Raw genomic sequence first — 144,179 nt, forward strand, 5'->3', positions numbered from 1 at the left:
ATGCCTTTTGATTCCCTGATGCCCATAATATTTATCAGCCGGGCAGATGTGTCTGCTGCACAGCTCGGTGTGGGACCATTGTATTGTGCTATGGTGCCTGCAAATGTGGGAGCTGAAGTCCTGGCAAAGGATAAAAGCAGAAAAAAGACACTTAAAAGGAAGAATGAGACCTGGAGAGTATTATGCTAAGTAAAATAAGCCAGTCATAAAAGGTACCATGTGATTTCATTTATATGTTGAATCTAATGAACAAAATAAACTAACAAATAAAATAGAAACAGATTCAGAGATATAGAGAACAGACTGACAGGTGTCAGAAGGGAGGGGGTAGGAGAGCTGGGTGAAAAAGATGAAGGGATTAGGCCAAAAACCCCCCAAAACTGTATGGTGGTTACCGGAGGGAAAAGGGGATGGGGATAGGTAAAGGGGGATAAATGGTGTTGGAAGGAGACTTGACTTGGGGTAGTGAACACACAATACAATATATATGTGATGTATTATAGAATTGTACCCCTGAAACCTATGTAATTTCATTAACCAGTGTTACCCCAATACATTTAATTAAAAAAAGGAAGAATGATAAACTATGCTGTACTGGCTACTTGTGGTGAGATAGACTGTGGAGGAGAGAACTTTCTGGACCAAATTCACTTAAACAAAAAGAAAGCTTCTAACATGGTTTCTTCCTGAGCTGCATAGAGATGAAGGATTCTGAACAAAGTTGATGTAGATGGCTGGGTAAAATGCTTCAGGATGGAGAGTTGGGGCCACTAGCTACTATTGAGAAACTGTGAAAGGAGCCTTGGTTATGGCAAGGAGGGTTAGGAATGGGGTAAGATGCTCTGCTAGTCTCCACGGATGGGACCTTTTCTCCAGGCAGACACTACTTTGGTTCCTTTGACTTCCCCCTATTGCAAGAATTCAATAGCAACTCTTCCTATTTGAAGTCCGTTCAGTAAGGTTACTTATCCTAAGGAGCAAACAGGTTCAGGCTGTGGTCCAGAGAAAGTTTGGATAATAAGGTAGAAAATGTAAATTGTAGCTCAAACTAGAGAAGATTAGGGTGGGAACGTTGTGGCAGCAGTCTGGAGACTTTAATTCTTGGCTCAGTTCTGGACTGGTTTTACTAGGTAGCCTTTTCTTGATAACCATCTCTGAGTCGCCTCTGTTCTGTGTACTTCTTGTGGACGGAGTGAGTGGTGGACAAAGTACTGTGTGGGTGGCTCCTTTCACAGCTTATCAATAGTATGGCTTCAACACATACATTGTAATGATGGTTAGCATGGCAAAAGTAGATTGCAAAGAAAATTCTGTAAATTTTAAACAGCCTCTCAATGGTTGTATATTACAGCCTAAATATGTTCAGCCCTTGTGTATTTCCTTTCCTGGCCTTTTTTTTTTTTTTTTTTTTTTTTAATTTTCTTTCTCTCTGATTTGTTAGATGTGACATTTCCCCTGTTTCCTGTATGGAAGTTGTGAATGAGGGTATGAAGTTGTAAAAGAGAGACTCATCTTATTTTTATGTCATTTTTATGAATCGCCCAGTAGCCTTCCTGGTGGATGTCTGCACTTTGACATGGATTCTGGGGTTCAGTTTCCTTATTTGTGATGTTCAGCTACTCCTGGTTTATGTGATTTACCTCAAGAGGAAATAACTGGAGTAGAGCTCTCAAACTGATTAGAGGAAGAAGGGATAGAGAAAGATGCGAGGAGTATTGTTGTTAAAGGAAGAAGTGGTGATAACAGGGCTGCAGTGTGTAAATAACACCACCCAGGCCTCTTATTTGAGAAAGAGTGAATTTGGGAAATGGCCTTATCTGAGAGGACACTGAGTTGTCAGGAGACCATCTTTGAGAATAACATCCTAGCCAGTTTGAGTTCAAGTGGCTGTATGAAGTTTAAGTTGCTCTTAGTTTATATTACCTCAGTGTTCCTCCTTCCAAAAGCCTTGGTTTCAGGACTTTGTAGCAGTGCAGAAGCCTAACAGGCCAAAATTATAAAAATAGTAGGTTTATTGAACATCTCCCATACTTTCCCTGAAGCCCCCTATAAAAAAATTAGAGTCCAATAAAATTTTCCTCTTAAAAAATCTCAGAGATTAACTCTAATAAGAAAAATGGAACATGAAGACATTTTTTAGACTCATGATTTCAGAGCTGAAAGGGACTCTAGAGATTGTCTGGTCTCATCCTGTCTAAGGATGAGGAACTGAGGTCCGGCGTGAGGAGAAGACTTGCTGAAAGCCACTCAGATAGCTAGTGGCAGTACGGATCCTGAGAAGCACAGGGGTGACATGGAGGGTCCCAGAATAGAGATGCTCATGTATAATTTACTGAGGCATCAGGGAAGCTTCTAAACTCATTTTTGTGCCTAATCAATTATCAGTAGCTGATTGCCTCAATTACCCCTAAGCCTCTTGGTTGTGGCTAGGAGACAGACTGGCCTCCTGCCTTCCCCAAGATTATGTTTTAGAGTTAAGTTAGTCTAATTTGAGCCTCAACAGATGGAGATAAGAGGGTGTGAGATACTTAGGCTGGAGATGGGGAGTCAGCGGGAGACTTTGTAGTTAGAGCCACAGATTAGTCAAATTCCAATATGACAGACTTTAGGAATATATTTTAGGTTTGTATTGTGAAATTTGGCCTCTTGCAGTAAAATAGGGTTTGTTTCAGTTTCACCTGTTTCTACCAGTGTCCTTTTCTAATTTCTCTTTGCATTCTTCTCAGTTCTATCAAGCTCTTTCCCCCATCTATTCTCTATCTGACTCTTAGAGCTACTGTAGATTTTGGGAGAAGGAACTGGAACATGAGCTGTGACCTACAAGTCAGTTTCTCCAGGTGGATAAACTCCACGGCAAGCCACAGAGGGAGGGGCCTCCTCATTCCAGCAATCTGGCTAGGCTGACAGACTCATAGCCTATGGGGGCAGGGGCGGAGGTGGGGGCCAGTATTTCTTGGGCTAGTGAGGAACTGCCTGAGCCTTTGCAGTCTAGGCGGAGGCGACGGAAGCCTTTGGGGTCGACTTGCCGTCTGGCCTGGGGATGCCTGGGCAGATGTGGAGGCAGCTGGAAAGGTGGCACCGCACTTGGGTCGCTGGAGCTGCGCTGTTCCTAGGAGACGGAGGAGCAGCAAGCCTGCGGGGGAGGGGGAGCAAGTGGGTTGCTGCTTTTAGCAGCTGAAAGGGCTGCAGGGAGCTCTGGGTAAGACATTTTCTGCTGCTGCTGCTTCTGCGGTACAAGCTGCCGCTAGTAAGTCAGAGGAAGGAGGATCGAGAGGGAGGAGGCTTCATTTGCAGCCATGCTGAATCACTGTTGCTGATCAGATCTGCTGGTTGGCTGCGAGAACTGAGAACAGAGCTAGGATCTCTGGGTGCATGCACAGTTCAGCAGCTGCCATCCCCGCTGGGCCTCGCACAATGGAGGGTGAAAGGTATGTATTTACAAGTATGTGTTGTGTCGTGGTGTGTGTGTGTGTGTGTTTGTGTGTGAAGTGAATGTGTGCTCGTGCGGCAGCCACCAGCTTTTGTGTTTGCGTTAGCTAGGCAGGGTTGGAAGACCTGGCCACTGATGGATCCCAGCAGGAGGCCGAATAGTGCTGGGAAGCGAATAGTGCTGGGAAGCGCCTTTCTCCAGAGAGCTAGCCTATGCAAACGCAGGTCGGGTTTGCTGGGCAGCAGAGCACCCTGAAAGAAGGGACTTCCTGGCTGGTGTTTGGGAGTAGTTTCAGCATGGGCTGACTCAGGATTGCCTTTTTCAAGCTGTTTCAAGGAGGCATTTCCCTTTCCTGGCTACTTTCCCGGGGTATTTTTTCTTTGGTGGGTTTTTTTCGGTGTCATAGCAGGGCTTGCCTGGCATAGAGTGATTGTGTTTTCCACTGAAGTGCTCAAATCTTGAGCAACCATGCCATGCTGATGTCTTTCCTAAAAGTGTGTGTGTGCAAGCATGTGCGTGTGTGTCTGTATACACACACAAGTTGAGGTTAGAAGGAGAGAAACCTATCAGATGACACTTGCTCTGATCTGACTTTCATTTGCATTGAAAAGTTTATAAATGATACTGGAAGGTGTGTGCTTAGGAGGAACTCTTACTTCTTCCTCCAGAGGTTTCTTATAAAATAGGAATTGGCAGGAGGGAATTTAAGTATTTCTGTCGAGCTGTACAAGGGTTTATTTCCTGGCAGGCTCACGCATATAAAATTTAAACTATCACGTGAGGATCTGAGTTTTTCATTGTGAAGGTGCTCAGTGCAGTGCGGGGATGGGTCATTCTTCTGTGTGCTAAACATCTCATGTTGTGCCAGCCGCTTCATTCTGTGAATCTGCCGCTGGTAGAGAACAAGGCTTGCCATTTGCCTCTAGGTGTGAAGACAACAGGGAGGGGTCAGGGCACAGAAGTGCACCCCTAAGGGGAGGACTGCTGTTCTGTGTTGCCAGTTTGATGCAGACGGTAACTGGTTGGTTAAATGATAACAGGTTTAATTAACTAAGTCAACACTTTCTGGAGAGTACTTCAATAAACACTTTTTTTTTTTTTTTTTGCACAGATTGTCCCTACTCTTGTTTCTCATGGTGCAGAGTGATGTCATTAAACATATCTAGACCTCATCAGAACTGGCATGATTGTTGGGTGTCCTCTTATCTGGATCACTGTTGCTGATCAGATCTGCTGGTTGGCTGCGAGAGCTGAGAACAGAGCTAGGATTTCTGGGTGCATGCACAGTTCAGCAGCTGCCATCCCCGCTGGGCCTTGTCCAACAGAGGCCCCAGGGACTGTGTTTCTTGATGTGACTTCCATAGGAAGAGTCTGGGGCTTGCTTATTTATTTATTTATTTATTTATTTGTCCTCACCCAAGGGCATTGTTATTGATTTTAGATAGAGGGGAAGGGATGAGGGGAGAGGGAGCGAGAGAGACATCTATGTGATAGAGAAACGTCAATTGGTTGCCTCTCATAAGCGCCCCTACTGGGGAATGAACCCACAACCTAGGTATGTGCCCTGACTGGGAAATGAGCCCCCAACCTTTCGGTTTATGGGATGATGCTCTGTGCAACTGAACCACATCAGCCAGGGCAGGAAGAGGCTGGGATTTTTTAGATGGAGTATGCTGCTGATGCAGCCTCTCCCTGGATAGTCTTTTGCAGTGGAAGCTTAGTGTTGGATTCTATGTGGCCTATTTCCTAGACTTGGGGCAGAGGTGGGCAGGGCCCTCACTTTCCTTTTGGTATAGTACTTAGCAGAAGGGTAGGGGCGATGTGAATGGAGGTTTAGAAATTCTGGGCCAGGCCTATTTCCTTGACCCATGATATAATGGGGCTGAAAAGTTCATGTGAAACTAGCAGCAGCAGATCAAAGTACTGCTTCCCAAGCATTTTTAGGTACCTAATGTATTCTCAGTACTGTATTCAGAAATATAATGAGTCCATGCCCTCAAGGAGCTCTCTTGTTCTTCAATACTCAGATGCCTTTGAGCTGGCATGGCTGGTTTCTTTTGCTTTATAAAGATTGCTTTTGCATGTGTTTTTTTGCTTTTCCCTTATTGGAGACAGTGGGTAGGTAAGAAATCCAAACTGAGCAGCTTCCAACATTCACCAGGTCACCCAGCTCACTATGTTTTGTTTCTGCTGCAGGCCCAGCTTCCCATGCCAGGCATTTGTCTTCTGAAGTCTGGCTCCATGCTCCATTTCTACTGCTCGCTCATACCCCCACCAGGGGAATCTCTTGGTCTCTTTTTGTGATTGTTCATCCTGCACACCATTTTCTACAGCTTCAGATCACTTACCTTCCAGAGTTCGTTTTGCTTGGAGTGCCTTTCTCCTCCTTTTTCTAAAAGTTTTAAAATTCCACGTTATGTGGGAAACCTCAGCTTTTCTAGTCCCAGCTGATATTTTTCGGAATTTCAAGACCTCTCGGTTGTATCTCATAGTTGGCCACTGAATAATACTTCCAACCACCGAATTTTTATGCTTTTTTTTTTTTTCATGGACTTTGTAAGTCCCCAAACTTGGAGACAGGTCCTCAAGGGCAAGGATGGTGCCTATGCCTCTGAATAGTCCTTACTGACTACTCTGTAGCTGTGTGCGTAGTAGGTTCTAGATATTATTTGCTGATTAGTTGATAATGTCTGTGGGAAACTCTGATAATTAAAAAGAAAATTGATTAGAACGGAGGTTGAAACCTTTGGTCAATAGGTTCATCCTCGGATATCGGCCTTATTATCTCAGTATGGGTAATTGACCCTATGGAATGCTTGAGGTAGGGGGAGAAGGGGGGAATTAGCCTTGTTTTACAAGTTCCTTGAGGAACCCAGGGCCAGGGAAGCTGCGCAATTGGCTTAGGATCACATGTCAAACCTCTGGAGACTGGAGGAATCCTGAATCTGGGGCTTGTTCCACACTTAACCTGATGAAGCTTAATTGGGGCTGTTTTTAAGCATTAAACATTTTCAGCCAAGAGATTTTTAATTAACAATTTTCTTCCTTTGCCATGAAGGTATGAAAAAAACTTCTACCTTTAAAAGCTATTAATTGAAAGCATAGGCTGTGGAGTAACAGAGACCTTGCAGTAGATCTGCTTCATAAACTGTGTGACCTTGAGTGTGTCACATTTTTTCAGAAAATAACTTTTCTTCCCTGGTGCACAGGGAATAATAGTATCTATACCTCAGGGAGTTGTGAAGATCAAATGAGATAATATGTATAAAGTGCTTAGTAAAGTTTTTCTGGCACAGAGTAAGTACTCAGGAAATGGTAGTTGCTGTTATCACTGGTATTCGTTTGTCCTGTTATACCCCATGACTCTACTGGGATACTAACATAACTTATTTTAGGGCATTCCTATATTTATTATCTGAAGAAGATTACGTGGGACCATTCTCATGAGAAAATTAGGGAGAGCTTATCAGGCCAGCACCTTGCTTCTATTTAAACTATCTCCTCATAGTAAGATACAGGGTTGGCATTTCCCCTTCTTGGTTTCACCAAGACCTACCTCAGTCCTCTTTTGTATAGACACCCTGAGGCATCTGGATGCCTTAGTGGTTTGGAACCATGAACTGGATATACCTTTGTTGTATCCTCCAAGCTCTCCAGCTGTAGGGGACCTTCTGAAGCTGTTCCCTGTCTCTCTCTCTGGAGAACCACTGTGGCTTGGTCTGTCAGATGAAGACGACTCTGTCTTCAATTTTGCAAAGAAAATGCTCTCAGCTACTAGTGATAGCAAGATGGCACTTGTTCTTCCTATTAAGATATTATTTCAGTTCTGGAAATCAGACTTGTGGGTGGATTAAAATAAATTTCTAACTTATATGAGGTACCTAGAGTAGTCAAATTCATAGAGACAGAAAGTAGAATGGTGGTTGCCAGTGGCTGGAGAGAGGGAGGAATAGGGAGTTACCCCTTTAATGGGTACAGAGTTTCAGTTTGGGAAAATGAAAACTGTTCTGGAGATGGATGGTGGTGATGGTTGCAAAACAACATAAGTGTACTTAATGCTGCTGAAATGTACACTTAAAGATGGTTAAAATAGTAAATTTCATGTTACATATATTTTGCCACAATTAAAAAAAGTTTTTTCAGCCCTCCCTGGGTGGCTCCGTTGATTGGAACATTGTGCCATATACCAAAAGGGTTGCAGGTTCCATCTCCGGTGGGGGCACATACAGAAGCCAACCGATCAATGTTTTTTTCCCCTCTCTCTCTCTCCTGCCTTTCCACTCTCTCTAAAAATCAATATAAATCGTATCCTTAAGTGAGGATTAAAAAAAATTTTTTTTTTCAGTCCTAGTCTCTGGCATATCTTGCAAGAGTCGCAGAGAACCACAACTTTTGGAAGAAGCATCATAAAAAAGGGAAGTTGGTTGTCCATATTTTTTAAAGTTGTGGTTTCCTTCATCAGAAGCATCAGGATGCCCCTGTTTGAGGTGGGCCTCATGCACCCACGTTTATGCTGCAAATTTGTGTGAACAGTTCTCAAAGGGAGAATGGCTCGCCCTTACCCAGGAGGCTGGACCTTGGGGAGGTTTAGAACTGGAAAAAGCTTTTCTTTCGCCTTTGATCCAGGAACAGACAGATCATATTTTCTGAGAAGACATGACTTAGAAAGCTGATGCTCTCTAAATGCTGAGTTTTGCAGAGCCAGGGAAAATGCTGGCGAAAGCCAGGCAAGAGCAACTATGGAGTGCAGCACTCTAGCCTTTTCTCTCTTCCCACAGCACCTTGCTGGGTCCTTTCCCCGCCCAGAAGTCATGGGTAGAAATTTTTTTAGAAATTTTTGGGTATCACTCTTCCCTGAAGTAGATGTGCATTTCCTCTGTGATAATTGAAATCCAATTTTCCATTTTGGAAATACTTTTTAGCAGAGTAAGTTTTTCAACTGCAAAAACACGAAGTTAGTGAAAGAAACCACCTCATTTCCCCATATCCAGATTTGGGTTTTTAGGATCTTGTTTGGTAGGTTTTAAATTGTTATTTCAGATCCAGACAAGAACATTTTTGGATAAGTTTTCTAAAGGAAGTTCTTTATTTGATGAAATTTGCCATTGTAGAACTGACCTAATTTTTTTTCAGTTGCTAGATGAACCCTAAAACTAGGTTAGACTGAAAAGAGCATGAATAAATTAAATAAAAAATAACTTGAATGTGCTTTGTTCTCAGATTTTTTCCTTATTAAATAAGTTCAGTGGTTCTCAAGCTAGATACCTGTAACTTTTTATAATTTATAAGGATTTTTAGAGTCTCAGAACAATTTTCCTGGACTTTTTAACTTACTAAAAGTCTATTGTAGCCTCTATCAAAACCACACATGGAAAAGCTCAGTTTTCCTATTCAAACCAAGTAGAAGCTTGGCTTCCAAAATATCACCTAACAAGGCGTATGTTTTCTTTCAGTTTTTCTCTTCCCTTGTTTGATTCTGCTTAAATTCTCTTATATTTTATCTTTTTCTACAGCCCACTTAACAGGTTTTTTTCCCCCACGGGTTTTGAAGGAAGTGGTCTGTGAATTGGACTCTTAAGAATGTAATTAGTAACATACCTGTTCTTGAGCTTGTTTATGAAGGAGCACATTATAAGAATGGCAGTAGCTGGTCAGCGTTGATGAATCGTGATGGGCTTGTGTGAAAATTCCAAATTAAATACAATGAATAATATTGACCCCAGTAAGCGCTGCAGTTTCTCACAGTCACTGGAGTGAAGTAGTGCTGTCACAGGTCCTAGAGGATTCAGTTTTTTTTCATTTGGCCTGGTTTGACCACACAATGAAGAACCTCAGAGTAGGACATGAGTTTGAGTGTCGCTTCTCCACTTAGTAGTGATGTGGGACTTTTGGGTAAGTTATATCTCAGTGCCTGAGGAGATAATAGTTCCTTACTTGTAGGGTCATTCTGAAGATAAAATGAGATAAAGGATGTAAAGTGTTTTTACACATCAGTGGCTTTCAGTTCTTATTAAGAGTTACTAACTTAACTCAGGAGCTGTTGCTTCCCAATACATACCTTCCATGTGTTCACATGGGCCTTTGCAAGGGATCAGCCTGATGCTGGGAAGGAGTGGCACCACTGAAGGAGTATGAAGAATGTGGGACTTTATAGAAGTCTGTGTAGGTGGTGTTTCCCGATGCCAGGACTGCTGCAAGTCCTGAATCCTCCTGCCTGGGCATCTTCAAGTGCCAGGTCTTTCATTAATCCAGAAGGAGAAATATAAATTAGGTCATCTGACCTTGCACTTTAGGATTGGGATACATACTAGATCTGCAGTTTGCCCAGAGTCCTGTAGGTTCCAAAATCCTATCTTGTCACCATCCTATTGCTGCCCAGACTTGGAGAAGCTGAGTCAAGCTGATGAACTCATACCTGAAGTACAACTGTCAGAGTGGCAATTTGTTAATTTGCCATGAAAACTATTACTAGCAGGATGTTCCTGAGGGCCTGCTGCCACTTTCTTGCTTCCTCAAGGAGAACCACGGAGGCTAAATTGATCAAAAGGTTGCATTGTAAACTAGGGACTGAGTTATCGCACTTAAGTATTTACAGGCTTCAGGCTTCACAACAGTGTTCTGACCTGAGGCTGAACCAAATGACTATATCTGATAATTAAATTACTTTCTTTTCTGGATAGTGTGAGATGAGCAGGACCAAGGGCCTTCTCTTTCTGATTCTTATTTTTTGGTTTCTCTTTCTAAAGGATACTATTTTTTTTTTTTTTGATGATGGATTTTTAATGCATTTGGCATAATTTTATTTTGACTGAACTGTGTTTTTTTCCCTTCTTTAGGTGACTTTACCTTTCTTCTATCTCATCTGTAGTTTGAACATAATGTGCCTGGGCTCTGTGTTTGTCGCCCAGCATCAGCACACCCTGCCTAAACTTTATTTGCATTTCTTGAAGGCTTTTAGAGGCAATGCAGTTCACAGCCCTCAGCAGCATTTCTAAAACTTCCCTTTTCCCTCCTCTTTTTCTCATACCCTGGATACTCGGAGCTCCTCGTCTGACAGTCTCCGCCCCCCCAACACCAAACACTTCTGCAGTCAGCCTGCTCAGAGCCTTTCCTGTTTCCTACTTTGCTAACATGCTTTCTAATGTCTTTTCCTTTGCAGTCATTGCCTGAATTTCCCTCAGCAATGGAAAGAGCCTAAGAACTGACACAGTAAGCAGCAGTAGCAACCCTCCTTGCTGCCTTCCCTCATCTCTGGTCCCCATGCTCCTGATTCTGTATCTCCGGTGCAGGGACCTGGACTGGCTAGGAAAGAATTTCCTAGTCCTCCATGGGGAAGGAAGGAGGGGAAGCTGAAATGGACAAAGCCATAATTATTTTAATAAGGAGAAGTGAAGAAAGATGGAATAGTTGGTAGTTTTTCCTCTTTTACTTACCCATCCATTCATTTACTCAATAATCATTTACTGAGCACCTGTCATGTGCCAGAGGCTAAAAATAGAGAGGGAAATAAGACACCATCCTGTTTCTGATGGAGCTCAAAGTCTAGGGTGGGTAGTGATGTTCTGGGGCCAATAATCACCCACTTGCAAGAGACGTTTATTAAATTTTTAGGAATTTTGTGAGTCAGTTTTTAAATACAGCGCTTACTAAAAATTAAGTTATGTAAATTATATTAAAATAAGTGTAATAAATACTCAAAACATCGCTTTGTAATTATTTTATTATGATCTATGTCTCCTAGATTATGTCTCGTGTTTGTGTAGTGGAAATGCTATATGGTAATATAATGATGTGCTGCTGCACATTTCTTCCCAACTCCATATAGTCAGCGACACTGTGTTGGTAGCTTGAAATATGCTGTGGTGGGAGTATTTACACAGTGGAAATTGGCAAATGTTAAAAATCAGGGTTCCCTTCCTTGCAACCAACTGTTAAACATTTACCAGCACACACTCTGTGTCGGGGGGTGGGGGACAGAAGAGTAAGAGGTAATTACATTGTTATACAGAGAGAAGCACAGAGTTCTGTGGGAACACATAAGGGAAATTAATCGAGTAGGTAGTGGAGGATGATAGGGAAGGTTATAGCAAGAGGCTTGAAGGGCTGATAAGAATGAGCCCTTCTGGGAGAATGGGTGGGGCTAGATTAAAAGAGTCTGGTGTATTTAGGCAATTGCAAGCAATTTAGTTCTGCGTAACAAGAAGTCTCCAGGGCAATGATGGGATTATGAAGGGCTGGGCTAGATCTCTGAGATTTATTCTGAATGCAGTGAGGAGCCTGTGAGAGTTTTCACTGAGAAAGCGCCATGCTCACATTGACATTCTGTGAGGATCACTCTGGAGTCTGAGAGGTTATTGTAGTAATCCAAACGAGATCATGATGGCTTGGACTGAGGTTGTTGTGGCAGTGACTGTGAGGAGGTAATGGAGTGGAGAGATATTAAAAGAACATAGGTTTGATAGGACTTATGGCTGTATGTGAGGGGAGGGCAGGGCAGAGAGAGAAGGTATCAAGGATGACATCCCAGTTTCTTCCTTGGATAGGTGAGTGGGTGGTTTGGTTATGCCCTGTTGACAGAGAATGCGGAAAGAAGAGTAAGCTTGCGGGAAGGTGGAGAACATCAGTTTTGGATATGTTGAGTATGAGTTACTGTGCAATATCTAAGTGGGGGAGTTAAAACATTGAATATGCAGATATGGAATTTAGAGCACAGAAAAGGGCAGGAAAAAGGCTGTGGGAGGTGGTGTGCCGTGAGAAGAGCTTTTACTATTTAGCATGTATACATTTTTATTTGTAAATGCTACAATTAATATTTTATGTGTACTGATTTGCAGTTTAACTGTGAAGGCCAACCCTACTTTTGTTTTTTTATTTTTTAAATAGTTTATTTTTTATCGTATTTTTTCCATTACCTTTTATTACCCTTATGCCCTCTTCTACCTCCATCCACTTCCTTCTCCCTGCAATCACCACACTGTTTTGTTAGGGTTGGAGGCAGTGGCAGGGGCAGACTATCCTACTCTTCTATACTACCAATTGTAAGGATAATTGAAAGGTTTTCAGGTCAGAGTTCAATGATGACAAATATGTAATGAGGGCCTGTTGTGGGTATGGCTTTGTGCTGGGCAGGCTGGGCCATTCAAAGAGTCCTCCGATAGTCTTTGCCTACCAGGAGTGTCGAACCTAGTAAGAGGGGGCTGGGTGGTTAGATGGGTACCATGAAAATGTAAACATGGGGCAGTATTCTGTGTGCCATCTGAGTTATAAGCTGGAAATAACTAAGAATTTAGGAAAGGCAGAGATCACTTAGGACTGAAGTATTCAGAGGGATTCATAGAGGAGGCAAAGCTTAACTAGTTTTAAAAGAATGGGTATTTGCAGTATGGGAAGGGGGAATCTGTCTGTAGTAGATAGTTCATCATTGTTCTTATGGCTATGGGTCTTGACTATCTCATATTGCATAGCATTAGTGAGAGTGTGAGTTATGTCTGAGCCAACTTCCAATACTGTCTGTGGGGGGGTGTTGGCATTTTTACCTGCTGGGCTAGAGGAATTATTTACTGCACTGGGTTCACCATGGCACCAGTGGTGGTTCATATGAAGTACGTTTAATAATAACAGGACAGTGTGTGAAGTTAATTCAACTTTTGGGCCAGTTATGTGGTGGTTTGAAAAATTGACTAGTTTGCTGTGTTCTGATTCTGCTGGGGGAAATTGCTTTGATAATTATTTCTGTATACTTCTATAGGAAAGAACAAGGATTCTGGTTGGCCCATATGTCTCACCACATCTGTTTTTGGTGACCCATTTGAATCTTAACTGTGGCTCAACTTGAATGTATGTTGCTGTGACTCTGTGGACATTTGAGGATGGTGGAAGGCTCCATTGTTCAGCAGCCGGAGTTTTAGATATGGTGGAAGGGCTGCATATAAATTGACATTGACTATGGACAGAATTGATAGGCCTCTTGCCAGATGATGAAACTCTGAAGACTGAATCACCTCAGTTGGGCTGGGTGGGAGTTCTTGAAACCTGGTGTGGTTTTAATAAGGGCTGAGGATTAAAGGTGGGTTGAAGCTGGAGCCAGTTCTTTACTCTTGGAGAAATCAACCACTTTGTACTTAGAGTAAGGGTACATACTGATAAACACTTTTCAGCAGAAACATCTTGTGGCTGCCCTCACTGGTATAGCTCAGTTGGTTGGGCATCATTCCGCAAAGCAAAAGTTGCCAGTTCAATTCCTGGGCAGGGCACATGCCTGGACTGTGGATTTCGTCCCTGGACAGGGCACACAGGAGAGGCAACTGATCGATGTTCCTCTCTTGCATTGACGTTTCTCTCCCTCTCTTTCTCCCTCCCTTCCCCTCTAAAATAAATATAAAAATCTTGTGGCTGAGTCAGCCTGGAGTGGGGGGTGTGTGTATGATTTTGGCTCGGTCTGGGTAGGGTGAAAAGTATGGTCTTAGACCTTGAACTTTAGCAAGAGATGGGAATATACCTCAGTTTGGTCTGTGTCTCACAGGTGGGGAGGGGAATCTACCAGCCTTGTCTGGTATCATGCTGGTAACTGAGCATGCCAGGGATTGGGCCTTGAGAGAGTGGGATTGGGCTGTCTGTTGGGAATTAACTAGTTAAGGTCTGGTATGAATGAAAGGAGAAAGGTATAGGGAAGGAAATGGTGGGATCTAGCAACTCTTTGAGCATGTGATCCTAGGCTGAGCCATGTGTATGCATAGATGTATGTACTATATTGCCAGAGGGTGTAGGCTGTGTTGTAAATAATTTGGGCTGATTCAAGTCAAGGGCACCTGAGCTCAGATCCCATCTCTGCCACTTATTATCTGTGACCTTGTACAAGGTTCTTAACTTCTCTGAGCCCCCGATCTTCTCTTTTCTTAACTTCATGCTCCCTGGAAGGCCCTTTGGGTCGCCAAGAATCTTGTATCTTCCAGAAATGAGAGACCCTGCTCCAGACTTCCAGTGTCTTCACAGCCAAGCATAGCAAGGATGATAAAGACCTTGGGTTCCTTCTGGTGTCAAGCCTTTCCTTTGCATCAAGGGTGGAAAAGGCTCTGAATAGAATGGGGAAACCATAGGTCCTTTTCCTACCCAGCTCTATGGTCATCAAGTGGTTCTTTCAGGGAGGCTTTAGTGTATGGTCAAAATTGCATTTTGAACTTTAATCCTCTGATAATAGGCAATCTATTTTATGTTTGAGACCTTTTGGTAAACACAACATTATATTAACAGGGATATATCATTATTGGGCCATTCTGGAAGGCTGGAACTTGTCAAAAAAACTCCCAACAAAACAAGGAAGAGCAAGCCTTCCTAACTGCTAGTCATTCTGGAGATTGTTGTCAGTACTTCCAAAATGGCTCTATTTGGTCTATATCTATTCTATGTATGTGAAATGGAACTAATAATGTTTGTCCACTGAGCTTTTATGAGCAGTCATCTTATTAGTTCCCTGTTAAAAACCTTCAGTGGTAACCTGATACCAAATTATATTATCTCTTCCTGGCTTTTAAGTCTCTCTACAATTTGAAGACAACATTTATAATGAATATTTGTGCAATGCTTTATAGTCTCTAGATTTATCCCAGGGATGCAAGCATGGTTTAGTATTAGAAAATATGTTACTATTATTTACCACATTAAAAGAATAACGGGAAAAATCCATATGATCATCTCATTAGATTCACAAAAAACATTTGATAAAACTCAGCATAACTTTATGATTAAAAACAATAATATACAAGGGAATTTTCTTAATTTGATTAAGAAAGGACATCTACAAAAGTCATACAGCAAACATACACAGTGGGTAAACATTAGAAACATCTTTAAAATCAGAAAGATGACAAGAATATTCATCAATACACATTTGCCAGTACAGAATTTCCTTCAAAAATAAATTAGAGACCTAAGAATTGGAAAAGAGGAAAAAAACCTCTTGCATTATATGAGGTAATATGATTGTTTATACAGAACACCTAATTAAATCTTATTACAAATAGTTAGAAATAATAGGAATATTTGGTAGGTGGCTGGATATAAGATTGGTTTGCAAAAATCAGTTTCATTTTATAAACCATAATAATCAGAAAATATAATTTAAAAAGATACCATTTCCATTATAAAATGGCAACAAAAACCATAAAGTACTTAATCGTATATGTGTAAGATCTTCATAGAGAAAAATATAAAAATTTGAGTCACAGTAAAGAGGACCTAAATAAATGGAAAGATATTTTATGTTCATGGATAGGAAGACATAATACCAGAAAGATGTCAATTCTATTCAAATTGATCTATAAATTCAATGCAGTTTCTATCAAAATCCCATCAGAGTCTTTCATGGAACTTGACAAGCTGATGCTAAAATTTGTGCAAAAGAGTAAAGAGACTGGAACAGTCAACACATCCGAAGAGTAATAATAGGATTGCGGACTTGTTCTATCAGATATCAGGCCTTATTATGAAGTTACAGATATAATGTGTTATTGGCACAGAGACAGATAAACTGACCAATGGAATAGATTAGAGTGTCTAGAAATAGATCCCTGTATATTTGGAACTTTAATATGTGACCTAAGATTGCATGACAGGTGAGTAGGAAAAATGAGAAGTATTCAGTAAGTGAAACTTATGGGGAAAAAAGTAGATCCCTATTTCACATCATGACACAAAAATCAATATAAGCTAAAATAAGGGATTAAATATCAAAAGCAAAAATATTAGTATAAAATAAAAAATATCTTTCTGGCCTAGAGATGGGGAAGGACTCTAACTATAAAACAAGCTATGCTTGTGGGATTTCTTACATGAAGTTTTTCAAGTTTTTTGGGTACTCCCTCTTTCTGATCACATTTTCAGTTTTGAGATTTTCTTTTTCTCTTTAAATACATAACTCTATAATCATCTGCCATTGTGCATCTCTTTATATTTATTGTCTTGTGCTCGGCTAAGTTCTTTGCACTCGTACACATCAGTCCCGCAGCTGAATTGAAGGTGGGGAAGGAAACCAAAGGATGAGTCTGCGATGGTCAGATGAGCTCTGGGTCTGGCATGCTGGATTGTATTCGAATGTTACAAATCCCAGTATGAGATCTACAGAGACTCTCAGGTCTCTGGAACATTCTCTTAATCACAACATCCCCTTTCTCAAGCCGGTTTGCAAAGCTAGGTAGTAGAATGGACAGAGGTGAAGGGAAAGGCAAAGAAAAGTAGTCTTATTGTCTTAGAGTTGGAGTGAACTGTGGATCCCCAAATCTACACATGTGGAGAAGGTTCTGTTTTGCTACTAGCAAAGCAAAGCTTAGCCTTGTCCTGACAGAGGTGACTCCAAGGTTCAGACTTAACCATGGAGCTGAATAGTTTCATCAGTCTGGGGAGAAAGTCCTTTTTTTGCTCATTCTTTTGATTCTTTCCCACCCCCTATAACGTTTAGACATGTTGCTTGGGAGTAATTGGGATTCTGGGTGCGTTTTGTCTTTGATACAGAGGGCTTTGAGATTATAAGAGACGCTTGCTAGTCACCACCTGCTCATTTAGCTCACATAGATAGCCTGCCTTCTCATAACAAATTACAAGCCCTTATCTTTGTATGGGATTATGGTTTCTCAAAAGCATTCACTCTTGTGTCACTGTTCTCTATACAGTAGCCAATGTGATCTTTCTGAAGTACAAATATGTACATCTGCTTCCTGCCTGCTTCTCTCTTAAAACCCTTCAATGGCTTCTCATGGTCTCAGAATGAAATCAAAACTCCTTAACTTTGCTTACATGACATAGAACTGTTTAGTCTTCTCACCTTTTCTCTTGATACTTTTCTTCAAGTTTTACCGAACTTCAGTACTTTGTACACACTTGCCTTTTTTTCTCCAGGGGTTTGTGTATACTGTTCCCTCTGCCAGAATACTCTCCATCTTCTTTTTCACCTGGTTAATATATGAACTTTTCCCTCAACATACCAGCATTGGGATAGTTGCCCATCCCTTGTGTTTCTATAACTCTTATTGAATTATAATACTTAAGATGCAATGGTTAAATGCTTACTTGGTTTTCTCTTCCACTGAACTCGAAGTTCTGTGAAAGCAGGGTCTGTGCCTTGTTTATTGTTGTGTTTCCCTTAAATTTAAATACAGTGCCTGGCACATAGTAGGCTCCATTAGATGTTGAATGAACAAATATCCCTGTGAATTGAATAGTATAGTCTCCCCCGACTCCGTACCCCTTTAGGGGATGGAGAGATGGAAGTTAAGGACTCCAACACAGTCATAAAAGTGCTTGGTGGAAGAAGCTGAGCTAGGACCTGGCATCTACTAGAGGAATGCACTTTGCATTGAAAGACCCTGCAGAAATGACTGACCCAATGCATTACTTCCCTGCTGGGTCTGTGGTTAAGAGAACAGGCTGACAGTGATGCCCCTGGTGGGTGGGCAAATGCATGGCCTGGTGGCAGCTGGGTGAATGGGTTTACCAACATGTGATCCTCTTTTTCCCTTCCCACTTCCTTCCTGTTCACAGCATCAAGCTGAGCTCCCAGCCCCCGATACAGGCTGGGGATGATGAGAAGAACCAGAGGACTATCACTGTCAACCCTGCCCACATGGGGAAGGCGTTCAAGGTTATGAATGAACTGCGGAGGTACTTTTCCTATTTTGCCTGTGCCCTTTTGGAAGGAACTTGCTGGGTGAGCGCCATCAGGTTCTAATAAGTCAGGACACCACCTCCAAGTGAATTCTGACCATTCCCCACCCAACCTCAGATAGTCACTTAGCTTCCTCTTTCAAAATCTGACTGAGACAGTTGTCTTCAGAAATCTCTCTTTCCTTCGTATTTAACACCTATCATTTTAGTGCCTCATCACAGGAGAAAAATCCTTTATGGTTATAGAAGTTCTGTTCATGAGCTTGATTTTCAACAAGCTGCTTAAAGTCCAATAATAGAATGATTCCAACACCTACACACAATTGCAGATTAAAGATTATGGATGCCATGCATTTTCTTTTGGCCTCCCTCTCATTCCTTGATTTGAATTTAGCTTGTTAGGACAGCCACATGAATGGAAGAATACCTAGTTTTTCAAATGCAACTTAACACTGTACAGAAAGAAATGAAATGAAAATGCAAATGCACTCACACTGTCTGAGCTAAATGGTGATGGGTGTTCAGGCTATTAGTAAGGCCAATGTGCATGTTTGATGAACTTGTTACAACACAGGTTCAGAGCACTGAACATGTTTTCCTGTACAAACCTTGTGCACACAATCTCTTCCTTTCTCAAGAGCTCAACTTCTTTTGCGCATGCCATTATTTACAGCATACTTCTTCCTATTGTGAGCTATAATTGTTTACTTCCTTTTTTTCCCTGTAGCTCATGAGTTACCTGAGGGCAGGGGCAACTTCTGAATTATTTTGATCTCTAGCACCTAGTAGTTCATAGGAACAGAGGCACTGCCTGGGTTCTGGGATGGATGAATGGGGGTAATAGGTGAAAAATGTAAATAGGTCAGTGAAAATTATATTCTGTACTACAAATAGGTGTTTTATGAAGGAGGAATGCATCAGGTACCTTCCAGGAGGTAGGTGTGCAATGATTATTTGTTTCTTAAAAGTATATTATAGAAGCAAGTACCTTAACTGCAACTTGGGAGAACCCTTCCTAAAGGGGATGATGCTTTAGGTGAATTTTGAAGGGCAAGATGAGAAGAGTGAAAGAATGAAAAGTGGTTATGGGGAAGTATTCCAGGCAGAGAAAATGGCATGAGCGAAAGTATATATAGCTGAAGATGTGTTTGTTGAGTAGGGGGTTGAACTACTTTTAAACAAAAGTTCTAACTGATTCTATATTAGTTTCCTCATTTCTCCTTTTTGAAGGACCCAGTCTTTGGCATTAAAAACCAAGTTAAATTAAATTTATCTTATCCCTACTGCTCAATTTTTAGTAAGCTTCCTGCCAGATTTTCTGGAAGCTCTGTCCATATATGTCTTAGTCAGTGGGCAGTGCTCATGTCATGCCTCTGGGTATGGTTCTCTTGCCATTAAAGAATTTTCTTTTGAAATTCTTCATGTAGTTCCTTTGAGTGTGGCTTGTGCCCTTGGTCTGACTTAAGACTCCGAGTTTCCAAATAAACAACCTAACTTTACACTTCATGGAATTAGGAAAAGAAGAAAAAAAAATAAGCCTAAAGTTAGCAGAAGGAAGGAAATAACAAAGATTAAAGCAGATCTAAATGAAAGAGACTAGAAAGACAATAGAAAAAAATCAATAAAACCAAGAGTTGGTTTAAAAATAATAACAAAATTGACCAACCTTTTGCTAGACTAACCAAGAAAATAGAGAGAGGACTCAAAATTACAAATGAAAGAAGAGACATAACTGATACCACAAACATACAAATTATCAAAAGGGGCCATTATGGATGATTATGTGCCAAGAAATTGGATAACCCAGAAGAAATGGATAAATTCTTGAAACATACAACCTTCCAAGGCTGAATAAAAAAGAAATAGAAAATCTGAACAGACCAATAATGATTAAGGAGATTGTATCAGTAGCCAAAAATCTCCCAACAGACAAAAGCCCATGAGCAGGTGATTTCACTAGTGCATTCTACCAAACATTCCAAGAAGAATAAATGCCAATTTTTCTCAAGCTTTTCCAAAAACCTGAAGAGAGGGGAGCACTCCAAAACTCACTTTAATAGGGCCAGAATTATCCTGATACCAAAGCCAGATAAGAACAGTACAAGGAAATAAAATATCCCTAATGAATAGTGATACAGAAATTCTCAACAAAATAGTAGCAAACTGAATTCAATAGCACATTGAAAAGATCGCATACCATGATCAAGTGGGATTTAACCTGAGGATGCAAGGATGGTTCAAGATATGCAAATTGATAAATGCAATAAACCACATTATTAGAAAAATCATATGATCCCCTCAATAGATGCAGAAAAAGTGCTTCAACACCCTTTCATGATTAACCCCCCCCCCCCCCCCCCCCCCACAAATTGGGTGTTGAAGGAACATTTCTCAATATAATAAAGCCCATATATGGCAAATTCACAGCTAACATCATATTCAGTGGTTGAAAGCTTTTCCTTTGAGGTCAGGAATAAGACAAGTGTATCCACTCTCACCATCCTATTGAACATAGTACTGGCAATTCTAGTCAGAGCAATTAGGCAAGAAAAAGAAATAAAAGGCATCCAAATCATAAAAACAGAAGTAAAATTGTCTGTGTTTTCAGATGACATGTCTGAATGTAGAAAACACAAAAAAGTATTAGAACTAATAAATTTGGTAAAGTTGCGGGATACAAAATCAACATATAAAACTCAGTTGCATTTCTATACACTAACAACTAAGAAAGAAATAAAGAAAAACAGTCCTACTTATAATAGCATAAAAACAATGAAATACTTAGGAATAAATTTAACTGAGGAGGTGAATGATCTGTGTACTGAAAACTAAAAGACATTGATGAAAGAGATCGAAGAAGACACATAAAAGGAAAGATATTCTGTTTTTGTGGATTGGAAAAATTAGTACTGTTAAAATGTCAATACTACCCAAAGCCATCTATAGAGTCAGTGTAATTCCTATCAAAATCCTGATGGCATTTTTCACAGAAATAGAAAAAGCAGTCCAAAAATGTGTATGGAACCACAAAAGACCTTGAATAGCCAAAGCAATCATGTGAAAGAAGAGCAAAGCTGGAGACATCACATGTCCTGGTTTTAAACTATATTACAGTACTGTAATAATCAGAACAGTATGGCAGAGATCCATAGACCAATGGAATGAGATTGAGAGTCCAGAAATAAACCCATCTATAGATGGTCAACTAATTTTTGGCAAAGGAGGCAGTAATTCTCAATAGGTAAAGGATAGTTTATTCAATAAATGGTGTTAGGAAAACTGGATAGTCATGAAAAAAAATGAAATTGGACCCCACTCACAAAAGTTAACTTGAAATGGATTAAAGACTTAAATGTTAAGACCTGAAATCATGAAACTCCTAGGTTAAAAAAAAAACAGAGAAAAATCTTCTTGTCATTGGTTTTGGCCCTGACTTTTTGGATATGACACCAAAAACACAAGCAACAAAAGGAAAAATAAACAAACAAGGAGGAGTATGTAACTTGTGCATAGCCAAGGAACCATCAACAAAATGAAAAGGCAAACTACAGAATGGAAAAAAATACTGGCAAATCATATATTTGATTAATATCTAAAATATATAAGGAACTCCTATAACTCAATAGAAAAACTAAGTAATCTAATTAGAAACTAGGCAAAGGACCTGAATAGACATTTTTCCAAAGACACCTCCAGATGGCCAACAAATATATGAAATGGGGCTCAACATCACTAATCATCAGAGAAGTGCAAATCAAAACCACAATGAGATATCACCTTATACTTTTTAGAATGGACAATATAAAAAAGACAAGAGGACATAAATGCTAGCAAGGATGTATAGAATGGGAACCCTTGTGCACTGTTGGTGAGAATGTAAATAGGTAGAGCCACTAATGAAAATAGTATGGAGGTTCCTCAAAAAGTTAAACATGTAACTACCATATAATCTATCAATCCTACTTCTGGGTATATATCTGAAGGAAAAAAAAAATGGAAGGAAATTCTGCTATTTGCAAAAACATGAATGAACTTTGAGGGTAATATGCTAACTCAAATAAGTCAGGTAGAGAAAAGCAAATACATTATGATCTCACTTGTGTGTGGAATCTAAACAAGCTTAACTCATAAAGACAGAGAATAGATTGGTGGGTGTCAGGGTCTTAGGGGTATGTGAGAAATGAAGAGATGTTGGTCAACAGGTACAAACTTTTAGTAATAATATGAGTAATTTCTGAGGATCTAATGTACAATCTGGTGGCAATAGTTGGTGATACTGTATTGTATGCTTGAAAGTTGCTTAGAGATCTTAAGCATTCTTACCACAAAAGATAGGTGGTAACTATGTGAGATATAGATGAGTTAACTAACCTGTGGTAATTATTTCACAATACATATATGTCAGTCATTACACTGTATATCTTAAACTTACACAGTGTTTGATGTCAACTATATCTCAATAAAACTAGAGAAAAAAAAAGATTCCAGGTCTCTTATCAGGCCTTGGAGAGTTGTAGCCAACTCTAGTAACTTCTGGAAGGGAAAGCTCGGGGAATAGATGTACACACAGAATCCTCCCCCTATTCCATTACTATCATCTTTTATTTTTCTTAAATAACTTAAAAAGAAAGTCATCCTGCTATGTTCTTATTGCTTCTTTTAGAAGTTACTACATTTTTGTGTCTTTCCTCAAAAGCATCGACTTAGATTTAACCTCGTCCAACACTCCTGCTGCTTCTTCTCTTTTGTATAAATCTGCATTTGCCCATATATTTTGAGGAACAGTTCCTCAAGATGCTCTGTGGGGAAAAAGAGCTTATAATCCAAATGAGTTTGAAGAATGATAAATAAAACTGCTGTGCCCCATGTTGAGATTCATAATACATATGGGCATATTACAAACTCTGAGAAGTCCTGCAATAAACTTGTCTGAAGGCTCCCCACATGTATATGACTACAGAGTTCTCTTTGGTGGTTGTTATTATTTATAGACCAACTATTTTGTGACATTTGTTCTGGAGAACACTGGTGCTTTGCTGAAATTTAAGTGAATAATCTTTCTATTATTCAGGGTTTTCCAGGAAAACATAACCAATTATGTATGAGGGTATTTATCATAGGAATTGGCTCATGTGGTAATAGAAGTTAATAATTCCCACAATCTGCTGTCTGAAAGCTGGAGAACCAGGAAAGCTAGTAGTATAGTTCAGCCTGAATAATAAGGTCTGAGAAACAAGAGCCACTGGTGTAAGTCCTGCAGTCCAAAGGCCTGAGCACCAGGAGCTCCCATGTCTGAAGACAGGAGAGGATGGACAGTTTAGCTCAGGAAGAGAGAACTCCTCTATCTTTTTGTTCTATTCAAGCCATCTGTGCTGTCTGTGGGTTGGATGATGCCCACCTGCATTGGTGAAGGCAGTCTTCTCTTCTCAGTCTACCAATGCAAATGCTAATCTTCTCTGAAGAAACCTTCACAGACATGCCCAGGAATAATGCCGTACCAGCCATCTGGGTATCTCTTAGCCTAGTTAGATTGACACATAAAATTATCACAGTCTTGTTCTTTCTCTCTTTGTTTTTTTCCAAATGGACCACAATTTATATGTATTTTGGCTGAGAAAATTTTAGATCAGGTTTAGGCATGGATTTCTTTTTCATTTTTCTGTTAGTTTTATAATTAAAAAAAATTTTTTTTGTAAAAGGACTGAATTATAGAAAATTTAGAAAATACAGGTGAACAAAAACTCTTCTGTAATTTTTATGTACTGGTAATGATTGTTAACATTGGAGAGAATGTTTTTTTTTTTTTCCTTTAAAATGCTCATATGTCTCAACTAGATTTTTCCTCTTACCACTATATTGAACAAGTTTTTCTATGTTACTGACTCTTCTACCAAATTATTTTAAGTGGATGAATGATATTCTATCTTTGGTTTATTTTTTCAAACAGTTTCCAGTTGTTGGATGTCTAGGTATTCCAATCCCTCATGAAAATAATACCGGCAGTGGTTGCGTTTGGAGCTGTGTAGCATAGTGGTCACAAGCACAGATTCTGGACCCAGGCAGCCTGATTTCAAGTCTTCGTTGCAGTACTTATTGCCTATGTGACTTGGGCAAGTTAATTAATTTCCTTAACCTCACTTTTGTCAAACATAAAATGAAGCTAATAATAGTTCCAGTTTAGCTGGCTTGTTAAGAGGATTAATGAATAAAGGGCTTAGAACAGTGATAGCACATATATTGTTGTTGTTAAATACTTGTGTGCATTCATGATTATTAAGGTTGAATTAATTCCTAGAATTGCCAATTTCAACAGCATGTAGAATAATAATAATAATAATAATAATAATAATACCACCTATTCCTTGGATATTGTTTACTTTTTTTACACTTTTATTTTTTTTATTGTTTTAATTTATAAATAATGTTTATTCTATTAGAGTTGTCTCAGTTTTTCCCCGCTTACCCCCCTCCACCCATCCCACCCCCAGTTCCCACTCCCACAGTCATTTCCCACTCTTGTCCATGTTTATGGGTCTTTCATACATGTTCTTTGTCTAGTCCCTTCTCCTTCTTTCCACCATTGTCCTCTTTCCCCATCCCCTCTGGTCACTTTCAGTCTGCTCCATGTTTCCATGCCTGTGGTTTATTTTGTTCATTAGTTTATTTTGTTGAATAGAGTCCACTTGTAGGTGAGATCATATAGTATTAGTCTTTCATCAACTGGCTTATTTCACTTAGCTTAATATTCTCCAGTTCCATCCATGTTGTCACAAAAGGTAGGTGTTCCATCTCTCTCTCTCTTTCTTTCTTTCATGAAGATTGATATTATTTTTATTTTTAAATGTCAAAGTTAATTATAAAATATTAAAAAATTTAAAACCATTATAAAGTCTCACCAATAAACCAACATGACACCAGCACAGAAATAGTAAAGTAGATCAATGAAATATCATGAGTGTTCTAGAGGCAAATGTATATATTTCTCTAACAATATAATATATGGTTAAGTTGATATTTCAAATCAATGGGTAAAATAAGGTTTATTCAACAAATAAGGTGCATGGACCACTATTACCCGAAATAAAACAAATATAGAGCCCTATTTCACACATTATACAAGAAATATTCAGGTGAGTTAAAGATCAATATGTAGAATCTAAGGTGTTACAGAAGAAAATAGAACTAATATTTTTCATGACCCAAAGTAAAATATTCAAATCCAGAAGCTATAAAGTAAATATTGACAATATGACTATACTAAACATTTAAGGCTATATAGTAATATACATATAAAAAAAGTTAAGGGAAAAGGAATAGAATAGGAAAGTATTTGCAACACATCTAAAACATGGTTAATAGGTTTTTTTTCTTTTTTAGGGAAAAAAGTTTTACAAACCTTTAATCAATAAATGGATAAAGCATACCAAGAAGTCATTTAAAGCTTTTTAAAAATAATAGAAATAGGCAAGAAATATACAAAAACAGGTTTAGTTTCAACAAATAGTAAAGGAAAAATTAAAATAACACATCATTGTCCCAATCAGATTAATATGTATTAAAAATATTGGTAATATCAAGTATTGGCAACTCTGAAAGGAACAGGGTATTCATAGAAACTTTTTCTTCAACTTACAGCAGTCCCTTTAGCATTTTTTGCAGTGCTGGTTTGGTGGAGGTGTAGTCTTTCAGCCTTCTTTAGTCTGGGAAACTCCTTATTTCGCCTTCCATTTTAATTGAGAGCCTTGCTAGGTAGAGCAGTCTTGGTTGCAGGCCTTTGCTTCTCATTACTTGGAATATTTCTTGCCACTCCTTTCTGGCTTGCAGTGTTGCTGTTGAGAAGTCAGCTGCTACGTGTATTGGAGCTCTCTTATATGTTACTACTTCTTTCTCTCTTGCTTGCTTTAGGATTCTCTGTTTGTCTTGGATATTCGGCATTTTAATGATGATGTGTCTTGGAGTGGACCTCATTGGGTTCCTCTTGAATGGGACCCTCTGTGCTTCCTGGACTTGTGTGACTTTTTCTGTCTTCCACTTAGGGAAGTTTTCCATCATTACTTTTTCAAACAGGTTCTCTATCCCTTGCTCATCCTCTTCTCCTCCTGGTATCCCTGTTATATGGATATTATTCTTTTCAGGTTGTGCTGCATTTCCCTAAATGCCTCTTCATTCTTTTTTAGTCTTTCTTCATTTTCTTGCTCTTTCTGGGAGCTTTTTTCTACCTTGTCCTCCAGCTTGCTGATTCGGTCCTCAGCTTCATCTAGCCTGCTTTGGATTCCTTCTACTGTGTTCTTCAATTCAGAAATTGTATTCTTCATTTCCTCTTGTCTCTTATGGATAGTTTCTATGTCCTTTTTCATGCTGATATAGTTTGCAGTAAGTTCCTCGTAGTTTCCCTGTAGTTTTTGGTAATTCTCTCTGAGCTTACTGAGCTCATTGAGCTTCCTTAGAACTGTTGTTTGGAACTCAGTATGTGATAGTTGACATGCCTCTATTTCATTTAGTTCTTTTTCTGGGGATTCCTCCTTTCCCTTTGAGAGGGGGGTATTTCTTTGCCTTCCCATTATTTGTGAGACTCTTCTTTTTTGCTTCTGCTTCTTAAGTTGATCTGTCTTGATTTTCTGACTTTGTGGTGTGAACTTCTATGGTTGGAGACCACTGTTTTTACTTTCTGGATCTGCCTCTGATGATATCAGCTGTCGTCTGTGTCTGACCTTAGGCAGTCTATTCAAGACTTCCAGTAATCTACTGTTTGTGGCTGTCTCCTTCAGCTGTTAATCTAGTCACTCTGCACTCAGCAGGCCACCTTAGACAGCTCAGAGTGTTGCAGAGTCCCTCCTGGGGGCAGGGTTATTGGGTCCTCTCACACTGTTACTGCATGGGGAACGAGTCTGCACTGGGTTCCCGCCGGCTACTCTCTCCGTTCTCTCCCCAAGCCTCTGTCCCCAGTCACTCCTCAAGTGTCTCCAGACCTCTCTGCCTCGCCTTTAGTCAGTGATCTACTGTCTGTGGATGCCACTCTGCACTCAACAGGGCAGGGTGGAATCCCACCTGGGGGCGGGGCTATTGGGTCCTCTGACGCTGCTGCCACTCAGGGCGAGTGGTCTCTCCCTGACCAAGATGGCTGCTGCCTCATGGGGGATGAGTCAGCAGTGAGATCCTGTTGGCTACTTTCTCAGTTCTCTCCCCCATGCCTCCTTCCCCAGTCTGTCCTCAGGCATCTCTAGCCCACTCTGCCCCTGCCTTTGCTGGAGACCAGGGTAAGTGGCTGCAAATAAAAATGTATGTGTTGGCCCTTTAAACAGTTCTTTGCATCTCCAGCTCCTTGTCTCTGGCAGAGAGCAACCCTGCTGCTTTTAACAGCTGGCTGTTTTCTGTGTACTTTTTGGGCTCTGGTGCTGTGAGCTAGAGATCCCCACTTTTGGTTTAGACCCTGCTCTTCTCAGGGGGACCCAACTGGCCATTTCAATATCCTTCTGGTGCTGTTGCCTGTGGGCACCCCGCCTACCTTCTCTAGTCTGTACCGCACACCTTACCAGTTAGATTGCACTAAAGCTGATTCTTCTGTTTCCGAGGTTACAAGGCTCCTCTCTCGCTACTGTTCAGTTGTTTGTTCCAGGTGATTTCTCCCCAATTTAGTTGTAATTCCAGGTTGGTTCTGGGAGGAGGTCAGTGTGACTTCCACTCACTCCTCTGCCATCTTGATTCTCCTCCTCCTTGGATATTGTTATGAGGCCTCTGCACATAGTAAATGTTCTGTGAAGTGTTAGCTCTTATTATGATAATGATTTGCTGAAAGCACTGTGCTTAGTTACAGAAATACGGCAGTAGATATGTGAATTGAAGTCTTGCCCTTATCAAAAGTTGCATTGCAGTGGTGTTTAAAGATTATATCAAACTCTAAAGTATTTAAATGCCTCATTTTAACAACTAGACTGGAATGGTTGAGGCAGTGAGAGAAGGGCCTGAAGAAACTTTATTGATCTATGTGAGTTCAAAGGGAACTGGAGAGAGACATACTTTATTTTGATGAAAGCCTGGGTAAACCATGTTGCCATACAGGGATTAAACTAATGAAATGTTAGGTGATATTCCAGGGATCTAGGGTTATTTCTTGCATTGTTTTCACATTCTCCTCCCTCAATTTTAAGCTATTTTACTTCAAGCACACATGTTCTTTGCCATTTATGGACCACACAGTTCATAAGTTTCCTATTCTTTTTATTTCTATCATGGAGAATGGGCTGTTGGCATGGTAACCACCCAGTCTTACTCCTCTTTTTGCAATTCATAGCTCTGTTCTGGTCAGACCAACAGCTGCTTCTGGGCAGCAGAGCACTAACAGCTCTTTGGCTCCTGACCATCTAGCCAGCAAGAGGGTATATGGTCCTTTTTGGAATAACACACCCTGACCAGGTATGAAAAGGAGAGAGTCTTTCTAGGTCATCCTGACAGTTCTAACCTGTCATTTCACCATTGCAAACAGTTCTCTGTCCTCTTTTTTCTTTTTTTTCTTTTTTTAATGGGCAGCCACTATGCCTACAGTACTGTAGTAGCCATCTTAGCATATTGATTTCTTTTCCTTTTTTCGGTACCATCTTTATCAAGATGTAATTCATGTGCCATACAGTTCACACATTTAAAGCTTACATGTTAATGGCTTTTAGTATTTTCAGTTACATAACCAACAATCAATTTTAGAACATTTTTATCACTCCTCAAATCCTGTATACTTTAAGGTAATCCCCCCATTTTCCCTATCCTCCCTGCCTGCACCGCAAATCCCCCAGTCTTAGACAATCACTAATCTACTTTCTGTCTCTATAGAGTTCCCTACTTTGGAATCAGACAATATGTGGGTTTTGATGACTGGGTTCTTTCACTTAGCAGCTACACCATTTTACATTTTTATCAGCAGTGTAGGAAAGTTCCAATTTCTCCATATTCTTACCAGCACTTGTTATTTTCTGTGTTTTTGATTATAATCATCCTAGTGTGTGTAAGATGGTATCTCTTTGTGGTTTTGATTTATATTTCTCTGATGACTAATGTTGAGCATCTTTTCATTGGTCATTGGCATTTCTATATATTATTTGGAGAAATGTCTCTTTAGATCAATTGCTTATTTTAAAAATTGTGTTGTATGTCTATTTATATTGAGTTGAGTGTTCAAATTCTTTATATATTCTTGTCATATAAATGATTTTAAAAAATTTCATTCTGTGGGCTGTCCTTTCACTTCCCTGATGTCTTAAGTGTGTCCTTTGAAGCAAACAAGTTATACACTTTGATATCTAATTATTTGTTTCTTTTTGTGCTTTTGGTGTTATAGCTAACAAACCATGGTCTTATCCAAAATCATGAAAATTTACCTCTATGTTTTCTTCTAAGAGTTTTATAGTTTTAGCCCTTAAATTTAGATTTTTGATCCATTATGAGCTAATTTTTATATGTGGTATGAGGTTGGAGTCCAACTTCAGTTTTTTGAATGTGGCTATCCAGTTGTCCTAGCACCATTTGTTGAAAAGACTATTCTTTCCCAGTTGAATGGCCTTGGCACCACTGTCAAAAGTCGGTTGACTTTAGGCTTCCAGTCAAGATGGTAATGTAGGTAAATGTGGTACTCACATCCTCTCACAACCACATCAGAATTACAACTAAACTAGAGAACAACCATCATTCAGAACCCCCTGAAATATAGCTGAACCAAAATCCTATAACTGAGGATATAAAGAAGAAGCCACATTGAGACTGGTAGAAGGGGCAGAGGTATGGAATGAGCTGGTCCCACACCCACACATGGCAGATAAAAATCGAGAAGACTGCCTCAGCTTTAGAGGCCCCCATGCTGAGAGGGAGAGATTCCAGCTCCACACTAGGCCCCTACCCCCTGGAAGAGAAGTCCTCATAATTTCTGGCTGTGAAAACCAGCAGGGATTGTGGCTGAATGAGATGTAGGGCTTCTGGAGTCCCAGACAGTTCCTCCTAAAGGGCTCACACATGGTCTTACTCAGACTCACTCCCTTTAGCTTCAGTGTTGGGGTAGAAGCTTGAAAGTCACCAGGGACATATCGGGAGGAACTGAATTGTCTGGCATCGGGGCGAGAACTGGGGGGCAGCTTTCACCCAAACAGAAGTGCTGGTAGAGGTCATTGTTCCTTTGATGAGCCCTCTCCCCCAGAGCCGGCAGGTGGGTGCCATATCTGAGTCTCTATCAACCTGGCTAACACTGTTCCCCTGCCCTGGTGATTCCCTGAAACCCTGTTCCCCCCAACTTTGGACCCACCCAAGCTGTTTCCAGTGACTTTTCCAAACAAATGGCATGTCTTGGCTCATGCTTCAGACTTTCCTAAAATCTCTTAAACAAGCAGCATCAAGCCTTGGCATGCCCTATACCTCTTGCTAAGTGGCCCCAGGGCTGGCACTAGTGACAGCCAGCCTTGGTTAGCAGCTTGGCCTCTCCTGGGTACCTCCAGTGCCAGCACAAGTAGCAGCCATATGCAGATTGCTTTGTAGCTCATGCCAGGTCTCACTGGGCAGAACACAGGAGGTGGCTGACCTTGGCCTGCATCTTCCAGGAGGCCCCAGTGCCAGCATACCTGCGGACAGCTTTAGGCCACTTTGAAGCACTGCCCAACCACCTCCACAAGCGACACACTCAAGGGGCAGACTCAAAAGACACCAGAGCCCCACTGAAGTAAGTCTTGCTCCATGGCGTGGGCCCCTGCATAGCTGATCCTCCATGGTGGTCGCAGCCAGTCATTGCAGCTGATCAGCCTGGGGGTAAATCCCTTCCATTGATGTGCCAGTAGTAATTAAGGCTCAGCTACAGTAGGGAGGTGTACACAGCCCACACATGGGGCACATTTGGAGTACCCAGCTTGGGCAAATGGGGAGGCTGTGCTACTGGATCCTATGTTAGCCCACTGTACCAAGCCTGGGAGATGTAGCAACTCTACCTAACACATAGAAACAAACTCAGATGTCTGCCAAAATGAGGAGACAAAGTAACATGCCCCAAATGAAAGAACAGAAAAAACTCCAGAAAAAGAACTAAACAAAATTGAGACAAGCAATCTACTAGATGCGAAATTCAAAACACTGGTTAAAAAAATGCTCAGTGAACTTAGGGGAAGAGTAGATGAACTTAAAATTTCAAGAGCATTAAAAAAAACCCAATCAGAAATGAAGGATACGAATAACTGAAATGAAGAATAATGTACAGGGGATCAATAGTAGAGTAGATGAAGCCAAGAATAAAATCAGTGATTTGGAGTGTAAGGAAGCAAAAACCCCCACACAATCAGAAGAGCAAAACAAAAAAAAAAAATCCAAAAAAATGAGGATAGTGTAAGAAGCCTCCGACAACTTAAGGTATGCCAACATTTGCATCATAGGGATGCCAGAAGGAGAAGAGAGCACAAGGAATTGAAATTGTATTTCAAAAAATGACAGAAAACTTCCCTAACTTGGTAAAGGAAATAGACATACAAGTCCAAGAAGCACAGAGATGAATTCAAAGGAGCCCACACCAAGACCATCATAATTAAAATGCAAAAGATTAAAGACAAAGAGAGTCTCAAAAAGTTCAAGAGAAAAGCAGTTAGTTACCTCCAAGGGAACTCCCAAAAGACTGTCAGCTGATTTCTCAATAGAAACTTTGCAGGGCAGAAGGAATTTGCCCAAAATATTCCAAATGATGGACAGCAAGGACCTACAACCAAGATTACCCAGAAAAGCTATCATTTAGAATTGAATGACATATAAGGAGCTTCCCAGACAAGGAAGAAAACCAAAGGATTTCATCACTACCAAACTAGTTTTACATGAAATGTTAGAGGGTCTTCTTTAAGAAGAAAAAAAACTGATAAAATATGAACAATAAAATGGCAACAAATACATACCTATTAACAATTGAAACTAAAAAAATATATAAATGAACATGCAGAACAGAAACAGACTCATAGATGCAGAAAACATTTTGACAGTTGCCAGATAGGAGGGGTTTTGGTGGGGGGTGGGTGAAAAAGTACCAATTGGTAGTTACAGAAGAGTCACGGAGATGTAAAGTATAGCATAGGGAATATAGCCAATAATATTCTAATAACTATGTGTGGTGTCAGGTGGGTATGAGCTTTCTTGGGATGATCATTTAGTAATACAATATCTAATCACTGGGTTGTACACCTGAAACTAATATAATATTGTATGTCAACTGTAATTGACAAAAAACTGATTTAAAGTAAAAAAAAATCAATTTGTTGTAAACGCGAGTGTTTGTTTCTGGACTCTCAATTCTATTGAGATCCATCGATCTCTCTATCTACCTATGTATCTATCTATATCCTTATGCTCTTACTATACTATCTTTAGCTGTAGTAAGTTTTGAAATTAGGAAGTGGGTGACCTTCAATTATGTTCTTTTTCAAGATTGTTTTGACCATTTTAGGTCCCTTGCATTTCCATATGAATTTTAGGTTCAGCTTGTTAATTTTTGCAAAGAAGCCAGCTGGCATTTTGATAGAAATTCTTTTGAATCTGTAGAACAGTTTGGGGGAGTAGTGCCATCGTAACAATATATAACCTTTCAATCCATAAAAACTGGAAATTTTTCCATTTATTTAGGTCTTCTTTAATTTCTTTCAACCGTGTATTATAGTTTTAGAACATAGATTTTGCACTTCTTTTGTTAAATTTATTCCTAAATATTTTATTCTTTTTGATGCTACAGTAAATGGAATTTTTCTTAGTATCATTTTTGGATTGTTCATTGCAACTGTATAGAAATACAATTAATTTTTTAAATATTGATCTTGTATTCTACAACCTTCTTGAACCCATTTATTTGTTCCAATAGTTTTTAGTGGATTCCTTAGGATTTTCTATATATAAGATTGTCATCTGCAAATGCAGTTTTATGTATTTCTTTTTAATTTGGATGTCTTATTTTCTTGCCTAATTCCCCTATCTTGCCATCCTAATCTTATCTTACTTATAAGCAGTATATGATACAGTTGTTCATTCCTTCCTTCTTGAAGTCCTCTTTTTATTTGGCTGCTTGGATACCACACTCTTGGTTTTTCTTCCATCTCTCTGGCTCATCGTCTCATCTTTTTTGCTGGTTTTTCCTATCCCCACCAACCTCTTAACCATCTCCTACCTCTGAACTCCAGGCTTATGGATCCACTTGCCTACTTGGTGACCCTGCTTAGATGTCCAACAGGCAGTTCAAATTTAACCTGTAGTCTTAAGTGAAGTATTTTGTGGAAAACAAGAAAACAAACAAGTTAACATTTAATGAATGTTTATTATTATCACTATTCATTATCTTGGTTACAGCACATCTGAATTCTGATACTCAGGGAACACAAACCCTGGTCAGTTTGATCTGGGGTCTGATCTCGTTACTAACAGCTGTACTGTTACTGTCTATAAATCACAAAGTATAGAGCTCTATTTTTCTCTCTTCAAGACTGTCTTTTTGAGTAGCGTGATAGCTCAGAAAAAAAAGGATTCTGTAATCTGTGGTAAGTAGCACTAGAAGTGCTTATGAGCCATGCAGCACTTTGGAGCTGCCTCTCCCCTTTCCATGCGGAATGGATGCATAGAGATGGCTCCCGTGCACCGACAGGCCTTCTCACCCACAGGGAGAGCTTACCTTAAGTTTTTGGTAAGTTTTTCTTTGTCATTTTCCCAGGTTAGAGTTTTCCTGGCCTTGAGATATACTTCTCTCTTATTAGAACTGCTCTCATTCATTTGCTTGCCTGGATTCTCCATCTTTATTCCTCATTCCTTCTTGTCTCTTTCTTACTTCTTCATGAATTGTCATCTCCTCTGCATTTGCACAGTGTTTCTCTCTGACACTACTTACTCAGCACCCAATACTGCAACTTAGTGTTTCTACCCATCTTTGTCAGTACTTTTCTCATTAAAATACTGGTTATCAAAAAAAAAAAATACTTGTACTTTTAAATAGCAGTGATAACTTCATTTTCTTACCAAAATCTTTAATAGAAGTGAAAATGTCCAAAATGAGTTTATTCATGATGGGAATACATTTTTACAGTACACTTTTCTAGATTAAAAACCAGTCTGTTCTCAGGCAGCATCTACAAACTCATTCGGTCCCCATGATATATGTCCCAAGGTAGCTGAAAAATGAGAAAACTGTGGTGAGGTGAGGCCACTTGTCCCTCTTCTCATAGCCAGTTGAGGGCAGAGCTAGTTATGTTTCCAGATGAGCTGGCTTATTCTGATAAAGTTTGTGTGTAGGGTCTGCTGGCCACTGCAGGGTGGGGTCCCACCTCTGGGTTTTACCTCTTGGTGCTCAGAGCTATCACTCTTCCCAGGAGCCCCCTCACTGATACTTTATTCCATATGCTCAACCTTCCCTGACCACCTGTCCTTATTGGAATTAACCTATTTTCTGCCTTTTTCCATACAAGCGTCAACCAATCATGAGGCATTGTGTTACTGTATGTGGATTAAAGAAAAGTAGCTTTGGGTCACTTTTCTAAACTTCATAGACCAGATAACTACTAAGTGCATTTGCAGCTCCAACCTTTTCAGACTTCATGATTCTATTTCTCTGATAAGTAAACCTGGACTGATGTATTAATAGTTGGCAATGGTTTACTATAATATACCAGGGATGGCAAATACGTAGTTTCTTTTCTATTTATCAATCATCACATGGAACCCAGTCATGGCCTCAGATTTCTCAGTCCACTATTGCTTTCCAAGTAACTGCTACCAATGAGTTACGGGTGAAATGTATTTGTCCTGCTTGAAGTACTATTAGTACTTCAGTCTAAAGGTGGGACTAGTGGTGGCAGGATGCCATAGAAGGTAGGAGCATGGGTTCTGGGGCTTAGCTGCCTGCATTCAAATCCTGTCTCTGCTGCTCTCTCTCTGTGTGACCTTGGGAAAGTTACTTACCTTCTCTGGGCCTCAATTTTCTCGTTTGTAATGTGGGACATAACAATAGCCCTACCTCATAAAGTGGTAGAGAGAATTAAATGAAGCAATACATGTAAAAAAGTGCTTAGAACAGTGCCTGACACATACAACTCAATTAATGTTAACCATTATATTAATAATATGCATGATAAAAAATTGGAAGGCTGGTAGAGGAAAAATTCTTGGATTGACAGGACCTTTCAATCTCCAAAGTAGTTGAATATCCATTCTATCTAAGAATATGGATTGATCCCATTTTAAAATTTGTTCATTTATTTGGTAAAAATTCAGGGCCTACTTTGGGCCATGCATGCCGCCAGGTGTCTAGGATATAACGGTAACTAAGACAGGTCCCTTTTAGAGCCCACAGTGTAGTGAGAGTGGCAAACAAGTAAAAAGGTAGTTACAGTATTCATAATAATTACAATGATTAGAGTTTGCGCAGGGTCTTTAGGGAGCATAGTGTGTAGGCAGAGTCTTCTTGGTGATAGTGTTGAATCTGGGTGGGAGCAGAAACACAGGAGTCCTCCACATCTGGCTGATCTTTTACCAGTATTGCATAGGCAGTGGGTCTCTTGGGAAATTGTTAATACTTGTTCTTGCTGGTGGCACACCTCGGTGGCATGCTCATGCCCCTCGGCATTCATTCAGTCACTTGACAGGCAGCCCCAGGCTTTTCCCAGTGCTCCTTGAGCTGCCATACTCCTGTCTTAGTCAGAGTTGATGGAGTGGGGAGCCGAGAAGTGAAGACAAGTGAAGGAACTCTGAATTTGCAGCCACAGACTAGTTGGATTGCTCTGTGTTCTTTGGGAAAGCATGAATGTCAGACTTGTCAGGGACTTGGAAAAGTTGATGAGTCCATCCCCCTGCTTAACTCTATGACAGCCTCATATAGCACAGTCTGGCATCTGGGTGGGAGGAAAAAATGCCCTTGGATGACTGGGGCGGGTGTTAGTGCTATGACCCATCTTGTTCCCTCCGTGGTGTCTTACAGTAAGCATCTGTTGTGTGACGTGATGATTGTGGCAGAAGATGTCGAGATAGAAGCCCACCGTGTGGTCCTGGCAGCCTGCAGCCCCTACTTCTGTGCAATGTTCACAGGTATGGTGAGGGGAAACAATACCCCACAGCTGTGAGGCTGTATCCCCGCCCAGGGAGAATATTGAGGGGGTGGCATGAGGGGAGGGAGGAAAGAGAAGACTGTGACCCCCACCATGAGGAGCTTCCATGTGCCAGGCCAATTGGGCATGCGGCCCCTTGTCCACCATGAGGCAGAAAGAGGTAGAATCCTATAGTCCATACATTCTCAAACTTTGGCACACATCATAATTATGTGGGGAGTTGTGAAAAATATAAACTTTTGGGCTCATCTCCAGGCCTTCTGATCTCTCATTTTGCAGATGGGGGACACTAAAATGGAGAGAAGGGAAGGGACTGGCCCCGGTTGCACAGAGAATGAGCGGACTTGGCTTCCTGATGGCTGGCTCACATCTTGTCTAGCCCTTCCTTAGAAGAAGACAGGGGTTGTGGGCCTCCTCTGGACTTTACAGGAGTGTGGGAGACGTGATTGGGGGACCTGGGGTGGGGAGAGTAAGACATAGAAATGTTCACTACCGGTCATTCATTTTCGGCATCTTGCCAGCTTTCCAGAGGTGCCTGTTCCCTGAGCATGCCAGGTAGCCTTGCCCAACTATGTCACAAGTGTTACTTCTGAAACTGAATTCCTTGAAACCCATGGGCTAAGCTGCTGGTCTGTAGTGCCTCACGGCACCTCCCCTGAGCTAGGTACATGCGGTGTTCTATACATCACTGCTGACTGAAGGCCGCTAGGCTGAGTGACACCATGGCCTGGGTCAGGTGTCCCTTCCACCTGCTCACCAAGTACCCTGTGCTTCCTCTGAGTATGGTCACTATCACTCTATATTCTTGTCTCTTTCCTGGTGACTGTAGTGCCCGCGCTCTGGCATCTCATATATCGGCTGTTTCTCATACTGCCATTTACAGTTCAAATGCTTCCGCTTTCCAGAGATCTCCTCTGACCACCCTAACCACAGTTCCCTGTTAAGTCTCTTTGCTATCCCATAACTTGAGTATATTTTTAAACATCACTTAAAAATCATGTTCTTTGGTTATTTATATGTTTTCTTACCTGTCTTGCTTCACTAGAATATGAACTCCATGAAGTCAGGGATTTGTTGGACTTGTTACTATATCCTGACTACCTGGTATACAACAGGACTCATACTTTTTAATTTAATGAATGAAATGTCTCGCACACTTGATTGTGAGCTTTGGGCATTTAGGGACTATGTCTTGTCGCTGTTGAATCCTCAATGCCCACCACAGGGCCTTGTATTGATGACAGTTAAGTAGAAGTTGAAAGAATGAAGATAGGCTTGCTGGGAATGGGTGAGTGCAGGCACAGTTTTGCTTGAATAGGCCATTACCCTTTTCCTAGTACACTGCACAGCCTCTGCTGGGGAAGATTGGCTCCTGTTGGGGCAGACTTGATACTTACGTTTTCAGAGTTCCTTACATGTGTGTGCCCCTTGGCTCATCATGTGAAGGAGCTGGTCTCAACTCAGAGCTGTGTCTTTGCTAAGTGGACCAAGTCCCTCTTACCTCACGTTGAACCTTAGGCTAGAAATTTCACAGTGTGGCCTGCAAAACCAGATAATTTAACTACCTGGAAATTTTGAGCCACATTTTTTTTGGAGTAACCTCAAACCTTAGTAGTAATATTTTAATTTTCTCTCTCTCCTTCATTCATCTCTTTTAAAAAATATAATTAATTTTCTCTGCAATAAATATTTAGCCAAAATTTCAATGAATATCTGTCAGTTATTCTTCCTCATGTGTGTAGTTTGGAAAGTCCAGTGCTGTAATAAGAATCTGTTTGGAATTGCAATAACATTAGTGTTGGCTCTACTTTTTGCTAATGAACTGGCCTCTTGGGTAGTGGAAGTACCTAAGCAAAATGAAAACGATGTTAGAAGTGGAGAGGAAAGATGTTTTGGGGCAGGTCTTGGATTCTAGTAATTGAAGGGAGGAGAGAATCAAGAGAAGAAAGCAATCTAATGTGATGCTCAGCCAAAGCCTTCTATTGAATCTGGTTACCATCCATCCATTCATCCACCCACTAATCACATGCGTACATGGCAGAAAGGAATAAGAAAATGAGGGCAAGCAAAAACATTAAAAATGACATGTAATATGACATCTAGATAAGGTTATAATTTATATTCTTTCAGGTTTGTATTTATAAATGTATACATATGTTTATAAATATATAGATACAAATATATATACATCAAATATATAGATATAAATATATAGATGTATTTACATAGATACAAATTATATGTTTGTATATGTATAGATATAAATTATATTATAACATTAATGAGTTCATTTTATATATATACAGTTGAATAGCTTTTCTTGATGTGCGTATTTAGAAAAATTGCTGTTCATCTTCCTGAAATGTTCTTCCTTCATGCCTGTTTGCCTGCCTAACTCCTGTTCATCCTTTATTGCCACTTAAGCATCATTTCCTTAGGAAGGCCTTTGACAATCCCCTTGGAATAGGTTAAATCCCTATGCTATTTACTCTCATGGTACCCTATGTTTCTCTTTAGTATTACCATTTCTCTCATTATATCCTTGATATTTGACTTCCCAGGTCAGTCGTAAGCCTTATTAGGGTAAGAACTGTACTTTTTTAATTTACTGCTTTGTCCCCCCTCCCTATCATGGCCTTCCGTATAGTAGGTGCTCAATGAAAATTTGCTTAATTGAATTTAATGGGATATTGTGACTCTATTTTCAGGTCATTTAAATCACATCTGCATCATAATTTTAATGGCTTCTTAAGATTCCATCATATGTATCCTAATTGAAGTGCATTTCCTTATTGTTTGGAAATTAATAGGCATGTTTGTATCTTAATCTTTATTTACATTCCTGATTATTTCCTTAGAATAGATCCCTAGAACAAGAAATATTTGGTTAAAGGGTATGTACATTTTGAAGACTTGTGAGACACATGCTGCAACTCCACAGCTCTAGATGGTTGCACCAGCTTATGCTTTGACCAGCAATATATGAGATTTGTGTATTTTTTGAGGCCCCTTGGCTTTGCTTGAACCTTGGTAAACAAGTAACATTGCAAAATTTTGTTCTAATTATCAGGGTCAGCTTTAAAATACATAAAATTAGTAATGAAAAGGCCTAGCTGACTCATGCAAAGTCCGTTTCTGTCAGCATGTTTAAGGCCACAAACAAAACAAAATACATGTGACTCTCTTCTGACTTGACTGATGTGATGCTTATCTTTTGTTCAGACTTAAAAGTGTTTTTATTTTTTTGTCTTCTGAGTTTATATTGTCCAAATGTCCTGTGGTGTCCAAATACCAACTCTTCTCCTTGACCGTGGCCTGCTCACAATAATTTGGAATAAATGTGAAACTGAGGTCTGAGTGCCCACAGGAGAGTGTCCAAAGGCAGCCAGCCTGTGAGAAGACCCAGGGCGGGCAGTCAGCCTAACGGCCCTCACCCCTTTAGCCTACTGTGGCTGGGGAGGCCCACAGTGCTGTGTCTGCCCATCTTTTTCCTGTGGCTGTGGAATACTTAAGATCCCCCCCGCCCAATCTCTCCCATCTAAGACCTCTATCCCAGGGGAGAGTAATTTTCCCAAAACAGCCTAGTCAGTTTTTTTCTCTTTTTATCGTGCCCTTCACTATGGGTTCTCCCATAGTATTTGTACTCCATATAGGTCCCTACATTTCATCTAAATACTTTAAGAACAACCCCATTTTATAGTGTTAAAAGAACGGAGTTTAAAGATGTGAGCTTATGCCCGTCATCATGGCTGTAAGACGTTTGGTCTCCCATCCCAAAAGAAGCTCCTGGAGCGAACTGTCCCATCCTTCTGATTCTATATGCAGAGGCTGATTATAGATTGCTTTTGTTTTTTAAAAAAGAATTGCTGTCCAATTTTTATTAGATGTAGGCTGATGTTTAGTTGGTATCCTTAAACATGTAGTGAGTAGAAATAGGGAGGAGAGTCAGGAATATGCTGGGGTAAAGGCAAGGGGCGTGGAACTTGAGTGGACTCGAACCATCCGCCAAGCACAACAATGAAGGCCCGGCTCTCTCACTCACCTCCCAGGCATGCACTCACTTCATAGAACCTTTGTTTCCACCCTTACTTCGTGCTGTATTCTGCCAGGCCCTGGCCCTTGTCTGTGTGCTCACTGTTTGCATGTTGTTTGCGTGATGCCTTTGAAGATCTTCACGGTAATATGCTGCTTAGCAAGACTTGATCCAAGGCAATGGGGCCAGGAGGCAGGGCGTGCTAGGGAACCGAATTGTTTCCTTGGATAAAGAAGGCTAGAGGGAGGTTGTGGAGTAGGAGTGGTAAATGGGGCCTGGTTTCTGAGGGTTTTGCCCCTGAGGAGTCAGAGATTGGGTAGAATAGTTCAGAAAAAAAAAGATTTGGAAGCATCAGAGACTGTTTGGGATTAAGGAGGAATGGCTTTACCATTCATGTGACTTGTCTTTTAAAGTTAGTTAGCTCTGGGCTGGAGTTTCCAGTGACATAGGGTTTCTTTTTCCTGTCCCTAACAAATCACATCAAAGTCAGGCATCCTTTTCTGGCTTAGGAGACCCAGATTTGAGGGTCTCCTAAAAATATGTTGCTCTTGGTGCAGAAATGATGAGTGTTTTTTAAAGAATCGGTTTGGTTGTAGTTCAACATAGTTCAGTGCCTGGGAAGAGGGACTGCTGTTCAGGCTCTCCCCACCCCCCTGCATTAAGGTATTACCAGTTTGGCCAAGATGGTCCGGGGTAGGCTTTTTGGACTTAGAGTGTAGCTCAGTCTTAAAATTCAGTCCATCATTGGGGAAAAGCATTGGTAATGAATGGTTTATGAATGTTTATAGAGGAAGATCTTGTTGATATGGAGGCCTCTTTGCTAATGATTAAACACAGGGTGTTAATACCACCTTGTATTGGGAGGTGGTGTAGTGTCTTGGAAAGGGCTTTGGAGCCATAATGACCTGGGTTGCAATCCTGATTCCACCACCCAATAGGTTTGTGGGGAATTCACGTAACTTCTGTGATCCTTTTTTCTTATCTGTGAGACTAGAATAATAACCATAACCAGAGAACAAATGTAGGTAAATGGGAATAAAGCACCCCAAACAGAATAGATACTTAAAGCCCACTTGTTATTTGTTGAGCACATCATAGTTTACAAAGCTCCTGTGCATGTGAGGGGTGGCTGCTGTGTCAGCCACCCTGATGGTGGTTCAGGTTGATATGAAATGTACGTGTGGCTACACAGGCATTTTCTTCCTGACTTGGTACTCCATGTGCCACTAGCTGAGCAGAAAGGTCTTTCTAAGTGGAAAAAGTGAGATTCTGGTGGGGGTGGGAGATGGAGTGACACCTGTCACCGCAGTTCTGCTGAGTGCCACTGTCATAATCCACCCTGTCATGATCTCCTTTGATTTTCACACAGCCTTTGGATAAAGGGAATGTCCTTACTTCACTGGAGACAGAGGTCAGCCTTTCGTAGTTAAATGGCCCAGACTCCTCACCTTCAGGAGAGTTGGCCAGGATTCAGGGAGGTGGCAGGGTATTTCTTTTTCTCATGGGTGGTTAATGGGAGACATGGACCTCAGCTCTAGCCAGATGAGTTGGCAACCAGACATTTTGGATTTAGACAGATAAGAATTAGGTGAAAGGAAGTTTAATAACCATTTTAACACCCATGAAGGATCATTTTGCAAAGGATAAGGATCTTCTGTTTTCTTTCTACTCAGAACATGAAACTAAATTGCAGCAGTAAGGATTCAAGTTACGAACAAAGAAGAATTCTGTAACACAAGGACTCCTGAATACACTTTTTTCTACATACAACTTACTAGGGGTGGTTGGTGGTTTAGCTCTGGTTCTTCAGAGACCTGCCAGCCACTACAGTATTCCTTTCTCATTCTTGAGGCTTCTTTTTGCTGAGTAATAAGTGTGGGGTTTATACTAATGACTGGGAAGAAGAGCCAGTGATTTTCTAGACTTCCTGAGTCTCCTGTGACAGTGAAAGTTTTTCCCTGTGCTTCCCCAGTTGCATCTTCTCGCTCCTGCTCCCCTTTGATCATCTTCCACCTGAAAAGAGCCCAGCTGTGCACATGGTGTGCTTGCTAGGATTGAGAGCGATGACTTGTGTGGGATTGCTTGCTTTCCTGGTTCTTGAAGACTTCTAGGTGCAAGGTCCTAAGGTAGAGCGTGAAGAATAAAATAAGTTCAAGGTCGTACCTCAGTTTACCACCACCACCGCCACCACCTTTCACCTAATTTACTGCAGCAGCCTACTAATTGGTCAACATGCCCTCTGTTTTGGTCCCTCATCCCCAACCCATTCTCTCTACTGTAACTATAGTGATCTCTTTCCAAAGTATAAGTCTGATGTATCCCTCACCTGCATAAAATCTGCCAGAGGCTCCTCATTGCCCTCAGGATGAAGTCTAAACTGCTTTGCATGACCCACAAGGCCCTCAAGTGCTCCAGGCCCTTGTGTTTTGAGCCTCATCTCCCCATTTCTCCCTTTGCGCCCAACGTTTCTGCTTCTTATGGTCCCCAAATGAGTCTTGTTCTTTCTTACCTCCAGACCTTTACTTACACTGTTCCCTGTGCCTGGAATATTATCCCCTCATATTCACTTCTCTTCTGAATAATTATGATTCCTATTCCAGATTTCATTTTAGATCAGCGGTTCTTAACCATCATGAATCAATCTGATGGAAACAATGGACTCTCTCTACAAAAAACAAATATGTACTCCTGTGTGCTTATCATTTTGCATACAGTTCAGGGCACAGGAATCCCTGTTTAAGAACTTTTAATGCTGAGCCCCCTTTTCTAGCATTTAACACATTTTGTAATTGTTGGTTTACTTCTCTTGCTCTCTCTCTCTCTCCCCCCCTCCCTAAACAGCTCTATGAGGGCAGGGCCATGACTTCTGCACCATTGTGTCCTTTGAGCCTAGCGTATGCTTGGCACACAGGGTCTGTTGGATACATGTGTACTGAATGAATGAATGAGTGAATCAACAAATATCTGCCTTTGAGTGGATCATGTTTATTTGAAAGAATAGGCCATGCATATTAACAGACGACAAGCCGAAGATGGAAAGAGCTAAAAAGATATGCAACCAAGAGACATTTTCTGAACATTCAGAGTCTAAGGTGGCTGAGCAGGGCCTCTGTGAAGAACCAACAGAAGAAGCCTTTGAGTTGACTTTGAAAATGGAAGTACTTAACAAGGCTCATGTTCTGTTTTCTAGAACTGTTTTGTTAAAGTGGTAGAGGTGAGTGAAGGAGCAACAACGACCAAACCTTTGATGATTTTTGCCTCGTAGGAATTAACTGGATTCCGTGGAATTATGAGATGTCATGAGAAAGCCTGTATTCTTCCTTTCTTTCCTTGTTCCAACAAATATTTTTTAAGTGCTTGTTATATGTTACACACTATGTGAGGTGTTGAGGATATCTTCAAAAATAAGCTGACAAGATCCCATTCTTCTTGGCTCTTGCTTGCTATGTATTAAGTACCTCAGAATTTGTTGTCCTCAGAATTTGGACCAAGGGAATACTTTTAGCAAGGTCATTAGTTAGGGTTAGGTTTAAATTATAGAGGGATTGAATAGAAATGAATTGAAATCTAGAGTTAGGCCAAGATTCAAATCCCAGTCTCTGACTAGCCATGTACAAATGCCTCTTGAAATGCCAATTCCATAATTTGTAAAATGGAGGTAATATAATTGATTTACTGAGGTTGTTATAAAGGTTAAATGAATTAAGGTTTATAAACCCGTAGCAGAGGGCTTGGCACATAGTAGTAACTATTATTACTATCGCTTTCAGGGGCTGTTTAAGCTGAAGTCTTAATTTGGGGCAGTAATTTCTGTTGGTCCGTAAGAGATAAGATTGGATTTTATTTTTTTTTAATTTATTTTTTTATTGTTCAATTTCGGTTGTCCCCATTTTCCCACCATTACTTTCCCCTGCCTCACCCACCCCCACCTCCTACCCTCAATCCTTCCTGTAGATTGGATTTTATAAATCTGTAATGTACACAGGTCTACAATTTCCGTAAGGGAACTCTTAGAGAAAATAAGTATTGTCTTCAAGGCCATAGTTTTTCTTTCACCTGTTTTTTTCCTTGCTTATTGATGTTTTAAGTACTTAATGTAAAAAATAGTAATTTCAGAGTCATGTTAGAGAAGCAGGGAAAGAAGTCTCAAAGGTCCCACCATCTAGAAAACTAGGTCTTAACATTTTTTGGACATTTGAGGCTGATAAAAATGATTTGTCATCTCCCCAGAAAATTCAGAGTTTTGTTCATATATAAATATTTTTCATACAATTTCATGAATTTCCACTTGTTTACCCAAAGTTACAAAACCCTCATGTGACTCCCAAGCACAAGTTTCAGAGAGAGAGAAAATCATCAGGCTAGGCTCTGATTTCACACTCACATAAGGGCTTCTGAGTCTCGTGGTTCTTGAGGTCAGGTTGCTCTTTTTTTTTTTATTTTTGCCTAAATTCTTAAGCTAAGTATTGGTTATTTTTGATGATCTTTTGCAACATAATTACCAACCGCACTCTGATTTCCTTGTGGGTATGTTTTTGTTTGCATACTTGGAGTAAACTCAAGAAAGATTGTTAGAGCCTAACTTATGGGTAGAGGAGAAATCCATCATCTTTTCCTGTTTCCTCTTCGCTTGTTTGTCTTGCCTCAGGGCTCTTGGTGCTGAGGCCTTTTGACTGGCTTGTACGAGCAGCCAGAGGGAAGAGAGAACAAGGTGGAGGGCTCTGGTCTACCTGATCTGGCAGTGAAGGTAGCAGGCAGGGTTTGGAATGTGCCCCCTTCCTTCCTGCTCCAGTCATTCATAGCTAGAACTCTTGTCAGGGTGGGAACTGTGGGCTGGTGGCGGAATCATGTGCAGCCCATGTGGCTTGGAGGTAGGTGTCTGCAGCCCACATGCTGTACTGTACTTATTTTCTTGGCTCCAGTGCACAAATTCCACAGAGAGAAAACAACCTCCCAGGCTCTCTTTTCACACTGGCATGAGGGCTTCTGAATCCCTGTTTCTTTCAGTCAGGTTGCCCTTTATTTCAGCCTACAAAGACACATGTCTTTCCTGCCTTTTCCTTCTGAAATGAGCACCCATTGTTGGATGAGCCTGGCTCTAATAGATGTCTGTGCTGTATACCGAGGGCAGGCTGAAGTAAATGGCCTCAGGACTGTGCAAATGTGGTGCTGCTGCTGCCCTCGTTCATAGGCCTACGTCCTCTCTTTCTTGGATTATTGTCAGGATCTCCCAACTGCTCTCCCTGACTCTGATCCAGCTTCAACCATGCATTCAAAATTTCATTCAAAAACATCCATTTGTTGATGTCATTCCCATCTATAAAACCTCTCAGCGGTACTACTCTTAGGGTCAAGTCCAAACTCATTTGCATGACCTACAGGGTTCTGTAAGTCCTAACCTCTTTGGCTTCCTTCCTCACTGTTACCCCAGACACCAAGTGCCAGCCACACCAGCCTTTTGCTGTTGCCTGAATTTATCATTTTGGCAGTTTCCTCCCTTTAAACTTAGGGTTGATGCATCCGGCTCATCTTTCTTTACCTTTGCTGCCTGTGAAGCACTCCGTTCTGTAATACCCAGTTCAAAAGTGACCTCCTAGGATGCCTTCCCAGATTCCCCAGGCGGGGTTTCTTGCTTTGTCTTTTGCATTCTTGGGATTTAATACTGTGTTTTGATTACTGGTGGAGACTCTAGAGTCAGAATCATTGGTTTTAATCCCAGGCTGGCTGACCCTTTCCTAGATTTGCATCAGATTCTTCATCTGTAAAATGGGGGTAATATTAATAAACCTCATAGGTTGTTCTGAAGATTAAAAAAGGCAACACTTCAAAGTGCCTAAGACAGTGCTTGGTCATAGTTGCTAAATGTTACTTTTTATTCTTGCTGTTATCACAGTTGCTTTGCATGTGCCTCTACCAGTTCTTACCACTTCTGTTTATTAATATTTTTATGAATCTGCCCTACTAGACCATGTGTTCTTTGCGGACAGATGCATACCTTTTTCACTTTTTTGGCCTTTCTGTGTAGAGTTTTACAGTAAATCTTGGCTGAATGAGTTATTGCACACAGACTTGCCTTCACAATGGAAATGGGCAACAGACAGAGTGGGGAATCTTACAATCAAGTTTGTGGATGACCACTGACACAAAGTTGATGTGACCTGATGTGCGCTGAAGTCCAGAACGAATTCCTTCTGCTCACTTCCAGAGCGCACTCAGTGCTTTTATGTTACCAAGACAAGGCAGGGGGCTCTGTGAAAGTTAAGCATACTCTAAGTGCCAAGTTCACGTCCGTTTCGTTGTGTTTTGAATTGTAGGTGACATGTCTGAGAGTAAAGCCAAGAAGATTGAAATCAAGGATGTGGACGGGCAGACGCTGAGTAAACTGATAGACTACATCTATACGGCCGAAATTGAGGTGACTGAAGAGAACGTCCAGGTAAACTCAGACCCAGCTAGTAGCTCAGTGTATAGCACACTCAGGCCCCACCATTTTAGAGCATCCTTTTATCTAACCCTCACAACAACTTAGTTGGTAACTATAGAGGAAAGTTCCCAAGAGGTTAGGTGATTTGCTCTGGGTCATATGGTTAGTAGGTGGATGAACGGCCTTCAGACTCATGCCTGCCTGACCACAGTGTCATACTCTTCACCTCTAGGCCATAAGACCTCAGAAGGAGTTTGGGCCCCAGAACAGAAAGTCTTTAACTCATGTTAGTTCAAACTCTTGGTGAAGGAAGAACTAAAAGCCTAGATGACTCTACTCCCCAGTCACCATCTCATCTCAAGGATTTTGAGTTTTGTATTGTTAGGTTGTTAAAAATGTTTTCCTGTTTCTACATTAGTCAACTGAATGCCTCTGAGCACATGGAGGTACCAGGCACCGGACCTGAATCTCGACAGGGGCGTCTGGCTGTGAAATATGTTGTCTTGTGCTTTTTCTTCCTTTCACTGCCCTGCCCTCATCCTCAGACATCTGGAACTTTGAAGACAGGAGTCAGCAAAGATGCTGCTTCACCTAAAAGCACAGGTCTTTACTGTGAGGATGTGAGGCTCAGCAACACGCTGCAACAGGGAGATGGGTGAGGGCGTGGCCCCATCTGTACCCCTTGAAATCACCAGGCTGGACAGAGACACAGGATTACAGTATTTCTTGTCATTGAGGATCTCACTATTTATTTAAAGTACTGGAAATGTCATGTGATATGAAGGTTTTTCTTTTTTTTTGTTTTTTAAAGCATAATTCTGCTTATTTATTGTGAGGCAGATGCCTCTCTAGTGACCAAAATACCTGCTACCCTTATCCATATTGAGTGCATATTACACACTATGCACTTCGTTGGACAATGTGGTTATAACAGTGAGCAGTGGTGATTCCTTTGCCTGTTCTCATGTAGTTTGTAGTCTAGGGGTGAAGACAGATGCTCATTAAATAAGCTCACAAGTAGTAGTTATGCCCAAATTATGGTTAAGTCTTTGAAGGAAAGGAACATGGTATACAATGAGAGAGTATATAAAGGGACTGACTCAGTTTAGATGGAGGAGGGGACTCGGAAGGTCTCTTTCAGGAGATAATGTAACCCGAGGCCTGGAAATAAGTGGGAGGTAGCTTGTTGGTGAAGGATACTCATAAATGGGAGAGGCATTTAGGGTGCAGGCCAGGCGAGGGTCTGCGGCACACTGCATTTGGGCCTGCAGAGCCTGCCCCACATTAGAGCCTGCCTTTGTCTCTGGGCACTGGACAGGCTCTTGCATTGTATTGTAATCTGGCCTAATCCTCCCCCCACTCTTTTTAAAATGAGATATATATTATACACAGTAAAATGCACAGCTATTCCATTTTCTTTCTGCTCTTTACCATTCAGAGTGGAGTGAGCAGTGCAATAGTTACATCCTAGGTCTAGCAGCAGGGTTTGAACAGCTGAATGACTTTTGATTAGTAACAGTAAGTGCAAATAACTTAGTATAAAGTGAGCATAGGGCAAATATCTAAAAATTTTTTAAAATGGATGGTGGCCAGATCAAATTACCATCACATTTAAACTCATTTAGGTACTTGATGTAAATATTGAGATTTACAAAATGCATGGAATTACATTCTTTGCAACTCTAATGAGAAACACTAGTTAGATGTCAACCTAAAAATGAGCAGGGGGTAAATAATTTTTAAAACGCTTACATTAGGGTATGTCAGTAATTAATCATATAGCACAGTTGGCAGAAGAATGGCCCCCAAAGATGTCCATGTCCCAGTCCTTGGAATTTGTTAGGTTAAATGTCAAAGAGAATTTAGTGTTTCAGATAGAGTTAATGTTGCTAGCCAGTGGACATGCTGTGGGCAGGCTATGCTGGATTATCTAGGTGGGTCCAGTAACAGGAAGGGCCCTTCAAAGTGGAAGAGAGAAGCAGAATAAGTAGAGTCAGAGAGATGGGACCTGATAAGAATTCAACTAGATGTTTCTGGCTTTGAAGACGGGGGCCACAAGCCAGGAAATGTGGGGGGCCTCTAGAAGCTTGAAATGCAAGAAAACATTCTCCCTTAGAGCTTTCAGAAGGAACGCAGCCCTGTGGACACCCTGATTTAGCCTAGTGAGGTCCATTTGGGACTTCTCACTTAGAGACCTTTAATAAAAAAAAAAATTGTGTTGTTTTAAGCCACTACTAAAACAAGATAAAAAACAAACCCAAGTAACAGTACTTGTAGGGGAGGTTGTAGAACTGTTATGGTATGGTTGAAACCGACTTTTTCCCTCCCTTTTCATCGTGTATTTATTTAATAACTTGTTTGTAAAATACAGAGTATTTACAAGCTAGAGATTAAAGCTATTTCACTCTACATCCTTTTCACCTGGCTAGATATTCATCTTTGCTACTTTGGTCTAGCCCAGTAGTAGTCTCTATAACACCAGTATCTTAAGGGAGGTAGCAGCAGGTAGACTAATTAGAGGACTTTGGGGAAAATGGCTTCACCATCACCTTTTTAAAAAACTTTGTAGGGGTTGGAGCTTAGGACTGGAGTGAAGATGTGCAGGTTCAGAGGACATACAGAAACAGAGATAAGGCAGAAATTGAGTATGAATGGAGAACTGGGTCTGAATCTCAGCTTTGCCATTAATTCTCAGAGTACTCTTCTTCTAGTCCTTTCCCATTGCAGGGTGTTAGTTTCCCATCTGAAAAGTAAGGGCATGAGACTCAGCAACCTCTGGCTGGAGAAGACTCCAGCCAGCCCCTGATTTGTTTTCTTTTCCTTATACTAGAGTTTCTCCAACGTCCACACTGACTTCCTGCCTTAAGGATCAGTTTTCTCACCTGTAAAGCAGGAATCTAAATGGTACCCATGTTATTGAGTAGTCATGAGTTAAACTATCTGCCTTCAAATCATGACTGACACTTTCTAAGCTGTGCCTCAGTGTTTTCAACTGTAATATGTGCATAATAGTAGTACACATAGGATTGGTGTGAGAATTAAATGAATTAATTTAGGTAAGGCACTTAGAAAAGTGGTACCCTGTGCCAGCAGACAATATGGGCCCAGAGAGCAATGTGGGCATAGAAGCCCTTTCACCAAGGAGCACATGGTCTGAAGCTGGAGACAGATGGCTAAGCACGGGTGCCCGATAGTGTCGTAGGGGCCAGGATGGAGGTACCCAGGAAGCAGAGAATGGTCAGAGCAGGCCTCAGTGAGAAGTGTTGTCTGGGCCAGATCTTGAAGAAGAGGTCAGGCGTGCCTTCTCTGCCCTCCTGTGTCCTCACTGGTGTGTGTGCCCCTGATGGACTTGCTGTGTTCATCTCTGTGTGTGGGGTGGGAGGGGCCAGTATGTGCAAGGGCTCCACTAGGAAGTACAATGTGGAACCTTCAGGGAACTCTGCCCTGTTTAGAATCAATGAGATATACTATTTTCCTTTTTTCCCCTCACTTTAAATTGTGGTTTGGGGTGACCTTGGGAAAAAACAAACAAAAAAGCCTTCTTCTTGCTCTTATGTATCTTCTGAGGCAGTTGCTCACAAGCTGTTTAAGACATCAACATTTGAAGATGTGGTTCACTGAGAAGGTGAGCATGGCGGCACTGGGGCCCTCCTGAAAGCCTTAGAAACAAGCGTCAGAGATTGGGGCTTGGTTAGATGGCTGAGAGAGCTGTGCCCTTAATCTCTTCCCGGCCACACATACCTTGGAGATACTGAGTTAACCTTCTGTGGTGGAGGTTACAATCGTCATAACTGACGCATTAATACTCACTGTAAGCCGAGCACGTGTTGATCATATCACATGCGTTATTTCCTATAATTCTCGTAACCACTAATGGAACGTCCACCTGTGACGTCCGTCTTTTCCAGCTGAAGAAACTGATGCGCGAAGGGGTTAAATGGGTACCACCCAGAGTCACATGGGTAGTAAGGGATAGAGTTCGGATTTGAATCCAGCTCTCTCCAACTCATTGTACTCCATTGATGTGGTGAACTTGAGTTTCTTTTTAAATGAATGACCAGAATCCTGACTTCAGTTCATAATTATTAATAATAAGGATCAATTTAACTGAGCACTCCCTATGCACCAAGCACTGTGTTAACTGCTTTAAGTGTATTATCTTATTTGATCCTTATAACAAGTCTTTAAGGCATTACCATTACTGTCTTCATTTTACTGTTGAGGCAGAGACACAGAGAGGTTAAGTAATTTGCCTTTAGTCACACGGCCGATACGTGGAGAAGTCAAAATCCAAGTAAGACTTTTAATTGCAGTGTTATTCTGCTGGCTCTCTTGTTCCCCTATACACTTCTCCCCTTTTCTTCCCCTATTCTTGTTCCCTCTCACCCTTCCCCTCCCTTTCTTTTCCTCAACAGATTTTTAATTTAACACTGTTCCTGTGCCAGGTCCCATGCCTGGTGCTGGCAGAGACAGACCCACAGTGTGGCTGGGGCAGAGGCCTTGGGCAGCCCTGTCACCTGGCCTCTAGCTGGTCCCCTCCCTTTGTGCATGGCTCTGCCTCCCTGAAATTCCAGGAGTAGGTGCTTTCTAAGGGAGGGCATTTCCTCTTGTTTTTGTTAAAGGAAATAAACTCTGTGACGGGATATCCTCTGCTGTGTTGTCATGTTATCCGAGGAAGAGAAAAAACAAAACGGGGCCTGCACATGAAAGATGGAGGGGAGGCCATTTGCAAGCTGGAGGGGAGCCTGTAACCTCTGTGCTGAGGGTCATTCCAGGGCCTGTTTTCCCAGAACCATAATACTGAAGTGGAGGGGGGAGAGCTAAAAGCTTTGACTTAAGATCGTCTTCCATTCCTGCTGTGGTTCCAGACAATTGCTCCTTCTCTGGTCTCAGCCTCCTCCATCCAGGGACCAGCACTGCCCTAGTGATTCCATTGGTCTCCCTGCAAAGCTGAGGATCCAGGCTTGGCCTTTTGTTTGAAATCTTGTTACTGCTGCCACTTGAGGCCAGATAAGAGAAGAGGAAATCTTCTAAAAGCCCTGGTTGATGGGGCAGAGGGAGGTGCGGACAGCCCCTCATGGATCTATGCTCTCTTTTCTTTCACAGCTTCTGGGGATTTGTGCTTGTGTTCACGTGTAGTCCCCAGAACCCCACTGGACTGGGGCCCAGTTTATCCCTGGGAGGTCAGAACTTACGCAGTGACATATCTCCCAGCCTCCAAACCTTCCCCCTCAGCATTCTGACTTCCTTTACTTTCCTTCACGCCTTCCTGTACGAAGTGAGTAGTGGGAAGAAAAGGGCCTTTGACTCATAGCTAATCGCAGTGTAAGATCAAAGAGAGGGAAGGAGCAATTAGAGAAACCACCAGCCCCATTTATTTTAGGAAGTAGGCTTGGGAAGCTTTTGTGCAGGAGAGGACCCAAACAGGATGGGGGGGGGGGGGTCGTATGGGAAGGTGGAAAACTTTGTAATTTTTGCCTATTAAGTGGGTTTTGTGAACAGTAGGGAAGTTGAAAGCTATGTGGGTAGCTCTATCCATGGAGGTTTTAAAAACTGAAAGTTATAACCTAAGGAATGTGTTCAGGAAATGTTTATTATTTTATTTTTTTGGCTGGTTGTCATGAGCTTGGGAATTTAAGCTCCAAATTGAGCTGCTGTCCATGTGGTGAAGAAGAGGGCAAGGGGGAAAGGGTGTGAGTCCCTGGCATGATCTCATCTTGGTTTGGCTGGGAATGCAATCTGGGTTGGATGGGACTCTCAGAAATCCTCGTGTGTGGGGTTAAAGGGCTGCTGTCCCATTCTTGCCTCTGCGCACCCTTGACCCTTTTGGGGCTTGCCACACCACTGAGTAGAGTGTGTGCTGGACAACAGTTGATGAATCCTCTCCACCAGGGCTGCTTAGGGTCCCTGGTTAGAAGTTCTTCCTCCCTAGGGTGAAAAAAACTGACCCTGGGATATAGGACTTTCAATGCTAAAACTGGCAAAGTCTCAGCAAACCAGGATGGTTGGTCAACCTGCGGCCCTCACTGTAGGGTTTGTAGATACTGCTGGCAGGGTGGTGGCATGGAGGTGATTTGGGAGTTTGGAACAGAGCTCTCCGTTCCTGGTATGTATTCAGAAAGAACTGTTAATGGTTCTCCCCTTAACTAGGAGGCAGAGACTAATCTGGTCCTGGAATCTGTTTGGCTAGGCTCACAGCTTAATTTTCTCAGTTTATGACTGCTTAGCGGGGACAGTGGCTGCCTAGTGAGAGTGGAGCTTAAGAGGTCAGATTTGGAGCCTGGCTGTGTTCACTTGTGATCTAAAACTCAGGAGTGGGTGATTTTATCTTTGTCCTTCTTTGGAATGGATCAGGGTTTGGAAAATACCAAGGACACGATGCTAATTGACTATTGTCCTGCTGAGAGTGGAAGAGAGAGGGTGAAGGAAGAGAAGAGGAGCATTTTTTTCTAAAACTCAGCCCTCATGAAAGAGAAGTTTAATAAGCTTGTAGTTGGAAGAGCTTTCCTTACAGAGAGCAAGCACTTAGCTTGGGAGAAGGCCCACTGACAGCAGAGGTGCTAGGTGGTTTCTGCAAGTGGGCAGGGTTGAGAGAGAGTGACCTTCGGCCCCAGTGTTAGCATCGAAAGTCTTATGTGCTTGGAAACCCCTTGATCCTCAGCAAACCTGGATGACTGGTCACCCTAGTGAAGGGACAAGGCCTAAGAATGGGCAGTGGAGCAGAGTTTTTGGCCTGAGCACATGCTGGTGAGGTGAGCCAGAGCTGAGACCTAGAACTGTTTTGGGAGATCGTCAGAGTCCAAAATTTAAATTACTGGGAAAGAAAAAAAGACTTTTGTAGTGTCCTGAGTCAAGAAAATAAATGCACCTGTAGCCTTGTCTGCCTGGGCATGCCCTTGTGGATGGGAACAGCTGAAACCTGGCTGGCCCAGGCACCCTCTGAGAGCCGGGGAGCAGCTAACAGCAAGGCCCAGGGTGTGGCCATTGTTTGGGGGTGAAATGGATGCTGTGGACCCTGTGCTAAGCAGCCTCAAATCAAACTAATTTTTTTCCTAAATTTCGTTTTTGAAGGTCACACACATACTTTTTGTCTCCTCCACAGGATGAGGGTTAGGGGAAGCAGAGCTGAGGTCATGCAGGACTCTGGCCATCTCTCCCCGGCAGTGTGGGAAAGGCCTAGGGGACTTGACAGGGGTTGGCAGGCTGAGCACCCATCTGGCCTGCTCAAGCCAGTCTTCCCTGGCTTTTAGGAAAAACACATGCAAGCACACCTGAGAAGGACATTCTTCTGGCTTCCAGAAAACAATATAAATACTCATGTGTCTTGTGACCTTTTAAAAGGAAACAGCTCTCCTTTCTCTGAGATTGTACCTAAAGATGTTCTCTTTATCTGTTGGATGGGAGAATAACGGATGTTTATCTGAGTCCCAAGGGATGTGGTGGTGACTCCCATGTTCCAGTAGATTATAAGCTCCATTAGAGCAGGGGTCTGACTTGTGCTTACCACTCAATCTTAGAGTCTAGACCAATGCTTGGCACACAGACATTCAGTAATTAAGTGGTGAGCCAGCTAGTGAACAATTCAGTAAGTACTTTTCTGTTTGAAGACAGTCTGCTAATGGCCGTAGGGCAATGATTCTCAAACTTGACTACACATTAGAAGTATCTGGGGAGCTTTAGAAACATCTCACTGTCCAGGCCACACTCCATTCCTCTTCAGTTAGAATCTTGGGGGTGGTGAGACCCAGGCATCAGTATTTTAAAAATTCTCTAGATGATTTTAATGTATCGCCAAGTAGAAGAATCAATCTATTGTAGTCTGTTTGGGATGCTATAACAAAATATCAGATTGGGGGGCTTTAACAGCAGAAACTTATTGTGTCACCGTTTTGGAAGTTGGAGGTCCCAGATCAAGTTTCCAGCTGATTCTGTTTCTGGTGAGACCCTCTTCCTGGCTTGCAGAAGGTCTCCTTCTCCTTGTGTCTGAGGGGGACGGGTAGAGAAAGAGAAAGAACGAGAACACCGATGTCTCTTCTTATAAGGGCACCTTAGGGCCCCACTCTTATGACCTCATTAACCATTGTTACTTCTTAACAGGCCCTATCTCCAAATATAGACACATTAGGCATTGGGACTTCAACATACAAATTGTCAGGGGTGGGGCACAAACATTCAGTTCTTAAGGGTCTTGATACTCAAAGTGCAGTTCGTGAACCAGCAGCTGCAACTTCATCTGAGTATTGGTTAGAAATTCAGGCTCTCAGGTCCCACCCTAGACCTATTGAATCTGAATCAGCATTTTAATAAGCTCCCCAGGGAATTAATATAGGCATTAGTGATCAGGAAGCACTGCTGTGGTCTCTAGGGATATAGAGAATAGGCTGGTGCTTAAGAGTCCACAAAGTGGAGAGTAGTGGGAAATAAGGCTTGGGTTGCCCTGATGGCCAGATCAGGAGACTTGGATTCACTTGGGCAGGCAGTGGAGAGCCATCCATGCAAGGACTATGAGCATGGGCATAGTTAAGATTAGAACAGTGCTTTAGGGAGAGGAGGCACTGTTGTAAAGATCCAGTGTCTCAGAATGTCACCTTCTCCTCCAGGTGCTGCTCCCAGCAGCCAGCTTGCTGCAGCTCATGGATGTTCGGCAGAACTGCTGTGACTTCCTTCAGTCTCAGTTGCATCCCACCAATTGCCTGGGCATTCGTGCATTTGCAGATGTGCACACCTGCACTGACCTTCTGCAGCAGGCCAATGCTTACGCAGGTAATGGGGAGCTGGGCTGCCACACCTCCTCCAAGTATGTGGACTTAATAACCTGGTCTGCTGTGGATTCCTCAAAGGCTATGAGAAGTGCACTCTGCTGTGAAGCAGTTACAATTTAGTCAGGGAGGTAAGACACAGGTGGAAAGATCATTAGCAATAGAAGAGTTCAGCTCATTGCCAAGTATAATATGATTGATTATCAGATGGATGATACAGACAGTAATTTTCATGAGAGAAGAGGAAGGAGATCTGAGAAAACTTCATGGGGGAAGAGTAATTTGAGCTAGGTTTGAAATAAGTGTCTATTTTGATCAAAGAGTTCTTTAAACAGGATTTTAACTGTCAAATACTATTGCAAGGCTTATAATGATAGGCAAGAGTCCCGTGCTCTGCCTTTCCATACAAAGTCTTGTTCTTTAGAGCCACTCACTTTAATTCTAAAAGAATTAAAATGCAGGCTCTGATTCAGCTAAAACCTGTTTCATCTATTTATCTTCACTTATCTAAATATTGATAATATGTTTATATCACTATTTTTAGAATAATTAGTTTTAGATATTATCTGTTGTTTTTTCACAGAAGAGTAAGACTGAACTTTTGTATTTTATAGACTTTACCCTCATTATAAATACATCCTTCCCTTCTCTTTATTCCTCTAATATAATTTCTTCAACTGAGCTGTTATATGTTATAATTACAGTTTTTTAATTTGAAAACTTTTGTTTTAAGTCAGAAAGACAGTAGTAATTGCCTTTTTCTTTTGCATAGTGAGTTACTACCACTCATTTTTGTTAGGTAGAACTGAACAGCCCTTCTCAGTACATCAGATTATCTGTTTGATTTTGTTCTATTTTTCTTAGAGACAGTCTCCCTACTAGAATTTGTCATCCTGTTATTTTAAGGTCCTGTTATTTAATAGGGCTTTGAGAAGGAGTAGAGATAAATGTGACTATTCAGTCCACCATGTTAAGTGGAAAGAAGTCTTCATTGATATTTATCTCAACTTAAAGACAAAGACCATGACAGCCTAAAAAAATGGGTCTAGTCATTTTAATTGATAGATTCAGTAGTGGACACCTCCTTCCCTTGCAATAGATCATCTCATTCTTCCCCTGCCTAAACAAACACCATCTGTATTCTGTTTATGTCTTCTGTACAGCCCATGTCTGGAAACTAGCTGAGGGCCTGCTGGCCGACCACCAACCAGCTGCCTGTGCCACGTTAGCCCTTGGTCCACAAAGCAACAATCACACCCTGTGTTTCTTGGCATCCTTTTGTTCTTTGATCAAGCTTCAGACCCCTAGAACCAATATAGATTCTCATTTCTCCCTGCAGTCTGTTTCTGAGACACAAATGGGACCAGTTGTTAAGATGATCTTGATGATGATGATTTTTGTGAAGGACATTCCCCAAATTCCCAATTCTGAATTCTGTGGGCTCTTTCTGACTCTGAACCTTGACTCTCCTGTTTCTCTGCTATCACTCCTGTGCTCTCTTTTCCCTATATATTCCCCACCCCTTTTTCACTTTTTCTCAGGGAGTCTTTTCTCTCTCTGGAGAGGGCTCCCCAGCCCAGTCTTTGAAGAGGGCACTTTCTTGAGGGATGTGCACAGGCTTTGCTTTAGCAGCAGCCAAGAGCTTGGCTACGGCCCAGGTCGGCTCATGAACATCTGCTGGTGCAGTGACAAAGGAAGAATGCTTGGATGCCAGAAATTCTCTGACTCCCTTCCTTTTGTCCTTCTCTAGGCCTCTCCTTGTACATTCTGTGTGTGTGTGCATATATGTATGCGCACACATGGCACATATCCCCTCCTCTTGTATGTAGTTGGCTAACATGATCATCTGAGGTTTGGGAATGTACTGAACTCTCCCACCTTTAACAGAGGCCCCCAGGTTCTTCTGGCCCGACTTTTCCCCACTTTCAAAATCTGTGTTTTCTCCCTTTGTCCCTTTCATTGCCTGATGGTGAGACTCACCAATAGAACAGTGAGGAGGATGCATTTGGGAGCATACCATTGTGGTGGTGCTCCCTGGTCCTGATGTTGTTGCAGTGACTGGGATCTGCCAGCATTGTGGACGTGTACACGCACAAATGTGTGTATGCGGAAATCATGATGAATTGTTTTTAGCTAGTATTTATTAAGCTCTCACTTTGGATCACGTCCTATGCTAAGCATTTTATGTATGTCATCTCATTTAATGCATACAAACAGCTAAGGAAACTAAGACACAGAGAGGTGAAGTGATTTGTTGGAGTCACACAGCTGGTAAAGATGGAGGTAGGATTCAAACCCAGGCAGTGCTGACTCCAGAGCTAGTGATTATAACTACTATGCTCTATGGCTTCCAGGCCCTATTTGGACTTAAGGCGGCCCTGTGAATCAGTAATTGAGGAGCGTTGGTGGCTAGAGCTGGCATTTTCCATTGGAAATGTGAGCCTGGAAGCCTGTGCCACCTAGTCAGATACTAACAACCAGACAGTGTAGACAGATGGCCGGCTGTCTCTGCTAAACACAGGCTGTTTAGTCATCTTGGTGTGGGGAAGTGAGGTGTGGATGTCTTCTCTTCCCCGCATGTGTGAGCTCTCCTATTTTCCCTGGCTCAGTCAGTGCAACCTCCGGCTGAGGGCTGCTTCCCTGTCATACAGGGCATCTGTGGAGCCTGTGACCATCTTCTGGTCACAGCTCTCTTTGCAGCCTGCAGCAGGGAAGTCATGGAAATACAGGGGTTGATAAGGCCATGATGAAAAGACATTAGAAGAAGCAGTGTGAAGGTAAATTGTACAGAGTTTAGAGAAGGAAGTATAAAATGATTATCTTTGCTTATTCCCTCAGTGGGTTTATATCCACCCACTGATGTGGGCCTGCTTTGTTTTTTGGTCTTGCACTTCCTGACTTGAGATGGAATCTGGCACTTTCTGCCATCACTGCCTCTTTAGAAGAGCTGCTGCCTTGTCCCACTATAAGTATGGAGGTATGGGCACCCGCTAGGGTCACATTAAAGGGGCAGTTGTTGGCCCTTGTGGTCACAGGCTTCTCTGGCCCCATGCCTCACATTAGGGCGTGTTTTAAACCAACCAAGTACAAGGAGACCCTCCAGATCAGGACTAGGGGTCAGACCAGCCAACACTGGAGCTGAGTGACTGCTAGGCCTGTTTTCTCCTCCTCATGATGGGGGTAATACATCCTGCCCCGTTTTGCGGGTGTTTGGGGATCGGGCAGGACAGGGAGGAGAGCCTCTTGCAGAAGTAGGCATTACCCAAGGCCATGCTCTGGAGCCTCCCTTCCAGCGTCACCATCTGTAGTAAGAGAGCCTCCAAGCTGGGTCCTGGTGGAGATATGGGGCTCCTTGGGTTGTCACCACTGCTGTTGCTGTGGACAGCATGCACTTTGGGGGAGAGGACCATTTCCAGTGCTTCTGATTTTGCTTTCTCTGTATCCAGATGCACAGGCAGGTATATCCTGCTCTCTGGCTAGTTGACCTCTGTCTTCACTTGTTCTTGGCCCCCAACTTTGCCTTTGAATTCAATTTTTTTTCCTTCTCCAAGACAAACTTATTTTGTCGTTATATTATTGCTATCATTAGTGCTATCTTAATATAAAAATCACCTGTAATTATTAAAGAAAAAGCAGACAGGCAGAAAGAGCAGGAAAAGCAACACAATCCTACCCAGAGAAAACCACAGGCAGCACCTTGGTGTATAGCTTTCCCAATATTTTTCATTGAATGTTTTCCAGCTTAAAAATACTAGCAGTATATTCTGAATATTCTTCCATGTTAGCAGATACATTGCTATACCATTATTTGAAAACTTTAGAGAATGTATTAGAAAAAGTTCAATTTACACCTGTGGTACAAAAATTCAAACAGTATACAAAGGTATAAATGCAAAGTCAATCTTCTCCTAGGCCCTCTCTCTGAGGGGAGCGGGGGGACCATGTGCAGGGGGTGTGTGTGTGTGTGTATAATGTGTAATGTTTTTTAACTTAGCCAAATAGAAACATTCTGTAATCATTGTACTTTTTCTTGACTTAAAACAAAATTTTGGAGTTCTCTCCAGACCCTGTGTATGGCTATATATTATTCCTTTTATCTGTTGTATCATACGGATGCACTATAATTTATTTTACCCCAGTCCTTGATTAATGGGTTAATGGTACCAGTCTTTTCTTTTATATAAAATGTTGAGTGAGAATTTTTGTACATAATATGGAGTACACTTGTTAGTATGTATGTAACAGTAAGATTGTACCTGAAGGATACCATTTTAATAGCATAAAGTCGCTCAAAGAGAGTGTGCATTTAAAAATTTTTTTGATAGATATTGTCAAGTGTTTTCCAAAAAAATGTAACCATCTTAAAAATCAGCTCTTGCCTTCTGATAAGTCTTCAGCTCCCTGGTGAAGGCACTGAGAGGCAAACAGCCTCTGAGAGGCTGGAGCACCACGTCTTTCCACCCAGCTTACCTGTTTGGTTCCCTGTTTAGAATAGCCCTGTCTTTTCTTGCTGTCCCTCCTGCTTCCTCTGGGTCCAGTTTCCTCTTAAGGTTATGCCCCCTGGTTGTTGCTGTGATATGTTATTCTGGGATGGGGGAAGATGGGTCCCCTATTTAGATGATGACAACTTAGACCCTTGTCCCCAGCTGATGGTATCAGAGTCCTCCTGGGTAGCTAGTTGCTCGGAAAGGGACCATGGTGTTTTGCACAGCCTGTTTCTTATACCTCATTATTGTTTCTAGGGATAGCTTAATCTTTAACCTCACAGGCTATGGCAGGTTTATGGGGACTTTGTTGTTTGGTAATTGGACGGCCATGCACTGGGCCATCAGCAGAGCTGGTTGGAGGGATGTTAATGAGACCCCATTAATGAAATGGCAATTAAAATTCTTTGGACATGTTGTTTCCATCAGTCTGCCAAAACTGAGCTGAAACCCTCCAGCCGTGGGATGGAAAAGCCATCGGATTTAACGTGTTTGTGGAGAGAAATGACCTTTTTTTGATATGTTGAGTCATTTGAGATCATGGAATGAAGTGACTAAACTAAGGGCAACAAAAGACTTTGATAAATCATTTAAAAAACGCCAACCTCTGACTCAGTGAGAGTCGTCTTATGAAATTGCTGCCTTCTCCTTGGCATCACGCAACAATAATGATGATGATGATCATGGTAGGTTGAAGATGATCAAGTTTCATGATGATCATGGAACTTGCTAGGTTCCAGGACTGGTGCTGTACATGTCATAGGCATTACTTCTTTTTGGCCATGTAACTTTAAGAGGTAGTTATTATTTTCCCAATTTATAGATGAAGAAATGGAAACTCCAGAAATGTTTAGTAACTTGCCCAAGATCACATAGTTTGTAAGCGGCAATGCCAAGATTCATGATGGGGCTGTCTGAATCCAGAGCCCGTCCCCCGAGCCCGCTGCTTATTTTCATGTCTGCCCAGGCCAATACAGCCTCTCCCATAGTTGTTGCCTTACTCCTGCCTCCCCCTGGTTCTCTGCCCCTAACTTGAAGGTGGCAAATGAAGCAGGAGAGCAGATGCAGGTCATTTTTGTTGTTAGATGTTCTCAAACGAAGCAATAGAGCAGGCACAGGTAGTTTTTGTTGTTGGGATTTTAGGAAGCTTCCTTTATTCCTCCCATTCTTTTCGCAACAGGGAGCTCTGGTGTTGAATCAGTAACACTGATAACTAGACCATTTTGATACAGCCCTTTGCTTGCTCTCTGCATATATGTGCATGTTATAGAGAAAGGAGGAAGGACCACATATATATTTCTGGAATTAAGTAAACACAGAAAGAGAGTGCATATCTCACCATCCCTGGGGAGGGTGGAGGCAGTAAGATTTAGAGTCTGATGGCTGGTGGTCGTGACTGCTGTGGGAAGAGGCCAAGGGAGGTCTCTGTCACTTCCCTGTGGGAGCTGAGCCTTCTTAGAGCAGGGAAACTGTGGACCATTGAAAGCCAAATATTGACTGAAGAAAACTTACCTCTGCTTTCCAAAAACAGGGCAATAGGGGGCAGGAGAGAGATTTCAGGCCATTCTGTTTTATTTTTTACTTTGCTAAAATGTTTTGATTCTATTCGTGTGTTCACCTGTACCAGCCAATCTTTCCTGAGGTGTATAACCAGTGGTTTAATTCAGAGCCTTCATACCTGTTCCCTGGGGCAACTTACTCTGGAATAATGGGATTCATTTCATTTCTGGAGGTCAAAGAAGTCATAAATGGATTTTCAGTTCCATTTGTTCTGAATTTGTAGTTTAGATGAACCTGATCAAAAGCTTAGGTTTATTTCATCTCATCACGAGGGAGAAATAGACTTGGGATTAATTTAGGAGGTTGCCCAAGCCCTAGGCAGTCCTGAAGAATGGAATGAAGCACAGTAAAAATCTTAGAGCTTAATGTTGGCAGATGTGCTGTACACTGAGGATTCAGGTTCAAGCAGGACAGAGCCCACCTTCCTGGGGCTTATAGTCCCAGTATGAGAAAGGCCTCAGATGATAAAACAGGTTGATGAGGACTATGATAATTTTTTATTTCCTGTTTTGGGGACTTTAGAACATAGAACATAGAGCAATATCACTTTATCTAACTTGGTAGACAGGGAGATTAAGGAAATATCTCAATTCAGAGTTATGTCTGAGATTTGAACCTAAGACTGATGTCAAAATGTTTAGAACACGAGTATTCTCAGTGTTTTGTTTTGTTTTTATTTTTTTAAGAAAAATGATTAGATTCATTCTTTTTCTCTCTCTGAAGCATCCCTAAAAGGAATTCTTAGGGTATTCTGACATTTATATTGAATTCTACCCCAATGACCTGCCTAGGACAAGTTATTATTATCATGGGGACTAAGATACTCATCAGAATGTTTGTTATTGTAATCAGACAGCCTTGGTTTCAAAACCTGGCTCAGCCACTTAGTGCTCTGTGATCATAAGCACATGACTAAATAACTTTTTGAGCTTCTATTTCTCCATCTGTAAAATAGGGATTGTGATATCCATTTCATCAGGGCTTTTGGGAGAAGTGACCTAATACATGTAAAATGCATAGCACAATGTTAGCTACTAATAGGAAAAGACCTCAACGTTTTCCAGGCCTGTTTCCTTGAAAAGACCCAACTTCGCCCCTAGAGCAATCCTTTCATGGGAGTGTACCATCCAAGTTCTGTCATCCTTTCAACATGGGAAAGATACGTGTGTTGCTTGGTAGGCAAAGAACTTGAAGTTATCTGGTGCCCCTCCACTTCTCTATGATTTCTCCTCCAAATGGACAGGAACAGACACATTATGTTTCATTAATTAAAACTTGGAACTTAAACAGCATTTGTTACTCATAGTAAAGGCTGGTTAATTCGGACTCTTATCTAGAACTCTAAGTTGACTCCCCCTGCCCCCTTTTCCACTTCTCTTTAATGAAAAAGAAGCAAAAAGACAAGAAAAGTTAAGAGTTTATTACTGGATAGTTCCTCTTCAAGGGACTGGTCCATGGTCAGAAGATACTATGCCCTCTGCACATGCCACCTGTCCCTCAAGATCTTGCCTGCCTCTCTCGCATCTCCTGGAACCTGGCACAGTTCCTCACACTTAGTGGGTGTTTAGTAAACATTTGTTGGATGACTGAAGACATTGCCTAGGCCCTAGCTAGACTATTCCCTAGACACGTTCTGAGTTTTCCTGTTTCCATGCTGTTATTTCTGTCTGGAGTGCCCCTTCCAGTCATGGCCCTGTGGCCTCTGGAATTATTGGTGCCTTGTCTTACTCTTTTTATACGGTCCTTGTACACATCAGCTCTGCTTTTTTGTACTTTTGAAAAAACACTGCATTTGGTATATCATATGCTAACAGCTTTTGAACTCTTGCAGTGGACTCAGTAAATGTGAGTTACGTTATTTGCTTATTTAATGCCCATACACCTTTATGAGATAGATACTATTATTAGCTCCATTTAATAGATGAGAAAACTGCAACCTTAAGAGATTAAATAACTTATATCCCTAGAAAGTTTTCTGAACTCAATGGAATTAAAGTGAGTTTCTAAGGCCTTGAAGTCTGCAGGCTCATCCACAGGAACTGCGGTCCCAAAGGATGTCTCTGATGCTGTGGACAAGCTTCTCTGTTAGAGAGCAGTGCTGCCCACAGAACTGGGTGTTGTAAAGCAGGAACATGGGCTGACAATATTTATTCTTCATTTCTCACAAGTTTCTTAAAGATCTTCAAATGGGCTAATATTATTGTCTTCAAATTTCAAAACACTGTGCAACCTAGGTCAGGTATTATGGTTTCATTTTATGGATGATGAAGACAAAACCTGGAACAAAGTACCTGTAAGAGGTGGAGCTAGAACTGAACCCTGATCTCCTGACTCAGCCACTGCTCTTCACTACATTCTCCCTTCATACATTAACAACAAAGAGAGGCAAACAAAAGATCCCCAAACCAACCAAGCAACCAAGCAACCAATCAGCCAAATGTTAAAGGGAGAAGGTTTCTTCAGGAGGTGTGTCTTCTGGGAGCAGACTGGGTTCTTTCCGGGAAGCAGCGAGGAAGAGGGCTGACTTCAGTACCAAGACTTCTGGAGAACTCCTGCTTCCCAGGAAAAGGAGTTGATCACAGCATCCTTTTCCTGTTTTTCCTATCTTCTTGTTTCTTGAGTGTTGCTACCAGAAAGAGGACTCTAGTCCCCTGACTCTGGGGTCTTAGCCCTGTCTCTTCAGACTGAAGGGAAGAAGGGAAGTTTTCTTCTTTGCTCCCTCTCTTCGTCTCTCCCTGCTCATGCCCTGCAAATTCCCGGGGTTCTGCGCTGCCAGCCCTGAATGAGGAGACTGCTGCTCATTAACTCCCTTGTTGCCCCCACCCCACCAAGCACTGCTCCCTGTAGGCATTTCAGTGGGAGGGTCTGGACTGGCAAAGCAGCAGCCCCTTTCAGAAAGAAGGGACCAAGATTCAGATCCTGCAGTGTCCCAGACGGTAAGAGATGGGAAGGTATGGGAGGCTGGCTACTTTTTGCCTTGATTTATCTTTGAGAATTTCTGGTTTGTTCATCAAGCCACCTAGAATATGCATCACTACACTTCCGTTTTCTTCCCTTTCAAAATCCAGCCCATCTACTTTCAGCTTTATGAGCTCTGAGGAAGAATTTTTCACAACCCAGAATTGTACTTTTTCATCTCCTTCCTCTTCACTCTTCCTTCCTCCTAATGTCAGGTTTTAGGTCAACCAAAGGTAAAGACAGGAAGGTTGGGTATGGCTCTGGGCCACAGGGATGTTGGTGCTGGTTCACCTGACTCTCCTCCTGAGCTCAGCCTTGGCTGATCACAGAGCCTTGACGTCCTGTACTTCGGGTTGGTGTGCTGACAGCTTTTCCTCTCTATTTCTTGGGTGTTGCCAACCAACGTAGGGCTCTGGTCCAAAGACTTCTTGGACCAGAACGGGCATTTGGGAGAATCTTGTTACTTTCCCAGCCTCCAGGCCAAGAATGATTCCCAAAGAAGATTGTTCACTTGCTTTTATTTTAAAATCTTTAGGAATGAACACTTTAAAAATGATACTATCTAGTCTTATATATTCCCATAGTCAGGAAGGTCTTTTGCATGTCTCACCTAAAAACCAAGCTTTAAACTGAAGGTGTTTTCCTGTTGACATTAGGAGAAGCAAGACCAGCTTCTTACTTTATGACAGTTGTTTCCCTTCATAAAGGATCTGACTTTTAAATGTTTTGTTATGTGCAAACATTCCCAAACCTCAGATGGACAAGCTTTAACTGTGGGCTCAGTGGTATCATTAGGCTGGTGGAGGAGCAAGTGGGGAATGCTTTTTCTCCAGTGAAAGATGGAAAGGGTTTTTGAGAATAAAATATTAACATTTAGGGCTTCTGGATGAAGGATATATTGTAATTCTTTGGATCTGAATTGCTTCAACATAAAATTAAGAATGATTTTTGCAAAAAATTGGTTTAAATCTTCTTTGCTTGGTTTTCAAGAGGCTGGTGGTTGTGGGAGAGGGGCTGAGCGTGCTCTGGTTTTCCTTTTCCTTAGGCAGCTACAGCAGGGATGGCATCTCGGCAGTCTCCTGAGGGTGGAGGGTCTCCCACTTGAGGAATGGCCAGACCAAGTAAGGGCAGGCCTGAATGGGAACTGGGAGGTGTGGACTTCCAGAAGTTACCGGCCAGAAAGGGGCCACCAAAGAAGGAAGGGGGAAGCCTGGAGGGCAAAGGGCACAGATGCTCGTAAGGTGACGGTGCAGGTTGTGAGAGAGCTGGAAAAGGAGTAAGGACTGGGCCAAATGACAAGGGATTCTGTCATCTCCAGGACCTGCTGCACCAGAAACTGTCAGCTCTTAGGTCTGTTCACCTTGGCATAGCTTGCAAAACACTTTCACAGTCTTTCCCACCAGAGCATGGGAGGGAGGCAAGACAAGTGGTTTTATCCCTATTTCACAGGTGAGGATAGTGAGGCTCAGGGAGGTGATGCCATTGGCTCAAGGAAGCAATCCGCAAATGGCAAGGCCAGGATTTGAATCTAGGTTGCTTCTTTCTGAAATACGTGCTCTTTCACTGACATTTCACTGCCTCTGTAATACAGGATGGTGGCCTGGGCAAGGGTCAGGGTATGAGTTTTCCTTGGCATTTCCCTTGTGTGGACCTTAGGCCTGTTGAGTTTGTCTGTCCTAGCTGTCCCCAAATTTCCCTCCATTTTAATGGCCTCCACAGGCTGGCTGTAGTGAATTGTTCCCAATGGTGGTGAGGCCAGCTGTGTTGCCACCACACTGGGACGGATGCTTAGTTGGGCCTCCTTGTGAACTAGAGGTGCACTCTAGTTAAGACTTGACTTTGGACAAGAAAAGATGACTCCTGCCAGCCTTCTAATGTTGACTTTCTACCAGAACCCCAGACACTTCCAGCCACACAGCAGTTCTGACCCACTTTTGTTTGGCTGAGCTGCAGGGGGCACTGTCTGCAACTCTGCCAGCTTGCGCCTTGAGGGGAAATGAGCTCAATTAAGTAGGCAGGTCCCAGTGCGGCATTTCGGCAGCACCATTATTAATCTCATGGAGCACAGGAAAAATACAACCTCGTATCTCTCTGCCCCACTTTCATTTGTGTCGATGTTCAGGACAGAGGATCATACAGGGGGATGCCTTTGCTGTTGCATTTCTTTCCGCTCCTCTGTCTCATCCCCTGCTTCCTACCTTCCCCCAAAGCCCCTAGGACTCCACTCTGAATCTGATGTATTGTCATGGCCTTGGTTCATGGAAGGGCAGGAGTGTTTTATAACTTTGTTTCTGAACTTCTGCTTTCTTTCTTTCTCTCTCTCTCTCTCTTTTTTTTTTTAAAAAACAGAGCAGCACTTTCCAGAGGTGATGCTGGGGGAAGAATTTCTTAGCCTAAGTCTGGACCAGGTGTGCAGCTTGATATCCAGTGACAAGCTGACTGTTTCCTCAGAAGAGAAGGTATGATATGTGGCCCTCGGTGAAACAGGAGCCTCATGTGGGAGGTAGTCATGTGGTTAAGTGAGACCTTTTCTCAGAGCTGATCCTTGGTCACTAACTTCACTTTCAGGACCCTGTAAAGAAGAAATAATGGTGGTGATGATGGTGGCGACAAAGCTGCTTTCATTTACTGAACATTTACAGTTTGCCAAGCACTTTGCTAAGTGCTTTATGTTCTTCCATTCACTCAGCCTTCACCATAGCCCTGTGAAGCAGGAGTTTCCATTGTTCCCACATTACAGATGAGGAACAGTGAGACTCTGGAGTTAATTAGCTTATCCAAAGTAGCTCAGCTGGTCACTGCAGAGCTGGGGTCTCCCTGTCACCTTGTCTTAATCATTGTCCTACATGGCCCCTTGTGAATATCATTGAGCATTTATGCTAGAGCAGACCTTTTGGGAACATCTATTCCAGTAGGGATTTGGAATTCTTACTGATGATGAAATTGAAGCACAGAGAGGGGGTAGGAACTGCTGAAGGCCACATAGTTAGTCAGTGCAAGGACTAGAACCCAGGGCTCTTGACACCCAGTCCACTAAATCATTGATCATACACTTCCATTGTGCTGGAATCTTGATGTTTGCCCACGGCTCTAGCTGACCTGTGACTGCTCATCTGTCTACTGCCGGGCCTTCCCTCTCAGTGACACTCTCATTGGAATATTCTCCCCATCCATCTCCACCTGGTTGAATTCCAGACCAGTTCAGATTCTGCCATTACTAGGAAGAATTTCTTTACTCCAGGAAATGTAGCCGTTTGAACCGAAAATAACATAAGCCCGCCCTGTCCAAGTCTCATCTCTAGTATTTACAAATTATTTTTGTGTGACCTTGGGTAAGATACTTTACCTCTCTGTTTCCTCATTTATGAAGTGAAGATACTAATAGAACATATTCCATAGGGTGGTTGTAGGAATTAAATGGGATAAGGTTTGTAAAATATCCTATCTGGTACCTAGTAGGTGTTCAATCAGTGTTAGCTGAGTTTATCATTGATCTTGCATCTGGAATTAAGTCCTTTTTATTCTGTGTTTCAAGATAACACTCACCTTGTTCTGCTTTTTACTGCATTTAGCTCTGACCTGGTCTTTCCTCCTTTAGTCAACTGTGAGTTCCTTGATGGTAGGGTCACATTTTGTTCATCTCTGTATCCTCAGAGATGCTCAATACATGTTTCTTGAATTGTCCTAGTCTACTCTTAGTGTCAAATCCTGATGTCCTTTTCTGAGGGAACGTTTAAGGAAAAGCCCTTGAAAATGGTTTTACATTGGAGATAAGACCAAGTCTAAAGGCATCTATCCAGAGGATGGGGTGAAAATCACAAGGCCCTGCCTGTTGTCTTGCAGAAGTTTGATTAATAAGAAAAGCAGTTGTTCATTGGAACTGTGAGCTACCCTGTGGTTTCAGAGGGATCTCTAGAAGGTGGCTAGCACAATAATCTAGACTCTTCCTTAGGCTTAGGGAGGCCTCTGCTTTCATTGACTGGTGTGAAACAGCACCTCCAGGGAAAAGAATGCCTCCGGCCAGCCCAGAGGCTCTCAGCTACTGCGCAGACTCCCTTTCTTCTTGTCAAGCCTGTTCAATATCTTCTCTGGATTGTGCTACAAAATTGGCACAGTTTGAAGGAATGAGCTAGTCAGTTGACTGGCTGTGTGATTGTTAGAGCACTTCTTCAGTTTGGGGCCTGCTTGACCATGCCCACAAGTATAGTTTCAAAAAAATGGAAGCAATAATAAAACAGCAGCATTTGTATCAACTTGAAGGGATTTGGGTTGAGAGGGGGGACCCTGCTACCTTGAATTAGTGTTGGCCCATCCTGCTCTGGGATCATAGTAAGTTTTATTCTGGAGAGGACTTATCTGTGCTTACTGTGCCAGGGCAGGGGTGGAGCAGGGTTGCTGGCAGGGAAAGGCAACTTGGACTTTGGACTCAGGCAGACCTGGTTCCATGCTTTGCTTGATGCTTACCAGCTGTATGACCTTGAGAAGTCACTGGTCTCTTTGAACCTTAGTTTCCTTCCATGTGAAATGTGAATACAGCCCGTTATGTCATGAGGATTACACATGATGGATATAAAACAGCAAATATAATGTTTGGCAGGTGCTCAATAAATGACTTTTGTCATTGTGATTGCCATAATTTTGAGACACTTACTGATAATGCTAATGGTATCAATTTTGCCATTGATAATGGTAAAATAAGCCATGGAATTAATTTTATATTTCCAGAAACAAAGAAACATGACATTAAATCTACACACTTAAAAATTGTCGATAGTGGCTCTTATTTATTCATTTGTGTACATGTGAGTTGCGCATTCTGTGTAATAAGAGTTGGAGTGCGGGAATTTTTCACATTGATGAAATTGTGTCATCATGTTGATTCTTGGAAGTTTTGTGTAAGTTCAGAGATATGTGCTGCTTTTCAGAAAGTAGATTATTCATGATCTTGATCACTGTGGTACCTGTCAAGGTTGGCAGTATAATTCTGAGGCTTATCAAAGTTTAGTAGGATTTGGCCTGCATTTTCTCTTTGTCAGAATTCATAGTTTTACTTCCCCTGAAGTGAGCACATGTTGCTGTAAGTTAAATGTCTGGAGACCTTTGACAAGTAGATGTTCATTATTTGCATGCTAGTGTTTTAGACCTGGAAAATTCTGTGATCTGTTCTAGGAGACTTGGTGATTTCTACTCCCGTTAATTAGATTGCATATGATAGGCAACCTTTAGTATGCACAATAGGTTTTTTTCCCAATATTGCATAATAGTGAATTTATTGGAGTGTATTTGAAGTAATATCAGGGGTCTTAATTTAAGCTAAAATTCAACTTCATTTAATATTAACATTTGCACAAAACCCAGCTGAGCCGGTAATTAAATAACCCATAGTCAGCTAAATCCGCACTTGAACAGCAGTATTAGTCATCTTAAACTTAGCTCTTTGCCTAGCATACAGGTTTCTTTCAACATATTTTATAAAATGCAGCCAGATTTCAGATATCAAAATATGAAAAAACAATGCATCTTAAAATAGAAGAAATGTGGTATTTTAGTGTTAATGATGGTTAGAAATGACAATGGCTGGGCCCAGGCAGTTAGCTCATTGGGAGTATGACAGTCTAGGCTCTACAGTCAGCGTGGCTGAGTTTGAATCCTGGCTCTACTGCTTTGACAGGCTGAGTGATCTTGGGCAAGTTATTTCCAAACCAAAATGTATGCACCAAATATAGTCATGAATTTTGTCTGTCTTATGGTTACTGCTAGAATGGTATGGGTTCATGGTATACACACACAAAATATATTTGTTGAATGAATGAATGAGAAGCCTCTTTAAGTCGCAGTTTTCTCATCTGTAAAAGGGGAGTAATGAGTATGTAATATGTATCTGATAAAGTTGTTCTGAGTTTGAAATCAGATAATACATGAAAAATGCTTAGCACATAGCTATTACCGTAAGATATTATTATTACTGCTGTTACTACTACTAGTAGTACTATTGCTACTGCTAACTGCTGACTGGGGCCTTTCTCAAGGGGAAGCTTTTTGCAGAGCCTGTATTGATTTGGGTGGCTGCGTGACCTGAGGCTTGGTGCCTAGCAGGGACAGAGAGCGGCAGTGGCCTCTCGGTCTCCAGTGTACCCAGCAACCTCAGCACTGTCTGAGCTTTTCCCATGTCTCAGATACTGTTCTTCTCCTACCATGACTTGCTTTTGCCCATTCCTTATCTCCTCTGCTGTACTCACACTCCTTGAGGGCTGTGAGGGTCCCTTAGCCACCTTTGTGTCACTCACAGTGCCTGACACAGAGCCCCTGGAGATGCTGAGCAGACATTCTCTGAGGGAGTGAAGAGACAGACTAGGGCTGGACTCTGCCCTGAGCCAGCTGAGGTTATGGGAATAAATCTAACATTTTCCCAGAGAATAAGGAAAAATGTGGAAGCTAGAGGTCAGAGGAGGGCATGGATCTTTGCCCTTTTTTCTCCTGTTTTCCCTTCACATGGTGGTGGTTTTAAAATTCTTATTATTTGAGAGAGGACAAAAGGATCTGGTAGAAGTCACAAAATCACTAACTCTTTGGGTAGAACCTTCCCCCTCCACCCCACTCAAAGCTGGGGGAAACCGGAGAAGAAAGCAGCCCCAGTCACCTGGTTCTCCTGCATGGGGTGGGGTGGAGTCGCTGGGTCAGAGCTAAGCCTGTGAACAGATAGCCTGTTTCTTGTATTCCCCTTTGAGACTCTCATCATGAACAGACTCTATGGCCCAGGGGAAGGGTAAGCAACCTTCTGGGACAAACACACTCTAAGGAGATGACCTCTGAGTTCTAGTGCAATTTTGCTAGTCACTGGAGTGTTCTGAATCTTTGCTTTCTTATCAGGTAAATGTGTTTCTACTCCTCAAAGGTTCCGTGCCTTCTTATGAAACACTATTGAGGTTTTCAGAGTGAGTACTAATGGGGAAATAGTCCACATTTGAAACACAGGTCAAGAAGAAATTGTTTAAGGCTCTTGAAAAGTTAGACAAGGGTCAAGTATAGGTTAGTTTCTCTCTGCATGATCACACTGTGCTATTATCTCCTTCAAGTGTCATCAGGGACCAAATTCTGATATCTTATCTCCTGGAAGGGATTGGGTCCAGTCTCCCTGGATCTTTAAGGTTGCATTCCCTCCTGTCTGAATCCCTAGCCTCTCCAGCCGGAAGTAGGAGTGGGATACAGGCTGGAGCTCCTAGCCAGTAGGCTGGGCTTGAACGCCTGCTGCCCAGGTGTTATCCTGTGACTAAGCGATACATCTCAGGCCTAGGCTGAGCAGTTGGCAGCCCTGCCTTTCTCTGAGGTCAGCATTAGAGGTGCCAACTTCTCAGCCTGCGAACAGTGATCTGGTGGGGGGTCCCTGCCCCAGCAGTTACTCTTTTTACTGCTCTCCTTTGGAGAACGTCATTCAGTAAGCACCTAAGAGTGGAGTACTGCAACACTGTGACCAAAAATCTACCTTGACTGCCCACTGTCCTCCAGGTACATTTCACATATTACATGAAAATAAAAAGTGCAGCTTTTTACAACATGAGACACTCACATAACTAACACCTAGATCAAGAAATAGAAACTCAGAACTCCCTTCTAGTCACTACCCCCAACCCAAGAAGCATAGGAACTATTTTGACGTCTTATAGTTTTGCCAGCTTTTGAACTTCTTATATAAATGAAATATTGGTGTATGTATGTTTTCATGCTGACTTCTTTTGCCCAGTGTACTGTTTTATAGGTCATTTCTAATTTTTATAACACCTCACAAGGCAGAGGTTATGGTCTCCATTTTACAGAGGAGGAAACTAAGGCATGTTAACAATAGAGAGCTCCATGGATTGGAGCTGATTGTGTCTGCTTCCCAGGCCCCAGCTCTTTATTAATGCATGCCCGTGCCAATGGGGAGACAGAGGTGAGTGACACTTAGTCATTATCATCTAAGACCGTCCTGGGCAGACAGACTCAAAACAGGTGTCCAAGTGTGTGGCTGAGAGAAGTAGTTGCCTGTAACCAAAGTTCCGGGAAACCATCCTGGAGTATTTTACTTCAGGTTGTTGTGTGGGAAGGACTTATAAAAAAGGGAATATTTGAGTTAAACCTTGGAGAATGAGAGTAGAATTTTGGAAAGCTATTCAGGTTGAAGGAATTGTAGGAAGTTTGGGTTTTACTTGGGGAAAGTAAACAGAGTGATGAGAATCAAGGGTCTTTGTTTGCGGGGTAGGGGTGTTGGGAGATGAGGCTGAGGATGAGGCAGGGACCTGTGGAGCCAGTCAGGAGTGAGGACTTTCTTCTCTAGGTTGGTGTTACCCAACTGTGTGCTGTAAAACTGCATTGCTCTGAGAAGTTTGTAGGTGTTTAGGTGAAAAAAAATAAAGTTCTCAGGTCAGACACATGGAGGAGACAGTGGCTAAACAAAGAAACTGCAGGACTTGTCAGAGCTTTTATATGTTAATGAATTTTGTAATCTCTAAAGAGGATTTGGGGGTCTGTCTGTATGTGTATGAAGTGTTTCCCAGGCTCATGTTCTTCGAGGACCCCATTACTACGGAATGTCTGTTGTCCCTAGAATTCCCAGGAACATGATAGAGGGTCGTCTTGAGGCCACCTTTTTTTGGTTGCCCAAATATTTACAATTTATGGCATGTGTTGATTTTCCTTTTGACAGTTAGTTTCATTACTGATCTATATTTTTGACTGTGAGGCCATCTTCTGAGTGTGTAATAACCAGGGAAGTCTGGGTTACCCTAGGCTGAGGAAGTGCCCCTGTGGAGCTGGTTTACTGGTTTAGAAACAATTTTTTTGGATTATTTTTCATCTTGAGTATCCCCTTTACCACTGGGAAATGTCCGTTCAAACCCCACATCTGTATGTGGTGTGAGCTTTGGATTTTGATTTCTTCAAGATGAATTTTTTTACTTCCCAGGCCCCAGGAGTTGGCAAGCTTCCTTACCCCTTCCCGTAGCAGGTAGGTGGAGTTCATCCAGTTCCAGTTTTACAGCGAGCAACACTGTCCACAGGGAGCCTGTGGCTGAGATGCTCCACCTGACCGTTGCCAGTTCTGAACCATTCAAGCTCTTCTCTGAATCGCCTGGGTCCATGAGCCATCCTGGCCTCAGCTTCCATTCAGCTCCCAGACTTGAATTCCTTTTTATTTAGAGCACTTGGGCATTTCTCTTTTGCTTTTGAGTGTGGCTCAAATCCTTTTTGGGGGGGTGGGGAGGTGAGGGGAGGGTAATAAGGTCATTTTCACATGTTTGGAGCTTTGGGGAAGTTTCCTTCCAAGTCAGTGCAATTGGTCATGCCAACTGGAAGGCATTCTCCATTCTGTGTCACGCTCCAATCATTTGTAGGCTTAGTGCCACTGAAGCAGGCATTTCTTCTGTCAAAGGACTGTGCTTCGGTCCTTTTCCTTACCCTTTGCAGAATCATAGTGAGAAAGCCTTTTTACTGGCTATGGGCAGGCGTGGGAAGCTGAAGAACAATTTCGAGGCAAGGCAACGTCACTGTTTTTGTTTTGTCATTGTTTTTGTTATTTATATAAAATCAGATATTTGGCAGTGTTCTGTGGTAGGGAGAGAGCCATGCACCCAGTCCTTCCTGCTTTGGTTCGCCTATTCATTCTCTCAATAAATATTTAAGTACTTTCTATGTGGTAGATAGTATGTTAGTCACAGGAGAAACATTGATAAACAGATAAACACAAGACCCCTGTCTTTGTGGAACTTACAGTCACATGAGGGAGACAGATGTTATCAAATATGTGCACAAATAAATAATGTAGCTTCAAACTGGGAAATACACCATGGAGGAAATGTGCGGGGTGCTGTGAAAGTGTAGATTGAAAGCCAGTGGTTCTAACTGCTGTCCTGTCACCAGTTAGCTGGGTAATGTTGGGCCGCCCATTTTCCCACTCTTGGCCTCACTTTTCCCTTCTGCATGTGTCTCTAGTTGCTTCACAAGGGCCCCCGTGAGTCTGGAATGAAGCAACTATAAGAAAGACCTTTTAAGAGCCCTATCAAACCTTAAGATGATGGTACTGTCAGAAAGATAAGTGCAGTTAGGTAGATTTTCTAGAATCTGGGAGCCTTCAGACCAGGAAATCTCCTAACCAACGCTATGCTGGTAAATATTTAACAACTGCTTCTCCAGAAAAATTCTAAAAGTCCTGATTCGTTTGCTGATTCATTTGCTAATTTCCGTGTTGTAAATATTTCCGCCAAGGCTGACAACAGACGACCAGCGTGATGTCATTAAATGCTGGTTTGGAGAGGAACACAGGAAGAGCTCCAGCCCCAGCACATCACTGCTCCCAGCTGTCCCCGGTGTTGTGTGTGACAGGGAGCTGGGAGTATAGTTAATGAAACTCTTGTTAAGCTTTGATGTAAGAAACAACAGCAGATACCTGACTGAATCATTCTTGTGTCCACAAGTGCTGTCTTCTTGATTTAAAATCCTGGCAGTGGATTTGGCCAATGCTATTGGCTCAGTTCCTAGGAAAGAAAAGTTTACCTAGGGGGATGTTCCGGGAGGGTGTGGCGGGTGTGATTCGGATTATGGGTTTAGGAATGTACTTTCCCAACTCAACAGTCTGCCTAGGTTTTTCCATTAATTGTGCCTCTGAGATGCAATATTGCATAAGGTTAGACTTGAGTTTTTGGAGTTAGGGGTGAGTTCATATCCCAGATTCATTACTGCCTGGCAGTGTGTGACCTTGGACAAGTTGCTAACCTCTCTGAGGCTATTTCCGCATCTATAAAATGTGAACAATGATACCTGCGTCACTGAGTTTTTGGCAGATTAACTGAGATCATGCATGTAAAAGGCTTATACTGTGACTGTTAATGATAAAGTTAGTTCTCAAATCTTGAGTAGCAAATTAGGTCCATGTGTAGGAACCTACTTTTTTCCCTGATGTCAAAATGAGCTCCCCGCGCCCACCCCGCCACCGCTTTCCTGGGTTTTCCTGAGAACCCCCCTCAACTGGACTTTGCCAAGTCATTCCCCTGTCTATTTTAACTTGAGGCCCCGTTCTAAACTCTCAGAATGCATTTTGAAAGTAGGGTTAAGTACCCCAGGGTTCCCCACTTTACTTGCAGGGCACAGGTACAGTCTAGCTTGGCTGCCTGTATGGCTAGAGGGATGGGCTAGAAGATGGGGTTCATCTATTGCTCTCTGGCCAAGGCTTGTGCTTATATTGGAAGTATAGTGTGCAGAGGTTGGCAAAATCCAGTTTTCTCCATCTATTTCCACTTAGCAACCTTGTAGCACTTAATAAACTGGTTTTGAATATAGAGCAATGAGGAAATTATGCTATTTCTTTGTTTAAAAGTGAAACCCTAAGCACCTTGTGGCGGCTGATTATTTTATCATAGGGCCCGTTGAAAGTATTTTCATCAAGTACCCTATTTCATGACTGAAGACACAGTCTCTCTGCTTAGATTTTTTTTTTTAGAAATTGATTTTAGAGAGAGAGAAGGAAGGAGGGAGGAGAGAAAGAAAGAATCAATTTCTTGTTTCACTTATTTTATACATTCATTGGTTGATTCTCATATGTCTTATATGTGCCCTGACCTGGGATCAAACCTGCAACCTTGGCATATCAGGACAATGCTCCAACTAACTGAGCTACCTGGCCAGGGCTTCTGCTTAGATTTTATAGACCAGGGGTTGACATACTTTTCCTATACAGGGCCCCATAGTAAGTATTTTAGACCTTGTGGACCAGAGTCTCAATTCAACTCTGCTGTTATAGTGCAAAAGCAGCCACAAACAGTGCATAAACGACTGAGTGTGGCTGTGTTCCAATAAAATTTTATTTACAAAATAAGTGGCAGGCTAAATGTGGCCTTTTGGCTTTAGTCTGCCAACCACTATAGATGTTTGAGAGGCAGCTGAGAACAGTGGGTCCTGGACTTGGGTATGTGTGGACCCTAGTCCTGCTGCTTTCTGGCTCTGGATTTGGTCGAGTCACTTAATAAGGGGCAGGAGTATCTGCTCATTGGACTCTCAGGAGAATCCAGGAACATGGTGTCTCTGGAGAATGGGGTGCAGGACTCAGCACTTGGTGAATATCGGCTGCTGTTACTTGTTGCCCCCTTGCCTGCTCAGTCCCTTCATGGGAGGGGCTGTTGGGAATGATTTTAGGCACATTGAAGACTAATGCTAGTTGGAAGTTTATTTGCTTGTTTATTTTTCAAGCACGAAGTCTAAATGAAAAAAAAAAAAAATGTGGCCGCCTCTAGCTGCTGAGAAGGTCATCAGTGTTGCCTAGTGCTGTAGCTTTCACAGCTGAGTAGGTAAACAGTGCAGCTAAGTGGAACCAGTTCGGCAAGTCAAGCAAAAAATAAAGATAAGGTTAAATATCGACTTCATTAGACTCAGCTTGCTTTTCAACTTTTATAACAGAGACTAAGCTGGTGTGATCATTAAATGCCACCTACTCAAGGACTTACAGCGCATTCTTTAAAAATTTTTTAAAAAATGTATTTGATGAGAGAGAGAGAGAGAGAGAGAGAGAGAGAGAGAGAGAGAGAGAGATCAGCTTGTTTTTCCACTGATTTATTCATTGTTTGATTTTTGTATGTGCCCTGACCAGGGATTGAACCCACAACCCTGGTGTATCGGGATGATGCTCTAACCAGCACAGCTATCTGGCCAGGGCTATAGCTCATTCTTTAGCAACACTTTCAACCAGCCACCTACTCTGTGCCTGGCAGAGTACTGGGTGGCAGGAGGTGCAGAGACAGAGGAGGCACACTTCTCATCCTGCAAAAGCTCACAGTCTGTTAAAGGGGAGTGGAAGGAAATGTAGACAACCCTAGCACAAAGCAGAATAGGGCTGTGGCTGCCCACCGCATAACCCAGCAATACTGGATTTCTCCAGCATCCTTTGGTCTGTGGCCTGGCTTTGCCCTCTCCACCAAGATTCCAGCCCCTACCTTCCCAGCCCTGCCCTCTGCTCCAGCCTGGGCAGGTTATGCTGCCTCCTTACATTCTGAGCTCATCTGTCCATTCATTCATTGATGAAGTATTTGTATGTGTATTATGTGCCAGCAAATAGGGCAAAGTCTCTGTTCTCATAGATGTTAAGGGCTAGTTGAAGAAACACAATTATTCATAACATAATGCTGCTGTGGGGGTGAGGAGATATTGCTCCATTAGAGTTAATAATTTTAAAAAATGAACTAGACAAGGAGGATTTCCACAGTGTGTATCTGCATATATTTTGCATATATAGGTTATTTTATACAGATCTGGGAGCAAACTTTACTTATATACTGCTCCTCCTGTTCCATTCTATTCTCTTCTCTCCCTTTCCTTTCTGATGGATTCCTTGATCATTTCAAGTATACGCAGCCTGACTTAAATATGTATTTGGGAAATAGGCCCAAGCATTTTAAAGACAAAGCATCATTAGCATATCAGTACACACAAAAAATATAGTTAGGTTAAAAAAATTAAAAAGAGCCCTACCGCCTGGGGAAATATAGTTTTCATTTCAACTTTATGCCACATTGTAAATTTTGTTGTAGTATTTTCCCTTAGAATTTCATTTCTTTTCCCCTCTTTCTATTTTGAGAAATTTCAAACCTATGGTAAAGTTTGAAAGAATGAACATTCATATGCTCTTTACCTAAATTCACCAGTTAACGTTTTGTTTCCTTTGCTTTCTTTTTCTCTCTGTACATATTTAATCTATTTTGCTGTACCATTTGACAATAAATTGCAAACATCATGACACTTCAGTCCTAAGTACTTTAGCATGCACCTCCTAAGAACAAGGAAATTCTCTTTTCTAGCCGTCAAACTATTACCATACTAACGAAACTTACCATCGATGCGATAATATTATTTAATGTATAGTGGGTATTCAAAATTCCTAATAGTCTCAAAAAAGTCCTTTAAATGACTGTTTCTTTTAAGTCTATGATCCAGTTAAGTGTCATGCACTACATTTAGTTCTCCTGTCTCTAAATCCCCTCCATGTAGAACTATTTCCCTGTACCCCCTTCATAATATTAACACTTTTGAAAAATTCAGGCCAGCTGTCTTGTAGAATGTTCCAAATACGGAGTTGTCTTATTGCTTCCTTGCTATAAGTTTTAGGTTAAACTACATAGGTGATACTGTGTCCTTCCCATTAAATCACAATGAGGAATGTAATTTGTTTGTCCTACTATTGGTAGTGGTAACTTTGATCTCTTGTTAAAGGTGTTATCTGTCAGATCTCCCCATTTGGGGTTCTATTCCCCTCTCCCCATGTAATTAATAAATAATCTTCGATGTGATACTTTGAGAACTGTGACTATATCTTGTTCCCCAACAACTTTTCACCCAATGGACTTCAGCATCTGTGGATGATCTTTGCTGAATCAGATATTACACTGGTGATTGCAAAATGATGTTTTTCTAATTCTATCATTTCTTCTACTTTTATTAGCAGGCATTTTTCTGTAAAGAAGAGCCCTTCCCACATTTTTTTTTTGTTTTTAGTACTCTTATGGACTCATGGATATTTTTTTTATTCATCCATTACTCTTGTTTTCTTCTAACTAAGAATATTTTAAAGTTGAGGTAAGATTTACACACTGTGATATGTGTAGTATTAAGTGTGTAGTTTGATTAGCTTTGACAAATGCGTATGCCCATGTAACTGCCACCCTGTCAAAGTTTAGAACAAAGTTTCCTTTGGCCCCTTCCAAGTCATCACCCTGGTCACCTTCCTGCCCACGCAGCACTAATCTGATTTCATTATTCTCTTTGATGTTTCAATTGCCCCAAATGTTGACAATGAAAGCCCCATCTATTAGGCTCTGCCTGTGTCCATCTATCATGTCCCTTTAACCCTTGAGCACTTCCATGCTTTCTGGCATGTGGTGTTTTGTTTTATTCTTTTGACAGCTGAAAATATCCCATGGTATGGATACTACTTTAATAATTTCTCCACCAGTGGACTTTGGGTTGTTTCCTTTATCTTGTTAAAAAAAAAAAAAAGTGCAGCAAACATCTCGGAACACATTCCTGTACCGCTTTTGTGAGTATTTTTGTAGGCTAGATCTTTCGAAGTATTATTTTTTGGTCAGAGAGTATGCACATTTAAATTTTTGATTGGTATCGTCAAATTTTTCCTTCCCCTTAAGAAGCCACATTAATTTAGTTTCCACAAACAGTGCGGTTTCCCCACAGCCTTACCAACATTGAATTTTATCTGGCTGTGTGTATATGGTGGTGCAGAGTTTGAATTTGGACTTATCCTTGAGTAAGGCAAACACCCAAACCATAGATTCTTCTTTTTGGTTCCAAGCCCAGTTTTGATTTGTGTAGGGATGAAACCTCTCCTCAAAAGAGAGATTAAACCCAAGAAGAAATTTTTGTCATTCAGTGTCAGAAATTCTCTGTCATTCAGTGTCACATTCACCATTACCACCAACTTTTGGCAGAGGGTGTTCCTATTTTATTTACTCTGCTTTAGCAAAACTGGAGAGATCACAGCAGTGTGTGAGCGGGAAGGCAACAAGCCCCCAGGGCTTCTGGTCCTCTGCATGGTCTTTATCACATTTGTTCAGAGTTACTGCTCTGTATTTCTACTCTTAAATAATACTGAAATGGAGTTTTTTGTATGGTTTTTTAAAGTATATTTTTATTTTTTATTGATTTAATCTTTATTGTATTTTTTCCATTACCATTTAGTCCCCTTATACCTCTCTCCGCCAGCACCTACCACACTGCTGTCCACGTCCACAAGTCCTTTTTACTTTTCACTCAATCCCTCCACCCCTTCACGTGCTCCCGCCTCACTAGCTGTCATCCTGCTCTCCATCTGTGAGTCTGTCCCCATCTTCCTTGTTACTAGAACTGATTTTTATTTTGCAATGAACCTTGACGATTCTACATTTGGGATAGCAGATTTATCATAACGTGTGTGGTCACTCATATCAGCTAGTAAGCAAAGACTTTCTATTTTTGTTTTATTTTAAATATTGAACTTTAAGTTAAACATGTTTGTGGATGACTTTAACTTTTTTTTTTTTCTTTTCTCAGGTTGAGGAAGTCATCTGAAAGCTGTTTGAAAACTGTTGTCTCTTTGGTAAAATTATCTGTGTTAATTTTCTTCATAGGTATTTGAAGCTGTGATTTCATGGATCAATTATGAGAAAGAAACCCGTTTAGAGCACATGGCAAAGCTGATGGAACATGTCCGCCTCCCTCTTCTCCCAAGGGATTACCTTGTCCAGGTAAGTCCTGTATGAAGAACCAAGCTGTTCCCTGCCTACCCAAGCCTCTCATGTAGCAGTGGGCAACCCTGGTTGTATGGAATGGTGGAGTTTTCTGGGTCTTCTGCATGGGATGAGGGCACAACCTATTGGGTTAAGTATGAGGTGTGGTAGTGTAAGGCATAAAAACATTGGTTTGAGAATAAGACACTTAGGTTTTAGTTCCTGCTCTACTTTACTTGCTAGCATGGAGTTTTTAGTTAACCTCTTAAAGCCTCAATTTCTTCTTCCATAGAAGGGGAATTATAATAGGGTATAATAGAGTATAATAGTGTTGTTGTGGGGACCAAAAGAGTTGTAAGTATGTAAGTTAGATGTTTAGCATGGAGTGGGGCCAAATAAATGTTCAATAAAAGTTAGCTGCTTTTATTGTAGAGGACCAAATAAGAAGGATCATTTCCATAATGTTGCTTTGTTCCCTTTTTGCCTTAGTTTTAGGCCGCTTGGAGCCCAATTTGGGACAATTTGGGACTATACAAACCAGCCCCTCCCGGGTGCCTGGAATGCATGTTGCATCCATCTCCTCTGAAAACATGGTGCCATGTGTTTCCTCATTCAATCCTTGTCATGACCCTGTGAGCAGAGACTATAAATTTGCCCCCCGGGGCTTATGGCGGCTGGGCTTTATCTGGAGTCACAAGCGGGTCAGGATTCAAACCCAGTCCTGTCTGGCTCTAACGTACACACCTTGCATGAAGCAGGCTGCCACCTTTAATGCTCTCCCTTCTGTTTATCCATTTCATGACTTTATTTGTACAGTAAAGAACATTATATACTCTCGCAAGCAGGCAGAGTTTAAAGCTTAAATATATGAACAAAACAAGACACGGAGGCAGGAAGCCAGCCCTCAGCTGTCCTTGACAAGTCTCTGGAAGGAAGGGAAAGAGTGAAGAAAGATAAGAGGAGGCTCAGCAGCCCATCAGCTGAGCTCTGTCCCTTCTCAGCCATCTAACACTGGCCAAATACTCAACCTTTCTATACCTCGGTGCTCTTACCTGGTAAAAATTGCACCTGCCTGTAGAAGATTGTTTGGGGATCGAATGAGATAGTCTATAACGCCTGCAATAGTAATTAGTGAGTCTAGCTGAGACACTGTCCTTACAAGCCCTTGTCAAGTCCTCAGCTCATGACCCTGCAGTCCATAGGCCTAAAGGGTCAGGGAAATGCCCTCTGAATCTCTGAACCTCAGCCCTCTTCCCTGGTGCTGAGCCCTGAATTTTTCACTTTAAATGGCACCACTGCCACCTGGTGACAGCATATCCTTTCTGTAGAGAAGGTCCCCTAAGCAGAGAGACTGAACTGGTTAGAGCTCCTAGTGCCAGTCAAACCTCCCACTCTCCTATGGGAAACTTGTCAAAGGTAGAAGTGGATGTTTGGCCTCCAGCCATTTTTCCACAGGGAGGAAGGGAGGCCTGTGGACCTGGGTTCCAGAGAAAGCTAAAGGGGCCTTAGAGACCCCTAGTCCCAACTTCCATCAGCTGTCCACAACTGAAACTTAACATAGACTTTAGGAAATATTTCCTGGGCTATTATGGCAAAGTAGGTTTAGATCTGGAGAAGAAGGGGTCAGAGGCAGTGAACATGAGAACTGTTGTGTAAGACCCCATTTTTAAAAAAGGGCTCTTTCAGGCCCCCTTTTTCAGAAGGGCTCTTTTCAGAACTCTCTGGGAAAAAAGGATATTTCATTAGCACTCATTTGACCTTGAAACTTCAAACTGGTGTAACCCACTGAAGATGGCTGGTCATAAAGGAGGAGAAGGAGGAGGAGAAGGGGAAAGCCCTGGGCAGACCAGCACCAACACTGCCTGACTTCTCGGGAAGGTGTTTTCCTTGTTTGGTTTTGTTCAATAGTTGACATTTATTAGGCTTTTATTAAATACTTAAAAATATTGTACTAAGTATGTAACACGCTATATCTCTAAAATAATTTTATTGTGATATATAACATAAAATTAATCAGTTTAACCATTAAAAAATTATTGATTAGAGAGAGATATATCGATTTATTGTTCCACTTGTTCATGCACTCATTAGTTGATTCTTGTATGTACCCTGACCAAGTATTGAACGCACAACCTTCGTGTATCAGGCCAGTGCTCTAGCCAACTAAGCTACCCAGCCAGGACCCATTGTAACCATTTTAAGTGTATAATTTAATGGTATTAATTACATTCACCATGCAGTACATAATCTTACATACATCTGTGTTTTACATAATCTTTGTCTTACATAATCTTATTTAAGCTTCAAAATAAATGAAGTGAGGTTGTGGGTAACTTCAATATGCCCATTTTATAGGTGAGAAAACTGAGGATCAGAGGAGTTAAGTGGTAGAGCTGGGATTTGCATCCCTGTCTGTTTGATGCCTGAGTTTCATCAACTTGCTCTTGAAATGTAGGAGGTGACCACCAAGTTATAACTCTGTGGGCCTTCCTCTTGAGGTCTGAGATGATGTGGTGTGAGAATGAATGAGAATGGGAATGAAGAATGAGTCAGCCTGGGGTGGCAGCACGGCAAATGTGGCCACGCCCTGCTCCTGGATCATTTGTGCATTATTATCTCCAGACAGTTGAAGAAGAAGCTTTGATAAAGAACAACAATACCTGTAAGGACTTCCTCATTGAAGCCATGAAATATCATCTGCTCCCTCTGGATCAGAGGCTCCTGATTAAGAATCCAAGGACCAAGCCCAGGACTCCCGTCAGTCTGCCCAAGGTAAGCCCCAGCCCAGTCACTGCCAAGAGTGAGGACTATGTCCAGGGAAAGTGGCCTTTCACTCCTGCCTCCAAGTCTCTCCTCACCTGTGGCTGCCCTGCATCTTGACTGCATTACGACCTAAGAGCTGGAGTCTGCTGGTTGCTCTTGAATCTGCTGGTACCTCTCTCTTCCGGGCTCTTACTTTCTTAAGAGTTTCGAGGTAATTTCCAGTGTCACCAGGGAGGAATGAGAGTACCTCAGAGCTCTTCCCTCTACCCTTCTCTTGTTTCACACCATAGTTTGGGCCAGCAGAATGCTTTTGGAAGCAGCAGAATGGCTTTGTGGGTTTTGACTTAGTGATGGCCATAACAGCCCTCTTTCTAGGCCATTCTTGAGTCAGAACAATTCTAGTCTGGTTCCTTCCTTCACCGCAGAGCCAAAAAGGACAATTAGGGCTGCCAGAGGAATCTGACAGGTAATAAATGGGGGAGGAGATTGAGACCTTATGAGGGCAAAGCCAGGGGAAGGGAAGGATGAGCTGATGAGGGGACCCCATGATTAAGAGTCAGTGCAGGACACTGGGAGCTCTGGCTCCCTGCTGGTCTCCTCCACTCTCTGGTCCTCAGGACCCTCACCCGCATGAAAGATGCTGCACTACATGATCTCGAACGTCCTTTCTGGCTTGGCATTTGAGTAGCCTTCCTAGGATCCTAACATATGGCTGTGTGTGGGAAGGTTCCAGCCAACCCAGGAGGAAGGGTGGGAGGAGAGAAGTGAGTCATGTTGGCTCATCAACTGCAATGTAGGCAGCACCAGGGAATTATTTATCCCTCGCTTTGTCCTCCTCTTCTTTCCGGCTGGCTGCCATGCTCCTCACCTGCTGCTTCCAGGAAGCGCTAGAGAAGCATGTTGTCCAAGACCAGATGTTTGGATTCTCCAAGGTCTGTGGTTCCTCTCTCTACTCTGCTTTGTGAGCCTGAATCATGGAGAATATAATGTTGTAGTGTGAATGAAGGTTAAGAATGTCCCAGATAGTAACACAAGCACTGACATCTATTGAGTGCTCATTATGTGCTAAGCAGTGAGCTGAAGGTGTCTGTCTTACGTCATCCTCTTAACAACAGTTATCCGAGTTCTACAAGGAGGAAACTGAGGGCCAGAGAGGTTAAATCATATGGCTAAAGTCAACACAGCACAGCTAATATGGGGGAACCGGTGTTTGACTTGAGTCTTTCTCACCATCCAAACCTGTTCTCTGTACCCATGCTGCACCTTGCTTCACCTTTGTAAACCTGAGAGTATTACCTACCTGCCTACCTCCTGGTGCCTAGTGCTGGCTACAAGGGGCAGCCGTAGGACAAGGGCCTTGGTCTGACTGGCTACTTTCCTTACTGCATTAAAACAAAATCTTTTGTTTTATTTTGCTCAAATATCACACCAAAACTTCTTCATATTTTTCAAAATGAAAATAACTTAGTTTTGTTTAATTATAGGAATATGTGCTCATTGTAGATTATTAAAAGGATATTGCAATTTTGAAATAAATTTAAAAATCAACTTAAATCCCTCTACCCAGGGACAATCACTGCAGTCATTTTGGGGACATTTATTTCAGACATGTCTCTGCATGTATTCACAAATAGATAAAAATGTATACTTTTAGATAAATGGAATCTTGCTACATAGATTAAAATCTTTCATTCTCCTACTCAATCATATTCTATAGACTGTTTGAAATGTTATTAATATAGGTAAAATCAGTATTTAAATTGTAATAGGTACATGGTATTTAATTATATTTATGTACCATTATTTATTTAACTGTCCTTTATTGATGGGTTTGGAATTACTTCCATTTTTTAATATTATAAACATTTCTGTGTCAAACATCTTTTAAAAGCTGGCATCGTGTTTTAATTTGCATTTTTTTAGTTGTGAGATTAATCTTGATTTCATATGATTATTGGCATTTGTATTTTCTTTTTAAAAAAATTCTCTGTTCATGTCCTTTGCACATTTTCTTAATGGACTGCATATTTTTTTATCAAGGGATTTTAAGGGCTCTTTGTATGTTAAAGAGGCTAGGCCTTTGTATGTATTCAAAATATTTTTTCCTTAGTTTGTAGTTTGCCTCTAAACTTACAACATTTTCTTGAATATTCCAGAACAGTTTTACTAGTCAAATTGATCTAGTTTTTGCTTTATAGCTTAGGTTTTGCATCATGCTTGGAAATATTTCCCCTGCTCTGAAATTAAAAAAAAATACTCCCATGTTTTCTTTAGGTACTTCTATGATTTCTGTTTTACATTTGAATCCTTAATGCATTTAGAATTTATTTTGGTTTAGGGAGTGAGGGTAGGAATACAGCTTTCTTTGTATTGAAAATCATGAGCAAGTTGCCCCCCAGTCATTTTATTAAATAATCTCCTTCTCTCCCATCTATTTGAAGACCACCTTCATTATGATCTGAATTTCCACAAGCTTTGTGTCTTGAAATTATTGATTCTAAGGTACATTGTTGTTTTATATGGAGGAGGCTTTTTCCATCTTGGGTTTTCAGCAGGCCTTGTTGCCTGTCCTTGTGATTTTTCTCTTTGGAAACTGAGGATCTCATACTGTGTTGTCAGGTTAATGATATCTTTTCCTGGGGATTGTACTCTGGAGCTAAGGAAATGGCACAGAGCTGGCCCAATTTCTTTTTATGGATACCATACCCAGTGACCTTTCCTTTTCTAGACTCTACATCTAGCTTTTGCCACAATACCTTTGAAAAGGCAGATTGAAAAATCAAAGCCAAATTTGTGTCTGAGCCTGTACTAGGCATGCTGAGGCCACCACCCCTCTTCCTCCCACACACCCACAGATACTGAGTCTACAGCTGAGAAGAGTCTGCCCTTTGCTTCAGGAGGCAGGTCGCCTGTACTCCTTAGGAACCATTTATTTTCAGAATGAAAATGTTTAGATTGCCGGACACATACAGCCTTCTGTTGGCAACTAGAACCAGGACATCCTTTGAATCTTTTGAAGAAATTAAAAAAAAAAAAAGACATTGCTGTTCCTTGCCTCATTGTTCCCCTGACTTTAATCCTTGAATGTTTTAAGGTTAGACTGTCCAACCTGCTTCTCAAACTCTATTCCTGTCACCATTGTTTGGGCACTTAAGTTAATGAGGGGGATTCCCATTGTGGGTTTGAGGAATGGGGTGGACGAGGGGAACTATTGCTTTGAGGATTATCAGATTTTATGTTGTCATTAAATGATCAAGATAATAGAGCAGTACTGTTCATACCTAGGTTAAGTTACTTGCCCAGTTACAGAGCTAGTAATTGCAGGGCTGGGGTTGGAACCAAGTTCTGTTCTACTCCAAAATCTGTGTGTGCTTTTTCCTTATACTAAACTGCCTTCCAGGGGCATATTTTCAGGTTTTGGTGGCAGATGAACAGGATTTTCTTTTCTTTTTAATTATCAAAATCTCCTTTAATTAAAACATAACATCCCATTCATCTCATTAATAGATTCATTTCCAATACCTTTACTTCTTTTTAGATTTAAGCTTTTATATTTTTTGAGCAGTTGTAGGTTCACAGCAAAATTGAGGGAAAGATATAGAGATTCCTCATGTACCCCTGCCCTGATACTTATATATCTTCCCCTTATTATTAACATCCCAGATTATTTTCTCTTAAATTCAGATATATGAGGTATAATAATTTATACATGGTAAAATTCACTCTTTTTAGGGATGAAATTTGATAAATGTTGACAAATGCATATAGTCATATAACCACCATTCTAATAAAAATATAGAATATTATAATGACTCCAAAAAGTTCCTTTGTACTGTTTGTAGTCAAACCCGTTCTTCCACCCCCAGCCCATGGCAACTAATTCTGATTTCTGTCTATGTACTTTTGTCTTTTCCAGAATGTCATATAAATGGACTCATGCCATATATAGCCTTTTGAGCTTGCCTTGTTTCTCTTCGCATAATACCTTTGAGTTTCATCCACATTGTTGCATGTATCAGGAGTTCATTCCTTTTTATTGCTAAATAATATTCCATTACATGGAGTACTATAATTTATCCATTCACCAGTTGATGGACATTTGGGTGTCCAGTTTTTGGTTATTACAAATCAAAGTGCTTTGAACTCATACTCACAGATTCACTTACAGATCTTTGATTGGACATATATTTTAATTTCTCTTGGGACAATACCCAGGAGTAGGACTGCTGGGTTGTATATTAAGTATATGTTTAACTTTGTAAGATATCACTAAGATTTTTTTTTAAGATGGCTGTACCATTATGCATTTCCATGAGCAATGGACAAGGGTTCCAGTTACTTTACAGCCTTCCCACTGCTTGTATTATCTATTTTTAAAAGTTTTGGCCATTCTAGTAGGTATGTGGTGATATCTCACTGTGGTTTTAATCTGCATTTCCTTAATTACTAATGATGTTGAGCATCTTTTCATGTGTTTATTTGCCATCTGTATATCTTCTTTGGTAAAGTATCTGTTCAGATCTTTTCTCCATTTAAAAAATTGGGTTATTCTTATTGAATTGTAAAAATTCTTTATATGTTATACATACAAGTCTTTTATCAGATATATATTTTGCAAATATGTGTTGTCTTTTGATTTTCTTAGCCATATCTTTGGGAGAGCAGAATTTTTTAATTTTATCAATTTCTTTTCTGTTACAATTTATGTATTTTGTATTCTACCTAAAAAAAAAATCTTTGCCTAATCTAAGATTTTCTCCTATGCTTTCTTCTAGAAATTTCAAGGTTTTAAGTTTTATATTTAGGTATATGATCTATTTTGAGATTTAAAAAAAAAAGTGGTGTGTGAGGTGGTCAAAGTTCATTTATTTTGCATTTGAATGTTCATTTTTTCCCACAGCATTTATTGGAAAGATTCTCCTTGCTTTATGGAATTATATTGGCACCGTTGTTGTAAATAATTGACTATATATGTGTTGGTCTATTTATGTACTTTATTCTGTTTCTTGTATCTATTTGTTTATCTTTACATTAATACCATGTTGCCTGAATTACTAACTTTATTGTAAGTCTTGAAATCAGGTAGTGTAAGTCCTCCAATTTTGTTCTTCAATGTTGTTTTGGCTGTTCTAAGTTATTTGCATGTCCATATAAGTTTTAGAATTAGTCTGCCTATTTCTGCAGAAAAGCTTGTGGGAGCATTTATATCAACTAGAGAGAATTGATGTATTAGCAATACTGAACCTTCTGATTCATGAAAATAGCATATATCTCCACTTATTTCGGTCTTCTTTAATTTCTATTAGCAATGTTTTATAGTTTTCAGTGTATGAGTCTTCCATGTCTTTTGTTAGCTTTGTCCCTAGGTATTTCATAGTTTTTCAATGTTATTGTAAAGGCTTTCTTTTAAAATTCCAATTTCTAATAGTTTATTGCTAATATATAGAAATATAATTGGCGAGAACCTTATTTAGTGGAGAAGGAGGGCTCAGGTTGATGATGGCTTCATTTATTTCTGGAAAACATAGGTGGGAGGTTACTGCGGGCCCCCAGCTGACACTTCAAGGAGGTATTTAGGGTTCTCTTCTGGAGTGTGTGCTCCTCCACTAAACTGGTTCTGTGGCCTCAGGCATTATTCATCTGTGTCCTTGGCAGAATAAGCAGCAGTAAAAGTTTTCATGAATGAAAGAGATAAAGTTTTAAAGAAGAAATAACCTCATGGAGATTTAATACTGACCATTTCTATTACCCTAGTTGTTTTCCAATGCTTTTGGCATTCATACTGTAGCAATCAGCATTGTGGTTTTGTATGGTCATAGTGAGGATTTATGTCCTACTTTATATCCTGTTTTAATCACTAATGTAGATTGGCCATAGACCATTTAGCCCACAAATCCAATGTTGAATGAATTTGATCGTCATTCCTTAGACAGGTTGTAAAACATTTAGATAAACACACACACACACACACACACACACACACACACACACACACACACACCCGCCCCCCGCCCCCAGGAATAAACTATAAGTGACCATGCATGCACTAATCATTAATTTATTAATTCTCTCATTCAACACACTTTCATTGAGTCACTAATTACTAGATACTGGGTGAAGTGTTAGAGCCACAAAGACTAATATGAGCTGGTCCCTTCCCCAAGGTGCTCCAGACAAGGCAGAAGGGAGATAGATGTAAAGGGACAGTTACAGTGGACTGTGTAAGTGCCACTTGGAGGTATAGACAAGATACTCTAGGAATACAGATAGGGGCCAGGGACTGGGGAAAGCTTTTTGCAAGAGCTCAGGCCTGAGCTGTCTGCAAGGTCAAATGCAAGTTTTCTAGGAGAGCGAACATCCAGGAACTGGCTTAGATGACTGCTGGAGAGAACTGGTTCATATGATCTGATGGCCCTAAGAGTAATTTGCACTGTGGTTTGTTGCTTTCCCTGGTCATTGTCCTTATCAACAAGGCATTAATGATGATACAAGCAGGATTGTCTAAATACGGCTTACTCATGTTTTATACAAAGCACTTTATATACACTATCTTATCTTGATAGCAACTCTGGAAGTTCTATTGTTGGAGTAAAGTGAGATTCAGTGAGACTGAAAGACTTGCCCAGCTCACTGGTAGCATGAGAGCTCAGATCCAGGTCTGACCGACTCAAAGCTTATGCTCTTGAGCACTGCAAAACAGTAACTCCCCAATGATGGTTAACAGCAGATCTCATTTGCTAAGCACTTAGCATGCGCCAAGCATTGGGCTAAGTGATTTGCATTTATTATCTCACAGGAGTTTCAAAATTGTAATTATCCCCATTTTACACATGAGGAAATTGGATCTTGGATTATGTCACAGACTCATTATATATTAGTTACCAGTTTCTGCAGTACAGATTGCCCTAACCAACAAAAGTTTATTTTCTCAGTTTCTGTGGACAGGAATCTCAGAGTGGTTTAGCTGGGTTGTCCAGGACAAGAGCCATAAATTTGCAGTAAGCTGTGGGGTTAGGGCCGCAGTCACCTCAAGGCTTGTTTGGGGAGGATCTGATTCTAAGCCCGCTCTCATGGTTGCTTGTAGGCCTTAGTTCCTCATCCTATGGCCTCTCAATGAGCTGCTTGAGTGCTCTCACGCCTTGGCAGCTGACTTTCCCCATAGTCAGATTCTACTACAGGAAGAGAATGACAGCATACCAGACAGCAGCTGTACTCTTTTTGTAACTTACTCTCAAAGTGATGTCCCATCACTTCTGCTGTATTTTATATGCTAGGTACGAGTCAGTAAGTCTAGTCCACACTCACGGGGAGGGGAATTAAGTTACATGTCTTGAGTGGTAGAGTATAAAAAATTTGTGATCCATCTTTAAAGCATAGCTAGTAAATAGCCAACCTGAGGTTTAAGCCAAGAATGACAGCCTACAGACCCTGTGCTTTTAACTGTTCTATTATAGTCCCTCCAAATTTCACAAAGGCATTTTAGCTGGGTACTATGTGGAAAGAAACCCAATTTCTGCCCTCTGGGGACTTTTAATTTTAAGAGGTCCCTCTGAGAAAGTAAGATAGAAATATGTAAGTAACCAAGTAAGTGGAGAAAGAGGAGGAAATAGGAGATAATTGGGCTAGTTGGAGGAGCAGCCATGGGAATTCCAAGGACAGGTGAGTTTGGGCTTCCATGAATTCAGTCCAGGTAGGCTTGCTGACAGCACTGACTTTAGAAATGGTGATGGAGAGAGACATGCATTGCTCTTGGCAGTTCTCAGCAGTGCACCTGTTTGCCAGTCAAGCTTTCTCCCTGAAAGAAATAGGACTCTGCCTTGACATAGCTGCAGAGGCTAATAAGGGAGTTTTTTTCTGAGCTGTATATGTCCAGATCATACTGACACATTCAAGCCAGAACGCTAATAGCATCATCTGTGCTCCCACATGTTCACCACCCAGCACTTTCCCTGAGACCGGGTTGCCATGGACAACCAGAGGCTGTGTCCCAGCTGCTCAAAACACTCCTATGTTGCCGTGTTCCACGGACTGAAGTAGAGAAAAGAGGTTCCAAGGAAGTTGCAAATGAACCCTTTGGAGATGTACTGAGCCTGGCACTTTTCACTGTAATTTCAGTTCAGTTGACATCTCTATTCAACTCTTTAAAATAACACCAAAGAGCCATTTGGGCTGAAAGTGGGTGGATTCCTCCTGAGCTGAGCTGTCCTGCTTTCAGTAGGTGGTATTGGAAGCAAGGCTGTTGGCATGGTGGGTAGGATGACTTCTCACCTGAGCCAGGCCTCTGGGTTGGCACTGCTTCTCTTCCATCTTGGCCCTTTACGTGGACTCAGGCCACACCTGGAAAACACCCTTAGGTCTCAGAAAAACCCCATCATCACCCCTGGAATTGGTGGTGGTGCTCATTCTCCCATTCACAGATCATGTGTTCTTTTCTACCATTTATTGGGAGTCTGATTTTTAGCAACTGCTTTAATAGTAATGGTGCTGGTGTGGATCTAATAGGAGAAGCTAACATTTAGCGAGTGCTATTTACCAAGCACTGTACTAAGTCCTCTATAGCATCTAAGCTTCCTGACACCCATAGGAGAAACATTCTGTTATCCTGATATTATGGGTAATGAAAGTGAGGCTCGGCGAGGGCTATGCCTTGCCTATGGTCACTCAGCTACTGAGCGACTGGGCTGATATTTGATTCCAGGTGTGCCTGACTCCAAAGCCCGTTTTCCCTCTCCTTGTCCCTTCTTTGGGTCTTGTTCTTGCATTGCTGGTTCTCTAACCCTCATTGTCTCTGCACCTTGGCTGTCAGTCCTTGCCTGGAGCACCTGTTGCTCAGGAACCTGCTGGGACAAGTCTTCTGCCTCAACCTGGACATGCTCCTTCGGATGAACTTTTGGTGTTAGCCCTGCGGCCCCACGCACCAGGGTAAGAGAGAGTCTCATTTCCTGCCCTGGCCCGAGGGACCGACTGGCTGGGCCTGCCTTCTGCCCGGCTCACCGGTCATGGAAGAGTTTGGACGCACACTCTACTCTTGCCTGATGAAAAAAGTGTGCAGAACCCAGCTTGTTACTTTCATCTTTGTGGAGAGTTTAATGACTCACGGCTTTAGGGTTAGAGTCTCAATCCACAGTGCGCCGGAAAGCTCTGCTCTGCTTCTCCTGCTGCTCCTTTCCCTGGCTATTCTCTGTGAAAAAGAGCATTTTATATTTACTTAAAAACTATTGTGTTATGCAGGGAGTGAAATTTCCTTCCTAAGGAATGAGGTAGTCTTTCCATGGTCTCACTAACTAATCTCCCTAAAGTAAATGGCCATTTGACTTTCTAGCATAAGCTTGTTTTTCTTGGGAGTTGTCTAATAACCATCCCCCTCTGCACAGCTCAGTCTGACTCACCTGTATTCTGTGAACCAGGACTCTCCATTCACCAGATCTTCTGCAGCTTTCCACATGGTGGCAATTGAGACTTGGGGGTAGGACCCGGAGGTGCCCTGCAAGGTGCCCAAGTACATTGCAGTTCTTGAGCATGATTAGATCATGTTTAGTCTAGCCTAATTGTTAGCCTGGAACTGGTTCTTTAGATTATTGTGATTCCCATATGATTACTGGCAGTTCATACTCAGGGTTACCTTGAAGGATAAATGTTAAGAGTAGTGATCATTAAATAACCTGTTTTGATTCAGTAATTTCTATTAAAGGCATTACAAATATTTAGTGAATTGGAATTTAGGGGTGTTGGGTTAAGAAAAAAATATGCTATGGAACCTCTTGGGACTGAATTTTTCTGAAAATTAAGATGAAGGCTTGCAAGAGACAGTGGTTCAGGTTTCCTCTTGCTCTGGTATCCTGTGGTCTTCTTAAGTAGCTAGAGGTTTATAATTACAGAGATGTAATGCATGTAGACCTTGGGAAATACTCATTTTTTTTTTCTGATTGGTTGCTAAGATCAGGTATCTATGGAAATAATCATTAGTTAGTGTTCAAGATAGAAAATTTATTCTTTTTACTCTACACAATTACATGATGATGACTGTAGTGCTCCTTGTTTGATGGCTTCTTGCAAAGGTTGCCATAGAAATTGGATTTCTGATGCCTAGGAGAGAAACAGAAAGATAGTCCTCCCTCTGCCTTGAACTACCTCCACATTATCAGGAACCAATGGTCCTATTTCACAAAACCTGATAATTACTCTTCCCAGATTATTGCACAGGTTTTGAATATTAAAAATCTTCTCTCAACAGTGGTTTTATGAGCTCCAAGGAAACTTTAATAACCTTGTCCTGTATTATTTTTGTCTTTCTATCCATGTTTCACTTGAACATTGAAAGTTTTGTATTTCTATAATTCTGTTTGTGTGTTACTATGAAAATACTTGGAGATGAGTGCTCGATTTTCTTCATTGTGAATGTACCTTCTGGTGCCCCTGGTGGAAGATGGTTTCTGGGGATGGAGAGCTTTCCTGAGAGCTTTGCCTTTTTTATTTACAGAAGAAGTCTGACAGTTTGTATAAAAAATAAGAAACCTTTGTTTTGGTAATTGAGTCAAAAGATGGAATGAGCTCTCACTTTGTCTTTGTATTTTGTTTTTCCTTAACATCCCCAGAATTGTAATCTGGTATCCAGCATGTCTTAACCAAAGAAAGTACATTCTGGCCTGTGTATTTTTCCCATTTAACTGTGTATTTCTTTCATGTAATTCTTTACATGTGCTATTTACTAATTCATTCATTCTTTATTCAAAATACACATTTGAGTCTTCACTTTTATCTAGCACCATACGGCCCTAGGGCTGTCTTGGTGACTGAGACAGATAAGTTTTCTGCCCTGGCAAGATTCACTGCCTAGGAGGGGAGACAAGGTCGCCAGACAGTTAAAGGACAATGATGGTCATTTTAATGGATGAACACCAGGCATGTGTAATCTCAGACAAGGAACACGTAATTCAGATTTGGAGGTCAGAGAGGTGCTCTTGGAGAACGTGACATGTAAACTGAGACCTGAAAGATAAGTACGTGTTAGAACAGAGAGATCACAAAGAGGGAGGAACATTTCAAGGAGAGGGAACAGCCTGTGTGAGGGTGTTGGGTAACTGAAGTCACTGTGGAAAGAAAACGTAACACTGGTTTGATTGTCACTGAGCCCCAAAAATTATATTTCAGAGAAAATCTTGGCAATAGTTTGACTTCATTTTAGCTTTACCAGCTCAAAACCAGAAGGACAATGCAAGTTCTAGGTATGTTTATGAAGGCAAGGCATTATTGACGCTGGATGACTTGGACATTGTCTGAAGTTTGCCAAGAGGCGTTGTTCTTCCTTGAACTTTTCATGGATGTCTATCTTAGTAAAGAATTACAGATGGGAAGCAATTAGAATTCAGCTTCCCTCTGAAAAAGGGCTGTTCTTGACACAGAGCAGTTGGACCCTCTGTGCCTGAAAGAGAGTCAAATGGAGAATGTTTAGTTCCAGAAGCAGCATCAGCTCTAAGCCTGGACTGTGTATTCTGGGTTCCTTTGGAAGTCCCACAAGTCAGAAGTAAATTCTGAGTTGTTGAACATTGGTCACCCACTTGGCCACAGATAGTTATGGACTAACTCTGATGACCAGAGATGACCCATGTGGGCAGTGGGTAAGCCCGAATCTGGAATCTCGGGGTTTACATGCTTGATCTTGAGCAGTGGTTGTCTGCCTGCTCATATTGTAGATAATGTTCACCTGAGGGATGTATTTCTGTGAGCTCACACTGATTTTGATGATCACTTCTCTTCCTAAAAATACATTGTTGGGAAGTAAAGAGCACTATAGTGATTCATCACGGCAAAAATTGTTACTGGCACACCACCAGGAAATCCCTGTGGATCGTGGGTTAAAACAATGGTTATTAAAGTATGACTCCTGGAACAGCAGCGTCAGCATCAACTGGGAACTTGTTAGAAATGCAGATTCTCAGTCTCACTCCAGACCCACTGAATTAGAAACTCTGGGTAAGGCCCAGAAATTCATGCTTTAACAAGCTCTCAAGATGATGCTGAGGTACTTTGAAGTTTGAGGACCACTGGAATAAAGGAGAGAGGCTACAGGTAATGAGAAAATCCGCTCACTTACATTGATTGGCAGCCTGTGACTTCCACCTCTCTCCACTTAAGAAAGAGAGTGCCAATGAGTGTGAGTGATGTCATTACAGGGACAGCCATGAATTTGCACAAGCTTATTAAAATATTCAACCTATTGTTAACATTGATACTTTAATTTGTATTACTAATTTTGTCACAACAGGGATACCATAATTAGGTACTGCAGCTTTATTACTATAGCCAGAAGAGTGGTATTTATTTAATTTATTATTTATTGATTGATTTATACAGTATTTTACACAAAGAAATATGTTTAGATTGCTCTTAAGGAGACACATATATGTGTATAAAGCCAAAACAAATATTACTTGCCATAACACCCTTATATCTTATGTGCTGGTCTATTAAAAGTATGCTGGTTGTAATTCATTAAATTGATCTCATGACCCACTAAATGGCATGTGAACTGCAGTTTGAAAAACATGGATTCAGTGAGGTGTCTTTGCATGGACCCTGTCTCTAGAGCAGGAGAGGAACGGGGCTGGCCTCACCTCTGTATCAGGTAGACTTGGCTTTCAGTCCCTGTTCTGCCACTCTCAGCTGTGTGACCTTGGGCAAGTTACCTGTGTTCTCTGAGCTTTACTTTTCTCCTTTGTCAATGGAGGTGATAATATCTACATCACAGAGTTGTGGCAAGTGAATGACAACATACTTCATAGAATAACTGACAGTGGTAGCTACCATCTTGCATGGAAATGGTACTGTTAGCACTATTTTTCAGAACATTATCAGTTACATACGTTTTTGTGGTATGGTTTTTTTCCATACTCCAATGAAAAAGTATCCCCTGGAGCCTGCGCATTTAGAACTATTTTTGAAATGATTTTATCTTAAAAATGCATTCAAATTCTACACTGTATTCTAAAATATACTCAAATTTTGATATATATGTGGGGCTATTTTGTTTTGATATAAAATTTAGTCTCCCTGCCCAAAATCCTTGAGGGCACTGAAATTGCAGAAGATGCCATGAGTGACTGCAGGTACCCTAAACATAGCTCTGGGCAGTGGCATTTGGGAAACATAGATCTTATGGTTGTGTTTCTGTGGGAACATGCTCATTAGACATTCTGTGAATATTCATGCCTGTTGATGATTTAGGGGCAGCATCTTCAGGTGTGTAGCTCTGTAAATTGGCATCTCAGGTCACCTATGGACCCTGGGTAATTAGTGTGTAGAAGTACCAGGCATTGGTTACCCATGAATCAGATGTTAGAGAGACCTAGCTAATGTCCACTTGTCTTTCTGGAGGTCATGATCGTGGTCGGTGGACAAGCCCCCAAGGCGATCCGCAGTGTGGAGTGCTATGATTTCGAGGAGGACCGATGGGACCAGATTGCCGAGCTTCCCTCCAGAAGATGCAGAGCAGGTGAGCAGCACCATCTCCCAGTGTGCAGGGTGCCTTTCCCTGGCCTGCCTCTCTGTTTGGTGGCACAAGTCACGCTCTGCTCCTTATTTCCCCAAATATCAGTGCATTACAGACTCTCTTCCTTTTCCTTCCTCACTTGCCAAGTTTCTAACTATTCCTTCTGGGGGTCAGTTCTTTTGTGCTTAGGGACTTCAAGCTAAAATTTGTTTGCCTTGAATGAAACAAAATTAGAAAAGCAAATATGAAAAAAAATTCAGTGAGTCCCATAATGACCTCCAAATATCTGAAGTTAGAGATTGCCTTCTGTGGCTAATTATTCACATGCCTGCCTTGCTCCCCCCTTGTCACTCATCAACATGAGTTATCAAGTGCCAGAGACAACCTTGGTGCTTTGGTTTTCTGTGCCTCAGGTGTGGTGTTCATGGCTGGCCACGTGTATGCTGTGGGCGGGTTTAATGGCTCACTGCGTGTGCGGACAGTGGACGTGTATGACGGTGTGAAGGACCAGTGGACGTCCATTGCCAGCATGCAGGAACGCCGGAGTACGCTGGGTGCAGCTGTGCTTAATGACCTGCTCTATGCCGTGGGGGGCTTTGATGGCAGTACTGGTAGGTCCTGGACATGGTCCCCACCTGTCCCAGCCTGGGGCACACCCTCCTTGCAACCCTGGTTTGCTCAGCCAGTTCTTGGGCCACCCTTCTGGCCATCCATAGTTACTTCCCCAAGGACATACTCATCCTTTTTTCTGTCCCAGCTTGGGTGCTAGAGCCAGGCCTTTCTACACACAAAAAATGTAACTGCCCATGCTGTCATTTCTAGGGCTTTAGGAAGGACCCCAATTGTCAGAAGAGGGCCTTTTCTCTCTGCAGTGCCTGGGAACCCATTTACTCAGAAGATGAGATGTAGAAAGAGAGCATGTTTAGTTGGAGCATGTCTGGGACTGTAGTCTGAACCCTCTCTTGGACAGATGAGGGAACTAAGTTTCAGCCATTGGAAAAGACATGGCTCAGAACTTACAAGCTTTGTCCACTGTCCTTTGTACTGCTCCACTGAATCTTTGCAAGGCTGTGCCACTGCAGGAATGTCCCCTTGCCTCTGGTTCTTATCTAGCTTCAAAGTTAGAACCAGAAACTATCAGTGCACATGGACTTGGAGAAATTATCTCATTTCTCCTTATGTCTCCAGGTGGTGTCTCTGTAGACAATAACTCTATTAAACTATTATAAAACGATATCCTTTGGCCTCCAGGGTTGTGAAAATAATATTTTTTACTTCTCTGCATTTTCATTTGTTTCTTTAGAAGTTGGTGACCTTTACCACCCTTCTCTGGGCCTCATTCACATAAGTCCAGGGTCTTTAGCCCTTCAGGGACTGCCTGTAATAGTGGGACCTGGGAATAAAGAGAACAAAAGGGTGGTGGGACATTGTTTCTTTTTAGAATTTTTTTAGGATTTTCTTTTGGCTGTAATTAGAAAAACTGACTAGACTGTGGCTTAAAAAAAGAAATATTTTGTTTTACTCATGAAACAAGAAGTCTAGAGGTTGGCAGTTGCTGACTTGGTCCAGTTGTTCAAAAATATTGGGGCCACATTCTGTGAGAGTCTCGTGGCTTTATCCACATGATCACAAGATGACTGTTACAGTTCCAGCCAACATATTTGTGTTCCAGGTACAAAAAGCAGGAAGGGGTGACATCTGTAACATAAAAGCAAAGGCTATTTCAGAAATCCCTATCAGATTTCTAAGTAGGTCATACTGACTTGTTTACCCCTAGCTGCAAGGGAGTCTGGAAAGACAAGTTTTCAGCTTTTCAGCTTCAAAGGTAGATGAAGACAAGGGAAAAGAGTGTTGGAATCGGTTTTCAGGGAGACAACCTAAGGTATTTATTCCATTCTGTAGATTTAGCAATTTATGTTTGCAGAGCAGTTCAGTTATAACCCTTGTCCTCTTACAATCCACCCTCTGAGTCAGGCCTTAGTGGTCCCCTCAGGTAAGTACAGTACAGATATGTTTCAGGCAGGTGCCATGGGCCACACAGTGAGGTAGAGGTGGTGCTGAGCCATACAGCAAGGTGTCTAGCCCCCAGGAAGAGGCATCTCCCCCATCCACACTGGTTCTCAGCACAACAGGGTGAGGCCTGGTGCCATAGACAGCTCATGAGTCTCTTGTCTCCCAGGCCTAGCGTCGGTGGAAGCCTACAGTTACAAGACCAACGAGTGGTTCTTCGTGGCCCCAATGAACACGCGGCGGAGCAGTGTGGGTGTGGGTGTCGTGGAGGGTAAGGAGCACCAGTGGGCCCCAACCCCAGCCATGGGCTTCTCCTGGTTGTCTGGCTCTATCATTTTATCACTGCTCTGAATCAGGTATTAGTGACCTAATTTAACAGATGAGGAAATTGAGACTCAGAGAGGTGAAGCTACTGGCCCAGGGTAAAGAAGTGAGTGAACTAGGAAGAGCCTAGAAGGGAAACACCACTTGTCACTTTGGCCACTTATTCATAGCTCTATTACAGGTTGTGAAATGGAGAATAGCAGGGAACCCAGAGTCAATACGTAAGCCAGAAATAAAATGTAGAGGGGGGTGATAGTTAAATGTCTAATTAACTTTGCCCTCATGTTCATATGTTACATTAACAGAGCCTAACTGAGGTGGGCACCTCTTCCCAGGTCTGATTAGTCCCTTGCAGGGCAGGTTGTTGGTAGAGTCCTGCTCTAGTCAGGAAAGGTGTATAGGGTGATGCGGAAGGGCGTGGTGATGTCTTGGGCCTACTTAGATAGTACACCGTAGTTTGTAAATGGCTTTCATATCCAATTCCTCATATGGTTCCCAAAACCCTTCTAAAGGAGACAGGCAGGATTTAGACGTTCTCCATTCTCCAGAAGGGCAAACTGAGTCCTCGAGAGGTAAGTGATGTGTGCCTCTTGTTAGTCAATAGCACAGACAGTCCCTGAACCCAGGTCTAACTCCTAACCCAGTGCTCTTTCCACTGTGCTACACTCCCGCAGACCATTAGAAAATGCTGGCTAGGAGCAGTTTTATAAGTATGTGTGAATTCAACGTATTAAAGCATATGGCATTATTTGGACTAAAATGTTAAACTTTGCAGAACAACACTGATTCATTAGCTTGTTTTGAGGTGGGAATTTAGCAGGAATATTTGTGCATCAGACTTGTACATTCTCTCTTTCTCTCTCTCTCATGGGTGCACACAAGAACACACACTAGTGCTTTGGGGAGAGGGTAATGTGCAGTGAATTAAATATCACTAGAAAGATTCTCTTTTCTCATTGCATTTCTTAGTCTGTATTGTGTAGTTTAAATTTTCATATTATTCTAACATCCTGAACAAGGCATCTTAGCAAGTGCAAAGAAAGAAACAATTTATTCTCCTATGAAGATAAATTATTTCTTTCAGTTTCATCCTCCTGGTGGGATAGAAATTGACTTGTCTGTCAAATGTAAGTGCTTTGACTAGCCACCTTCCATTCCCCTCATTGTTCCTTAGCCAGGAATATTAAACAATAGAGTCAATAGCATATCCCTGTTAATAAACTCAAGGAAGAACCTTGAGTGGGTATTTTTTCAGCGGACACAGGGTTGGAATGGCTGGTGGAGGTTAGAGGAGGTACCTTCATGATAGTATTTTGAAATACTCCCCTTGACAAACGCCTCTGTGAGCACCTTCTCTTCTGTGGAAGAGATGCTGCCTTGCAGCGTGCCCTGCTGATGTGGAGGACAGACCGAGAGTTTTGTTTCTTTTGTCCATCCTGAGTTTGAAAATCTTGGCTGTGAGTCATCCTGGGACAGCAGAGAGTCCAAGAATGGTGACGGGAGGGTCTTCAATGGACTCTGCTTCACCATGGCCTGGTAGATGCAGCTCTCCGCGTTGTCTCCACAAGACTCTGCTCCCTCTCATCATCTCCTAACTGTGGCTCTACAGTCTGAATGACACTAGAGCAAAAAGGAATGGAAATCAGGATCATTGCTGTCGGCTGCCCAGAAGAATCCCTGCTTAGGAAAAGAGACAGTGAAACTCGGAGATCAGGCAGAAGCTCCCAACAGAGTGGAGAGCATGTGCTATGGAGAGTAAGGTGTCTAGGCTGCTGGGGTTGCCCTCCAGAGCGTCTTGTCTCCTCTGCACCCCAGGCCTTTCTCCTCCCTGAGGGGCTTAGGCTTTGACGAGGGGCGGGCCGCCGGGGGGCAGGCTGTGGCCTCGGAGCCAGCCCACCGCGAGAGTGGGATGGGCCCTGGAGGAGCTGCTGGGCCAGAATTTTTCTCTCTGGCTTAGGTGAGGGCAGAACTGGGGAGGAGGTGTTTCTTTTTTTTCTAGGAGGACCAGTTGAGAGGGCTGTGGGGCAGAAAACAACACCAGGTTCAAGGATAGAAGAAATAATTGTGTATATTTTATTTCCGGCAGGGTGGTAGTAGTCCTGATATGGCCATAGTCCTGATGCTAGAGCCGTGTTTTCAGCCTGAGAATCTCTTTCCAACGTAAAAGAATCGCAAATTTTCACGCACTAGTTGTATTCTTGGTGTTTCTCTATTAAGAAAAAGCACATTGACAAAAAATATTTTAAGTAACCCTGTTAATTAGATTTGCATCTAGTGGTGTTTATTTAGTCTATAGCTAGTGTTTAAGATCTTTGTTATAATTCCATGGTCCCTGTAGATTTGAGGTCTACAGGTCCGGTAGGGTTCCCCAACACACACACACACACACACACACACACACACACACACACACACACGAGATCTTCCTACTGCATTCTAAGACTACATGTTCAGCCCAAAATATTTAAATAACTGCTCTGGGAGAACTCAGATAACAATTTCCTGACTCCTTTCCCCACTCACTCCAATCCAAGGCAGAAATGGTGCTTAGATAACAGCTTATGGTGTTTTTATTTTAAAAATAGGTGATGGTGCCTCAGGGCCCTTATGCATAGCTCAGAGATCACAGGGAGTTTGCAGGTAAATTCTAGCCAAGTCAGCCCAGAGTGCACCCAGAGACCTCCATTCATGTGCTCCGCCTGCGAGAGTTGTGGACAGAATACAAACCGTGGCTCACACAGGGGTTGGGTTCCCACTGAAGAATATTTTCCATATTTGTTCTGCCTGTTATTGTGAGTGGTTAGCCAGAGAATCAGCTTTCCTGCCCATAGCTGGGACCCTCTACTTTTATACATCTTGTTCCTTGTTCTGGAGGGGATCTAACAGCTCACTAGCAAGGATACACTGAGCCCCAGCAGTGCTGAGCCAATGCTTTCTGCTGTGTATTTGGGGTGTATTTATTTAGAAAGAGACTCAGTGCTGCTTCAAGGAGCTCAGGATGTAAGAGAGAAGTCTGAGATGTGAAGGACACTCACCCTGCTTGGGGAGTAAGTTGGTGGTTCCCCCGGAGGGAATGGGCCCTGAGGTCTGATGGAGGTGAGGGAGCCAGTCGGTTAAAGATGGAGTTTCTGTCATGCCCTGGTTCCATGACAGGTCCCCAGCACCACCCTCGTCTACTCTGTCTGTCCCAGGAAAGCTGTATGCTGTTGGGGGTTACGATGGGGCTTCCCGCCAGTGCCTGAGCACCGTGGAGCAGTACAACCCTGCGACCAACGAGTGGACCTACGTGGCAGACATGAGCACCCGCCGCAGTGGCGCAGGTATGGGGGGAGGCTCAGGGTGTCGATTGTGTCTGATCTGCTCACAGGTGGGTCTGGAGACCAAGAGCTTAACTTCCTACCTTTTTAACCTCCCTCTTCTTTCCTTTCAATATACATAATCCCACTAGCACCTTGTAGCTGGACATAAGCCCTTATAAATTAACCTTTCTCTGGGGATTACTTTGTTAGAAAATGGATGAGATAATATTCTCTTCATCAGCATCCCTCCCACTTCTGTGGAGATGTCTGCCAGGCCCTGTCCTAATAAGGACTCTGTATGACTCGATTTATTTAATTCTCACCACACCCCTCTAAGGTAGACCCAATATTAATCTCACTTAACAGATTAAAAATGTAAGTCAGCCAGGGACTGAGTAATTTGCTCAAGGTTATATCCTCAGGAACTGGCAAAGTGAGGATTCCCACTCAGGTCTGGCTTACCTCAAAGTTTGCTTTTTCAACCTCCAAATTATTCGAGTCTCATTCTTACAAAGCAGTAAGACAAGCACAGCTAGCTATCCCAGTCTTCAGTGGAGAAGCTAAAAGTTGCTTGTCTAGTGTCTCTGTCTTGGGGGTTGAAAGCCAAGCCAATAGTGTTCATACTTGAAGATAAACTTACATCGTCCCCATTCACCTTCCACCACTTCACCCCCCGCCCCCACACGGGAAGAGCATGACTTCCTACTTTTACTTCCTGTGGGAAGACTAGAAGCTGTGTGGTCCCCTGGGACTTTCCAGGAAGTGGAGCAGCATTCCCTGCTTCCTGTTTTGTCTTCCTCCGTCGCCGTAGCGGCCCAGAAGAGAGGGTCTGTGAGGCTCTGGAGACGGGGCACTGGCCTTCTCTCCCAGTTCCTGCAGGGGGTGGGGGCTGATGACCAAGCGGGGCCTGGCAGGAAGGTTGTGTGAACTTCTGGGAAGGGAAGCCACAGTTGGGAGTTTTTTCCCCTGCATTGTTATTCCTTTCTTTCTTTGTTTTTTCCTTCTTTTTTCTTTTTTAAGATTGAACTGTGATCTCATTTTATAGTACTGAATACATGACCATTTCCTCAGCATTCCTTAAAAATTATGCTATTTTAATATTTCTCAATATTAAAATATTATGCTCACTGGTTAGAAAAGAAAAGCTGTATGATCCCACTCACAAAGCACTTTAGGGAGCTTGTCTCTGCTGATCCCAATGGGCTGGCACTTCCTGAACATGCAGCAAGTAATGGAAGTCAGGAGGCCTGGGCTGGGTGTGCTGGGTCTGCTCAAACCTAAGACCTTGGGGGGAAGGGAAGTCCCTTCCCCCTTTCTGGCCTCTGGTTCCCGAGATGTGAAATGAGCGGGTTGCAGTAAATGTTCCCTTGGGGCCAATTCAACTCACCAATCCCATGGTTCTTCCTTCACAGAGCTCCTGTAGTGCTTTTGGTTTATAGAGTCTTAGTAGAGTCTTCTTTGTACTTCTTAAATCTCCTCTGTGTGACTTGAGGTGTGAGAGCAGGTGTTTAAAGCCCAAGAATGTAGGGAAAGCCCAGCAGGGGTCAGGCAGCACACACTGAAATGTGTGGTTGCTCATAGAAACGTCTCAAGCAGAAAGTGCAGAAGCACAGCCCTGTGCAGAGCCAGGGGCACAGACCTGCCTTAGAAAGTTCAGGCTCCTCTTGTGGACAGAGCTGCCTTTGGAGGCCACGCTGCTCTGTCTCTGCCAGGCTGTTGAGGGTTATAGCTGAGTGGGGATCCCCTGGGCCGCTCCCACCCCTCACCTCGGTTGAAGCCCTGGGGGGCTACACCTCTACTGCCGGTGTTCCCGGGAAGCACAGTTTTAGGCACTGGTCTCTCTCCAAGAGGTGGGCGCTTTCCTCAGGCTCCCAGTCAGCCTTTCATCAGTGCTTCACATTCGTAAGATTTGGGGAAGCCTCTCCTCTGGAGTGGGGAACCCACATACTTGTGGTGGTGGGTGATCTTTGGTGGCTGAGCGCCCAAAGGCCCTGACCTCTGGTTGGTTGCCTGAGGCCCATTGTGGTGCCGGGAGCCCCTGTGGCTGTAGGCCCAGGAAACCTCTGCCCTGAGCCCGAGTGCCTGGGAGGCTGCTGCTTCCTCAGCAGGGGTGGGCAACTGCCAGCAGATGGTGTGGGGACAGAGGCTTCTTCCCGGTCCCAGCCTATGCCAGCTTCTGGTGCGTGTGGAGCCGGGGAGAGGGGTGGTGGTTGGGGGACGTGCGGGGCGGGGCGGGGCGGAGGGGAGGATGGGGGCGTTGAGGTAGCTTCCGAACGCCGAATTTTAGGATACTGAGCCCGGTAGATCGCCATTGTTGACATAATACCGCCATCTGCTGTTGGTTTAGGGCAACTGCAAGGAACCACTAGCCAACCAGCAGAATTGCTGAATTGGATTTTATGCATTTTGTCATTCAAACAATATTTGTTGAGAACCTACCACCTACCTTCAGGCACAGGGAAACAGTTGTGATAAGACACATATGGTCCTTGTCTATATGAAATTTATATTCTAGAAATCAAGTCTCTGAGTCTAAAACCTGGCTATACATCCTAATCACCTGAGGTACTTTTTCTGATTCACCACCAGTGTCTCTGGGACTGAAGCCCTGCAATGTAAGTTTTCAGAAAGCTCTCAGCTTGCTGAGATGCAGCCTGTCTGTGGAGTCGTCCTTGGTGCACTGGAACTGCTGATCTAGCCAGCCCCTCACTTTACAGTGGGAAAACTGAGGCCCACAAAGGGGGTGTTAGAGACCCTGGCCAGAACCCAGGTGTCCCAGCCACCAGGTCAGTTGCTCTTCCTACCATGCCACTCTCCTCCTGAGTGGCTTTTTAACAAAAATTCTCAATCAAGGACATGCTTCTTGATTTTAAAGAGAGGAGAAGGGAGGGAGAGAGAGAGAGGGAAAGAAACACCTATGTGAGAGGATCAAACCAGGAGCCCAGGCATAGGCCCTGACCAGGAATTGAATATGCAGCCTTTTTGTTTATGGGACAATGCTCCAACTGAGCCAGATTGGCCAGGGCCTGGCTTTTATTTTCTTGACTTGTATTAAAGAATGCAATTCCACAACTCAGCTGAGATCTGTCAACACTGACTGATTTAACGCCCCTCTGCCATCTAAGAGGACAGCAAGGGTTGAGGGGCCAGAGAGAACAGCTTCTGCTTCAGGACAGCAGGGAGGTCTCACTGCTGTAATGACCTCAGTGCACCTGCTGTGTAGGCTGGTTTCCGTCTTTAACTCTTTCTGCCCAACTGATTTCAGGCTGAGTAATATAAGTAATACAACAGCGAAGGAAAAGTAGGCAATGTAGAAAGGCAAAAGGAGAAGAAATACAATTTTACCACTCAGAAATAACTACTTTCAATGTTGTGGTGGAGTTCTTTTCAGTCTTTTTTTCTTTGCATATGAACCCCCCATTTATTTACACACACGTTATGTATGAGAAAAAAACCCTGGAATTTATTTATAAAAAATTGTGTATTCATTCTTACATGTTTAAACTTCAGTCACCTTCAAAGTACTCTCAAATTGGTGTAATACATGTATAGAGACATTTTTTCCACTGCTCATAATAGTTTTCGAACTCATTGATTTTCATGTTTTTTAGTGCTTCTGCCCTTTTTTGTTTCAACTCTTCCACTTTGGCAAAACATTTTCCTTTGAGGACTTTTTTCATCTGGGGAAACAAAAAAAAAGTTGCTTGGGATGAGATTGGGTGAATAGGGAGGGTGGGGTACGGGGCTCATGCCATTTTTGGTCAAAAACTGCTGAACTCTCAGCGCGGTCTGGGCAGGTGTGCTCATAAATAACTCGTCCTAAATGCGCTAACGTGTTGAAAGGGTCTTCAGAAAAAATCACTGAAGCCGGACACAGCCTCTCACAACAGTGCCAGCTGATACACTGTTACAAATGGATTCCTGGACCACTCACCTAGTGGGGGGAACCTGTACTATAAGGGGCCCACCTTCCAGAAGATAATTCCAGTTTTTGGGGGGTCCCCCTTGTATATATACCTATAAATGTATTTTATACCTATATAAAATATATTTATTAAGGTTCTTTAGGTAGAAATGGGGACATATTTGCTTTTTATTTTGATTTTTCTAGGTTGACAGTCACATCAGGTGGCAGGGTATCATTATATTTGTTTTCCAGATGAGGACACTGAGGTCCAAGGGAACAAAACACACTACCCACATCACCCTGCTGGCAATGGCTGTCCAGGACTGGGTGCCAGGCCTCCTGGTTTCTGGTCACTACAGTCAGCCTGAGGCTGGGACACTGTGCTCTGCTTTCAGGAGTTGGAGTCCTCAGCGGACAGCTGTACGCCACAGGCGGTCATGATGGGCCCTTGGTGCGGAAGAGTGTTGAGGTTTATGATCCTGGAACAAACACCTGGAAGCAGGTGGCAGACATGAACATGTGCCGGCGCAATGCAGGTAATATGACTGCTCTCTCCATCTCCCCTGCGGGGGTTGTGGGTCTTTCCTCCCTGCACACCCTAGCTCTAGAAGAGACTCCCAGGGCCCGGTGCTGAGCAGGGAGAGTCCATTTGCTGGTAGGCTCTGAGCTAGGGGAGGGAGAGCTTAGAACTCTTAAGAGCTAGCCACAGGGTCCGCACTTAGATGCAGAGGGTTCCTTCCCTCTCAGTGAAGGGTGATGACTTTCACTGCACATAGGTGAACGGAGACACAGAGGAGCCCTCTGGTTGCCATCAATGCCTGATGGCTTTGTTGGACACAGGTCTATGCGGACATGGCCAGACAATGACACTTGGTTTTATCTTTTCTTTGCTGATACCTGGCTATGAGAACCTCTCACTTCCCCCCTGAAACCAATCTCCTTCCTTTTAGGGGTCACCACAAAAGGATTTATGATTGATTCTTCAATTGGACCACTTCCCTTCTTCCCTTCTTTGTATCTCCTATCTTTTCTGCCCTACCATTTTCCCCTCTGTAGGAATGATTTACCTTAGAGTGTTTCGGTTTTATTCCTGGAGCCCGATATCCCTATTAAAAACTATTTTAAGGACTTTGCCCTATGGGTCATGTCCTATTGTTAGTGTGTCTGCTTTAAGTCTCCTTGCTCTGTGAAAGTGTCGGCTTAGCCCAGCTTCCCAGGCTGGAAAGACAAACAGGTACATGACTTTCAGTCAGATTTATTTCCTTTATACTCACATTACCTGTTTGCCAAACCCATTTGTAGCTGACTTGTTGAAACTGAAACAGTGGAGAGTTTATTAATTTGCTCACTGTCTAAGCTTGCCGTCGTTCAGCCTTAAGCCACATGAGCGGGGAATTACCGAGCCCTCAAGACAGCCAGTCTATCCAGAGCAGGGGTGTCCAGCTTGCGGGCCACATGCAGCCTAGGAGGGCTGTGAATGCGTTCTAGCATAAAATCGTATATTTGCGTAAAACCTGTGTTTGCTCACCAGTTTTCGTTAGTGTTTGTGTATTTAATGTGTGGCCCAAGGCAACTGTTCTTCTTCCAGTGTGGCCCAGAGATGCCAGAAGTTTGGACACTTCTGATCTAGAGTCTGAGAATTAAATTTAGATGTAAATGTGTATGTATGTATACACATTCACATATAGATATTTCTATTTTTACAACAAATTGAATCATTCTGTAATACTGTTTGATAATATGCCTTTTAAATTCATTTTAAAATCTTTTATGAATATCTTATAACACTAAATATGTTTACATATTATTTTAAATGCCTACATCATAACTTAAATACCTAATCCACTAGTGGACATTTTAGATTATTTCCATGTTTTATATAAGCAATGCTTTGGTTATTATAAATGGCCCTTAGAGTTAATCAATGCATACATCTAAAATAGTCTTTTAGAATAAAAGGCCAGAAGTGGCATTTTTGAGTCAGAGTGGCATAGGTGCTTTCCACAGCATCCTGGAAGGAGGCACACTTTGTCCTCTTGCTGGTATTTGACAGTGTCTTCACCAACACTGATGATCACTACTTTTCGAGCATCATCAATGCCTTACTCTAATCTTGAAAAAATATACAGTATTTTGGACTATGACTTTTTAAAGAGTTAATGAGCAAGAATTATATTTTCCTATTTTGAATGCCCACTGATGAGACCTTGCCCTCAGACCAGCTCACTCTGAGATCAGGTAGGCGGAGTGCCACATCCCTGGGAACTATGTGTAGATTTAGGCCAGGGTGATATGAAGAGGTCACAGACACAACCATCAGTGCCACGCAGTATGAATATAATAGGGTTGATCAGGGAAAAACCTACAAGCAGATCAGTAGAAGCATGCAGGAAATTGCCTGCGTTGTCTCATTCTGTAGCCCAGGCTGGGCATGGGAGGTCTGTGCGCACTCAGGGGCAACGCTCTGGTAGAAAGCGGCGTGTTGATAGAGTCAGGGACTCTGTAATTCTCTGCATATTTATAGAATCAGGGACAGGGAACAATTGTAAGACTTTGTAGCAGTGAAAGCTCCCTGGCCAGAGAAGGAACCTTTTTAGAAAGGGGGATCCTCGGAGCCCAGTGGCTAATGTCAGTGTGTACTCCTGTTGAGCAAACCCAGACCTGTGGAGCCGATTCTCTGTTGTGCTGCCATGAACAGGAGAGAAAGAGCCTCCAGGACAACCCATATTCTTCACATCAGAGGCAGTGTTTTTCCTTCTAAAATTTAATTGTGCCCATCGCTGCACTAGTTCAAACCCCAGCTATTTTCTCACTACTTGAAAGATGAAGTCCACTTTTGCCTCTTATCTCTTTATTTGTCTTTTGTCCATATTGATTCTTTGGTGCCCTTGCTGTCGTATTTCTTATGGCTTCTGTTTGATTCCCAGGGGTCTGTGCAGTGAATGGGCTCCTGTATGTGGTTGGAGGGGATGATGGATCCTGCAACTTGGCTTCGGTGGAGTACTACAACCCTGTCACCGACAAATGGACGCTGCTGCCAACCAACATGAGCACGGGGCGGAGCTATGCGGGTCAGTGTGCTCCACCCCACCCTCGTCCCACGCTAGGGGCACAGGGTGGGGCGGAGGAGGGGACGCTTGCTTATCGTGGGACCGAGTGCCTCCTCTAGGGATGGCAGATAATTGTCACATGTCGTCACTCCTTCATTCTGTGCCCACTACACATTCCCATAATTAGCATTTGTTTCTCCAGCAAACCTGGATGTAGCTTCGGAAATCTTAACAGTGTTTCAGGGAGGCTTTTCCAGTTGATTTGAGGCATCATAAGAGGCTTTAGAATTTTATTGCCATTCCTGGTTTGTCTTGTGCCAGTCTCCTATGTAGAATAAGATCCAGTTCTTGCTTTCCAGAAATAATTGGAAAGATAAGGCCTGCCTGCACAAAACAGGAAATACAAGACGTTGCACACGTACATCCTAAATGGAATGCACTGTACAGGCTTTAGGACACGACAGGTGAGAGCTGGCAGTCAGAGAAAACTTCCTGAAGGAGACGGGGCTTGTTTAAACTTGTGAGGCGGATCACAGTCACCAGAAGGCTGCCCTTTGCTGGTACCTCCTCCCTGTGCCATGGGACAGCATGTTAAGTACAGTGTAGAATTTGCTCACATATTGTCAACAACCCTCTGGTCAAATGAGACTGTAATCTTCCAAGTTACATATGATGAAACTGAGATTTAGAGGGTTTGAGTAACCTGCCCAAGGCCACACAGTTAAAAAACGGCAAAGCCAGGATTCAAACCCAGGTGTGACTCCCAAGCCCATGCTCTTTGTATGACCCTAGCTTGAGGTTGGGGGAAGGAGTATTTCATGCAAGAGGCCAGAAGGAGGAGAAGGCGTGAGGCTTATTCCTGGGGAGAGAGTGTGGTGGGTTTGGTGAGGTGCAGGGGCAGGGGCAGAGTTGGTGCTGCTAAGGTAACGGGTCTGTAGGGAGACAAGCAAACACATTTCCCTCAGGTAGTCCCGCTCCTCCTATCTGGTTTTCCAGAAACTGGTGAATGAGAGCTAACATGTATTTATTGAACACATGCAATGTGCCAGGCATAATCTTATATATTTTACAACCATGATCTCATTTAATCTACTTCAGGACTACTCTGATGGTATTCTTAATCCCATTTAGTGTCAGAAAGGTCAACCACTCCTCCTTTGGATTTCAGGGCCAAGAAAGGTTGAGCCTGGCAGGCTCAAAGGGGTTTGTATCACCTTACACATTTTGTCAACACAAGGCTTTAAGTGCAGTAAACTTATTTCACTTTTTCCCCTCACTTAGGATTTGCCTCTACTCAATATAAAAGGTTTTAGAGGCATTTTCATCCTAGCGTGATTCTGTTCTCATGGTTAATTATTAAAACCGGCACGTCATTTTCTGTTTGAAGTCTTAGTGGGATGAGCAGGGAATTTTTTAGCAGGAGGCAGTGGCGCCAGTGAGGGACACGCCTTGGCTCCACACACGCCTTAGGAAGGCTTCTGCGTCAGTGGTTAGAACTTTGTATATGTGCTGAATATTTCATGTCCGTCTCTTTATTGTCGGCTCACTCCAGACCTAGGTGGGAAGGAGACAAGCAAACGTGTGTTTAAAACCACTGAGTGATTCTGTTATCTTAGAGTCTAAGGAAATGGCCTAAAACGTAAAGATTTATGGACAGAGTTATCTACTGGAGCATTATTTATAATAGTAAAAACCTAACTACTTAATGTCTGACATGAGGGAAACAAATAAACTGTGGGATGTTTATACAGTGCAAGTATTTTTAATGCCTTGAGAAAATATTTGTGATAGATTGTTAGGTTAAAAAAAGGAGGATGTAAAATGTATGCACCACGAAATCTCAGTCATGTAGTGCTGGATCATGGGGGGTTGAATAGCTACTGATTACGGATATTGGAGTGAGGTCTGAATTTGAATCCCAGCTCTGCCTCCAGCCTTGGGACTCTGGGCAAGGTAATCAGTCGGACTGAACCTCTGTTTCCTCATTTGTAAAAGGAGAATAAAATTATACCAAGCCTCTTAGGGCTGTTGGGAGAATGAAACACGATTATAGTGGGAAAGTGCTTAGCACATGCCTGGTTGGCACATCAGAACCACCCAGAAAATTATTGTGATTATTATTAGAAGCCAGGAAACATTCTAAACAGTAACGATGATTCTCTTTGTATGAAGAGACTAAGGTTTTGGTTTTTTTAAAATTTCGTGGTCTTCTGCATTTTCCAAATTTTCCATAATGGGAATATAATAAAAAAAGTTTATATTAAAAAACAATACAGGAGCCTGTTTTTAAAAAATAAAAAAGCTACCGTGTGAAAGGGAAGCCTGAGATGCAGGCAAGATGATCTGAAAGGTCAGGCAGCACATCTGGGTCTGAGGACTCAGGTTCTCTACCTCTAAGCTTTTACGTCTGTACCTTTATCTAGAAATTAACATGAAATGAATTTCCTATCAGAATATCACCATTGGGGCATCCTGGGGTTTCTTTTAGCATTGCTCTCTTAATTTCAACTTCAACCAGAAGATTTTATAGTCATGAATATGATAAAATAAGGCTCTAGTTACCATCATACATGTAGCCCCCACCTGTAAGTTAGGGTTTTGTTTAGCAGCAAGTACCAGAAAAATTCACAGATACTTTTATTTACATATGAAAGGATCATAGTTGTCTCAGGCAGAAAGAAGTTAAGAGTGGGTCTGGTAGCTTAGACTGTCATTGAAGAACCAGGCTTCTTTCTTTTCTGTTCTGCCAGCTTTATTAATAGCTTTTGCTGTTGGGCCTTGCAAGCACTCCAAGCAGGACAAGGGACAAAGCCAAAGTTGTAGCACTGGCAGACTTGCATTTACAATCATGTTGGCCAGGACCAGGTCACATGGCACTTCCAGCTGAAAGGTAGTCTGGGAAACTGGACTCATAACTTGCTGATCTCCACAGTAGAGGACAGCAAATAGGAGGGATATTGACCGAATCAACCTACACTATCTGCCACATGACCTCAGTCCATTACAGAGGGATTTCAGGGTCATATGTGGATTTACAAAGCTAGCTGTTTAGTATGGTTCAACTCGGCTAAAACGGCAACACATACAGACATGTCTGGAGTGTTTATCCAAGAACAGAACTCAGCCCTGGAGGGGTCTTTCAGTTAGATGACATTGAATAATCATGGAACTGAGCCTAAAGAGGTAAAGAGGCTACAGTGAAGCTTGACTGGTGGCAGAGGTAGGATTGCACTTCAGTTTTTCTTATTTTCATGAAGGCAGCCTATTCTTTCTAGTTTGTACCAGTGTCTTTTAAAAGTAGATATGAATTATCATCGCTTCTCTTAAAGTGGTACAAACTTTGAGATGTATAGCTGCCTCTGGGATTCTAGTGAGGGTGCTGAGCATTGTTAAGCTCGGTGCTGGAGTTGGGAAGGGGCATTATTCCAGTAAGAGATCAATTTGTGTGATGATGTGGGTAAGACCACCAACCTGCGGTGTTGCGGGACTGTGCTCGTGGTTCACATATCTTGTGGAGACTTGGCTGTTAGAGTGGGCATCGGCCAGCTGCTGGCAGCCGCATCCACAGGCCCTTCAGCATTTGGATATGAACTATGTCCTTTGCCCATGCTGTGGCTTAAGAGGTCAGGACTCTGAATAACTTTGGAGAGGCTAAGATGGTAACTTTCTTCCTCTTTCATCTTAGGTGTTGCTGTGATTCACAAGCCCTTGTGACCCCAACTCCCACTGCCAGGAGGCGGGAGATGGGAGGGGTGCTGCCTGGGACTCCAAACAGAGGGATCACCACGCTGGATCCCACTTGCTGGAAGAGTCTGCAGCAGAGCGAGAACTGCCCTCCTCCGACTTGGCGCAGTGGAGTCCGGAGTCAAGACTGTGATCCACCTCCCGCACCCCTGAGGGGTTTTGGCCTCTTTCCTAAGCAGTGGGTTTCTGATAGCTTCAGGTGGCACCTTTGGGCTTTTTTTGTTTCTACAGGGACAATGTGTGTGTAAGAGAGAGAGTAAGTGTGTGTGTCTGTGTGAGTGTGTGTATATGTGAGTTTAGAACATGGTATTTCACTAGCTTGGGGGTGGGGTGTGACAGTCTACTGGTTTTCTGTACTACTGATCCCTCCCTCCTCTGTGCTGAAAATCAAATCACAGAAACCTCTCCTCTGGATTTGCCCCATGGGCACCCTGAGACTACTACAGCTGCTGTCTGCTGGAAGTCCAGCTGGACAGCAATGTCCAGAAGTGACCGGCAGGAGAAGCCGTGCTTGGACCATGCCCACATACTGGCCTTAACCACTGGCACTGTCTGCAGAAGAAGTGGGCATCCTCAAAGCTGCACTGACTCCTCTGTGGTGAGAACCAGGAGCAAGGGGGCTCCCTGGTCCCTCAGCTGGGCCCTCTTCCTTGGGCTGTCCTGCAGGAAGCGCACGGGAACTGCTCAGTCTTCAGACCTACTAGTCTTTGACATCATAGATTCCAGGTTTGGGAGATTTTGTGTTTCTTCAGCTGCGAAAACTAGTTTTTCAGAGAAGCCCTGAGTAAGACACTAGGAAAAAAATATACATGAAAAACAAAAGCAAAAAAAAAAAAAAAAAAAGAAAAAGAAAAATCAAAGTGGAAAGGCTTCAGTCTCTGCCCATAATGGTCTCGAAGAGAATCCTACTTCTGGATTTTTTCAGGATACGAAAGTCCTCATTACCTATGACCCAGGAGTAACTATTCACAACATCCTATTTACTCTTGAAAGTGTTCTGATTTGGAGGATTAGTAAAGGTTATCCTACCTCCAAACCCAAGGATAGTTTTGTCCCTGAATTGGATGGGGTCACGTGTGACTCAGATGGACTTGGATGCCTTCAAAGGAGTTGACTGGGGCTGGTCCTTAGCACTTTGTGATGATGGGCCTGTCTGTCTGAGCCTGTCTTCCTGTCCTTGTGCTCTCCCCTATCCCAGGGCCTGTGCCTTCTCTCCCACCCTCAAAACACTCCCCTCTGCCTCGCTTCCCCTGTGGGGAAGAAGATGGTGGTAGGCCCCGGATGTGTGACCTCTCTTGGGGGCACTTGCATTTTAAGAGAGGAGCTGATGAGAACTTTGCTAATTCACAGGTAAAAATTATTAATGACAACTTCAAGAATCTGGGGGCAGGGGGAAGCAGGTATGGGAAGGTGAACAGTCATTTGCATTAAAAAAAAAAAAAGAACCTTGAAGATGTGCTGTTCCTAAAGTAGCAAGTTACTTATATTGGGATTTCTGGCATAAGGAGTGGAGGTCTTGTCTCTTGGGGGCTAGAGTTTAAACTTCCGTGGTGTAAAAGTCCACCTAAAGGGGGTCAAGGAGCTTTATGAACTCTGATATTGGACTTCTGACACACCTGGTCTCCTTCCAAGCAGATACTCTAGGAACCGGCCTTCCCCCCACCTCACCTGCCCAGTTAGAAACCCAGGATCTTCCCAGCTAGTTGGCCACTTTGTATTTTTACAGTATATTTATCGTGCACTAAACACTGAACTCTCTTGAAGATGAAACTTCTGATGTTGAGCAGATGTTATTTCAGTGAGACATTTGGAGTGAACTAAGGCACCCCGAATTTTTAGTAACCTTGGGAAGAGGCTAAATATCCAGCTTTGATGGACCTGGAAGAAATCGCCAAAGGAATCAAGGCGAGTTTTAGTTGGGTGCCCGCTCTCAGCTGGCACTGGAAGTGACTGTGGCGTCCGAGCTCTGCCTTGCTCTGGGCGGAAGCTGATGGAATGGGCTTTTTGTTCTGAATGTTCTTCCTCCCTCTCTGAGGAAGGTCTGGGACATAGCTTTGGGGTATGTGTGTGTATGTGTGTGTACGCTGGGGATGAGGATGAGGTTAGGGTCTGATGTGTGCTGTTCACACAGCATCTGAATTCAGATGAAAGGTGAGATTTCCCCTCCCCTCCCCTACCACGTAGGAGCTGGGCTTTCACTCTTTGTGGGAGAGGCTATTGTTTGTGTATCATCTTCTCAGAAGGGTCCCTTTCCCTGAAAGCTAGCCAGCTGTGTTTCCTGCTTTTGGAGTTTTGCTATTGGTTCCACCTCACGTCTCCCTTCCAAGGAAGCACAGTCCCTGCTGGCAGTGCTGCTGAGGCCGCCATGTTCATTTCATCCTCACGTGTCCTTCTCATGGGGCCTAGAACACTGGTATGTCATCCCCAAAAAGCCAACTGCTCTAACTGCCCACAGATGCCATCAAAAACCAGATGTCTTTTTATCACCAGGTACTATTCTCTCTCCACAGTGGGCACAACAGACTTATTTTCAAGTCTGTGCTGGTCATGTGGTAGATGAACCCCTCAAACCCCATTCAGGTGGCCACAACTACGTGTGAATGCAGCCGTGCCAGTGGTGTATCTGAAATCTGATTGGAGTGATGAAATGGAGTTGTGGCCCAAGGTTAGAAGCCGCTTAGATGCTACTTGGATGGAGATTTGGGCTACATAGAAGTCAGACTCTGAATTCCAAAGTTATGTCTCATAAGTACCCAATGGCGTCGCTCCATCTAAAAAGTTGCAGTATTATGCAAATGAAAGTGACCTCATTTTCTGCTATGCAATAAGAATACTTAATTCTATTTCATGACATACCAGTTGTAACATCTCCTAAGATGCTTTTTGAGCTGTCTTACTTTGATATCTGTTGTGTAATGTTTGTATATTCCTGAGCCAGATCCTTTCAAAGATTGCCTTTTTATAAAACTGAAGCTATAGCTTTCAGGTTAAAATTTTAATGTAGATATTTTTATAAGATAATTTTTTAGGATATTTGAATTGCTTTTTATTGTCCATGATAATGAAATATTATGTTCTATACTATATGTTATTCACTCTTAAATATAGTCCATGCCTGTAGCTCTCTTCCCTGTGTTTCTCATGCTCCCAAACTGATTTTGTGGTCGCTGTGGGTAGAAAATGTAATCACTGGTGTTTCTTGAAACCCTTAGGGACTGACGTTATGCCGGACTCAGCACGCACCCATCTGTGTCTGCCTTTTTGGAGTCCACTTTCTGCAGTGGTGAGGCTGGCTGGCCCACTCCTGGTGGTTCTCCCTGCCCGGCACTGAGCCTGGCCCGCCCTGGCATGGGAAGCCCCAGAAAAAGGTCTGGCCTCTAGCACATGCTGCCAGGAGTGTCCGAGGTCTAGCATACCAGCCCTCATTCTCTTCTGTCTCCTTATTTTTCTGAAGCTTCCAACAGCTTAAGGCCTTTGCTGCCCGGTGATGTCCCTTTTGGAAGCCTTTTGCCTGTGAACTTTAAGAGGGTCACTCTCATGAGCCCCATTAAGAATGTGTCAAATATGTGCTTCACAGATACTCACACTACACTTACAAAATTACTTGTTTTTTGAGCTGTGTCTCCACTTCAGGCTCTTTTTCGTGTATGAATTTGCCATTAGCCTCATTAAAAAAACTTTATTTTTATTATTATTGGGACAGGTGCCATTTGAACTGCCTCCATGCTCCCCATTTGCACCTTGTTGGATCAAACTCATTCCAGCTACCTGGAGTTTTTAAGTGTTTGTCTGGAGAAGCAAGGAGGTTGGAATGTATTTTTTAAGTGCACTATTCAGAGTCCTACGCCCCTCACGTTCAGCTGTGCTGTATATCTACTGACCAAGCAGGAGAGCTGGCAGCACTTCCAACATCTGGGAATGGAGGAGGCTTCCTCCGTGGTGGACAATCGCAACCTTGTAAGCCCTGTGCAGCCTCTGTCATACGACTCAGTGACTTGTGGATCATCCACGGCAGGAATGCATGGGACTGTGGCATTTGGAGAAACAAATTGCTCTAGTACTATGTTCTTGCCTTTCGTTATGAAATTTCAAGTTATTTTCCCCTCTTTTCGTTGGCAATAAAGGACCCTGGTTGGACTTCTTGTTCAATTTGTATATGGTGTGTAAAATGCTTTCTTTGAAAGAAAACTCAAGACACTGAATGTGTATGTCTCTGTGGGTGTGCCCGTCTGTGTCGTTGTCCCTAGGCAGGCAGACTCGTCGCTGACACCCTGCAGCACAGGACCTGGGTAAGGCCCTTGATCTGGTGTTTTCTGCTTGGACATTAGGGCCTTTATATCTTGTAAAAGAACATTTGTCACATGCTCGATCAGTGACAGTGCTAACTGAATTAACAATTCCTCAAATGTATTATTTTAACAAGAATCATGTTCTAGTTTCCCATACTTTGTTACTTTAATTTTAATAAAAGCTGAACTGTGAGAACCTTTTTCAGTATTTCATTTCTGTGGTCCAGCCTCTGTATATGTCTCAGACGTGAAAAGGACAGACTTATTCCTATGTGTCTTCAGATTTAAATTTTTTTATCTTTAAGATCTCCTGGATAGGGTCTGGGCTCCTTTGGTCTCTGTTCTCTTGCCCAAGAACAGTGCCAGACCACAAAGGGGCCCCAACAAGCCCATTCCTCCAGTCGGTATTTGGTGATATGAGCAATTGCTCATTGAGTATTGTGAGTTGGGTGTGCCGATCTCAGGCATGGGGACAGAAGAGAGGGATTCAGCTGTAAATAAACATTGATTTATTATTTATTTTTATTATTTTTATCCTCACCTGAGGATATTTTATTATTGATTTTAGAGAAAGAGGAAGGGAAAGAGAGAAAGAGAAACATCGATGTGAGAGAGGAACACTGATCGGCTGCCTCCTGTACTGGCCCTCACAAGGGATCGAGCCTGCAACATAGGTATGTGCCCTGACTGGGCATCAAACCCACAGCCTTTTGGTGTATGGGATGATGCTCCAACCAACTGAGCCACCTGGCCAGGGCAATAAACATTGATTTTTAAAAGTTTGTTATACCTAGAGGTTTAATAAGTATTTTCTTATGTTTTATTAAATATACAAATATTATATTTTATTAAACTTCTACAACTATTTATTAATGTATATATTGGTATACTAGATATCAACATATATGAAATAATAGTAATAGCTAACATTTATTAAGTTCTTACTATGTGCAAGGCACTTTTCTAAGTGCTTTACTTATCGATGCCATTAATCCTCATCACAGTCTTCTGAGTTACTATTATCTGCATTTTACAGATGAAGATATGAAATGCGGAGAGTTTAATCAACTTGCCTAAGGTAGCCATGGCTACAAAAGGATGGAGCCACTTGAGAGCCTGTGTCCTTAATCTTCCATCACTTCAGCTCTGAGGAGGTGAGGGGAGAAGGGTGTGCTGACAAGCACCAAGGAGAGGAAGGCACCAAGGGCCTCTGGGAAGTGCAGACATGGTTTAAGAAAAACATTGAAGCCCAAGTTTTCAGGCCAGTTGGGCCAAAAATGCCCCCCTCTTTTATTGCTGGTAAATAACCATGTTTTTTACTGTGACGATAGTAGCAGTAGCCACTATTGATGATGTGCTTATTTTGTACCAGCCACCCTGCTAGATGCTTTGTAACTTGACCTTTAATACACAGCCTCTGAGGGTGGTGTCGCTATCCCTTTGTAGGCTGGGTGTCTCCTATCGGCTGCCCTGCCTTGCTGCTTTCTGGACTCCTCATCTCGATTACCTGTGGTCACAGGGAGTCAGGTCTAGGTCCCACCCTGTGGGAGGCGAGCCTCTTAGGAAGGAGGCTTGGCTCAGCTGCAGCTTCTCAAATCCGCTTGCCCAGGGTCCCGGGCTCCCACTCTGATTAACAAACCGGACAGTGCCAGCCCCCTTCAAGATGTCAGTGGCTCTGCCCTGTTCCAGGTGGCTGATGGGACAGCACAGAGGGGTCAAGGAGACCCCTCTAAGCTGGAGAGACCCGAGGGGTGAAAGGAGCCTCTTGGCCAGATCCCTACCCACATTTGGAAAGTAAGTTTGAGATCCAGAAGGCATGCCCTGCTTGACTTATTCTGCCTCCTTGGTGCCTAGCATGTGGACACTCAGGAAATATTTACAGGAGAAGGCAGAAAGGCATGTGAGGAGGGCTCAGGTGTTGATGCCTTCACCTCCTCCTCTTCCTCCCTGCTCCCCTGGGCTGGCCTCCTGCTGTAGCCTCTGGTCTTTTGCCCATGCATTGATTGGAGAGCGGGAGGCCTGGTGCTGCTTGCCCTTTGCGTCTGCAGAACGCTTAGGCTTTTCAGGGCTCTGAGCCCCATCACATCCCTACAGGCGGCAGGCAGGTAGGAGTTAGCATCCCCCAGGGAGAGAGCAGGTCCAGAGAGGTGGACCTATTTATCTCAGTGTTCGTCCTAAGGGAGCAGGGGAGCAGGCCCAGATGGAAACTACCAATTCTTATGACCCACAGTTGAATTTGAGAATCATCCAGAGAAGACGGCCCTGGCTGCGGTTGTTTTAATAAACATAGTAGCGGGCATTCATTGTGCATTTACCATGTGCCAGGCCCTGTGCTGAACACTTGAATTCCAGTTAATCCCACAATACCAAAGCAGATGACACCCAGTCACAGGATCACAGGGGTTAATTGGCTGGTCCAAGGCCATATAAAACCTTGAGAAGAGAGGCAGCCCCACCCTCCGAGGATGGAGGCTGCTCTGCTGAGCTGTGCCATCCTCACCTCCCAGGGGGCTGGGCCTTGTGGGCGCCTCCTGGAGTGAGGGGGTTGCCAATGTCTGGCCCTCAGGGTGGGCAGTGAGGCAGAGCCCAGTGCCAGGCTGGAGATGTGCTCTGCCACCAGCCTACTGTGGTCCCGCCCATTCTGGGCCTGCCATCACCTCCAAGGGGACAATGGGCAGGGACTGATGAGCTAGTGAGTGCTATCAGCATGCATACCTTTCCTTCCCCTTGACCCTGGTGGCCTGGTTTCCCTTTTCCCAGGAAAAGTCCGAGAGTGAAATCCTATTTGGTAGTTTTTCTACCAACTTATTTTTCTACAGTTTACAAATAGGATGTTTTCAACCCTAACTCACTAGTCGGTGTTAATGTGAACTTCTGTTTCTGTCTGCCCATGTGATTTTCACTGGGCAGTTTGCATTCCCCACTGGCCATCCATTCCTGCCCAGGCAGCCTTTGCCATAATGCTGCATGTCATGGCCCATGGGACAGGACCCAGCCTCCGTGTCTGCAGATGTGGAGGCTGGGCCTGGAACCGTAGAAAGGCAGCAGGCTGTTGTTCGTGGGCAGTTTCTAGAGGCCTTTTGGTGCCGAAGCAGAGCCAGGTTCCCCATGAGCCCAGCGGAGGCTCCAGGCCCCTCTCCACCTGCCACGCCTGAGGTCGCTCTGGGGCTGGGGAGGGCAGTGGCTGCAGGCCTGAGACCACAGACCCCTGGGGTAGAGCGGAAAGGAGGTGGTGGTCCTGTCATGCAGGCCTAGTCTCTCTTAGACTCCTGTTTTGTGGGCACTCCTACTTTGAAGGCTGCTCCAAGCTCTGAGTGGCTGGAGATCCCAGCTCTTCCTAAGGAGCCAGAGTCCTCCATTGCCTGGAGCCAAAGGAAGCCTTGTTCACAGCTGTGTGACCTGCAGGGCAGCACTTTCCTTCTCTGGGACTCGTTCCTCACCCTCTAAACCGAGGCCTCTTGTGTCCTTATGATAATTTACTCAACTCATGAGGTCCTAGTCTTGCTCCCAATTGACTGGTGAGAAGATGAGGCTCAGCAAGACCCAGTGTCAGTGGGAGCTGGGGTCTGAACCTACGTCTTCTGAGGAATTATTTTTTGACAACTATGCCACACATTTTCACATTTTTAAACTCAGGCCACTGGGCTCTGCCAGTAAGCACACATGATATATATCAGGGGTCCCCAACCCCCAGCCCCTAGCCTGTTAGGAACCGGACCATGAGTGAAGCTCACCTGAGCTCTGCCTCTACTGTACTTGCCCTCCCCCACAGACCAGTCCCTGGTGCCAAAAATGTTGGGGACAGCTGATACAGAGGATTTGATGAATCCTCTACTTGTAAGCTCTATGAGGACTAGAAAAATTAGCTTCAGATCTTTTTCCTTCCATCGTTTTCCTTCCCTTTCCATTTCCAGTTTCCAGCTGCCTCTGAGACCCTGTGTCTTTCCCAGTATGGGAGATCTTTCATTTTTCTTTCACACAATATGTTCAGTAAACAGTTATTCATTCAACAAAAATACATTCTGCACATACACCATACATGGGTGCTAGGTACTTGAGAGGTAACTGCCAACAAAGCAGGTGGTCCCTGTGGACATGGAGGTTAGAGTTTTGTGAGGGACATAGTTGGTAAACTGCAGGTACAGTATGGTGTGCTAGTGAGGCTGGGGTGAGGGTGGAGAGCAAAATATACCCACCTAGAGAGAGAGGGACAAACTCTCAGGGACCTGGGGAAAAGGGCGTGAGCTTCACACAAAGCAAGAAAGACATAGACCATGAGGAAGAGACTGAGACACAGAGACAGAGGGAGATATGAACATAATGAGAAAGATACACATATACACACATGTGCACACACACCGCCAGAGAAGAGATACAACTCATGCAGAAATACACAGGCAGAGACCAGAGGAATCCAGAGCCAGAATCGTTTCTTAAGGTGGCAAAAAACAGGTCATCCTAGTGCTGCAGGTCAGAAGCTTCAGGTCAGGAGACTGTTCAAGGCTGACCTCCGGGTAAGGTGATCGTGTGGCTTTGAGCCAGTCTCTTTACCTCTCAATGTCAGTGTCCTCAACTGTAAATTCTGGATGGTCATACCAGTTTTGTGAACTTGTGGAGAAAATTACGTGAGAAGGCCCCAAAACATAGAAGGCAGCCACTCTACGTCCTGGGAGGCTGAGCCAGGCAGAGCGGCCTTTAGAATGAGACCTGGTCTCCTGCAGTGACAGCTCTGAGAACATCCTGACTGCATGTAGGTCACCGCGATCTCGGAGTGTGAGCGGATTGAAGAAAGACACAAGAACACAGACAAACTCCCTGTCCCAGCATCTTTTCTGGGCTGGGGATATATGTAAGGTTTAATTTCTGAAGGAGGACCGACATGGAAGGGGCCTGGTTTCACAGGCAGCCTCTTGCCTTCTTTCTGTTTGGCACAACTGGGTTCAAATCACTTCTGTTTTCTCCTTCCCTCTGGGTGTGATTGGAGTATGTCTCATGAGCGTACCTTCTGCTCTAGGAGCAAGGCATCTTCCTAGTTTCAACCCCACTGACTCCAGGGAATGTGGGATTCAGTAGGCACATGTGTGACTCTATTACTCAACAGTCACATTAGATTCTCAAAAATGCCCATGAGGTTGCCAAGGCAGGTATTTGTGCAGCGTGTCTCTACCCATTATGTATGGTGGTCACTTTCTCAACGCAGTGAAAAGTGCATGTGAAACACTCTTCACGGTGCCTGAACGCAGTGGGTGATTTTTTGGTGGTAGTGAGTATAACTGTCATCGTCCCTTTATACAGATGGGGAAACCAAGGCTAGAAACAGATTAAGCAATGCATTCAAATTCCCAGAGTCAGTAAGAGCTTGGACGTCATCACCCAGGATTGTGTTTGGCTTCTTATGTCAGTAGTGGCTTAACCGAAGAGTGGGTTACTTTGCCCACATAACCAAGAGTCCAGAGGTAGCCATTCCAGGGGTGGCAAAGCGGTTCCATGATGTTATTAGGATTCTGGGTCCTCCTATCTTTCTGTACTTCCATCCTTAGCATGTTGCAAGATAGATGCCCCACGGCTATTTTCACATCTGCAAAAAGGCATGAAATAGAAAGGAAGGGAAGGTAGAAGATGCAGGGCCTGTAACAGGACAGTAAAATCCTTCCAGAACCCCTGGTAGAATACCACTTACATATCTAGACCATCCCCAACTGCAAGGGAGTGGGGAGAGATGGACACTTTTTACTGGGCACATTGCTGCTCCAAAAGGAGCTCCACGTGGGAGAGAAGGAGAGAATGGACTTTGGGCTGGCATCTGGTGATGCTGGCAGTCTCAGTTCCTGTTAGCTTCCTGACTCCGAGTGCCATGTGGCTCCTTCTTTACCAGTCAGCATGCACTTTGCCTTCTTGGATCCGAAGTCCACATCCTTTTGGTCCATTGTCCTGCATGTGTCCCTGCAGTTATTCTGGTTGGACACTGACCGTCATCAGGCTTCTTGTCCCTGAGGGCTAATGGTGCTCCTTGTGTGCTTGGCATCTGCTGGGAGCACGCAGGGCGGGGGCCCAGGACAGGGCTGGGCAGGGAAGGCTTCCTCTCAGAGCCTCAATCAGCCATCTTTCTTCCTGGACTGGCATCAAGGTGGATGTCCCTCTTGCAGGATGAGTGAGAAACCCTAAGCAATGGAGACCTTTTGGAGCCTGTCTTTGAGGCTTTAGGGAGAGCTCATTTATCAGCTGTGCAAGTTTTCCTGAAATGTTGATTGAGGAGGCCTGTCAGCTGCAAGATCTATAACCTTTATCTCAAGAATGACCGGTGTGTGCAGCACCATAAATCTTTCTGAGCTTCAAACTGGGAGGTGGAGGTAAATGAAATTTGGCCTTGGCCTTTTGGAGGCAATTTCCCCAACTCCCTTGTCCTCCTGTCCTCCAGGATGTCCTCATATTTAATGGTGGCCCGTTGAGTGGCATTTGAGCTGTCCTGAGCTGAAGGAGGTCATGAGAATGATATGCACAGCCTGGCTGCCAAAGAGCTGTCCTAGGTCTGTTCTCAGCCGGGGAGGCTCCCACCCCAGCGCTGGCTATGGCGCGGAAGGGGAGCATATCTGAGCTGGAGAGGTCTGGGCCTTCCTGCGGGGCGCGGAGATGTGCAGCAGCCTGGGGAGGGTTGAGGGACAACCAACTGGAAGACCTAGTCTCAAAGGGTGGTGTGACAATGCGGCATAATGATTAAGAGTCAGGCTCTGAGTTGGACGGTGTGGGTTTAACGCCCTGCCTACCGATTACTAGCAGTGTGACCCTGGGGCTAAAACCGGGCCCTCCCCGAGTCGGCACCCGTGTGGCTCCACAGCAGCGCGGATCTGCTCTCCCAGGGAGCTAACAGCCCTCTTGGGGGCCTGCTCTGGTTCTGGGCCTGACCTCTACCTTCAAGCGGCAACCTGGATCTGAGGTGAGGGGACCCAGCAGGGGAAGGCCGAGGCTACAGGGGACATTCCAAATGTATTTTTCAGCCACAGATCTATCATTTTAATGTAACCTGATCTCAGCTATATGAGTGATTAACTAAGGAATGGTCTGCCTTAGTGCCTGAGTCTTCTGCAGAGCCCTGATAAGGAAGCCCATAAAGCTGTCTCTCGGCAGCCAGGGGCGGCTTTATGCATATCCCAGGAAGGACCGTTTGAATTCTAGCAGCTTCTCCTAGAAATTTTCTCTTTGGGCCCAGGAAACTGCTAGACACCAGCGTCCTGTGAATGCGTGAGGGTTCGCCCCAGTGAGCCGAGGGAGGCCCGGGCGGAGACGGGTGCGATGAGTGAGAGAACTGGGCTTTGCTGTGATGCTGACCATACGACATGGTGACAAAGTGGGCTCCAAGTCCTGGGTGGCATCAGGGGGGCCCTCTCACTGCTGGCCTGGGGGCTCCTGTCCACAGTCCCTAGTTAGTCACTGGCTCTTCTGGGCTGCTTCTGTACCTTGTATATGTATTCCATGCATATCAACTCATCCAAAACATATTTATTGAGCTCTTTCTGGATGTCAGGCTCTGCATCCGCTCTGGAGATGTGCTATAAATGAGAAGGTCCCGGTTCTCATGGGGTTCATGCTGAGTTTGCAAAATAATGAAGAAGTTATAATATAGCGTGGTAACCATAAGCATGGGGAAAGTACAGAGGATGTACTGTGGATGCACACATGTGGAAGGGTCAAGGAAGGGTCCTTGTGGAAGTGATGATAAGATAAGACCCTACTTTGAATGGATGAGGGATGTGAGCTGTGTAAAGAGATTGCAGGAGGTGCTGGGGAGAAAGGAAGAAAGAATAACAAGTCCAGCAGCCCAGAGGCTAGAGTGGTAGCCTTTTAGAGAGTATCCAGTATGGCTGGGTTGTAGGCTATAAGGGGAACGTACAGAGAGGAGGCTGGAGAGGTGTGCAGGAGCCATGTCACTGAAGGACTTAAACCATGGGGAGGAAGTAATTCTCTTTCTTAAGATCAATGGAAGAACATTAGAAGTGCCTTAGTCTGGATTCCCCATCCCCTCATGCCCCAAATACTCTGAGATGCTAAGCTTTGCGTGTGGAATGTTACTGGTGAGTGCTTTTAGCAATAACAGCCATGAAGGAGGGAGGGAAGGCGAGTGGGCCAGAGGGAGATGTTGAACCATAAAGCAGTTGCAGCAGGGCCTCAGCCGGTCCCCTGGGAGCTCTGGAGCTGGGATGGCTTCTCATTGCTGTCCTGAGTTGACACAAAGGGGAACTAACTTTTGTATCTCTGCAAAAACCAGCCATTGACCAAAAAAACAACAACAAAACAAACAGATAAATCGAACTTCATCAACATTAAAAACTTCTGTGCTTCAAATAATACCATCAAGAAAATGAAAGACAACCCACAGAATGGGAGAAACTATTTTTAAATTGTATATCAATGAGAATCTAGCTCCAGAATATATCAAGCATTCTTACAACTGAACAATAAAAAGATAAAGAGCCCAATTTAAAAATGGGCAAAGGATTTGAATAGACAGTTCTTCAAAAAGTTACACAAATGGCTAATAATCCCATGGGAAGATGCTCAACAGCATTAGCCATCAGGGAAATGCAAATCAAAACCACAGTGAGATAACACTTCACACCCACTAGCATGGCTATATTCAAAAAGACAATAACAAGTGTTGGTTAGGATGTGGAGAAGTTGGGACCCTCATACATTGTTTGTGGGATATAAAATGGTATAATCTCTTTCTAAAACAGTCTGGTAGTTCTTCAGAAAGTTAAACAGAATTGCCATATGACCCAGCAGTTTTACTCCTCAATATACATCCCTTCAAAATTGAAAACATATGTCTGCACAAAATCTTGTACATGAATATTCATAGCAGCATTATTCCTACTAGCCAAAAAGTAGAAACCTCAATGTTCATTAGCTGATGAATGTAGAAGCATTGTAAAAAAGGAAGTAATGATACATGCTACAGCATGAACGAACCTTGAAAACATTATGCTAAACTGAAAAAAGCCAGACACAAAATGGCACATTATATATGGTTTCATTTATATGAAATTCATTTATAAGCAATTCCATTGAGACATAAAGCAAATTAGTGGTTGCAAGAGGCTGGGGGAGAGGGGTACAAGGAGTGACGGCTAAGGGGCCTGAGGTGTCTGGAGTATATTTTGGGGACGATGAAACGTTCTGGAATTAGACAGTGATGATGGTTATACATCTTTGTGAAGATATTAAACCCCACTGAATTGTACTTTAAAAGGTGGGCCTTTATGGAATGTGAATTATAACTCAATATAAAAGGTCATTTTATATGCATGCCCCCACTTCCCACCCGTACGGGTCATATAACCTCGCGTGAAACAGCTCCCTTTGGTAGACAGGAGTTTCTGGGGAGGGGCTCAGCTGTGAGCCATCAGCAGAAGACGCTTTAGGGGGCCAGGGGATGAGTGCCCTTGGGGATCTGGGTTGTACACCGCAGGCTCCACTGCAGGCTTTGAGGGTGGAAGTGGCACAGGGTCCTACCTTAGCGTGTAACCTCCATGACACCCTAAGAGGCAGGCATTATTATCCCCCCTTTTCAGATGAGTGAACTGAAGCTCAAAGAAGTTAAACAACCTGCTCAGGGTCTTGGTAGCAAGTGGGAACTTGAGCAGAAATGGGAGCTCATGTCTGTCTGAGGTTGACGGCCCTGCTCTTTGTTGATTCTATACTATTTTGTACTCATTCATTCACAGATTTGTTCCCCTGAAAAATTAATTGGTTTGAAAGTAGAGACCATGTCTGAATGTGTCCTTGGCACCCAGCACATGGTATAAAGAAGGTGTTCAAACATGTTTGTTGAAGAGCTTTTGTAAGCAGCTCCCTTCTAACTGCCAAAGGCACCGTGCCGCTGCCGACATTCGGTAAGGGTATCCAAGTCACAGGAAAGAAATTAATGGAATGAACAGAATGTCATTTTTAAACCTTTTCTTTGGATGCAAATTTTTGCTTCTACTTTGACAACTTGTTTATACTAAAACCTAGTATCTGAAGGCATCTCATTTATCAAAAAATTGTAGATTTATCTTCATCAATATTTCAGTTTTCTGTCAGATGCTCCCACAACTAAACACGTCCCCTTGAAGACACGGGGAGAGTTATGGATTTCCAGAAAATTGAAGTCAGAGCTGAGGGAGATGCAATTTGACTGCTATTTTCCCCCAGCCTTCCCCCTGAAGCTACTTCCTTGAGGCTGATGGAAGATCAGGGATATTATCCTTGACATATATGCCACCTAGCCCCCAACCCCCCCTCCCCGCCGGTCAGGAGTGCTATTTCAAGGCCCCAAGTTGCTGCCTCTTGGATGCACCCTGGCTGGGGGCAGGAGGGCATACTGACAGGTGCTCTTGGTTGCCGTTGGTAGATTTTCCTCCCCACAGGGAGATCGGGTGGAGGTGCACGGGGTGGAGCGGGGAGGCCAGCTGGGAGACAGAGTACCTGGAAAGGCACTTCTCTGGTTAGATGGCTGTAGGTGATTTTCTAGAACCCAAGAAGGACCCACTCATGTCACTCTACTTACTTCAGTGTGAGTCTCATCCTTAGAGCTCAGAAAGGTTTCGATGCTATTAAAGTGATAACTCCCCGCCTGTCAGAGTTAGCCTCTCAATAGTAATTCCTATCTGAGTGTCAATGTCTGAACACATTTTGAAAGGGAAGGGAAGCAAAGGCCCTGGAGACCTCCGTGGAGGCCAAGAGGGCAGGGAGGGGAGCACTGGGGACAGAACAGCATAGTAGCGAGGAAGGAGACCCCGGGGACATCCCGCCTGGGGCGCAGTCCTGGCTCTGCTGCTTTTAGACTATGGGACCTTGGGCACAATCCCTCCGAGTTTGTTACCTCATCTTTGAAATGAGGGTAATAATGGTCCTTAACCCAGAGGGCTGTTGGAAGGAATAAATGAGGTAGCACACCATGGCAGACATAAGTGGAAATACAGAACAAAGAAAATGCAGCCTTAGTTTCCCTAATAGTGCTCTGATTTTCCTCACGAGTCTCCCACTGGTCGGCTAAAATTGAGGGAAAACCCTTCAATTTTAGTTTAATCTGGCAGATTTAGTCTTATTCAAAAATTTAAACAGTTCCTTTAGGGAGCTCTGAACCTCTCACATTTATCGGGCTTCCTTTTCTGCTACCGAGGATGGCATCTAAGAATGTGAGGGGTTGGATCCTTGTGGCAGCAGAAATATGGTCCTTGCCTAGTCCGTGTTCAGCGGCAGAGAGAGAGGGACATACAGCAGGATATTTAATGGCTCATGAAACTGCTGGGACTTGAGGCTGCCATGGCTCTCAAAGCTGTGCTGCAGACGAGGCTGCCAAGTGTGCTGTCTCTGCCCAGGCAGGAAGCTGCAGAATCTGGAGTGGCCATCACAGCTCCTGGCCCAATGCAGGCCGCCTCTGCCATAATCCATCCCCCTCTCCCCGCAGAGCCTTGGAGCCTGGTCCCTCTTTTGCTTTGGTGCATCTCATTGGCAGAACCTAAATCACACCCCCAAACCCTAGCTGCAAATAAGTTTGGGAAATGTAGTTTTTATCTTTTCAGCCTCTGCACTAGACAAGGCAGGTTAGAATGGCTATTGAGTTATCAGTCCTCATTGTTGGCAACATTCCTTCTATTTGTCTACGCAACATCCATGTGTACCCTTCTTTCCATATCTTTAAACAACCATGGCAACAACTTGCTCCTGTTGAACCTAATGGAACTATCCTCTGTAAAAAGTAAAATGTGCTTACACTTTGTCCCAAAGGGAAGCCCCATATTTCATCAGCCACGGCATCTCCAGGTGACATTATTCTTCTTCGAGTTCAGTGGCAATTCTGCCTTGATATCACATAACCTGAAGCCTAAACAAACAGTGAACCTCCATATATATGAAAGCCTGTATAAGAAGTAAAAAGAAGATAAAAAGGATAATCGGGGTGTGTGTGCTTGTATGTATATGTTTGTATGTAGTATTTGTTATGTGACTTGCATGTATACACACATACACATTAGTTTTTTTCTGCATAACAAAGTACTTCAAAACTTAGTGGCTTAAAACAATCACGATTTATTTTTTTCACCATTCTGTGGATTGCCTGGGCAGTTCTTCCAGTCTGGTGTGGTTTGGCTGGTTTCTGCTGGCATTGCTCATGCATTTGTGGCCAGATGGCAGGTCAGCCAGTGACTGGGTGAGCTAGGGTGACATCCCTCACATACCTGGTGGTTGGCACGTTGTTGGGGGGATGTCTCATTTCCAGCAGATTACCTCAGGCTTGTTCACATGGCAGTCTCAGGGTTTCACGCACAGTAAGAGGTAAAGCCCCAAGTACAAACACTTCTCAAGTCTTTGTTTATAGTACATTTGCCCATGTCTCATTGGCCAAAGCAAGTTGCATGACTAACCCTGACTTCAAGGGATGGAGAAATAGACTCTACCTTTTGTTGGGCCATTTTTACCATCTATCGCAATGCATATGTACACCAAGACAGACCATATGCAGGCCATAAAACAAGTGTCAATAAATTTAAGAGGATTGAAATCACTCAGAGTGCATCCTCTGACTATAATGGAAGTAAGCTAGAAATCAATAATAATAGCGTACTTGTGGGGAAAAACAAATATATGGAAATTAAACCAAGGTCCTTATCAGGCTTAGAGGAGGCTGACAGGAGTCTGTTTTCACTCTTCTTCATCACTACCTGGTCTTAATTTTTCCACAATAATGGCAGGGATTTGGCAAATTTGTTAGCTAATGGTCCTTTATGCTCTTGGGTACCACATGTTGTCACATTGGCAGATTTAAAAAAAATTTTTCTAAGCACAACTGTGATCAAAGTGGCTATTTGTAAAGATACTGCATTAGGATTCTCCAGAGAAACAGAATAAAAAAAGGTATCTATATCTATATATCTACATCTTAATCTATATATTGTCTATGTCATCTATGTATATATTCACATATGTATACATTTATCAATCATAGAAACTGGCTTATGTGCATATGGAGCCTGAGAAGTCCCACAGATTGCTGGTGTAATTCAGTCCTAATCCCAAAGTATGAGAATTGGGAGGCTCTGTGGTGTGAATACCATTCTGGTTCCAAAGTCCAAAGGCAGGAGAAGGATGTCTCAGTCCAAAGAGAGAGCGCGGTGCCCCCACCCCTGCTTTTTTTCTGTTCGGGCCCTCAATGGACTCGATGACACCCACTCAGCCACGTTGGTGAGGGTGGTCTTCTTTGCTGACTCCACCAATTAAAACACTAATTTCTTTGGAGATCACAGACACACCCAGAAATAATGTTTTACCAGCTATCGGGCATCCTTTAGCCCAGTCAGGTTAACACATGAAATTAACCATCACAGAGGCTTCTCATCATGTCTCAGTTGCCCAAACTTGGTTCTTCCACTTGGTCCTGGACCGCGCATTTTCACCGAGCACTAAGCATCGGACCGTCAGCCTCTCGAGCAGTGCCTCTGCGCAGGCCACGCCCCTCCCTGCTTTAACAACTATAGAGCAGAATTTAGTCATTTTTCTTGGTCTTCCGAAGTAGCTGAAAAATTAGCATAGAATCAAGTGATATCAAAAACATATCATGAGAGCCCATAGGAATCTTAATCTGAGCCCAAGGCAGACAGCACTGATCCATTATGACAGGTCTCCCTGGCCCTTCCAGGACAAGATACCAAGCAGCCCATGCTAATCAATCTGAGTGACGTCAATGAGGAACTTGACTTGCCATCTCATTGTTAAGCACTTTTCCTGTGTTCCTTTGCCTGGGGCAACCCTAATATATTGTTCTGATAATCCAGGTATGGGGTGGGGGACAGAAAATCATGTTTTAGAAATACGCTACAGTTGTCAAAAGTGCATAACAAAAACAACAGGTTCTTGTTATCAACAAGTCATGGCTCCTCCCCCAATAGTGTAAAATTTGCAATGTTTTTCAAGTTGGAACAATTTTGAGAAGTTACCATAAGCAGTGTTATGTGGGGGAGACAATATCAAACTGTGCCCTCCCCAAAGCGCTTTTTTTTTCACTTAAAAAGCTATCATTCTGCCTTATTCCCACGCTTAGAGTCCTGGAAGGTTTCCCTCTGCGTATGAAGAGGATTTCAAGGATTCTAAAAGGCACTCTGTCCTATAACTAGGAAAATACCAAGCTTGCACACCAGAGGCCCTTTGTTGATTTAGAAATACAAATAGTTTAACGGCTACCAACTGTTGAATTTCTTCTGCATGCTAGGTGCTCCCCTGAATGATTTATCTGTACCAGCTCAGTGACTCCTCCCAGCAGTCCTGATAGCCTAGCATTAGCAGCCTCATTTTACTGATGAAGAAATGACCCAGAGAGGCCAAGTAATTTGTCCAAAATTACACAGCTAGGAAATGGCAGAATTAGGATTCAAATTGAGGTCTGTGTGGCATCAAAGCCTTTACTAACACTTTCTCTGGTCTCTCTCTTAGGGAACATGGTCCCCTTGGATTTGGGGCTTGCAGCTCCCTCTGCCATTCTTCTTGCTTTTCACCTACCTTCTTTTGCTCAAACGAAGTCAAATGCTTTTTAATATCTCTCTCTACCTCCCTCCCCTGTTAGGCTGCAAAAGCTGGGTATTTCTCAAATAGGGACAAAACCTTTCATTCCAGGGACCCAGCCTAAAATGCAGGAGTCCCAGGACAGAGAAAATGGCCCGAGAGCTAAGTAAGTGATGGCATCAGGTACCTTGGGGAGAGCAGAATCAAGAGAGGCCAGAGGAAACTCAACAGGGCATGGGAGGACTGGGAATGGAGGAGGCGGAGCGGAATAGCCAAGTTTGCCTCTTTCTGTTAACCTCACGGACTTCAGGCCGTAGAGCTAGAGGTTTATTCACTGTCTGTCCAGTCACCAAACCCTCCCTTGAGCTGTGTTCAGTCCTGCCGGACTCTGGGCACAGCCAGATGGCTGAGCCCTGACTCGAGGAAGTGCATTCAAAGTGCACAAGAAAGCCTGCTGCTGATGAAAGGGGCGTCTCCGGTCAGGAGGGCAGGTGGCGTGGGAGGAAAGCTCCTGTTGGCAGCAGACCTTGCGGGAGCTTCACGCCGCACTGGTGGTCTTTCCCTCCTGTTCTCTGGCTGTTGTGAAGACCAACCAGCCTCCTTTTTGAGGCTCAGGTGAATCATTAAACAGCATGAAATAAGTAAATTTCTGGTGCTGCTCACTGCCTGGTAAGAAACTGGTCCATCACAGACCAAACCCTGCAGGCCAGGCAGTCTATGTTGGAGATGAGGTTTAGGACCCACATTGAACACTCCTATTTGTTTTCTGTGCCTATAGTGTCTTAATAGGTATGTAAATATTTCACCCAAGGGCGTGTGTGTCAATAGTTGCACTTTGGTTTCAACTGCTTTGGAGGAGGAGGAGGAGGAGAGGAAGAGTGAAAACATCCTTTTGGTCCAGTCAAAGTGACTAGTGTGTGTCTCTGTGTTTCCAAGTAACCCTGTCTCAAACATACCTTAAATAGAAGGAAAAATATCTCCAGCCTTTTTGCTGGGCTAAGGCAGAAACTTAATTTTCTTTCCAGGCAGACCTTGTTTTCTTTGTGCTTTGCTTTATTGTGCCTCACAGATGTTACCATTTTGTTTTTGTTTTTGTTTTTGTTTTTACAAGTTGAAGGCAAGATCCTCTACCAGCACAGATTACAACTCGCTTTAATGCTGTGCTCAGGAACTGAACTCACAATTCCAGATATGCCTGTATGTACATACTTAAAGACATTCTCTGCTCTGTTTCTTTTACTCTAGCCTTTGGAGGAGCCTTGCAAATGGCTTGCTCAAATCCCTGGTTCCTCCAGAATTCGATTTTGGAGGCGCCCTGTGCACTGCCTCCCCTCGTACCCTACAAGTCCCATCTTGCGCCTTTTCCTGCTTTCAGCCCACTGGGGTCCAATCATACATAGATCTGCTTCTGGGCTCACTCTGTGTATGGACCCCAAGCCAGATGGGAAGCTTCAACCCACCCAACAGAACCCAGCCGGAAAGAACAAGGCAGTGGCTGCCATTTCTTGTGATGCTGGTTGTTCTGTATTCCTAGACGCTTGACCCAGCTTGGTTTTGATGTCCTCAGTGTTGGCCAAGCTCTCTCTGTTCTCCTGTTGCAGGACGACTCACTTGGCGTGTGATAGTGGGCCTGGCTCCTGTGTTGTCCTGCAGAGAAAACTGAAGGCAGGACAGAGCAGTGTGGTGTCTGCATTCCCCCATCCTCTCCTCCTATATATAAACCTTGTGCTGACAATTCCAGCATAGGGTTTTTGGGTTGTTTTTTTTGTAGAGACACTGTCTTGAACGGCAGGAGAGAGGAAGAGTGCTCCCAAGGTCTCATCATAATTTGGTTTTATCACAAGGGTTTTCATTTTGATGGCAACATTATTCTTTTCAAGGAAGAAATTATCTTCAAATTATTTAATCTTACTCTTTTATTCTCTGGGGAGACCTTAGGGTATATTGCTGCAGTCTGTACAGATTGCCAGAAAGTAGCGGGCCTGTCCATCATTTGAATCATTATCACAGGCACACATTTGGAGAGGGAGAAGGATCTTGTTACCACAGAGACAATTGTTCCCTGAAAGAATCCGGAAAGATCTGTGCTTTCCGGAGCAGCAGCACTCAGGTGCTTTTCTCACTCCAAAGGAAAATATTATCAGCCTACAAAGAGCTGAAGGTTCCTGTCAGGGAAGGTTCTGAAGGAGACAGACTCAGCTGTCTTTCTCAGTGTAGCATGTGTTACCAAGAAATGCAGATCCTGGGCAAAGCATTCATTTTAGTTAAAAAAAAAAAAAAAAGTTGTTCTTTTTTTTGGCCTGGAATGTCATAAGCATTAAAAATAGTAGTAGCTCTTGTTGATACTAACAAAGCCGCTGAGTAAGCTGGCTCAGTGAGGCTGGGGAGAAGGCCCCTGCGGGGTGGGTGGTGTGACTCAGCCTGGCCTCGCCAGCACAGCTGGCCCCCCCGTCCCCAGGTTCCACCCAGAAGTAGCCCTGGAGGAAGATACAAGGTGGGGTTTCACCAGGGTCTGAGACCAAGGCTGCCTGAGCTTCGATGGCTTCTCCAGCCAGTGTCAGGAGCTGAGCATGCAGCGACCGCTGTGGCCTCCTGGAGGACAACACTTTGTGGGACACCACGCCGACTGGTTGGGGAGTATGAGATGGCCTGAGGGGAGACCTGAGACAACTGCTGGGGAATTGCAGGAGATTGTACCAGGGCACGACCACACAGACACACAGAAACAGGAAGTGGAGGTAGCCGTGTCAGGCTCAGGCCCTTGCAGTAGCTCTCCAGTGCTGGGTCGGGATTGTCCTCCCTAATCTCACTTGTCTACCTGGCTGTGGTGTCTCTCTTCCCAGCAGCCTTTGCTTTCTATCCTCTCCCCAGCAGGGTTGATTGCTACCTCCTGTGTGTCCCCCAGTTCCCACGTGCAGACATGTGGCTAGATGCCCTCACCTGGAATTGCAATCATCTGTCTACACTGCATTTTCATCTTTGAGGATAGAGCCCAGCTCAGTGCCTGGCTTAGAATATGGTCTCAATAAATGAATGGTAAAATACTCATTGGCATGCTTTATACAGAAAGATACACAGGGAGGGTAGGAAACGATGGAGCATGCAGTGGATCAGTGTTCCTTTCCTCCCGGAGCAGCACTCACTGGCTGTGTAGCCTTGAATAAGTCACTTTGCATCTCTGAGTCTCCATTTCCATGTGGGATGCATAGAAAGGGTGATTAAAAGGGCTTTGGTGAGGCTCCAATGGGCTCAAGATTTTGCTGGTCAGGTGGAGGGCTGGTGCTTAGCCCTGTTCTCTGTGTGGATATGGACACTCCCACATCAAGAAAGGTTACTTGGCAGCACTAACATGGCCAATGGCATTCTCACCAGATGGATGAGCCCTTCCCCAGCATAGAAGTGTGTGTGTCGGGCGTTACCTGCATTGTCTCTTTCAGTTCTAGCAGCAGCGCCGCGCAGTGATCACTATCGTTGTCATTTCCATTTTGCAGATGGGGAAAGTGGCTCAGAAGGGTGCAGTGATTTCCTCAAGATTCCTAAGATTGGAATCCCAGTGGTCTGACTACAAAGGTCTTACTCTTAACCACCATGTTCCACTGTCCCTCTGTGCCCACCTTGGAGGAAACTGAAGGCAGTGGGATGCTGCTGGGTTAGACCTCCCTGCCAAAGGCCCAGGCGGGTAACAGAGTCGGTTCTGGAGACAGGTGGAGAGGGGGCCGGGAGGGCCATGAGCCTCAGCCCTGGGTTTGGGGTTCCAGGGCTGTTCCTTTCTAAGATGTGAATGCCAATGACCCCACACTGCGCAGGGCTCAGGCCCTTGGTTTTCAGCTCCAAGGCTGCCTCCTTGTTTCAGCCCAGCTGGCCGCAGGGGCTTGCTGTCTAGCAGATGACAGAGTAAAGACTGTCATTCTCGTTCTCATGGCAGAAGAGGACACTGCCAGCCCTTCCTCCATCCCTCTGGCCTGGCACACTTAGGCAAAAGTTCTTGATTGGTGGGTATGCGGGCCTAGTGGGAGGTTTAACGAGGTAATCAGGGAGAAGTCAGACCTGGGGTTTGAGTTCTAGCTGAGTTACTTAGAATTGTTTAAACTTTCTGAGTCTCAGATCCATCATCTACGTAACTGGAATAACTCTACTTACCTGGTTCCCATTAGACGCTCCATAAATTGTAGCAATTGTTATCACTGGTAGGTTTGGATGGAACCAGCAGCCTTGCGGGGGTGGGTGTGGAGGCAGAGAGAACAGGGAGCTGCTCTGTGAGCCATCAGTGGGGATGGAATGTGGAGAGCCCAGCGCTGGTCCAAGAGTGGGGAGCAACCTGGCCCCTGGCTGCTGTCTATGTCAGGCAGGGTAGCACCACCTTGAGCACAGGGCTGCGTGCTCTGTGTGAGGCCCTGCTGGTCTCTCCAGGCCCAACATCTTACTTGCTTCACCACAGTGTTCTGCACTAGCCTTTCTCCCATTCCTCAGACTTCAGGGCTTTGCATTTGCTGTTCCCTCATCCTGTAATGCTTTCCCCACTTCTACCCTTTCTTGCTTTGATGAATTCCTATTTCTTTCATGCTTAAATGCCTTCAGTTAAGCCTGCCACAATCTCATCAGACTAAATCAAGTTGTTCTATTAAATATTCTCATTAATCTCTTCATCTTCATGTCTCCTCCATCACAGTCATTAATTCCATATCTTTCAAAGTTGCCCTATTCAGGGTCTCTCTCACTGTGGGCTCTGTAGGGATAGATTTGCACATAGTCTGGTGCATGGTAGGTACTCAGAATAGTTTGCTGAGTGAATGAATGGGAATATCTCCCTTTTCACTGGGCTGACCCCATCCATTTCCCCCTCAAGACCGCCTCTGGACAGAATTCCCTTGTAGTTTTTGAAATTTATGAATTTTGACTATACAGTGAATGGCCACTCAGGAGAAGAGAAGGTCACATAAATACAAATACCAGGTACCACCCACCTTGCATCTCTGTTCCCTTCTCGCCTCTGGTGAGTCCTGTGGTTCGTTTCCCAGAGCAGCGCCGGATCTCCTGCCGTTCTGAGCACTGGTGGGCTTGCTGTTCACAGGCACGTGGGAGTTTCCTCTCACCACAGCTCAGGCTCTCTTCCCTCGGAGGGCTCCCTGTCCTTCCACCACACAGACATGCTCGCTTCACAGCAGGCACTTGGTGAGTACTAGGTACCACGCCAGGGCCGCTGGGAAGCCATGAAAAGTGTAAGCTATCAGGTCAGAAAGACTAGACTTGACTTCCTAGCTCTATGACTTTAACCTCTGATGCTCAGCTTTCCCACCTGTGCAGCGGGGAGAACAGAAGCGCCCACAGCAGCATCGTGGGAAGGACCGAATGCATCGGGCCTGAAAGCGCTTGCGACTGTGCACAGCATGAGGTGAGGGCGTGCAGATAGATGGCCGCGGCTGCTGCTGTCACGGATATCAGGAAAGGGAAGCGAACCTCGGGTGGGCCAGATACTTCCCTAAATGCCCTCCGCAGTGTGGCTGGGTCTTGAGTGCGGTGGGTTCCTGCTGTGAGGAGTGGAGAGCCAGGGCAGGCGGGCGGTGCGGGGCCTCCAGGAAGCTGTGGCTCCGTGAGGCTCCTAGGAAGTTTGTTCTGGTGGTGAGTATGGGGGCCTCCCCATCAGCGTGTGGGGTTGCCTGGCTGGGAGCCACATTTCCATGGGAATCCCTGGGCTAGTGGGTCTGGGCTGTGTGCTGAGAACCGCAGGGATATTTTACCCAGAGAGGGACAAAAGAAACTTCCGTGGGGTTTCTTGTTTATCAAAGGACATCTTTCCCTTTTTGGACTGGGGGGGCTTAAGTTATGGTGCTTGGACTCTGCACACCAAGGAAAGAGTGGGTGGTATGGTAGCAGAGGTGAGTATGGGGCGTGAGACTCGAGTGTCCCCCTCTCTGCTTGGTGGAGGCGGCTTCCTTGCTATTCTTGGAATCACAGATTCTTAGAGATGGTCAAGTTCAATCCTACAATTTTGTAGATGATGAAACTGAAGCCTATGCAAATCATTTTGCTTTGCTGTGACTCAGTTTCCTCATCTGTGAAACGGGGGCAGTAATGTCTCCTTTGCAGAGCTGGCATGAAGACTTGCTGTATGCAGTGGGCCCAGCACAACACTTGGCTTTCAAGCCAAGTAGGTGCTCAGCAAATTTAATTCCTTTAGCTTTACACATGCCACTCTATGTTTTGCTAGATTTCTCTTCCTGAATTCAGGTGTTAGAGAATTTTGGGAAGGGTTACTAATATAGTTTGTGTGTTTGTGTGTGTGTGTGTGTAATAAAGAGCTCTAACACTAGAAACCCAAAACCTGATTTCAAATCTTTGCCGTTATTGTTGGGGAAAAAACCCCAAAACTTGGGCAAGACACAGAACTTCTGGGGAACTCAGGTGACCTCTTAGGGCTGGTATGAAGCTTAAGTAGAGTCTTGTACACTAAAGAACTTCACACTCAGTATACAAAGTGCCCAGCAAGTGGCAGCACCGTCTCTCTGTCTTCTCTCCTATGCCCTACAGTGGATTTTTCTGCTAGAGGAATGAATTCTTAGGGAATGAGTGATGAGTAGGAGTATGAGTTGGAGTTCAATCTGGTCCTTTGAGTGAATCACAGAATATGCAAAGGGCATGAGCTGGTCTAATTGATTTCTACCTGCAGGTTTTCTCCTCCTTCTTTTTCCTTCTGCCCTGATTTGTGTGAAAGCTGATTCTTCTTTCCTGTATTTTGACTATAGCAATGATCTGTATAACTGCAAGTGAGCAGTTCCTAAATTGGCTGTAGATAATTTCAGACGTACCGGGTAAGAATCTGATTCTGATTCATAAAAGCCAAGGGTTGAATTCCATCACAGTGGAGACAAGGCTCCGGTTTACTTGCAGGAAAAGTGGGAAATTTAATCTGATGCATGTGATGAGGTTCTTTTTAAAAACAGCAGTGGTAATTGCATTTTTCCCATGTACAGTTAATCACATCTTTTAATATTTTTCCTGTAATGAATTTTGTTCTTATATCTTCCAGGCATCCTTTGTAAATTCATCTCTTTTTTCTTATTAACATGGTCATTAATCCTCAAATACTTATTGTGCTTTGTTAATCAGGTTAGAAAATTAACAAAAGTTGGGATTTTGAGCAATTAAAGTTATAGGCAGGTAAAATTATGAAATATAGAATTTCAGTCTGGTCGTGACTTCATTGCTCAGCCTGGGTTTTGAGAATGAGGCAGCTGAGAGTGAAGGGCAACTGGGGTTCAGTTTTCTTGCTGGACATCAGAGCTCTGAGCCCAGCCCTGAGGCACTTGCTGACTTTAAAACCTGTTTGACTTAAGAAGCATGTTCCTGAGAGTAGTCATTTCAGGGTCCCTGTTAGGGCCTAGGATTCAAAAGCAATTATTTAAAAATCTTGTTATCTTGTCAAGTCTTCTTGAGGTTCTAATACTTTGTTCACATGTAAGATAGAAGTGTTAATAATGACATTAGTAATTTTAATGAGAGTTCTCATTTATTAAATAAATATTTACCATGAGCCAAACTCTGTTAGGCACATCTCATGAATGATCTCATTTGATCCTCATATGAATTCAAAGAGAGAGAGGTATGAATTACATCCCTGTCCAGCAGATGCGAAGGTTGGGGCACAGAGAAGGTAAGTAGCTTGCTCATGTACACATGGACAGTGAGTGCCAGGGCCAGAGTGACCACAGTGTGATAGAATGGACACTGTATTGGCATCAGAGCCTTGGAATCCAGCCTGGATTACGCACCAATTCTGCGACCTTGGAAGTCATCCAACCTCTCTGGGTTTCAGGGTTTTATTATTGTTTGCTTGTAAAACAGAGTGTTGGAAACACATGGAATTTATTGAATTCCTTTCTATCTCTGACATTCTGGAATGATGAGAAATTATATTGAGAATAAAAAGGGCCATCATGTGGACTGAATAGAATGATCTTTCATGTGGAATGTTTCATCTGGCCTTGATTTCTCCCTGTGACCCCTCTGTGTGGGTGCCTGTGATTACTTTGCAGGGAAGTCCTTACCTGGCTCTGAGCAGCTCTTAGCCATCTCACGCCCCAAGCCCCTTGAATGTTGCCCTCAGTTTTTCAGTTTCTCCTCATGCGCCCTGAAACCCAGACAGCTTGTAAAAACCAGACCAAGAGCAATAATTCCACTTCTTGGTATTGAGGAGTGTATCAATTTTCTGTAATTCCTTGTAGCAGAGTGAGCATATATTATAGAGTTCAAGTGTTTTGAAAATAAGCTATGGAGAATTATTATCTACTGAAAGAGCTGGCAGTTTGTCAACTCTCAGCAGCAGAGTGACTGAGTGCACTCTGTGTGGTGTGGGCTGTCAGTGATGGTCTCAGGGAAGTATGGGCAGCGGAGGAGGGGGACCCAGCAGGGAGCACCCCTCCACCTCTCAGAGAGAAAAGTAATTTGCTTGTTGGAGTTGTGATAGGACTTTCACAAGAACTTGAAAGAAGCTATGTAAATTGTGACACGTAGGTCTCAGTTTACATCAAGATGTAAAATAAAAACAATGAAAACTTTGGTACAATACCACTCAATCATACCATTTCTACCTTTCTGCTATTCTCATCCAGCCCCAAGAACTTATTTACTTGTATCAACACCAGTAAATCTCAGCATCACTTGGTATCCTTGATAAATTTCTTACTCTGCTTCAGTAATTTTGAAACTCATATTTCAGTTATGGCTGTTGATGACTTCTTGGTAAGTACGATTCTTTGAAAAACAAAATAAAATGTTTCTCTCCCTCTCTTTCTCTCCCTCTCATCCTTCCCCTCCCTTTCCCTTTCTCTCACCACTGTCTTTTCCCTTATATTAAAAAAAAAAAATTCTTGGAAGAGATTGCTCAGTAATTACCACTGTCCCAGGTTAGGTGAAAAATCCTTGATTTTATTCTTTTTTTGAGTTTACTTAAACTTTTATTTCTTTATTTACTTGTAAGACATAAAAATGTATATATTTAAGGTTTGTAATGTGATTTTAAAAAGTTTTTTATTGTTATTCTAAAAATAACAAAACAAACCTTGATATTGGCACATAGGATCAGAACCATGGACAGCACCCATCCATGTCAATACTTCTCTAGAGTCTTCCTCTTAAATTAAAATACATTTAGACTTCTGGTCAAGATGGAGGTATTTGTAGATATGCTTCACCTCCTTGCACAACCACAGAGAGAACTGCAACTGTATCTCAAAACAAATAACCAGAACTGTCAGAAAATCGAGCTGTATGGAATTCTGACAACTGAGGATTTAAAGAAGCCACATTTATCCATATCGGTAGGAGGGGCAGAGTAGTAGAGACAGGCAGAGAGGCATGGAGATGTAGTGTGTGGTGCAGAGAGATGGCGGTGGCAGAATGGGTGGTCCCACACTCATGTGTGGTGGTTAAAAATCAGGAGGGATACCTTGGGGGTGAGTGATCCCAGCCCCAGGCCAGACTGCACAGCCCAGGGTTCCAGCACCAGGGAGACAGATCCCCATAACCTCTGGCAGTAAAAAGCATTGGGGGTTGGGGCAGCAGAAGAAACTGTTGGATTTCAGAAGAGTCAGTTTAAAGGGCCTGCCCGGGTTAGAACACATGGAAATCCACCCACTCTGGGATTCACCACCAAGGCAACAGCTGGAAGGGTGCCAGTCACATATAGAAAGTAGGTGAAGTGACTGGAAATGGGGCAAGTGACAGGCAAACCTCCAAAAGCCAGGCAGCGGCATTGTCCCTTCTTTGAGCGCCCCCTCCCCACCCCACACACAGAGCCACAAAGTGGTGCAGTGGGTTGCCCCATTCTGGTGATTACCTAAGGCTCTGCCCCACACAATATACAGGTGTTTTTTTCCTAAGATGGGGAGTCAAAGCAGCTGTACCTAATACACAGAAACAAATGGGGAGGTTGCCAAATTGAGGAGACAAAGAAACATGGCCCAAATGAAAGAACAGAACAAAACCCCAGAAAAAGAACTAAACGAAATGGAGGTAACCAACCTATCAGATGCAGAGTTCAAAACTGGTGATCAGGATGCTCAGAGAACTCACTGAGTATGACAAAAACATAAGGGAAGAAATGACATCTACACTAAGTGAAATAAAGAAAAATCTACAGGGAACCAACAGTGAAGAGGATGAGGCCAGGAATCAAATTAATGATTTGGAACACATGGAAGGAAAAAAAGCACTTAATCAGAACAGTAGAAAGAAAAAACAATAAAAAATAAGAGACTAAGGAATCTCTGAGACAACTTTAAATGTACCAACATCCGAATCATAGGTGTGCCAGAAGGAGAAGAGGAACAACAAGAAATCGAAAACTTATTTGAAGATATAATGAAAGAAAACTTCCCTAGTTTGGCAAAGGAAATAGACACACAAGTCCAAGAAGCACATAGAGTCCCAAACAAGTTAAACCCAAAGAGGACCACACCATAGCACATCATAATTAAAATGCCAAAAGTTAAAGATAGAGAATCTTAAAAGCAGCAAGAGAAAACAAGAGTGTTACCTACAAAGAAGTCCCATAAGACTATCAGCTGATTTCTCAAAAGAAACTTTGCAGGCTGGAAGAAACTGGTAAGAAGTATTCAAAGTGATGAAAAGCAAGAACCTAGAACCTAGATTACTCTATCCAGTAAAGCTATCATTTAGAATGGAAGTTGCAGATAAAGTGCTTAAAGCTAAAGGAGTTCAACATCACCAGGCCATTATTACATGAAATGTTAAAAGGACTTATTTAAGAAAAATAAGAAAATCAAAACTATGAACATTAAAAGGACAACAAATTCACAACTATCAACAACTGAATCTAAAAAAAAAAAAACAACCCCAAACAAACTAAGCAAAAGACAAAAACAGGAACAGAATCATAGATATGGAGATCATTTGGAGGGTTATCAGCAGGGAGGGGGATGGGGGAGAATGAGGGAAAAGGTGCAGGGATTAAGAAACATAACTGGTACATACAAAACAGACAGGGGAATGTCAAGAATAGCATAGGAAAAGGAGAAGCCAAAGAATGTATATGCCTGACCCATGAACATGAACTAAGGGTAGGGAGAATTGCTGGAGGGAAGGGTGGTACTGGGTGGAGGGAGGCAAAGGGGGAAATATTTGGGACAACTGTAGTAGCATAATCAATAAAATATATTTTAAAAATTAAAAAATACCCCCAAAATAAAATAAAATAAAATATATTTAACAGTACCATCTTAGGGCAGGATTGAAAGTTGTACAAGAAAAGACTTCCAGCCAAGATGGAGGCATACAAAGATACACTTTGCCTCCTCACACAATCAAAAGAAGGACAACAAATTTAAAATAAAAAATTAACCAGAACTGCCAGAAAATCTAACTGTATGGAAGTCTGAGAACCAAGGAGCTAAAGAAGAATCATTCAGACCGGTAGGAGGGGTGGAGACGGGCAGCTGAGGTGGAGAGGATGTGTGGCAAGGTGGTTGCTGGAAGACCATGTGGGTGAGGTGGCAGCTGGTAGACCGGGTGGTCCCACATTTGCATGTGGATAAACTGAGAGGAACAGCTGGTGAGTGAGACAGACCATGCAACCCAGGGTTCCAGTGCAGGAAAAGAAAGCCTCAAAATCTCTGGCTGTAAAAACCTGAGGGGGATACAGCAGTGGGAGAAACTCCTAACCTCACAGGAGAGTCCGTTGGAGAGACCCATAGGGTCCTAGAACGTACACAAATCCACCCACCTGGGGATCAGCATTAGAAGGGCCCAATTTGCTTGTGTGTAGTGGGGGAAGTGACTGAAAGCCAGCCAAGAGCTGAGCAAGAGACATTGTTTTGTCTCAGACCCCTCCCCAACACAAGTGTCACAACGCAGTGACCTGGGTTGCCCTGCCCTGGTGAATACCTAAGGTTCTGTGCTTTCCAATGTAACAGGTGCTCTGAGACGAAGAACTATGGCCCAAATGAAAGAATCGATCAAAGCTCCAAAAATACAACTAAGCAATGAAGAGATAGCCAACCTATCAGATGCACAGTTCAGAACACTGGTAATCAGGATGCTCACAGAAATAGTGAGACTGGTCACAAAGTGGAGGAAAAAGTGAAGACTATACAAAGTGAAATACAGAAAAATATACAGGGAACCAACAGTAAAG

The 144,179-nt window shown here is 43.1% G+C and overlaps 1 protein-coding gene across 1 annotated transcript; it reads left to right on the top strand.

Annotated features, from left to right (window-relative positions):
- The first annotated feature begins 3,206 nt into the window (after positions 1-3,206).
- KLHL3 (kelch like family member 3) lies at positions 3,207-116,127 on the top strand. The gene is made up of 15 exons (XM_054568406.1): positions 3,207-3,428; positions 17,963-18,082; positions 36,036-36,142; positions 46,510-46,631; positions 55,220-55,382; positions 66,730-66,839; positions 80,517-80,633; positions 83,238-83,387; positions 96,753-96,870; positions 97,281-97,478; positions 99,047-99,148; positions 102,393-102,521; positions 106,803-106,943; positions 109,335-109,478; positions 113,143-116,127. The coding sequence occupies exons 1-15, from the start codon at positions 3,373-3,375 to the stop codon at positions 113,169-113,171; spliced, it is 1,806 nt and encodes a 601-aa protein (XP_054424381.1). The 5' UTR covers positions 3,207-3,372; the 3' UTR covers positions 113,172-116,127.
- The last annotated feature ends 28,052 nt before the right edge of the window (positions 116,128-144,179 follow it).

This window comes from Pteronotus mesoamericanus, unplaced genomic scaffold (assembly GCF_021234165.1).
Source record: "Pteronotus mesoamericanus isolate MK-2021 breed Mesoamerican mustached bat unplaced genomic scaffold, CSHL_Meso_final contig_2, whole genome shotgun sequence".
NCBI classification, from domain to species: domain Eukaryota; kingdom Metazoa; phylum Chordata; class Mammalia; order Chiroptera; family Mormoopidae; genus Pteronotus; species Pteronotus mesoamericanus.

Bases quoted from the DNA above. Each gene is read 5' to 3' on its own strand.
- KLHL3 (XM_054568406.1), top strand. From the start codon at position 3,373: ATGCACAGTTCAGCAGCTGCCATCCCCGCTGGGCCTCGCACAATGGAG. The intron at 96,871-97,280 runs GTGAGCAGCACC...TCTGTGCCTCAG, and splicing joins CTCCAGAAGATGCAGAGCAG to GTGTGGTGTTCATGGCTGGC. The intron at 99,149-102,392 runs GTAAGGAGCACC...TGTCTGTCCCAG, and splicing joins GGGTGTGGGTGTCGTGGAGG to GAAAGCTGTATGCTGTTGGG.